This window comes from Anabrus simplex, chromosome 14 (genome assembly GCF_040414725.1).
Source record: "Anabrus simplex isolate iqAnaSimp1 chromosome 14, ASM4041472v1, whole genome shotgun sequence".
NCBI lineage: Eukaryota > Metazoa > Arthropoda > Insecta > Orthoptera > Tettigoniidae > Anabrus > Anabrus simplex.
In genome coordinates, this window is record NC_090278.1 from 91,352,051 (window position 1) to 91,475,911 (window position 123,861).

Here is a 123,861-nt window from a genome sequence, read left to right on the forward strand (position 1 = left end):
CCACTCCATGTATTTCGTCTTTCCTTCACATTTATTTAGAAACTCGGGTTTTCTCCAACTCTTTCCATTACTTCCTCATTAGTAACTCCGTATGTCCAAGGAAGTTTCAAGTATTTAGGATGTGTGCTCACCCAGGATGGTAATATAGTAAGTGAGATTGAATCAAGGTGCAGTAAGCTAATGCAGTGAGCTCGCAGTTGCGATCAACAGTATTCTGCAAGAAGGAAGTCAGCTCCCGAACGAAACTATTTATACACCGGTCTGTTGAAGACCAACTTTGCTTTACAGGAGTGAAATCTGGGTGGGATCAGGATTTCTTATTCATAAGCTAGATGTAAGAGACATGAAAGTAGCGAGAATGATGGGAACAATAATTGCAGGATGGTACTCAAAATAAGGAGATAAAGGTGAAGCGATACTCATAAACCGGCTTCGGTTGTAACGTCAGGTCAGGTGAGGTGAGTGGGGGAAGTTAGGTTACCTAGAAGAATAATTAACTCTGTTATGGAGGATAAGGCAAGTGGAGGGAGACCAAGACGGTGATGGTGAAACTCAGTTTCTAACGATTTAAAGACAAGAGGTGTAGAACTAAATGAGGCCACAGAACTAGTTACAAATAGAGGATTATGGAGGCTTTTTAGTAAATTCACATTGGCTTGCAGACTTAACGCTAAAAGGCATAACAGTCTATAGTGAAGATGTATGTCCTCGACGGTCGAAATTACTACCGTGTGTAAAAATGTAATTAGAAATTTAAAAACGTGTTTATGTTCAGAAGGAGTAAGTCATGCCTTTCATATTACATCCACCTGTGGGTGAGGGCGGTAGAATAGCGCACTTCGATATCGCCTGCCTGTCGTAAGAGGCAACTAAAACCGGCCTAGGGGCTCTTAACTTGGGATAATGGGTTTGCGACCATGGAGCCCTTAGCTGAGTCCTGGAATTACTTCCACTTACTTACGCCAGCTTCTTCACTTTCATCTATCCTATCTGACCTCCCTTGGTCAACTCTTGTTCTTTTACGACCCCGATAGTATTAGGTATCGAGGCCTAGAGAGCCTTTCAGTTTCACACCCTTCGTGGTCCTTATCTTTCTTTGGTCGATGCCTTCATTGTTGGAAGTGTTGGATCCCTTCCATTTTTTCTCTCTGATTAGTGTTATAGTTGCCCAGTTGTACTTCCTCTTAAAACCGTAATCACCACCATATCAGTACAATGGAATCAGAACGGATTATGGCATATGTCTGAAATGGAGTTTCTTACAACGATGCATCCATGATCAAAATTTATTAGATGTCACTAACCAAACCCAGGGGTGAAAATTATATCTCTTGCTTGTGTGTGGAGGTAATGCCGTTGCGTACGCTTGGATGGTGAAGATGATTCGTGCACTTCTTCACTGGTAAGCTGTACTTTTTAACCGAATACTTCAAATGTAATGTTCATCACTGTAATGTTCGTGTAACCTACTGTATATCTAAACTTTATCGTTTTACTAAGATTGCTGTGAAAGATGACAGAACCCAGGAATGAACATAGTTCCACTTTATGGCGAGTTATGGACCTGTGCGTTTCAACAAGGCGATAAAATCGCTTCATTGACGGCAACCAGTTTTTCTTTATGCAGTCTGAGATTCATTGTACGCAAGTGTGAACATTATTAGACTCCAAGGGGAAAAATAATTTGCCTTAGTTTTAGTGTTTCTTTAAACCCCTGTTGGTGGGGGACGCAGGTGAATAATACACCCACCGTACCTGCCAACTCTTCCGATTTACCCGGAAACTTTCCGTTTTTGAACTCGTCTTCCGATTTTCCGATTTATTTTTGATTCTTCCTATTTTTGACCAATATAACCTCCAGTACAATCAATACTCTTCCCCTAGGATAAAGAATAAATTCTTATGTGCTTGTGCAATTTACCCAACTTCATTTTCAAGCTTTTTTATTTGATGCTTTATTTCGCGAGTGTACTGTATCGTCCGTCGCCTTCGTGTATCGTACTCATGCTCGCTACAGCAGCATGTGTGCTTTACTGCTAGGGATTCGGGACGGCAATCGTCCTACAAACAAGAGAGGCTAGAAAAACCTAGCGCGCGCTACCGACTCAATTAATCGAGACGAAAGAATGAATTTCATATTGTGTGGTTCGCGCACTATTAATATTGTGTTTGTGCGTAATTTCGTTGGAATTGTATGCCACCTGTTTTTTTTATAGCCGTTCTGTGCTTTTCCCCGTGTCAAAGTCGTATGTTAATAATGTGTGAGACATGCCGATCTGTTTTGTATGTGGTAGTTTCGCGTATTTCAGCGCATTTTTGTTTATACTTACCTCATAATTTTAATGATTTGAATGTATTTCAGGGAGTTTTTGAATCATATGTATCTACGGGTTTTTTATGTTTAACGGTACTTAAAAATATACTATGATACTCTATTTTACGGCATCACTTTAATTATAACACTTATTATAGTAACTTTTTAGAAGACAGTAATCCGTAAGACCTATCTGTGTCGGTGCGACGTAAAGCCCCTAGCAAAAAAAAAAAGAAGAAGACAGTACATACAATAGTGAAACAAGAAACATAGCTCCGTTAACACGTTTGGAAAAAAAATCCGTTAGTCTCTTCTATTTGTTTTGGTTAACCTTTCCTCCCTTCACGTTGAAACTTCTTGTCAGTACACGCAGCCGAGTTTCGTAAATGTAGCTTGTCATCCGCTACTTCTGGGCTTGCTTTCGTACGTGACCAGTAATTGACACCCGAGAAACGGCGAAGCTTTGCCGATCACTAGAAGTTCGAGTTTTTCGGCTGCCGTCATGCTAGTTTCCAGCTTCACTGGAACTCTTTCTTTACTTGTCAACTGTTCCTCACAAACCGCAAATGACGTATTGAACAGTTATTATTATTCGTATGTGTCATAAATAGAGTCCGGATTATTAGGTGCTGATAGGTTAGAATGCAAGCTTACCCTTCACTGTACAGCGGTTATGCTATGAGATTTGCATAGATATTAGGGGTACAGCCTATAGAACTCCTTTAATTTATGCTACTCTTCCTACATTATGGTACAACAGGTTGCATGACACCTCCTACAAACCAAATTACTTTGCATTCTAACCTATTACCACCTAAAAATCTGAGGTATAGTCATAAATGACAGTGATTAGGTACATTTTCCTGTAACCATTTAAATGTTCTTTTTAGTTTAAGATTTTAAATTTAATGGTCAATTCACATTGTAACTGTAGATATGTATGCTTTTTATCCTGTCCTTTTTTCACTTAGACCGTGGCAAAATATATGTGATGAAATCCAAGAATTAAAAATCTTCCTATTTTTGTTTTTTAAAACTTGGCAGGTATGACCCACGGTATCCCCTGCCTATCGTAATAGGCGACTAAAAGGGTTGACCAAGGGATAATGAAATTAAAACCATGAGGCTACTTGTGATTAGTACCACTATGTGAGGAATAGCATTGATCTACGACGTTAATTAGGAGTAGTATCCTTATGTTAGGAAGACCGCAGGTCTGGACGTTGCCTGTGGTTAGTACCATCGTGTGTCTCGCAGAAGTGGACACTCACTGTGCCGTACGCTGCGCTGGAACCTGTCGGTTCGCCTGTTTTCAGTATGGGTGTGCGTTACCTATGATTAGTACCACCAGGTCAGCGGCACCAAGAGTATATGTGGCCTGTGATTAGTTCCACTATATCAGGAACACCACGGGAATGCCGGCACCCGTAGTTATGTGCATTGCTTGCGATTGCTGACATACCATGGTTCTGCTCTACCAGTGATTAGTAGTATATTAAGATGGGCGGGTGACCTGGATTTTGGACAGCAAGCATCATCACAGAAAACAAGGTATTGTTAATTCGATCCACTGATTGTTTTGGATTCATGGTAATTTCTTCATCATCATTCCTTTTAGATTTTTTCAGTGGATACATTTTTAAGTTTCAGTTATCGTTTCATTTCGTTCCATCTCATAATACAATTAGGGGACGATGACCTAGCTGTTAGGCGCCTTTAAACAACAACAATCATCATCATCATCATCATCATCATCATCATGATCTTTTGCCTAACCGAGTGAGATAGCCATGCCGTTAGAGGCCCACAGCTGTGAGGTTGCATTTGGGACATAGTTGGTTCGAATCCCACCGTCGGCAGGCCTAAAGATGGTTTTCCGTTGTTTCCCATTTTGACACCAGGCAAATGCTGGCGCTGTACCTTCATTAAGAGCACGGCCATTTCCTTCCCACTCCTAGGCCTTTCCTATCCCATCGACCTATCTGTGTCGATGCGACGTAAGGCAAATGTAAAGAAAAACTTTCACCTGCCCTTCTAATTTGTACCATGGAACTCTCTGTCTTTCAGTCAAATACTAGACTAAATCTGAAAGAGTAAACTAGGTGAAATACTTTATTAATAATTCATTCTTTCTTTCTTAATCTGCTTACCCTCCAGGGTTGGCTTTTCCCTCGGACACAGCGAGGGATCCCATCTCTACCGCTTCAAGGGCGGTGTCCTGGAGCGTGAGACATTGGGTCGGGGAATACAACTCACCAGCTATGCTGAACAGGGGCCTTGTGGAGGGATGGGAAGAGTGGAAGGAATAGACAAGGAAGAGTGGAAGGGATAGACAAGGAAGTGCGAAGGTAGCGGCCGTGGCTTTAAGTTAGGTACCATCCCAGCATTTGCCTGGAGGAGAAGTGGGGAAACCACGAAAAACCACTTCGAACCCACCTCTTCTCAGTTGATCTCCCGAGGCTGAGTGGACCCCGTTCCAGCCTTCGTGCCACTTTTCAAATTTCGTGGCAGAGCCGGAAATCGAACCCGGACCTCCGGGGGTGGCAGCTAATCACACTAACCACTACACCACAGAGGCTGACTATATTCATAATAATTATTAAAGTATTACATTGAGATTATACCATTCTCTTTAGTTTGTTGACAGTTGTGCATCGTCAGTTTCTGAGAGTTTGGGTGGAAGATAATACAAACAAAATTAATTATATCAGCGCTTAAGTAAAGCAAAATCTTAGAGAACTAGTTTTGTGATTCCATACCAAACCCCATGTCACTACAGCCCCGAAGGAGCTTGGCCTACCAAGCGAGCACTGCTCAGCCCGAAGACCTGCAGATTATGAGGTGTCGTGTGCTCAGCACGACGAATCCTTTCGGTCGTTATTCTTAGCTTTCTAGACCATGTTCGCTTTCTAGCCGTCAAATAGCTCCTCAATTGTAATCACGTAGGCTGAGTGGACCTCGAACCAGCCGTCAGATCCAGGTTAAAAATCCTGGCCCGGCTGGGGGATCGAACCCGCTGCCTCCACGTAAGTGCCTGACACGCTACTTTTACACCAGGAGGGCGGCTTTGTGACTATATTTTATCTAATTCTACTCAAACAAGGAATTAAGTATCCCAAAAACAGGAATTTATTATTGATGCAGCAGTCTAAATTCGCTATAAAATCATTACTGATGTAATTTAAAGAACATATAACTATATGTTATATAGAAGTTCTATTATGTCTCGAATGCAAACTTACATTTTCTTCTTCTTCTTAATCTGCTTACCCTCCAGGGTTGGCTTTTCCCTCGGACTCAGTGAGGGATCCCACCTCTACTGCCTCAAGGGCAGTGTCCTTGAGCGTGAGACATTTCCTCCGAGATACAACTTGGGAGGAGGGTCAGTACCTCGCCCAGGCAGCCTCACCTGCTATACTTAACAAGGACCTTATGGGGGGATGGGAAGATTTATTATTGTCTTGTTTTGTATGGCGTGGCTCAGGCTGTTGAGCCTGATATTATGCCCTATTATTTGTCACATAGAGTTGGCTTTGTTCATAGGTTAGAGCTTGTATGCCGCATTCACTTCAAACCAATAAGATATCGACTCATCAAGTGTGTTAAAAAATTTATATGGATGAAACTCTATTTGGAATTAAATGCATGGGCAAGATTGCCCGTCACATTGCCCTCATCTACCTGAGATAGCTGCTAACATCGTAACTCTAGTGAATAGCACACTGCCTATCCCACAGGGTTATTTACATAATCTCCTCTTCTCCTCTGTGAACTTCTATGCATTAATAACAAATAATAAATTTTGTTAAGTTCTAAAACATACTAAAATTGTGCAACTAACAGACTAATTGAAAAAGCTAAACGTCTAGTTCCAACGGTTAATATTTACATGAAGAAACTAAATTATCTCAGATATATGCTACAGATTACGTTCTTATATGTCAGTAATGTTTGCAACACCTTCTTTTGATCAGTTGAATACTAGGGTATGTTTCCAATTTCAGTCGGCAGGGAATTGCACAGGCGGATCGTATCGGGTGTAGTAGTGTGATGGGCAGGAAAACTTAGCAGTGAGCTAGTTAATGACCTTGTTTGATGATTATTTCTGGATGATAGGCACTGAAGGTCACCTCTCAAGTAAATCGGTGTTTCGCTCCGTAGAGCGCTATGAAGATTGGAAGGGATAGACAAGGAAGAGGGAAGGAAGCGGCTATGGCTTTAAGTTGGTTACCATCCAGGCATTTTCCTGGAGAAATGGAAAATCACGGAAAATCACTTTGAGGATTGCTAAGGTGGGAATTACCCCCCCCCCCCTTTCTCTACTCAGTTGACCTCCCGAGGCTGAGTGGACCACGTTCCAGACCTCGTAGCACTTTTCAAATTTCGTGGCAGAGCCGGGATTTGAACTGGGGCCTCAGGGAGTAGCAACTAATCACACTAACCACTGCACCACAGAGGCGAACATGTAAACTTACAACGAACAAAATCTTGTGTTTCTGCAACTTACCTTCATGGCTTCCTAGCCCGATCAGAACAACCGTATTTTGTGACCACATTGGCATCAAATTCCTTTCCAGGACGCTATATTCGCCCTCTGCAAGATATTGATGAGCAGAAGGAAATCAAAAACGAAATTTTCACTCTAAATTGATTTCCTCCTTGTATGGCAGTCATCCGAACAATTTAAAGTTCACAAGCACTATACCGAGTGTAGCAATAATGTAGGCGAAACATTCAGAACTATTGCCTTACACGTAGAGGCACATTGCTGTCTCAGAAGGCCATCAGAAGTAGTTAGTGGGACGTAAGAACAACATTATAACAACCACTCGGATTCACTTTCTGTCTACTTCTCCCATTATTATTTGTCACATAGAGTTGGCTTTGTTCATAGGGTAGTGCTTGTATGGCGGATTCACTTCACACCAATAAGATATCGACTCATCAAGTGTGTTTAAAATTTTGTAAGGAGGTTGATGATTGATGTTTGTTGTTTAAAGGGGCCTAACATCGAGGTCATCGGCTCCTAATGGTACGAAATGAGACGAAATGAGATGACAAATTAGAAGTCCAAAATCCTCCACTGACCAGAATTCAAAGCGTGAAGACGAAGAATGAATGGATGGATTGGTATGAAGTTAAAACGATCAGTGGATCCGACCCACAGTGCCTCACATGCACAGAAGCTGGCACAAAACAATAGTAGTACGGACCAAGGGACTGCTTTTATAGTACGATGCTGAATCGATAAGAATATGCTCGTTGTCGAAACGGGTCCAAAATCCAGGTCATCGGACCTCATAATGGTATTTATCGCTAGAAAATTAGAACCATGGTATTTGCCATGTTGCGGTACTAATCAAGAGCAGCGAAGACTCACGACATTCCATACATTACGGTACGAATCACAGTTGATGAAATTCGCACATGTATTACAGACCTAATGGGTTGCGCACATTGCGGCGCCGTTGACAGGCAACGCAAACCTATGGTGTTCATCACTTAAGTGTACTAACCACAGGGACTCGTACTAGTCCGTGGTGTTCCTCATATATTGGGTACTAATCACAGGAAAGCCAGAACCATGGGTTCCTTCATCCCATGGTGTCGCTCATATAGTGCTACTAATGACAGGTACTGTAAAAGCCGTCGTACCCTCGTTTGCTACTAATCAGAAACCTATTTGATATCCAACACAGTGGTACTACGCGCAAGTAAAAGCGACCCATGGTGTTCCCCGCGTGGTGGTACTAATCAGAAGTAGTTTCATGGTTCTAATTTGATCATCCCTTGGTGGTCCCTTTTAGTCGCCTCTTACGACAGGTAGAGCATACCGTGGGTGTATTCTTCGTCTGCGTCCCCCAGCCACTGGGGGTATTTATAAGGAAGAAACTCTATTTGGAATTAGATGCATGGGCAGGATTCCTTGCACCCCACTTTGCACAGAGGATTACAGATCACCTACCTAACTCTAGTGTATAGCGTACTTCCTAACCCACAGGGGTATTTATATATTCTCCTCTGTGAGCTTCTATGCATTAAGGGGATATGGAGCCGCCTATCTTACCAATGTTAAATTGGTTTAATTCATGTACCTTTTCCTCAGGATGTAATAAAGTTATGAAAATGAAATTTATGTCACATTTTATTCAAACCCTATTTAACATACTGACGGAGCATTTTTGTAATTGGACTTAAGGGGACTCAGATACATATTTTTTTAAAGAGTCAATAAATAGAATAATTTATTTCCTAAAAAAACAGCCAAATCTCAAACAGTTTTATATAAATCAAGAAATCCCTCCGTTAAAATGTTAACCAATATGAGACAAATTAATGATGAAAATGACACAACTCTGTGATAAATAGTCACCTAGAAAAAGGAACATATATTTGAAAAATTGTAAACTGGGAAAACTGCAGTTAAAACTTTCCACACATATGATTTTCTCATTGTTAGCGCAAGTTTAAATTAAACTTGTGGCAGCTTTTAAGTGTTAAACTATAATGTATTATACATCATTTTAAAGAACAGACTTCAGAGATTCATAAAATATATACAAATATATTTTTGACCATTTTAACTGTTCCGTATCCCCTTAATAATATCCATTTCCCTTCAAATCTCTGTTAACCTTGAGAGTTTAGTTACGTGATTGTGGAAGGTTACTCACATTTTCAATTGAATTTAGAGTTATTTTTTAATTCAAAGTAATATATGTACAGGTACATTGTATTAATATAAGTTATATATATATAATAAATTAATTGGCTCGAGACAGCTGGTGTCATCTTCCCTTGTAGTCGTCTCCACAGCCGAACCACCAGCTTTTAGTAGGGCGAGGATATGGAGGGTCGCCACGGTCAACCTGAAATATGATAATCAGTATTTGTTACAGTCCAGTGACTGACTGGCAAGCATTTGGCAGTATCGGCGCCTGGACTGAAGCTAATGAAGCACCACCTAACCTTACGTGAAACAAACTGCATCATAAAATTATACTCCTGAAACACTTCACCTTTACAATACAAATTATTATCTTTATTTTAAGACAGCATTATTAAAATCAGAGACATGTTTCGTCCCTTTTTTAAGACATCCTCAGTAGAAAATATGCAAGACACTTTAAAACATAGCACGGACATTGAACTCTTTGAATGATGACTGAAAGTTCAAAATTACATCCCTCCAATTAAAATGTGACGTATTTGACGTGATGTCGTGACAACAAATAAAACTATCAGGATCTTTAAAATAACACAAATTGTGATGTCGGTGTGATGAAAGAGTTACGCACACGTTGTTAACTGCTGTAAAACTATCGGTGGAAAGCACAGCCTGTGATTGTGTAATGAGTGAAGTGACGAGTAGGTGGAATCTGTGTTTCGAACTGCACAAGGTTGTTGAAGGGTTGTGCGTAATGAAAGTAAGGGTGTATTCTGCCCGAAGGCGTGAGCCGGAGTTTACATACGGTAAGGTGCCCAGTTCCTTTCCGCTCCTCCATTTCCTTGCCCCCCACCAACAGCGCGTGGCAACCCATCCAAATCTTGACCACGCCCAATGTTGCTTAACTTCCGAGATCTCACGGGTTCCGGAGTTTCAACACGACTGCGGCAATTATTACTTCAGCTGATTAACATCATGAGTGAACCTCAGTAATTTAGTGTTGTGCAACCCGTTCCTCCATAATGTAGCAAGAGTAACATAAATTCTAGGAGTTGTGATAGGTCATACCCCTGATGTTTATGCAAACCTCATAACATAACCGTTGGAAAGGGTTAGAGAGCATAGTTGTTACTCACTTCAGCAAGTTTGTATTCTAATCCATCAGAACACAAAAATTCGGACTCTACTCAGAAATACATACGAATACGTACGAACAACGGTTACTTTTGCTAGTAATTAATTAGTAGGAGAGGGTGTGGAAAGATATAATTTGTCAAACAGTTTTTAGCATGTAAATTCTATTATAACCTTTTTATTGCAGACGAAATTCTTTGTCCTTTGGCAATCTACAGTGACGGAAAGAAATTTAAGTAATAAACAAATGAAATTTTTACCTAACCTTCCCCTTCTATTTGATAGTTCGTAGTCGAAAGCATTTTCCAATAATCTGGAACGACAATAAGAAAAACCGCATCCATCCAGCTTCATTTTTGTGCAGGTGTTACTGCGTTAAGAATCAAAATCTCGGTTTTCCCACAACAATGACCACTCTGAGCAAGTGTCACAGTCTGCTGTATACTTACCGCAAAACTTGCGTCGTCAAACCGGAAGTACTTGTTGCCCTTTACGAAGTAGGTCTTTCTCTCATAGACGAAGGCGGCGTTCAGGTAGTTGGGAATTCCAGCCCAGTTGGCGATGAGTCGCGGGTACGGAGCCGAGTCTTGCTCCCACTTCCAGAACCATTTGCCTGGAACACAGAGTCGTCACCTTCTGAGTCCTTTCCCCTACGTCATAGGTCTTATGATGACGACGGGATAGGGCAGGGGAAGAACTTGGAAGAAAGCGACCGCAGCTTTAATGAAGGTACAACGCAACATTTGCCTGGTACGAAAATGAAAAACCACATAAACCCACTGGACAAAAGAGTGGTTGATTGAGTGGCTAACTTTCTAGAAATTAGAACTCGGAGAGTAGGTGAGGTGTTATCTGACGCTGCAATAATTAAGAGGGGAATCCCGCAGGGCCGTATATTACGACCTTAATTATTTCATATATATAAATGATAGGACTAAAGGCCTGGAACCACAGATGAGGCTATTTGCGGGTGATGTTGTAGTGTGTAGAGTAGTAAATAAGTTGCAAGGCTGTGAGCGACTGCAGCTGGACCCAGATAATGTTGTGAGAGTGAAAAACCAGGTTGTAAGTTTCACCAAGAGGAAAAGTTCTTTCAGTTTTAATTACTATGGTGATTGGGTGCTGACACCTCATGGGGAACACTATATGTACCTGGGTGTTAATATAAGGTTACAGAACTCGTCCCATGGTTATGAAGGTATTTAGGGGTTGTAGTAAGGATGTAAAGGTGAGGGCGTATGAGTCTCTGGTAAGACCGAAGTTAGAGTATGGCTCCAGTATATGTGACCCTCACCAGGACTACTTGATACGAGAGCTTGAAAAGATCCTAAGAAAAGGAGCACGATTTGTTCTGGGTGATTTCCGACAAAGGAGTAGTGTTATGAAAATGTTGCAACCAATGGGCTGCGAAAACTTGGGAATAAAGAGACGAGCTGCTCGACTAAGCGGTATGTTCGGGGCTGTCAGTGGAATGACATTAGTAGAAGAACAAGCATTATTGGAGCTTTTAATAGCAGGATTGATCATAATATGGAGACGAAGTTTTGAATTCAAGAGGAGAAATTGGGAGAAATATTCTTTTACAGGAATGAGAATTATTTATTGGAATAATTTAGCTATTAGATGTTTGAGATATTTCCAAATTCTTTGTAATCATTTACGAAAATGTTAGGTAAACAGCTCATAGGGAATGTGCTAGCTGGTTTACAGGAAAAGAAAGCAGATCAATGCTGAATAATAATTGATTTGAATGATTAACTGATTGATTGATTTTGACCTAACCTCACCTAAGAATAAGAGTTACCTTTGAAGAAGTAGATCTTGTTGTTGCCTTCCCACAGCAAGGCGGTGTCGATGTTATCCGGAACTCCAGGGAACTCGTCCCTGATCAGTCTGGGGTAGCCCCGTTCCTTCCGTCTTCCGTAGTACCTCCAGCACTTGGTCCCCTTGAGGAAGTAGGTCCTCCCGCGCTGGTCCGTGAAGGCTGCATCGATGTTTCCTGGGAGGTCTGACCACGTGGCTGAGATAGCCCGGGGAAACTCCCGCTCTACGCCACTGGCGCCCAAGCGGAAATATTTCTCACCTGCAGAGAAGAATAAAAACAGCAGGTCACTTACAGCACTACTCGTTATTTTCCCTACTGACGGTACTTTAAAGTACCTAGTTATAATATAAGAGTAGGAATGTAACTCAAGCTTTGAAGTCTGACGGCAGTTGTCAATACCACTTCCGTGAAGTTTTCACAGTAGCTAGAAAACAGCGGGTGCGATATTGAAAGCCTAGGTTGTCATTCCATGGAGGTTTGGACACAGCTGCATGCCTTGATTACAGCGCCATGTGATCGTTAGATGACAGTCACATTTAGGGCGCAAATTAATGTCCATATTGCCTGGTAGAGCCTCCGTGGCTCAGGCGGCAGCGCGTCGGCTTCTCACCGCTGGTTACTGTGGTTCAAATCCCAGTCACTTCATGTGAGGTTTATGCTGGATTAAGTTTTTCTCCGAGTACTCCTGTTTTCCTTGTCATCTTTCATTCCAGCAACACTCGCCATTATCATTTCATAGCATTTATCAGTCATTAATAAATCACCTTGGGAGTGGCGACCGCATTGTAATAATAGCCTATGTATATGGTTCATTCATTACATCCCTCACCTGGCCACAGACTGGAAAACAGGTTGTAGGTTTCCATTTTCATTGCTTGGTAAGAGTCCAGCATATTTTTCTCGGTAGTTTAGAGTCCAGAGATTAGATCCCTACTGTATTATTGCGTTGAAAATTGCCACCTCAGGATACAAATTGTAGACTGGTACTTGGAAGTACCGATAGGTCGTTAGCGATACATTCTGGAATATTTTAAATTGAAATCCACCTACTCGTCATTTGCAATTATGCATCTAATTAAGGTTTTTAAAACTCTATTTAATATAGGTACTTCAGCATTAGCCTGCTGTGAAAATGGGATATGACAGGAAACCATGTTCAGGACTACGTACCACCTTTCGAAAGCAAACTAACAGTTACTTGACGCGAAATGCTTAGCCAACGTACTCCGTACTATAAAATACAAAGCTAAATAATAATAATTATAATAATTCAGTAAATAAGAAAGGTCTGGCAGAATAACTAGAAGCCAAGGAGAGGAAGATTCTAAGGACGATCTTGGGCCCAGTAAAGTAAAACGGTGAGTATAGGAGATGGCACAATCATGATCTATATCTGTATATGTAGAGAATAACAAGCACTATTAGGTCTGAAGAAGAAAAATGAAGGGATCTGGTTCATCGAAGTGGAAAAGGATATAGTTGAAGTTATGTGTTTGGCAACTTGCAACGCCACCCTTTGAGAAAGGAACTTGAAAGTCTATAGGGGAGTTGTCAAACAAAACGATAAATGAAGACAGGTAAAACATCGACCGAAGAACGGATGGATGCGGGAGTTCTGGACGACTGTTAAAGCTCAAGAGGTCCGAAATGAAAGAAGAAGAAATAATTGAAGGAAATGTTTCAGAAAAATCTGCTGTAGAAGAAGGGTTACACAAGATGAAAACAGCGTATGGCATCACTAAGAACTTTTATACCGAGCTGGATGGCTGCAGTCGCTCCTTAAGTGCGGACAGTATGCAGTATTAGGGAAATAGTGGATTCGAACTCCACTGTTGCCAGCTCTAAAGATGGTTTTCCGTGGTTTCCCATTTTCACACCAGGCAAATGCTGGGGATGTACCTTATTTAAGGCCACGGCCGCTTCCTTCCCATTCCTAGCCCTTTCCTGTCCCATCGTCGCCATAAGACCTATCTGTGTCGGTGCAACGTAAAGCTACTTGCAAAAAGAATTTTTATAGGAAGAAATGCTTAAGTTATCTAAAAATATTTTAATAAGGCACTGCAATACACTGGTGAAACCAGAATGTGTTTACGCAAGTGAATATCTAGTTTTGAACTAGAGTTTAGATACACTGGAAGCCCTAGAAAGGAGAGATATGAGAAAAATCTTAGGAGCAGTGAAAATAACGGGACAATGGAAATCAAGAAGTAATAAATAAATATACCAGAACGCAGAAAATATAACAAACAGTAAAAAATGGGAGATTCCTATTTTTTAGACATATCTACTGAATGAATGACAAAAAAGATATTGAAGTAGTTCGGGAGAAAAAGTCACCAACGAATCGGATAGAAGAGATCAAGAAAGATTGAGAGAGATAAAAAAAGAGAATAGGAAACTACTGAAAGAAAAATAAACAAAATAAAAGTTTAAGAATGGAAGAATTTCAAGAAAGAATAAGAACACCCGGTCCAAAGTTGTCCGAGGAGAGAATAAACCATAGTGCAACGATGAAGGAACGGAAGAGGAAACAAGGAAGGACGAATTGAAATCCCATTTCCAGTTTTTTTGCCCGCTTTTTAATGGCATTCCCTTCGGACTCATAATCGTGTACTGTTATTGTTATGCCGACCTGTGGAGCGCGATATTACTAACATATTTAGCTGATGTTGTTCCCCCCCCCCCCTCGCCCACCAAAATCTCTTCATCTGGGCACTGAACATTTTCCTCTGTTTTCAGAGTCCATGATTTATTGTTCATCGAATTCATTTCCTCAGCGAAATGATGGTTGTTGGCTGTTCTCTTGAAACTGGACTCGATCTTGAATAGTTTCCTGGAGGTCTTTTTTTCTATTTCACTAGGCCAGTTGTTCTTGAATTTCACTGAGAGAGCAAGGTTGAGGGTTCCTTTTGGTGAGCCTGTCATTGTCTATTCCGAGAATGTGGCCATAGAACTTGATCCCCTTTTTCTGATGGTGTCGGTGGTGTTTTCAGAATGCTGAAGAATAGAGCCCGGATTTTTATGCATTAATAGGTTAGAGTTCAAACTTACTGAAGCGAGAAGCCAGTATAGTCTACCTTCACAACGATTATGCTATGAGGTTTGCATAAACATTAGGGGTACGGCCGATCAGAACCCCTATAATTTATGTCACTCTTGCTACATTATGGAAGAGCGGGTGGCCGACACTTCCTACTAACCAAATTAGTTTGCAATCTAACCTGTTACTGCATAAAAATCCAGGCTTTACCGATAAAGCTCCCGAGACTTCCGTTTCACCCAGATTCCCTCTTAGTTGATTGGACCAAAGATTTTCCTCAATATTTTCCTTTCCTCTTTCTTTATGTCTTTAATAAGTGATCTACCTCCATTGATAAAGGTTTCCGCGGCGTAACTTATAGTGCCTCAGGTTTAATAACTGAGTTGTAATGTCTTAATTTTTCAATCGTGGGTATTGATTTTTTTGTTATATCTGCTTTTGACGAGTCCATAATCCTTCTATAATTTTGATATTGTCTCCTTATATTAATATTATTACGAATTATTATTGTGCGGTTGGACCTCTAAGGAGAATGTAAAACCATTGCTAACCACTAATTCAATTTTCTTTCGACACTATGACGATCCTCAGGTACCTTAATACTTTCTCCTGTAGTTCTTACCCTTGAAGACGTAAACGGCGCCGTCTAGTGTGAACATGGTGTCCACCGTGGGGTCTGCACACAGAGAAATTTTCTGTGGCCTGCGTGTTGTTGTTGTGGTGGTGGTAGTCGGTCTCGGAGTTGTCGTAGTGGTTGTAGTGGTGGTCGTTGTAGTAGTGGACGGTGGTTTGGTGATGTTGACAAACGCCACGTACTGGTTCATGATCTGCAGTGGTTTAGCTCCCCCGCCATTCGACTGGTAGTGCTCTGGTGCTGTCGTCTTGTTGGTGGGCCTCACTATTCTTACGGAGGGCTCGATGGGCGGTGGTCTGGCGGTGCCCTCGGGACAGCCGAACCACCACTCTCCGGTACGTCGTGGGTATGGAGGGTAGCCTATGTCAACCTGCAACAAGTTAATATGGCTTCAGAACTTGTGAACTACTGCTTTTTGCAAACAGTATACAGGCTGTTACAATATACTAACTCAAACTTTCAAGGTACATTCCGCACACTTAGAAAAAGAAATCATATTATATAAACATGCGTCCGAAAAATCTTTATTTCCCTGTCAGAACTCATTTTCTAAAACCCTACATAGTACATTAATCATGAGAAACTCCCAGGAACATAACGTACCAGAAAATCGCATGAAATCTTCAAAATACCCTCCAAATTAAAAGTTACGAGCTGAATTCAGTTCCGAAGGCCGCCGAGAACTACTCGCAGTCATTCTCGAAGAGTTTTCTTTTCCTGCCAGGTCCCAAAGGTCTCCAGAGGTGCTGCACCGCATAATTTGGTGTACACTTCCAAAGAAACAATACAAAAATGAAAACAATGATTGGTCGAAGGATAACGAAAGGAATGCACACAAACTAACAGCGAGCGAGCGCGAAGTTACATGGCAACTGAGACCATAGAGCGATAAGGAAAAGGGAGCGTAATTTATACCCACCCTGACCTTGACTGAGTCAGTTGTGGCAAGTGAGAAAAGTGTGATGAAAGACTTAAAGTTTTGTCTTCGATGTCTTACGTAGGTGAAAGATAAATGATGTTCAAGATGATTAAGCGAATCATGAAAAGCTTACATTCCTCTCCCGGAAGGGGACGGGCGGGCCACCTAGAAGATAACGCCTTCTCTCTGGCCAGGACGAGTGAATGTACTATGCGTCGCGCATGCGACGTTTGTCAGTTCTAGGGTTAATCTGTTAAATTATTCAGAAGAATACTTCGCGGAAATGCGCACAAAATGTCGCTCACTCACTCAATGTGCTTGTTCAGTTCTATCTAGTGTGTGTTACTTTGTTACTAAATGACTTTTAGTTGTATAGTCACGCTGTACTAATATTTAATTGTAATACATGTGAAATATTGTTCCTTTGGTGACAGTTTTATTGTAAGTTATAGTACTATTATTAGTCTACCACAGCTAATTTGGTAGACTGTCAACCCTGTATCGAAATTCGCTCAGAGCATAAAAACTTGGGAAAGGTTCTGGGGAAGATAATTAGGATATGGCAGATTAAAACTAAGGCTATATTGGTAGATGTCTACAAAACTTAATTCACCTTAGTTGTCAAAGATTTGCTGATGCCATTGCTATCCCATCCAAGAACAGGCAGGAAACAATCCAGTCTTTAGAAAAACTCCATGATATAGCAGCCAAAACAAGACTCAAAATTTCTAATGAAAAGACAAAATATATGGATGAGTTTCAACAGTCAACCGTTAATCACCAAATATGGAAATATCCCTCAAATAGGGTATTGCAACTAAGGAACGCATTGCAGAAAGAATTATGTAAATAAGTTAATTTGACTAGGATTTGAATCAAAAAGATTACTATTAAAGTAAAAAACTATTTTAGGCTGTTTTTCCGGAAATACATTTAGGGCGGAAGTGATTTTCAAATTTTTTTTGATAGAGCTATCCAAGACTCACAGTTTGAAACCTTTGCGGGCTCTTTATCCCTTCAAATTTTGGCACAATTTAGGAAATTGTTTAATTTTATGTTTTTCGTGATTTGGGAACACCTACTTTCTCTGCTAAGGAATGTTTTCAATATTAGATCTTCCATATCATACAGCATATGTTATCAGCCCTGTCAAGATCGCAACAGAAATGCGAATTGTTATTGGAACCGGAATTTTTAAGCAATAATAGGTCAGAATGAAAACTTACTGAAGCACAACTTGCACAAAGATTATGCTATGGGATTTGCATATACTTTAGGGGTACGGCCTGTCGTAACCCCTAGAATTTATGTTACTCTCTCTACATAACATTGCTTGCATTTTGTTTCTACTTTGAATATCGTTTGTCTGCGCATTCAACCCAGGCTAATGGCTATCGGGGCGGGGAAGTCAGAGCTATATTACTACTGGATTCCTTAGAGGCGTGGAGAGAGGGACAGGCTAGGGTGAATGTTGGCCAGGAGATTGGTGGCTTGTACGAGGGGCTCCGCCCCCGGTTTGCTGGTATCCGTGAAGGGGGGGGGGGTGTTTACCCATGCAGGCACATGTGCAGTGCAGTAGAAGTAAGACTTAGACTCGTTTTCTTTATAGGTTGTGCGATTCTGTGTATTTTTTATATGATTTCTTCAACTGGGAGGATTCTGTATGGATCAGGAGGGTATAAAGTACTACTGCTACTACTACTACTACTGCTACTACTACTACGACAGAAAACGTGGAATGGGCATGTATTTTAACTTAATAAGTAAGGTATATCCGTACTAAATTTCAGCTCAAAAGTCCAGTAGTTTCCGTTTGATTGGGGGAGAAATATTACACAGTTTTTAAAGATGAATTTCGCTAATAATACATTTTACATTCGAAACAAAACATAACGTGAAGGTGTATTTAAATTCTAAATCTCTTATAACTAAATCTTCAAAGATTCTTGTTATGAAAGTAAGATTATACTAACTTCTGTTAGGTACTTAATGAATGTTACAAACTTACAGCGAAGGATTTGTCGTCAAAACGGTAGTACTTCTGTCCCTTGAAGAAATAGGTGTGTCCCTGGATAACGGTAGCAGCATCGACGTAGTTGGGTATCCCGGCCCAGTTGGCGATCAGGCGAGGGTACGGCTCGTTCTCCATGTTTTCGTCCCATTTCCAGAACAACTTGCCTTAAACACCATCAGCAATAATAATAATAATAATAATAATAATAATAATAATAATAATAATAATAATAATAATAATAATAATAATAATAATAATAATAATAATGCCAGAACAGTGATCTTTTACTCCGACCACCACCTACCTCTTATCAGAACGAAGTTTCTACCCTACAGGCTTAAATCCAAAACAAACCCAAAAGAAATACGCGTTCTGCTAAAGAAAATTCCGAATAGAACTCAGGCACTTTACTTACTCCAGGAATCCCCAAACGATCTCCTTTTAACTGGCTATAACTCAAAGGCACACTCTCAACTTCGGCATACAACTTCTCCATTGTCTCGTAAACAGACACAATGGTGGAATGACACCTGCGACAAGGCTATAGTACTTAGAAGTAGAAACTGGAAAATATAAAATTCCGACGTAACTGATTAAAGTCGGCATGAATGATTCTGAAACCAGGAAAGAAACCCCAAGGGAATCATCAGATCCGAAGAACGAAACTACGCCAACAGCATACTGGCTGTAATCGAACAAGATTTTTAAAAAACATTTTGGACAAGAATGATCAAATAACAAGGCACCTACTCCCTGTTTAAAAAGTCTCATCGGGACTCTGGAAACATGTAATGAGGAAAATTGTAAATTCCTGGCGAATTTTCTAAAGAACGTTTCTAAAACTTTCAATCTGCCAAAGAACGACTTACCTTTGAGAAGCGACACCGAATCCAGACTCAGAAACCACACATTAGAAGAAATCAAAGAAATAATCAGAGAACTAAAAGACAACATAACACCAGGAGAAGATCACATAATTGCTGAAATATTGAAAATAGTGTAGGGTGGCAAACTAACGAAAAATATTCAACAAATCTTACAGGACATCTGGCATACGGAGGAAATTCCCGAAGATTCGAATGTTGTATTTTTCAGATGTAAATAACGTCAGAAGAAATTCTCTTCTATAAAGCCGTCTATAAAATATCCCCAAAAGCCCTATTTAATGGATTAGGAAAACAATCTAGGCCTAATTGGAGATAATCAGGCAGGACTCGGAAAACGACGCTCCTGTACAGACCGAATGCTAAGCCTAAAGCCATCCTACAAATCCGCAAAAACAAACAAACAAACAAACAAACAAACAAACAAACAAACAGTAATCACTGATATGAGATGTATAGGCACAAATAAGTTAAGACTGCAAACATATTGAACCAAGGCGCAAGTGTCATACACCCGCACAATGGTTCTAAAATGAGATTTGCATAAATAAAAGGGGCGATCAAATATACGTATTTTCCGTTCGACGGCCGTACAGTCCTAAATCGGGTTGCCAATCAGGCAAAATCGCCGTTAGCATTGAGGCACTCATCCCTCCGACGCACCAGGTAGATGTTCCCCGTGTGGTAAAACACTGTCTTTGTCCGACAGGAAGCGTCAACCCTTCAAGGCATTTTTGAGTGTACCGAAGGCGTGATAATCACATGGGAAGAGATCCAGGACTATAGGCCTCGTCCACCGCTCGCTTGTTGTCCGTAATGGATGGGGCTGGCCTCCCAGAACGCGACCCGCACGGAACTTGACGCATTATTCCACAGAAGTGGTTTTCGACAGACATGCTGCTCCATACACAGTCTTCATCCTCCAATGGATGTCCGCCGATGTTTGTCCTTCGGCAATCCAGATCAGAATAACAGCCCGTTGGTCCTGTTTGGACGCATTGGAAAATAAGTTCGCCATAGTTCACGTGGCTGCTTGTAACGCACGCACCTCGGCACCACACGACTGCCATACTAATCCAATTGCCTACATGTCCGTGCTTATAAACCCGCATCTGAGTCGCGCTATGTTGCATGTCCGCTGCAGCAACGCCCTCGAACGGAAACTTTCTGATCACGCCTTACATTAGCGATCTGTACTATGACAACCCCTGAAATGTATGCAACTCACCGACATCGGTGTAGAGCGGCTAGATTATACTGGCGCCTTGTTCAAATACGTTTGAATTAGCAGTTTGCACTTTTCTACCACTACCAGCGCTAATGTAACTCAGTGCACTGTTTCATTTAAGCACCACTACGAGCGGTAACGTGAGTCAATGCAGAGTTTCACTTAATCCCTTATAACTACATTTAGTGTGGACATTCTTCAGTAAATCAAAAAGCGCCTGAGGGTACGGAACCAAGGAACACATTACAGGAAGAATTATGTAAATAAGTTAATTTTGCTAGGATTTGAATAAAAAAGAAATCGAATAAAGAAACAAGCGAGTTTAGGCTGTTTTTCCGGAAGTGCATTTAGGCTGGACGTTATGTTCCATTTTTTTAAAAGTTTGATAGAGCTATCGAAGACTAGCAACTTGAAACTTTTCGGGCCCTTCAGCCCTTACACTTTCGGCACAATTGAGGAAATTACTTAATTTTACGTTTTTCGTAGTATGGGGATCCCTACTTGCCTGCTAAAAAATGTTCTGAACAGTAAAATCCCTGACCTGGCGCCGGTAATCAAACCCGGGGCCTCCATGTAAGAGGCAAGTGCACACCGCGGGGCCGGTATATGTTTTCACCAGTGTAAATGATACTGTATGGTTTTCTCACCTTTGAAGAAGTACACCTTGCCGTTGACTCCCCACTGCATGGCAGCGTCTATGTTGTTCGGTATCCCGGGGAAGACCTCCTTGATCGGTTTGGGATAACCTTTGTCCAGGTCGGTGCCCCTGTATCGCCACACATGCGAGCCCTTGATGAAGTACATGTAGCCGTCCTTGTAGGAGAAGGCGGCGTCTATCCTAGCGGGCAGGTCTGGCCATACCCTGTGAATGTATCTTGGACCGTGCTGAATGCCGTCATCCTTCAACTTGTAGTACATGTTACCTGCAACACAAACAACACCTTGGATGTGCGGGTTGCCTACACTAAACCGTCACCGGCTGACGCTCTCCTTTACGAAGTGACAGTGTATAACTATATATACAGTACACAGGTATATGATTGTTTGTTTCAGGATATCTGGACATGAAAAATTATGAAAAAAAACGTTTTTGCTTTTCAATTCTTTGAATAGAATAATCTTTCCTGAATCAAAAAATACATGATACGTGCTTGTTACTGAATAGATGGTTTGTTTGAAATGGCTATTAAACTATGATCACGTCATTGCCACTCTCCATTAGCTATCAACCCTTTTTAAAATGCCTAGAGTTTTCTCGGAAAAGGAAATGTTAGAACCAAAAGGCTTCAAGGAAGACTTTGAAAAAGGACATACCGAGCCAATGGCGTTGCAGTTTGAGTTACGTAGCCATCAGCTTGCATTCGGGAGATAGTGGGCTTGAACCCCACTGTCGGCAGCTCTAAAGATGGTCTTCCATTTTCCATTTTCAAAACAAGCTGTACCTTTACAACCATTCTATTGTCATGGTGCCGTGGTAGATCAGTTTAACTTAACCGTTTTCTTTCAAATGTTATTCAATTTTATGCACTGTACTACCCCATTTTTACAAGAGGGATATTAGTTTTAAGAATTTTTCTTTTTATTATATCCACGAAATCTGAAAAATGGTTCGAGGACTGGAACGAGGTCCACTTAGCCTCGGGAGGTCAACTGCGTAGAGGGGGTCGAATCCCATTCAGCAATCCTCGAAGTGGTTTTGCGTGCCTTCCCATTACTTCTCCAGATAAATGCCGGGATGGCCACGACTGCTTGCTTACCTATCCTTTCCAATCTTCCCTTCCACCCACAACGCCCCTGTTCAGCATAGCAGGTGAGGATGCCTGGGGTAGTACTGGTCCTACTCCCCACTTGTATCCCAAACCCAAAGTTTCACGCTCCAGGACACTGCCCTTGAGGCGGTAGAGGTCGGATCCATCTAAGAGTGCGAGGGAAAAAACAAATTTGGGTGGTAAAGGGATTAAGAACGAAAGTAAGAAAGAAAACGTTCTATATGACGTAACAATGTAAAATAGATATATAACAATTATAAAATGTTTTTAAAATTTAAGAGAACCTTTAGGGACATATCAGATGTAAGGCTTTTCAGGCGTTTGCTCTATTAGCACAAAGAAAATCTCCCGGAAAGTTCAATATCTCTACCAAATGTTCGAATTGCGATATCATCAAAAATAATATGTAAATACTATACGGATCCTCTGTTTTTCGTATGTTAGGCCATACCAAATCAGTGTTTGAGCGCTAGGGAACCGTAACTCTGTCCGGTATCGGCGCAATAGTGATTCCTTACCACTGTTTGTCACTGCGGTTGGGTGATGTAAGAACGCATATGCCGGGCTGCAGACATAACAGAACATTTGAGTGATTTCATTGGTTCTTTGAAAGGCAAAAATGTGTCGATCGGTGCCACTTGGGAAAGAATTCGTGCTTTCAAGCCGGTCTTGAGCTACGGACAGGTTTAGCAACACCGTCTCACAAAGCCCATTCGATTTTGCTCGCAAAGCGATCTGATTGGCTAACTTCACCACATGTTAATATGACAAGGACGCGAGATTCCGAATTTAATTTTTTGAAATGATTTGTCATTATGACCTACCGTCTAACGCTCGTTGTTTACGTTGTATCTGAATGCCCCGTAGAGGGCGCTTTTATCAGAGAGGCCTCATCTGATCAAACTCTACAGAACTAATTATTTCATTCATAGTAGGCTCATTGGCTCTGAGTCAGTTTCCCCCTTTAGATGCACTGAAACCTCCGCTTTTCAACTCCCGATTCCAAACAGATGTCTCTCAAAAATGATTCGTTAGATGCAAATAAGTTAATCGTCAACAAATTGAGTTTCCTTTATTGAAAGACACACTCATTTTCATAAAAACCAGAACACCTTAAAAGACTAGAGATAGGAAGTTTATATTCACAGGACATGTCCATTAGTATGTTGTGAAGAAATTGTTAGCATTTGAACCATGTCGCCCACAGGTTGAAGGTCCACATCGATATCTCGGCGCACAACCCGCCGACTGATAAAATGTGCCTGCGGCTCTCATTGTCGCTATATACCGAAGGTTATGGATCAGTGTGACTTGAGCAGACGTGCCGGATTCCTCCCAGACGTATGCGAGAACCGTACCGTCAAATGAATGAGTTTGAAAGAGGGCATATTATGGACATGAGAGAATGTGATGCATCCATCCGGGAAAGTGCTGCTCGTGTGGGGCGAAGTGTGTCGGTAGTGCAATGGGTGTGTGCAGAATGGTTCACAGAGGGCCATAGAACACGACGAGATGGTTCTGGTCGCACCACCCGGGAAGATCGACACCTCACCCGAATGACACTGCAGGACTGATCTGCGTCCTTCTCACCTCTGGCCCAACAGTGGTATAGTGTAACACATCGTTCACTATCAGGAGTGGAAGTTCGTCGCTGTTTACGGCCTGGGCTACCGGCGCGTCGTCCACTAATCCGCCTACCTTTAGCTAACGTGCATAAAGATGCTAGGCTGCAATGGTGCATGGAACGACGTCAGCGGATTGTGTTTTCAGACGAAGCCATGTTCTGTTTGTTTGAAAATGATGGCCGCATTTTGGTTTGCCGCAGACAGGGGAAGAGGCATCAATTTAACTGCATTCGTACAAGACATACAGAGCCAACTCAAGACCTTATGGTGTCGGGTGCTATTGCGTACAAGCACAAATCACAGTTGATGCGTGGCCAGGGCACTGTGACCAGTTTGACCTACTTGAATGACGTCCTGCGACCCGAAGACATACCCTTTCTGCACGACACCTCATGTTTCAGCAGGACAATGCGCGACCACATGTTGCTGGACGAACACGTGCCTTCTTGTTGTCACAGGATGTCAGATTGTTGCCCTGGCCCGCCCTATCACCGGACTTGTCGCCAATAGGAAATGTGTGGGATATGGTGAAACGACGGGTGCGTTGGTGTAACCCAATGCCAACCACCAAAGATGAACTGTGGAACCAGGTGAATGCAGCATGGATGGCTATACCCCAGGACGCCATTCGCAACCTATACACGTCAATGCCATCACAAGTTATCAGTGTCCATGAAAGACCCAATGCCTACTAGGCAACAGCGCACATGCTGAACCTAGGTGACTGAAATGCTAATCGTTTCTGCAGAACATACTATTGAACATGTCGTGTGAATATTAACTTCCTTTCTCTAGTCTTTATGAACATGAATGTATATTTATGATCATTTCATTTTCCCTAAGGGAATTTGACACTATTTATGTTTTTGTTGATACCTCCTGGGGCTACTAGTTACCTTTAAAGACGACTATCTCCCCCTCATGATTGCTGAAGATGGTATCTATGGTGGGATCTCTACACAGCACCAGGTTCTCCTTGGACAGCCTCGCCTTGGCAGGTCGTCTCCTAGGAAACGGCAGCTCTGTTACTGCTTTCTGCTGAGGACTAGGTGGCTCTGTCGTCGTCGTCCTCGTCCTCGTCGTCGTTGTTGTGGGCGTTGGTGTTGTAGTTCTCAGCCGAGGTCGCACAGTGGTGGTAGTCGTGGTGGTTGTGGTGGTGCTGGTGGTGCTAGTGGTTGAGTCCTTCACCAAGGACCTCACGTACGGATGAGGTCTGACTGCAGGTGTTGGCTCTGTTGTTGTTGTTGCTGCCGTGGTGGATGTCCATATTGTGTGAGGTTCAGTCTGACCCTTACAACCGAACCACGAGTCCGCTATGGCTCTCGGGTACGCCGGGACAGCATTCACTACCTGGAACAAGCAAGTGGATATCTGTGGAGTCCAGGGTGAATCAAATCAAAATCCCCAGAAAATAACGTGCAGTTATTATAAACATGGCCGTGTACTTGGCGTGATCAGATTAGTTTTTGTACATAAATATGTTTATCTCAAGAGCGAGAAATTAAGATGGGCATTCTCCCAGGAAGCGCAACATTTCTGTTACTTACGAAGCATTATCACTGAAGACAACACATGCACCAAGGAAATTAAAAGAAGAATGCCTCTTGCTAAACAGGCTTTTAAAAATTAAATACATCTGCAGTATACTTGTTACTCGCTTCAGTAAGTTTGTATTCTATCTTACCTGATAGACCTCACCCCTAATGTTTATGCAAACCTTATAACATAACAGTTGTGCAGGCTGCAGTATATTTGCTACAAAGGAGACGGATAAAGGATATGGAAAGAAGGAGGATAAAGCTTGTGGGTCATATCCTGAGACATAATGACTTTGAAGGAAAAATACTAAGAAAGAAAGGAAGAGGAAGACCAAGGAAGACATACTTCGAGGGTGTGAGAAATATGATGGGGTGTAAAGACTACAAGGAAGTGAAAAAAACGTAGGATTGAAAGGAGAATGGTTGCAGCGACAAGGCATAGCCTTTAGTGTATGATTCTCCCAAGACTGGTATCGTGCCTACGTATTACCCGGAGGCTCAGGTTTCGTTTCCCGGCCAGGTTAGGGATTTTTACATAATTCTGAGGGTTGATTCGAGGTCCACTCAACCTATGTTATTACAATTAAGGAGAGTGAGATGGCAGCCCCGGTCTAGAAAGCTAAGAATAACGGCCGAGGGGATTCGTCGTGCTGACCACACGACACCTCGTAATCTGCAGGCCTTCGGGATGAGCAGCGGTTGCTTCCTAGGCAAAGGACCTTCGGGGCTGTTTGCATTCGTATATAATGATGCTGAATTTAGAATGTTAAACTAGTATTACTTCTTGCAATGCGACACTTCCATGGAATTTCTTGTCGTACTCTTGTTATTGGGTAATTATGTTTTAACTCATTATCACTCTACTGTAGGTGACCGTTACCACCGGGATATTTCCTAATTGCGATGTTTCTCCGGCCTCTGACCGCTGGGTTCCGTGGTTCAAATCCCGGTCACTCCATGCGATATTTGTACTGGACAAAGTGGAGGCAGGACAGGTTTTTCTCCGGGTTCTCCGGTTTTTCCTGTCATATTTCATTTCGGCGATACTTTCAATTATCATTTCATTTCATTAATCATTGCCCCAGAGGAGCGCGACAAGCTTCGGCAGCCGGCACAGTTCCCATCCTCGTCGCTAGAAGGGAGCTTCATTCCATTCCTGACCCGGTCAAATGACTGAAAACAGGCTGTGGAGTTTCATTTTCGTAATAGGACTAAGTAAAATTGAATAGGGGTGGAGAAAACCTAAGGCACTGAGCTACAAGCAGTATTCTGTCGGAGGGAAGCGAATTCCTGGACGGAATTACTCGTACATTGATCTGTTTTTAGACTGATTATACCGCACTGGATATATGATATCTCACGAATAAGTTGAAAATTGGCAGACATGAAGAAGTGAGAGCGATTGCCGATACAATGAGGTGGAAACAAGGTTAGGAACGAACTTGACGGTTGAAGATGTGCCTATTAATCGACTTCTGTGGTACAGTCATGTGAGACCTATAGAGGAGTCTAGGGAATATTGGGTACCTATAACTGTTAAGTACGATGTCCTGCAGGGCAGTACTATTGGGACTTTTCGTTGGAATGACAGATAAGCTGCAGACAATGGTACGATGGAAAGCCACGTGAGTTTCACTAATAGGAAAAGTCCACTTAGTTTTAATTACTGTGTTGATGGGGTCAAAACTCACCGGAATCAATTTATGTACCTAAATGATATAACCAGGAATTATTGAGGCAATCACATTAACAAGGTTGTGAACAAAGTTTACGGATCTCTTCGTATGGTTACGAGGATATTTAGAGATTATAGTAAATATAAAGAAGGAACGGCGTATACGTCTTTGCTGAGACTCCAATTAGAGTATGGTTATAATGTATGGGATCCTCACCAGGATTACTTGATAACAGAACTGGAAAATATATAAGTTAATCAGCACGATTTATTCTGGGTGTCTTCCGATAAAAGAGTAGTATTAGGAAAATGTTGCAAAATTTGTGCTGGGAAGACGAGCAGCTCGACTAACTGGCATGTTCCGATCTGTCAGTGGTGAGATGTATGGAATTATGTTAGTAGACAAATACGTTTGAGTGAAATGTTTAAAGGTAGGATATGAGGATAATGTTGGAATTGAAGTGGATAAATTGGAGCAAATCTTAATTTATGGGAAGTGGAATTAGACATTTGAGTAATTGACCAAGGTGAAATGTTCGATATTTTTGTATGTGTTGTGAAGTCACGTTAAAAAAGCATAAACTTTAGAAAGTGTGGGGATGGAGGGTCACCTGCTATATCACACACACCCCCCACCCGCGTTACATTATTGCTATGTCTATTCTGTATTAAAGTAATACTTTCATGTGTTAAAGGTAGAAGTTGAAATTTTGTGTATAATATATATTGTGTATACGTGTACAGTTCTTGGAAAAATCAGAGCTGTTAATAACTTGGAAATTTCCAACTGACTAAAAGCCTCCATTATACTCAATATATAACAAGCTCAATGGCTTCGTTTAGATTCTTACCTCTTACTATAATCTATCAGCTTCATTGTCCGTATTGATGAATTAAGAATGCAAGTATGAAGAATGAGATTTCCACCTAATCAATACTTTATTACAAAATGTTTGAAGTTATCTACATTGAAACAGTACCGGTTTCGACCTGTAAAAAGGTCATCATCAGCTGTTGGTGAACCTGCTTAATAGCGATAGTACGTAAAACATTACTAAAACTAATTTAACAAGAATGCCTTATTGTAATATGATATTACTTAAGATATATACATATGGTACAATATGGGACTTAGACTCATTGGAGTTCCATTCATAAATCTGTGTTGTTGCCAACATTATGTCCAACAATATACATATATACATATGGTGCAATAAAGGGCTTGGCTTGCTGGAGTCCCTTGAATGCCACACACTCCAAAAATTGTATAACAGAGGTTGAAAATACAGTTCCTATAGAATAGAGGTCACTGAGGTTTCGGTGTTAAGTTGAAACGTCTTTGCAGCATGTCGGCACTGAGACCAACCGTTGTGAATACACAATCAAGGTGCTTTGTTTAGCCGCAATTCTGCGGGGAGCGTAATCGACTGAGGTTCTGTAGGTTGTTCATTCTTATTGTATGATGTTGCTGATAAATACTAATTTCCAGGTTCCTTGTTGAGGCATGTCATGCTATGGATGAAGTTTTGTAATAAAGTATTGATTAGGTGGAAATCTCATTCTTCATACTTGCATTCTTGCCTCTTATCATTAAAACTATCGTCATCTTGGTCTCCGTCTACTTCTCTTACGCTCCATGACCGAGTTCATTATTCTAGTGCACGTCAGAGAGAAATAAATGGCGGATGGAACTACTTACCGAGAAAGTGGTGTCGTTGAAACGATAGAAATGTCTTCCCTTGAAGAAGTAGGTGGTTCCTCTGCAGACGAGTGCGGCGTCCAGCTGGGTTGGTAGCCCCTTCCACAGCGACAGTGGCTTGGGGTGGTCCTTGCTGACCGCCGGGTTCTGGCCGGGGACGAACTCCCAGAAGTGTTCGCCTGGAACACCACAGTGGCGTTGTCATGACAACGAGTAGGCAGTTCTGTCAGTCTGTAGAGCAGGTGTCACTACGTTGTGGGATCGAATCTCCTGACATTTAGGAGTGGTTAAATGCGGGAATCTGGCTTGGAACCACTTTCTGGATTGAAATTGCGGCACAGGGTATACAATTAACGCTTTCATTTATGTTGTGAATAATCATGGCAATCACATTTATCCAACATATTTTGGAAATGAACTGTCGGATTTCTTCAAAAAAAATTGGTATGAAAATTCCTATTTCAGTGATAATAATAATAATAATAATAATAATAATAATAATAATAATAATAATAATAATAATCGTCTGTAGAGCAAATGTTCAACCTTAAAACCGTTCTTCAAATTTACTGACTTCAAAAAGGAATATGACTACGTAGACCGACAGACAGTGTTTAACGTGCTGTAGGAATTCCAAGTTGACAAGAAGACAAGAGAATTGATCAAGCAAACATTGACCGACACAAGATCGAAAGTAACATTTTTATGATACATTTTTGAGCCATTTTAAAACAAAACAGGAATCAGATGAGGGGATGGAGTATCTCCCTTGTTATTTAATTTAGTTCTGGAAAAAAAAGTGATTAAGATATGGCAAAATGAAACTGAAGGTATAAATATTGGTACATGTGTCCAAAACAAAATTCACCTAACTTGCATAACATTTGCTGATGACATTGCTATCCTATCTAACAACAGAACCTCTGCGCGTCGGTTTGCACGCGTGAGATTTTGGGCGTTTGAGAGTCCCTGTTCTATACTAATTATCCTGTATGCCAGTCTCTTTGGATTCGTCCTCTTAACGTGCCCATTTTTTTTGCAATTGGCCTTATGTCCCACCCACACAGATACGTCTTATGACGACGATGGGATTGGGAATGAAGCGGCCGTGGCCTTAATTAAGGTACAGCCCCAGCATTTTCCTGGCGTAAAACTGGGAAACTACGAAAATCCAACTTCAGGACTGCCGCGGGTGGGGTTAGAACCCACTATCTGAGGAATACAAGCTCACAGCTGCGCACCTCTAACCGCACGACGAACTCACGCGGTAATATGCCTATAAAATGATAGTTTTCTTTTCCTCATTGAAGTTGTTTTCTTCTCATATTTTTCATAAAGTTATAGATTCTTTCTCAATGGGAACATGGGTTGTGAATCTAGGCATTTTTGGACAGTGTATTATCACTACCGTATAACAACAACAACAATAATAATAATAATAATAATAATAATAATAATAATAATAATAATAATAATAATATTCATTACGGCCATCTATGTACATTAAAGAAGCCCCGAGATACACAATGACAACAGAGGAAGATAAGATAAGTGAAGTTGTTAAATTCAAGTACGTTGGTGAGGTATTTCAGCCTAATGAGCTCGATAAAGAAGGAAACCGTGAGAGAGCCAGAAAAATGGAGCTTGCATTCCACCTTATGGAAAACATATACAACAATAAAGCAATCTTATTAGAAGGAAACGATGACACTGTGAGACAATAATCCAACCAGAGTGCCTATATGCTTCAAAATGCCTCCGACTGGAAAAGATACTAAAAAAATCGAGGACAGATTTTAAGAAAAAATCCCGGACCAAAATAATCCTGATACATACAGATTTCGCCTGGCTGAGTGGCTTAGACGGTTGAGGCGCTGGCTTTCTGACCCCAACTTGGCAGGTTCGATCTTGGCTCAGTCCGGTGGTATTTGAAGGTGCTCAAATACGTCAGCCTCGTGTCGGTAGATTTACTGGCACGTAGAACAACTCCTGCGGGACGAAATTCCGGCACCTCGGCGTCTCCAAAAACCGTAAAAGTAGTTAGCGGGACGTAAAGCAAATGGCATTATTATTACATACAGATTTCGCACTAACAAAGAAGTATATAAAACATGCAGCAGGATTTCAGCTACAACAAGCGAACGTAAGGTTAAATTCTTTTGACATATTTCAGGAATGCTCGACGACAGAATCACTAAGAATTGTGTAAACCATTTCAAGAAGCCTAATAGGAAAGGTACCTCTTATGACAAATGGTTTGTTAACCTCAACATGAATCTGCAAAAAATTAATATCATGTATCAAAAGAGCCACAACAGAACCACTTTCAGAACAAGATGCACACATTTGTGGGGTTCCCAGAGCCAGAAACACCGGGCAATTTGGCCGTGCAGTTAGGGGCGCAGCCGTGAGCTTGCATCCGGCAGCGCTAAAGATGGTTTTCCCTGTTTTCCCATTTTCACACCAGGCAAATGCTGGGGCTCTACCGTAATGAAAAAATGAAATGGCGTATGGCTTTTAGTGCCGGGAGTGTCCGAGGACATGTTCGGCTCGCCAGGTGCAGGTCTTTTGATTTGACGCCCGTAGGCGACCTACGCGTCATGATGAGGATGAAATGATGATGACGACACATACACCTAGCCCCCGAGCCATCCAAATTAACCAATTATGGCTAAAATTCGCGACCCTGCCGGGAATCGAACTCGGGACCAAAGGCCAGCACGCTAACCATTTAGCCATGGAGCCGGACTGTACCTTAATTAAGGCCACGGACGATTCCTTCTCACTTGTAGGCCTTTCCTGTCCCATCCTCGCCATAAGTCCTATCTGTGTCGGTGCGACGTAAAGCAAGTTGTAATAATAATAATAATAATAATAATAATAATAATATGGCCTCAGCTACCGTGTTTAGCATTTTAATCGGACGCCGTGTGGCTTCCTGCTCGTCCATTTCGATGTTCCGTTTGACTCTAGGCCCACTAGATGGCAAAGTAAAACGAATCTCTCTTGGGCGCCTACGGCTGAGTTTGTATGAATTTTGTCGGGTGAACACCGATTGTTTCACCAGAGATATTTTACATGCCGACATCGTACGGCATAGAGTGTCAAATGGGAAATTTTCCCACCTTTGAAAACCCGCTATCTTGAGATACTGAGGCCGACACTCTAGCTGTGGTTAGTGGACATCAGGTTTCGTACGTTCTGCATTTAAGGAGAATTTAGAGTTGAATAAAATATGAACGTGAAACCAACCTTTAAAAAAGTAGACGCTTCCGGTTGACGCCCATTCCACAGCCGCGTCCAGATCGTCCGGTATCCCGCGGAAGCCCTCGCCAATCATCCTGGGGTAGTCTTCGTCCATGGTGTTGTGCGAGAAGCGCCAGTATTCCTCGCCCTTGAAGAAGAACGTCTTACCGTTGCGGTAGGTGAACGCCGCGTCTATACTGTTGGGCAGACCGGGCCATGCTTCCGAGATGGGCTCCACCTGCCAGCCGACCTCCGTGAGGTGATAGCTTTTGTCTTCTGCAACAGAACCAGGAGAATTCAACAAAACTTTAGTTTATAAGACATGTACAGCTCATTATAGATTTCAGCTGGCAGCTACTGTCGTTAGCTAAAAAAAAAATGACGGGACAATCACATAGCATGTTCAAAGTTGCCTAACTCCCCAACTATCGGAGATGAGTGGCAGTAGAAGAGACAAATCACAGCACATCAAAACGATGGTCGATGTAATGTTATTGTTGATTAGTTGTATGAGCTTTCGATATTGTAGGCAACTACATTCAGGTTTCCTCAAATTCTGTAATATTAGGGCATTTAATGTAAAGGGAGCCATCCTTCATTCACGACTCCCTTTTGTCTTGTTCTTCAAGAGATGGTTACTTTAAGAGTTTTCTCATATTTTATAATCATCTTCACAAATTTCCTTGTCGAAGTGTACGGGGTTTTACACCTTAACAAAATCACACTTGATTAAGAACAGTTTTAAATATTTGAAGTATTTAAATATGTTAGTGCTATCATTATCAAGGTTTCTTCATTAAGAGCATTGGAGGTTTTCCGATGGTGTGTACAGTCCTTTTTTAAGAGTACAATATTTGTTAATTTTCATTTTGGTTTAAATAGGCCTATTTTGGCCACGCTTGTGCAATTGTTGGGCTTTGATCTTTGTGCAGTATTGGCGCCAAGTCTGCCGGTGTAACTCCTTTCTTTCATCTGTCCAGTTGAGTACTTTTCTTCCGGTTTTTCTTCCTGAAATCAATGGACTTCCTTGAGGGCATGCCGTACAGACTGTCTATCTTGAAGATCTGATTTTCCCAGTTTTTCAGTGCCCTTCTCAGTTTCTCTCAGCGAAGTGGTACGAGTCGTCTTCTGCCAGATGATAAACAGGTGATTGGTCGGTCTTTTGGAGGCACTTTTACTATAGATCGATAGAAAGCTAGGCTACTCTTCTCTTCCTAGCACAATCAGAGAGCCTCTCTATATGTTCGTACAGCTCGTAATTGTGCCGTCTACGAAATTCCTCATCTTCCTGAGAATTCTCCTCTCTGACTTCCAGTTTCTCCATCAGACCTCTTCGGCTCAGTGAAGGACACTCAATGGCATACATACCTTCTGTACATTTTTTGAATCCTTCCGCTCTATAGAGGTGTATTTTATGAATAATTTTGTTATTTGCAGTTATTCATCACTTTTCAAGAAATAATAAACTACCGAGCTCGATAGCTGCAGTCGCTTAAATGCGGCCAGAATCCAGTATTCGGGAGATAGTAGGTTCGAACCCCACTGTCGGCAGCCCTGAAAATGGTTTTCCGTGGTTTCCCATTTTCACACCAGGCAAATGCTGGGGCTGTACCTTAATTAAGGCCACGACCGCTTCCTTCCCTTTCCTAGCCCTTTCCCATCCCATCGTCGCCATAAGACCTATCTGTGTCGGTGCGACGTAAAGCAACTAGCAAAAAAAGAAAAAAAAGTTAAGATCAGTAAATGGAACAAAGTTGGCACCAACGTCACAATTCTGTCATTCACGTCGGAAGATAACGCTGCTTCTTCTCCATATTATTTGTTGTCATGAGTTTCTGTAAAGTATTCAGTGTCAAGTTTCGTATGACCACTAATTTCACTATATGGTTCGCCGGTTAGGTTCTATCTTCAAAGGTTCAATATTGTGCACATCTCGCTCATCATAATATATGTGATAAGGGTCGGTATTTCTCCAGCGCATATTATAGAATAGCACGAAACGATGATATTCTAGAACAAAGAACGATGAATGAAACGGAGGTGGCCCCAAAAGTTAAAATTTCGAGGTCTATTCATGACTACAACTTGAAGACGGCATTTGGCGGTGAATACGTAAATTGCACAGGTAGACGTGAAGCTTTTGAATAAAACTTGTGAGGGTCCTCTGTCTTTCGCATACTCCGGGCCACCTTTTGAACAAAAAACTAATTTGGGTAGTAGAAAGTATCGTCCGTCCCGTTCTTCCACAATGCAGCAACAATAACATAAATTCTGGATTCTGATAGAACGCACCCGTAATGTTTATGCAAACCTCATGGCATAATTATTGTGAAGGCTGCAGTATACTTGCTACCCGCTCCAGAAAGTTTATATTCTAACCTATTACTACCTAAAATTCTGGGCTCTAACATTAGATACTATTGTTGGTGATGTGTTGTATGTTAGTTCAAAAAAGAATAAATAACCTTTATTTTGCACTTTCACTTTTGAAGAGCCCTGAGCTATGGCGGCGTTGGATAAGGAAAGAGCTAGGACTGAGAAGGAAGTGAGCCTGGTTTTTTTTTTTGCTAGGGGCTTTACGTCGCACCGACACAGATAGGTCTTATGGCGACGATGGGATGGGAAAGGCCTAGGAGTTGGAAGGAAGCGGCCGTGGCCTTAATTAAGGTAAAGCCCCAGCATTTGCCTGGTGTGAAAATGGGAAACCACGGAGCCTGGTTTTAATTAAGGTACTGCCCCAGCATTTGCGTGGTTTGGTGACTCGTGCAGATCTTTAGTATTGAATCCCACGCGTCAGGATAGGGTCCTGGATGCGTTGAATTCTAATGACGAAGAGGGCACACACACCTCCATCCTCAAGATATCGGAATTAACGGATGAAGGTTAAAATCCCCGACCCGGTCGGGAATTGAACCCGGGATAGGGAGCACCAAGGGTCAGCACGCTAACCATTGAGCCATGGAGACGGACAATTGCCTTGCGTGAAGGTGAAAAACCACTGAAAAACCACCTTCAGATTGCTGTTCGAATCGACCATGTCCCCACGACCCGAACGGATCCTCGAACTGCCTCAGTTTGGTAACTTATAAAATGGTGAACTTCAAGATTTTCAGGCACTAAAAACTTTGAGGAGAATGTTTCTGTCCTAAACTGCTGATGTCCCACCGTAAAATGATATGGTGTCACTGCAGCTTACCTTTGAGCACGTACGTGGTGCCATCACACGTGTTGAACACAGCGTCCACTCGAGGGTCACGGCACAGCTCTTTGGTTGCGCTTCTGCCAACCTTGGCTCCATCTCCCTACAAGAAACATAATATATTTTAATCAGAAAAATGCCATTCAGCTTCCTCCACCCAGGGGGTAAAACATTTACATTCCCAGGCACAGACGTCATAAAAATGTGGCGATAAATTGTTTATTCGTGTCCTATTCATGTATTCTGACGCGATCTTTCATACCTTGTGAGTTTCCCCAGGCAATTTCGGCCACTCTATAGGAAACCATTTATTGTACAATGTGTACCACAAAAAAATTGGACATTTAAAGTTATCTGTATGAAACATATTTTATACTTGCTATTTTGACATAAATATGTCTTGGATGTGGTGCTCATTCAGAAATTTGTGTAATGAAGTAGTGTCACTTGCGCTCACTAGATGACTTAAATGTAGACATTCTTACTAATAATTTCGATGTTATAATGCTCACTGAATCCTGGCTAGATGCTAGTATCTATGACGAAAGTGTATCGTAGCAACTGTGCAGGCTGTGATGTAAAGTGTGGTTACCTAGCAACAGTACCTTGAGAGCTGCACAGGGCGCGGATCTGTATGCCATGGCCATCTATAGATACCTACTTTACATCACAGGCTGCTAAGTAACATCGCATAGATTATGATATTTGATGTTCACAAAGGGAAATTTAACAACTTAACTATATTTGTTTTTTAATGTTTGAAAGCTTGACTATGATGTTAATTTGTAGTTTGAATGTGTAATCATTCCTTTTACATACAAGGATTACTTAGTGACTTTTCGTAACGCCAGTAGTAACGTGGGGTGTCCCAGGACCCCCATGAGTTTCTTGTCTTTTGCGATACTAGAATGAAACAAAACCAAATTTTATTAAATAAATAAACAGCAAGCGAGTTTTTAACAGAAAATGAAACTGCGATATTGTGTAAAGTACGTCACGGTCACGACAAAAACAGAACAACAAAAATACCCAAAAACATTGTTTGCCATCATTGGGGTTTTTATTGCAAATCTGTTTCGGTGTAAGATTGATTCAAATTCACTTGTTATGTGTTCTCCAGCATGAACGGAAGTTTCGAAAACACTCTTCATGTGGTTCGTGCACATATATAGTAATCACTTTCAACAGAATGGCCTAGTCTTCAGTAAATTAAAAGATCTATAAAGTGTGACGTGGGGGTTCACAGGCACCCTAGTCATATTAACTAGCTGTTTTCTTTCTCCAAGGCAAAGAATACTGGAGATGCATGTGGGAAGTTGTTTTTTTAATGCTATTTGTTCGGGGCGTCGACCTATGAAGATTTTTTGCCCCTACTTTCACTATATGCGAGGAAAGAAACGTTAAGGACGGCACAAACACCCAGTTCCCAGGCCAGGGATATTAATCATTTACAATTTAAAATCCCTAACCCGGCCGGGAATCGAACCCGGGGTCGCCGGGTGACAGGCGGACAAGTTGCCTCCTACACGGCGGGGCCGGACTTAGAAACTTGTTAAGAGAACGCCCGAATGAAGGTAGACCAAGTATTAGCAGTGTAGCCAACCAAACACAGACGCAGTAGTTCCAGATATCACCGTGAGGGTCTAGAACCACGGTAGCGGTAGACCAGATCAAGAATATGATGAGCAGATTAGAATAGATGAGGAAGATGCGTGGAAATTAAAATGTTAGAATGGGATAGTTTGGTATGGCGAGCTGCATCGAAGTACTACAAGAGGACACAGAGTTACAGTTTGCTAGGTTTTCAATCGCAGTTTTACGTTGGTATGCCCTTCCTGACGCCAACGCCATGTTGAGGGATATGTCCCTCAATAGCATGCTTCTGTGATGGCTGTGAGTAGGTGAACATGTGTATCAAGACATTCTCAACCATAAAAACCATCGAGCCAGTGTAATTATCCGTAAACAGGATTCGAACTCGGAGATCTATGGTATGCAGACCATTCAGGCACGGAGACGAACTATAGAGCTAACCACTCTATTCCACTAAACACAGAGCTTATGGTTTTGTGGAATTCTTTACCTCACCTTCAACTACTAGTTGGGGATTTTTGATGATTCCACACCAATTACTCATTGATTAGCATTCACAAAGGCAAGCGACAAGTCTTTGAATTAACAGATGAGTAACATCTGCACTGAATTCTCGGGATTCTGGAGCGGTTGAAATTCGGCGTACACTTTACGGTTCGAAGTCTGTGATCACGATACCAGCATTGAAGGAAAACTACTCTGTGTAGAAACGTTCTAGGTGTGTGTGGGATTAAGTATAAGATTTTTTAAGCAGATGGATACGATAGCCGTTCAAACAGGCTTCACTCATCTATACATACATATACAGGTTGTACCATAAATAATTGTTCACACCGAGTGCGGTCTCGTAGCTACCAACTTGCATTCGGGAGATAGTGGGTTTGAACCCCACTACTGGCATCCCTCATGATATTTTCCCATTTGTACACCAGCCAATGTTGGGGCTGTGCCTTACTTAACACCATGACTGCTTCCTTCCAAGTCTTAGCCCTTTCCTATCCCATCTTCTCCGTAAAATTTATCTGTGCCGGTGCGACGTAAAAAAAATTGAAAAGGAATGTAATTATGAATAATTTTGACTCGTAGTGGTGCAAGCCATCCACGTTTGATCCATGCATTGATATTTTCTTGTTTTTTTGTTCGTATCTTGGGAAACCACGGAAAATCATCTTCAGGGATGCAGATAGTTGGGTTAGAACCCACCATCTCCCGAATACATGGTCACAGCTGCACGACCCTCGCTCATTTAATTTAAAGTAAGCAAATACACTATAATATGAAGTGAAATATTGTATGCAACAGCCGCTAAAGTGATATGTTTACATTGCTCCTCTAGAAGGCTGGAACGAGGTCCATTCACCCTCGGGAGGTCACCTGAGTAGAGGGGGTTCGATTCCCACCTCAGCCATCCTCGAAGTGATTTTCCGTGGTTTCCCATTTCTCCTCCAGGAAAATGCTGGGATGGTACCTAACTTAAGGCAACGGCTGCTTTCTCCCCTCTTCCTTATCTATCTCTTCCAATCTTCCCATCCCCTCACAAGGCCCCTGTTCAGCATAGCAGATGAGTCCGTCTGAGCGAGCTACTGGTCCTCCTCTCGAGTAGCATCTCCGACCGAAAGCGACACTGTCTTTGAGGCGGAAGAGGTGGGATCCCTCGCTGAGTCCCAGCGAAAAACAACCCTGGAGGGTAAACGGATTAGGAAAGAAAGAAAGAAAGAAAGAAAGATATAGGCTATGTATAATAAATTCATTAACACTTATTTTGAAACCCAGTTGTGTTATTTTTTGTAGTGGCTTTACGTCGCACCGACACAGGTTATGTCGACGATGGGATAGGAAAGTACTAGGAGTTGGAAGGAACCGGCCGTGGCCTTAATATGGTACAGCCCCAGAATTTGCCCGGTGTGAAAATGGGAAACCATGGAAATCTATCTTCAGGGCCTTCGCCAGTGGGATTAGAACCCACAATCTCCCGGATGCAACCTCACAGCTGCGCGCGCCTAACCGCACGGCCAACTCGCCCTTGCATCGTGTAGTAATCATCAACGGACATAAGTAGATACATGAAACAAACGACAACAAAAAACAACAGGAGTTAATTGGGATTTGAACACGGGGCGCGAAAATGTGAAGCCGTGGTAATAGCTGCTGCGCCCTGAATGCACGCCGCAAACTTCGGCAGACATTTTCTTGGAAGCGGTTGAGTGTCTGCGGATAAGCTGAAACATGTGTTCGCTTATTTCGACCGCTCTTTCACTGGGTGAAGTTTCTGGGAAATTGCGTTGTTACACTTTCCGGATTCCCCTCGTAAGTTATTACTGCCCAAGCATGTGAAGTATAGCCACATAATCCAGAACTTCATTATTTATCCTGTTCGCCATGTTCGGAAGACAGGCTGCTTTAACGTAAGTACTTCTAAGAAATTATTATTATTATGGATTTATAGAGTTACAGGTGAATTTCCCCTGAGTCAGAAATTTTGCCAGCAATAGAACTTGATCTGTTCGTCCTTCCTGATTGGGAGAAAATGTTGTCAAGCGATTGCCTTACGCGCAGACCAGCTGCAGCTGGTGTGAACTATTTTGCGGATTACGTCATGTATCGTGGAAGACAAACATGAGATACGCATGTCAGATCCTTTTCTTTTCTTATTTTTTATTTGTGTGTATCAGCGAGATGCAGTGTGGCAGCTGACCCAAGACAACACTTCTCTGGATAGCGGAGGCTCTGCACGATCAAAACAACACGTTCCATGGCCGCCCCCTCTCCTTCCGCTATGTGATACAGTATCTACTGTACGGTACTCAACATGGCCTCCTGTGGCCAGTGAGACTCGCTGCTCAGGGCGTCTACATGAGGTGTGTACAAAGACGAACTGGAAAATGAAATGCCGGACTGAGTGGCTCAGACGGTTGAGGCGCTGGCCTTCTGAACCCAATTTGGTAGGTACGATCCTGACTCAGTCCGGTGGTATTTGAAGGTACTCAAATATGTTACTCTCGTGTCAGTAGATTTACTGGTACATAAAATAACTCCTGAGGGACTAAATTCCGGCACCTTCGCGACTACCAAAACCGTGTAAGTGTTAGTGGGACGTCAAGGCAGTAAGATTATTACTAGGGAAAACGAAAAACTAGCGGTAGGCTGTCACTATTTTAACGAGCGCAGGATTTTGAGGTTTTCCTAAACTTTCTTATTAGAATTAAAAGGCAAATGTTGTGTGGATAATAAAATGTATTCAATAGAATGTAGTACAGTTGGAAAGTGGGTAATAACTCGGTGTACTATGGTTCTGTGATGAAAATCCACAGCCTGTGTTTCCAGTCATTCGAGCGGTTCAGCAATGGAATGAATGGCGCTCCATCTAGCGTCGAGGATAGGAATTTGAGCCGGATGCCGAAGCCTCTCGCACTCCTCTGGGGCAATGATTAGTGAATGAGATGAAATGAGATGCTATTGTAGAGTATCGCTCGAATGAAAGATGACAGGGAAAACCGGAGTACCCGGAGAAAAACATGACCCTCCTCCGCTTTGTCCAGCACAAATCTCACATGGAGTGACCGGGATTTGAACCACGGAACCCAGCGGTGAGAGGCCGGCGCGCTGCAGCCTGAGCCACGGAGGCTCGTGAGTAATATTGCAAGTAAAAGTAAGATCAATAAATGAACTGACCAATTTGCTGCGAGTGTTGCTCGGCACAACATTCAAATTAAAGCGATGTTTGAGAAAATCAACCTCCAACTGAGCGCCGTCTTATAACAGAATATGCGTGTGACGTCACATATTTAGCACAAATTTTGCCTTATTTGAAGCGCTACTTCATCGAAACTACGCTTTAGATTTTCAATTTCCTTTCTTCAATAGGTAGCATCCTCTTGTATCTGTCAAGTAAATACTGTTGGCGACAAACATGTTGTACCCAAACACTAAAAGCGTCTTAAAATTTTTATTTCCATATAGCCGTTGCCGAGAATGGTAAGTCCACGTTAGGACCTACCTCTCAGCTTGCATTCGGGAGATAGTGGGTTTGAACCCCACTATCGGCAGCCCCGAAGAATGTTTTCCGTGGTTTCCTATTTTCACAGCAGGCAAATTCGGCACCATGATTAAACAGTTAGGATGCTGGACTTTGCTACAGGGCGCTGCCTGTCGTAAAAAGGGGTCGCAGGGAATCTTAACTTGTGCTATTTGAGGATCCAACCAGCCTCTGGGCTAATGACCTAACAGACAGACAGATTCAGACAACACACCACACTTACCAGCACCAGAGAAACACGCAATAGTGTTTACTAGACCTGAGATTTTTAGGCTGTATTAGGTTAGAATATAAACAACTGTAATCTGGTTACTAGGAAGTGTCGTGCAACTCTTTCTGCCGTAATGCAGCAAGAGTAACAGAAATTCTAGGAGTTCTATAGGCTTACCCCTAATGTATATGCAAATCTCATAACATAACCGTTGTACAGGTGGAGCATACTTGTTACTCGCTTAAAGAAGTGTGCAATCTGATCTATCAGCACCTAAAATTCCCGACTCTAGTGGTTACAACCTTCCATACAGGGTTTGCGTCAGGAAGGGCTTTCGGTAGGAAAACAGGGCTAAATCCACATGTGCGACACAGTTCACACCTAAGACATCACCAGAACAAGAAGATATACTCTATTTAAATTATATGAAATAAATTACAATATTGTAATTTGCGTAGACATTTGTGAAATTAAATTTACGTGCCTTCGACTTGAACTCACCCTTCGCCCCTGAATAATAATTTAATTTCTGGAAGAAGCTAGCCAGTCATATTTCGCACTTCTCCGAAAAGATTTCGTGACACTTGTTTACAAGGAAGTTGTCTAAATACTTGTGGTGCCGGTCGCCGGAGCAAGATCTTCTCATTGTGATGCGACCTCAGAATCTTTGCACCCCTGCTCCTCCCCCCACAAAGAGCGCTTCATCTGCCACTTGTACGGCTTCTGCTGTCTGGGAGCGAGTCAACAAAGGAATAATTCCATTAAGAAGGCTGTGAGCAAGCAACATTTCGTCAACTTTGCTTTCTCGTTCGTCACTTAGTTCTGAGAATGTAACTGAGGACACCAACAGTCCCCTTGCACTTTGCAACGAATTATTTGACTCTTCGAATGAATAACATGCGATGGACAGATTTATAGGAAGCTAAACACTGATATGAAGAAAGGGGAATTCCAATGTTGAATGCGTTGCTAAATTTCTAGAAAACAGAATTCATTGAATTAGAGGAGGTGAAGTATTATCTTATCCCATAATGTTTAAGAGAATGCAGCGTCCCACAGGGCACTATCATTGGACCCTTAGATTTTCTTATATATAAAAAATACATATATGAGTAAAGATGTGGAATATTGTGGATGATGTTATACTGTGTAGAGTAGTAAGTTGCAAGGCTGCGAGTGAATACAATAAAAGCCCTAAACAAAGTTGTCAAATGGAAAAGACGCAATAGTATGATGGTAAACGGGATGAAATGTCAGGTTATGAGTTTCACAAAGAGGAAAAGTTCTCTCAGTTTTAACTACTGCGTTGAAGGGGATGATGGTACCTAATGGCGAACACTCTAAGTACCTAGTTGTTAATATAAGGAAAATTCTTCAGAGGGTTATCACATTAACGTGGTGTCCGGCTCGGTGGCTAAATGGTTAGCGTGCTGGCCTTTGGACCAGAGTGTCCCGGGTTCGATTCTCGGTTGGGTCGGGGATTTTAACATTCATTGGGTAATTTCGATGGCTCGGGGTCTGGGTGTGTGTGTCGTCTTCATCATTAGAATTCATCACAGGTAGGCCTCATCCTGATAGACACAGAGGTCGCCTATAGGTGTCAGCTGGACAGACGTGCACCAGGCCTCTTCGGAGGCCACACGTCATTATTATTATTATTATTAATATTATTGACAGATTGACTGCAGGTAAACGGTACGTTATATCGACAAACGGGTTGCACGATCAGACGAGGTTCTAAAGAAAGATTACAGATCTCTTCACATGTGTATGAGGGTATTTATTGGTTGTAGTAAGGATGTAAAGGTGAGGGCGTATAGTCTCTGATAAGACCGCAGTTAGGGTATGGTTCCAGTGTATTTGTCCCACACCAGTAATACTTCATACGAGAACTGGAGTAGTTCAAAAGGAAAGCATCACGAATTGTCTTCGTTATTTCCGGCCTGATTTGCGTAGATCTAACACCCTCTAAAGAAAGTATCGTAAAATCTGCAATACCCCCAGCTACTGGTTCAAGAAGACATCCCTGCGCTCAACCTTCAAAGGTTGAAGTCACGCCATTGGCTTTTGAGTAATGCTGCCAACGTGCCTCGCAATAACTTTAAACGCTCTGGACGTCTGGAAATACGGCTGGGAGTCTTCAAGAGACTTGTCCATTCACAGCGTGTTTTCTGGTGCGCAAATTACTAGTGGATTCATCCACCGCGCAGGCACTGGGTCACTCTTAACAGAGTTCGGACAGGCCATGGAAGATGCAGAGACTCACTCTGCAAGTGGAACTGTAAAACATCACTGAAATGCGACTGTGATGTCCCACGGCAAACCATCACTCATGTCGTCGGCAGCTGCAAATTACGTGCCTATTTAGGTAGCTGCGCTGATTTCTTGATTCCATTAGATGCAGTGTTAGAGTGCATGGAAGGGCTGGACGTTTTGATTTAAAATTGTTTTCTTGTTATTGAATTGTACATTTTATACGATACGTTAAATAGTAATCCGATTAAAGTGTAGTATTACGAAAATGTTGCAAACTTTGGAATGAGGAGACGAGCTATCAGTGGAGAGATGGCATTGGATCTCAAATATTAATTTATAGGACGAGCAGCAAGGGACTGCAATGACTTATGAAGGGAAATGCTTGATACATTTCTAACTTCTTTGAAAGGCTAGGGCAATAATTTATATGGTATCTAGGCAATACCCGCAATGCCTGTCACTGATGACTGATACTATGTGTGCCAGAATTTCCATGCATGATGGTGTAAAAGCTCTAGACTCTCGTCTGTCAGAAAGCTTAACCTTTTTGAAAATGAGTAATTCGAAACTTACAATAATTGATATGGGAGGAAACGCTTAAGAAAAGTTTTCGTGAAGGAATATGGTAGGTTTTCTAGAGTATACTTATTATTTATTGGGTTAGCGCTTGGTGTTGATTTGGCTGTTTTACGGCTGGATGCCCTTCCTTACGTCAATCCAATGTGGGGGATTGCACCAGCGTGGTATGTTGAATGTAAATGAAGAGAACTGTGATAAGAAGTCTTGAGATTTTTAAGCGGAAATATATTAGAATACAAGGTCATTTTGTTAATAGGAAGTGTCGTGCAACCCGTTCTTCCATAATGTAGCAAGGGTAACATAAATTCTAGATCTACAGGCCGTACCCCTAATATCTCTGCAAATCTCATAACATAACCGTTGTACAGGTAGACCATACTTGTTACTTGCTCATGTAAATGTGCATTCTACAAACACCCAGTCCCCGAGCTAGATAAATTAACCGGACCTAGTTACGATCCCCGGCCCGACCGGGAATCAAACTCGTGATCCTCAGAATTGAAGGCCACACCGTTGATCATCAAACCAAGGAGTTGGGCACATTAGAGATTGTAGAATGTGTTTAAATAATTTCGGCTGAATAATGATGTAAATATTCCGTTAACTGTGGTATTTACTACGCAAACCCCTGTTGCTCAGTACATACGGGAAATACGTGAGTATTGTAAATTAACTACGTTCGGTTAATTTATCTAGCTCGGGGACTGGGTGTTTGGCTTATTACCGGAGTCCAGCTTTTTAGGCAGTAATAGGTTAGCAAACTTACCTAAGCGAGTAACAAGTGTACTGCACAACGATTAGGCTATGATATTTGCATAAACATTAGGGGTACGGTTGTAGATCTCCTAGAATTTATGTTACTCTTGCTACATTAGGGAAGAACGGGTTGCACTACACTTCCTAATAACCAAATTATTTGGATTCTAACCTATTACTGCTTACTATGATGGAGTGTCAGTAGGAGGAAGAAGGTTGCTGGCAAGTAGTGAAGATGGACTTGCCGAATTGTTAGCTGGTAGTAAATGAACGTGTCCAACTTGTATAGGAAGTGAATAGCAGCAAGACTAATGAGGTGATGGTGATTCAGTGAACATCTGAGAGAACTAGGTCTTGTTAATGTCTCCTTGTTGATCATAGCAGGCAGATGCGAGAGGTAGATCAGGAAGAAAACTGCTGCTCGACAAGTTGTTATGGACAAGCTCCGAACGATCAAGCTGTCAATAAAAATACGTCTGATTCGGGTTTAGGTTGAGAAACATTAACGGTGATAGCCTGGGCATGCTTCCCTTTAGGTACACTTTTGTCATAAAATCACAAATATGCATGCAGTTAACATTTAGATTGGATATAAGAGATGTGATCTACTAAAGAGACATATTTTTCAAACGACCAATTATCAAAATATGTTTGTATTTACCTAATTTACTTCGAATAACATTTTCTAATATTAAGGAGTGAAGGGTTGGAATAATTTATGACGGGAAACGCTCAATACATTTCGAAGTTCTTTGAAATCGTTTAAGAACAGACCAGGCAAGAAATCATTGCAGATCATTGCTGATTGATGATGTCCGGCGGCTGTATGTGTCAAGAATTGCATGCATGATAGTGTACAAGCTCAAGGCTCCTTTCGGTCGCCAAACTTGATTTACATTAAAAGAAAAATAGTGATTTAAAAATTACAAAAAATGATATGAAATGTAACGGTGATAGCCTGGGCATGTTTCCCTCTAGGTACACTTTTGGCATAAAATTACAAATGTAGATGCAGTAAAGTTTTAGATTGTGTATAGCATAGTTTGTAAAACGACCAATTATTTAGCAAAATAATAATTTATTTCGAATATAATTTTGTTAACATTCATTTAAATAACATAAACTTTTGATCAACACCTTGAGGGCAGTTTCAATATAATAATTATATATCAAATAGTTGCTGTGAATATCTGCAAAAATCAAACTTTATGTAATTCCAAAAGAAATCTACTTCAGGTGAACTAATTGTATAAGGATTTTAAAAATGTATAATAAGAGTTCTACACTTACGTGGTGAAAATCTCATTACTCTCTTCTGAATAGGCGCTATTAGTTTGTATTTAGACCAAAGCAGGCTCCAAAATGATAGGAACTACCCGCTTCCTCTACTTAAAGGTTTTCCTTCTAACTCGACAACGAGTACACGGAAGGAAAAAACTCAAATCGCTTTTAGTGTTTGGGTAGAATGGATATATCACCGAGATTATTTAACTTACGATTATGTTTAATGTCTCAACTGACAAATAAGAGAGGAGGCTACCTGTTGTCAAAAACAAATTGAAAATGTGAAACGTAGTTTTGATGAAATATCGCTTCAAATAAGGCAAAATTTGTGCTAAATATGTGACGTCACACGCATGTTCTGTTATAAGACGGCGTTGTGTTGACTCGCGCGCTTAGTTGGAGGTTAGCTGTCACATCGTGGTTAGTTGTATAGAATAACAAATTTAATAATGGAAAAGAAACATTTGATTAGGATTTCGCGAAAACGTGCGAAAGAAAGATTTGAAACGATAATGATGATGAAATAAATGAAATTAAACGAAAAGAGAGTAATACGCGTTACTGCGAGAAATTGAAACAAGAAAAGGAATTTACAATAACTAATTCTTAAATTATTTCTTATATCACAGGTCCATACTATAACGAGTTATTACTCGCATTCCAAATGTGTTATATTGAATAAAATTTATTATCCACATAATATTATTTTGTCTTTTAATTCTATTCAGTAAGTATACGAAACAAGCCGGCCCCGTGGTGTAGGGGTAGCGTGCCTTCCTCTTACCCCGAGGCCCCGGGTTCGATTCAAGGCCAGTCAGGGATTTTTACCTGGACTTGAGGGCTGGTTCGGGGTCTACTCAGCCTACGTTATTAGAATTGAGGAGCTATCTAACGTTGAGATAGCGGCTTGGGTCTAGAAAGCCATGAATAACGGCCGAGAGGATTCGTCGAGCTGACCACACGACACCTCGTAAACTGCAGGCCCTCGGGCTGAGCAGCGGTCGCTTGGTAGGCCAAGGCCCCTCAAGGGCTGTAGTGCCAAGGAGTTTAAGTACACGAAACTCTCAAAACACTGCGACCATTACAATACTGACAGCCTACCGCGAGGTTTTGTTTTCATTAAATCACGGTTCACGCGGGAACCTTTAGATACAGCGGGATTATACTTATCCTATGTTACACGCAACGATATTATCTTTCAAGTTGTGAACGAAGTTTTAAAATCGCTCCGGTTCTTTCCGAGATTATTCTTTACAAACAAACAAACAAACAAACAAACAAACAAACAAACAACCAAATAAACACACAGGCTCTCTTTATATATTAGTACAATCTGTTAAACCCTAGAATTAGCAACTTTCGAATATTCGACATGTCCGTACTTCATTACGTAATTACCTCAATTCTTCAGTAGATGTCATGACAGCCTACTTCTTTCATTCTCGATGTCCAGAGCAGCCGCGAGTTCAGTAACATTCATATTTACAACCTCTATGAGCGCAATTTCACGGAAATAAGTGCAGTTTTCCGAGCATCCGTTTGACCGCCATTGGCGTAAACACGCGTTCAAGGGCTCTGCTTTGCTATTATACAGGATGTATCCGTGATTATGTTACAGACTTTCAGGGATGGGTCAATTTGAGATAAGGAACCGCAGTTCGAGTCAAAAGTTATTAATAATCAGTCGGGTTTGAACCCGGTAACTTAGGATTAGTAGACCAACGCCGTATCCACTACACCATTGCGGCCGGCAGTCAAAAGTTAAAGCAAAAATCGGTCTGATACCCCAGACTGTACTGTACAATACGTGTGCTAAGAGTACAACAGGGGAGACAATCCCGCCGAGCATAAGAGGCCAGGATAACAACTCGTGGCCGACTCGTTCACCTGATCTCAACCTACTCGATTTCTTGTTGTGGGGCCATGTGAAAAGCCCTTTATTATGAGACACCTAACGAGAGTGAAGAGGATCTCTTGGCAAGAATTCCTGCTGCCTGTGATGCTATTCAAACGTCACCGGGGATATTCGAACGGGTACGCAGGAGGACGCCATTTCGAACATTTGTTGTAAATGGAACAGCTTGTGAAACTTGTGCGGGTCAACGAACTTAAATTTTGTTTAACTCCTGACTTGATCGCTCTTTATGTTTGATTTATCAATTTCCCGTCCTTAATCATCCATGAAAGTTTGTAGCATCAACACGGATACATCCTGTATTTCATTTTATTTTGTACTTTTCCGTTCGGTGAGGGTTATTTACGTCTTATATGATTGATTTCATACTTTTTAGTACAGTGGGTGTCGAAATATGGCATATTCATTACGGAAAAGTACGACATTTGTTGAAAGATGAAACTGACGGATCTGACTTTGAGGAACCAACAGATTTCGCGTCCGATTCGGAATGTGTGTATTACTGTTTCCTCGCATCAGATATCGGGAAGTGAACGTGATAACGAGCCTGTCATATCGAAACCTATCGTAACAACGTTGTCTAAGGTCAAGCATCCTGAGCAATGCATGCCAACACATTTCCCCTAATATTTTCAATAATATACCTCTCATAGTGGCGAAACGTTTGATAGTGCATTACACATACAGTATATTCTTGACAATCTGTATATCTCAGTTTGTTTCTGACATGTTTCAGTTTTGTGTAAATGTTATCAAATTTTTATTATCATTTTGAATTTAGGAATTACAGTTGTTAACAGACTGTACCTTTTCGACTCAAAAGATTTATGCAATTTTGTGTCAACACGATAATCCACAAAGTATTAGCTTTACGTACTGTAGTTATATAAAACTTCGTGTATTTATTTCATACATCGTGGATATTTTGTATTTTATCGAGACAAGTATAAGCTGCCACCACAAGATTTAACATTGCCACTTCTAGGGTTAGATGTTTCTTCAATCATTACTGATGTGCATTTAGGGCAGTCGCCCAGGTAACATATTCCCTATCTGGTTTTTTTTCGTAGCCTTTTCATAAATAATTGCAAAGAAATTGGAAATTTATTGAACATCTCCCTTGGTAAGTTGTTCCAGCCCTTAACTCCTCTTCCTATAAACGAATATTTTCCCCAATTTGTTCTCTTGAGAATTCCGACTTTATCTTAATATTGTGATCTTTCCTACTTTTAAAACACCACTTAAACTTTTTACTAGTCAAGTAATGCCATTCCACACCATCTCTCCACTGACAGCTCGGAACATACCACTTAGAGGAGCAGCTCGTCTCCTTTCGCGCACGTCTTACTAGTCAAAACTTTGCCGTATTTTTGTAACGCTACTCTTTTGTCGGAAATCACCCAGAACAAATCGAGCTGCCTTTCTTTGGATTTTTTCCAGTTCTAGAATCAAGTAATACTGCTGAGGATCCCATACACTGGAACCATACTCTAGTTGTGTTCTTATCAGAGACTTGTATGTCCTCTCCTTTACATCCTTATTACAACCCCTAAACACCCTCATAACCATGTGCAGAGATCTGTACCCTTTATTTACAATCCCATTTATGTGATTACCTCCACTGAATAGCTTTCCTTATATGAACACCTGGGTATTTTTTTTGTGATCCCCCCCCCCCCCAAAAAAAATTCACTCCATCAACGCAGTAATTAAAACTGAGAGGACTTTTCCTCTTTGTGAAACTCCCAATCTGAATTTTAACCCCGTTTATTATCATACCATTGCCTGCTGTCCATCTCACAACATTATCGAGGTCATTTTGCAGTTGGTCGCAATCTTGTAACTTATTTATTACTCTGTACAGCATAACTTCATCTGCAAACAGCCTTATCTTTTATTACACTTCCTTGTTCATGAAGATCCAATAATACTGCCTTGAAGAATTTACCGCTTAATTATTACAGCCTCGCCTACTCTAATTCTCTGAGTTCTGTTTTCTAGAAATATAGCAACCCATTCAGTCACTCTTTTATCTAGTCCAATAGCACTCATTTTTGACAGTAGTCTTCCATGATCTACCCTATCAAATGCTTTAGACAGGTCAATCGCGATACAGTTCATTTGACCTCCTGAATCCAAGATGTCTGCTATATCTTGCTGGAATTCTACAAGTTCAGCTTCAGTGGAATAACCTTTCCTAAACCCGAACTGCCTTCTATCGAACCAGTTATTAATTTCGCAAATATGTCTAATATAATTAGAAAGAATGCTCTCCCAAAACTTACATGCAACGCATGTCACGGTTGTCTTTTTTTAACCTGGTATTTTTTCTGTTATTTAAATTTAATTTGTTTCCATAGACTGGAAAACCTGTCAGTAATAGATTAAGAAAGTGAAAAGTGAAAAGAAATGGCTTGCATGAGAACAAAAAGAAACGTAGCTAATGTTTATAGAGTCTGTACTCACCCGGCTAGAAGCTCCGAGCGCCAGCAGCAGCAACACCAGGCAGCGCATTGCGGACAGTGTTGTGGTAGAGCACGAGGGGCTTCAGGCGGCTTACAGTAATCACGTGGTGCGCGTGACGTCACAGATGTCCCGACCTCGACACAGGGGGCCCTGTCATTGAATTAGGAAGTGGTCCGCGACATCTGCTCATTGAACAGTTCAAATCTGAGGAATGACTTGCTTCGATTTGCCCCTCTCTGACTCACAGTTAACTGCAAAATGCCAGCATTCTTTTCATCTTCAGTGTGAAACCATCTGAACAAATTGTCTGTGCTAAATTTGCAAATGAGAATGGAAGTTCATGCCCTGTGTCTGCTGCACAACGTCTGTACTTAGCATCCAGGTTTACCGACACTAAACACCTTCATTCTGACCATCTCCGCACACACCACCAGACGGTGGACCCTACTCCTTCATGCTAGGTGCTGCGCGGGTATGTATTTGAAGGTTCGTCCTGCGTGTTTATGTTGAGGTCTGTATGTATTAATCTATGTATGATAGGCATCCGAGAATTGCTGACTTTATAACCTTCTTCTAAATTCATGTTGTTCAGGTGTTTATTGATTTCGATAGCCTCACGGATATCCCTTTCCAGATTCCAAGGGATAGTTGCTAGGATCTTGGTCTTGTCAAATGATATTCCGTGTCTTGATTCGTAGGAATGTTTGGCTACAGCTGAAATACCTGTTTTTTGGTTCCTGGTGTGACGGATTTGTGCTTTTAGGCAGGTGGATATCAGACGTTTTGTTTCCCCAGCTACAGGAGCCTCTAGTTCTACTGTGTCTTTTACTGGTGGTTGATGATGGGCTAGCTTCCTGCGTGGTTTGTAGATGGTTTTTATGTCATATTTATCCAGGATCTTCCGATCCTATCTGTAGTGTTTCTAATGTAAGGAAATATCACTGTTTTCGGGCGGGTCAGTTAATATTTCCTGATGTTTTGTTCTACGGCGGCCTTTCCTTTGATTGTTTATGATTTTCTAAAGACTCGTCGGATGTTATTGAGCGAGTAGCCGTTTCTCCTGAAGTGTTCTTTTTCTTCTTCAAGGTGTTCGCGTCCGATATCGCTATGGCCCTGTTAATCAGCCTGCTTTTGTGATGAGAACAGGCGTTCAGGTACCTGTCTGTCTGTGTGTGGGTTTCCTGTATACTGCGTGACTCAGAGTCCCATTGATGTTACGATTTACAAGGACATCCAGGAACGGTTTCGTGATCTGGCCTCACGGGAGCAATAACCTGCAGCTATTTCTCGAACATCTCAACGCTATTCGCGTAAGTATTCAATTAACCATGGAAATCGAGGTAAACGGAAACTACCGATCCTGGATGTCCTAGTAATGGCCTTTCATCAATCTTCATTAACGCTAACGCGCCCTTAGTCTCCATTAATTCAACGTAGCACTCCCGTCCAGTTAAGCTGATTAACTAGGTGTTGAAATAAGAAATTTTGTGTTTCATGCCCAGTTGTTTTAATTATTAGACTATTTTCACAATGCTGAGAGACAGGAAACTTTACACAGTTTTGCGCAGAAGTAATGATATGCGCTACGTCACAGGAAAACAGTATTCGGAGTGATATCCGTGAATGTAATCGAAGTCTGTCGCGAGAAAAGTACTTGAAGAGAAGGAGAGGTTAGAGGTTACAGGAAGAAATTCACCTTTATCTCCAAGTGCCTTGTTCATTGGCGAAGTTAGGGCTCTTATTAACATATAAATTCAAAGGAAGGGACATCATAATCACATGTAGTCGACACCAGGAATAACAAGGTCGGCCTAATTTCTGACATGATTACCTCCTATGGGATGGGGACGGAGACGAATGCACCCACGGTATCCCCTGCCTGTCGTAAAAGGCGACTAAATGGGGCCCCAGGGGCTCTCAAGTTGGGAGAGCGGGGCCCTTAGCTAGTCCTGGCATTGTTTTCACTTAATTGTGCCAGGCTCCTCACTTTTATCTATCCTGTCCACCTCCCTTGGTCAACTTTTGTTCTTTTCCGACCCAGACTTTATTAGAGTTTCCGAGGCTTAGGGGATCTTTCATTTTGACGCCCTTCGTGGCCCTTGTCTTTCTTTGTCGGGTACTTAATTTTTCAAAGTGTCGTGTCCCTTCCTATTATTCTCGCTCTGACCCTCTGTGGGTGGGAGACGCAGATGAAAGATGCACCCACGATTTCCCCTGCCTATCGTAAGAAGAGACTAAAAGGGGCGACCAAGGGATGGTTGAATTATAACTATGAGATTATTTGTGGTCAGTATCATCATGTGAGGTCGCTTCTACTTGCGAGTAGTACCACTATTTTAAGTACACAATATCTTTGTGATTAGCAACAGTGGGTGGATCACTATGGGTTTACCTTACCCGTAATTAGTACCATTATTAGGGACCGGTGGTCTTGATTGTGGACCCCTATAGACAATCACCATCATTCACGATTGTTCTTTGTAAGCAGTCCCTTGGTCAGTAATACTATTGTTTTAAGATAGTTTCTGGGAAGCTGAGGCATTGCGGGTCGGATTCACTGATGGTTTTAAGTTCATTGTCATTGTTCATCACCGTCTTTTTGAATTCTGGTCAGTGGATGAATTTTGGACTTTTAAATTGTCATTGCATTTCGTCTCATTTCTTACCTTAGGGACCGACCTAGATGGTAGGCCGCTTTTAACAATAAGCATCATTATTATCATCATTGATTCCTACCTAAAATAAAGTTCAATGTTATAAATTGTAGAAGAGTGATAGGTACATATGCAGATATTCCATTAACCTATTAGCATGTAAAATAACCTTAAATTTTATACTGAAATATAAATTGAAAGGAAGGGGGATCATAATCACATGCATAACCTGGTAGGCCTACCCTGTAATAATTATAGGAGAGTTCCTCAAGGCTCTATTATTGGACCTTTATTTTCTTATATATATATATATATATATATATATGCTATGAGTAAACAAGTGGAATCAGAGAAAAGACGTTTTGCGGACGATGTTATTCTGTAAAGAGTAATAAATATGTTTCAAAATTGTCAGCAACTGCAAAATGACCTCAGTAATGTTGTAAGATGGTCAGTAGGCAATGGTATGATGATAAACGAGTTGAAAGTCACGTTGTGAATTTCACAAATAGGAAAAGTCTTCTCAGTTTTGATTAAAGCGCAGATGGGGTGAGTTCCTGATGGGGATCACTGTAGTTATTATAAGGAAATATCTTCATCAGGCTAATCACATAAATGGAATTGTAAATAAACGGTACAGATATCTGCACATGTTTATGAGGGTATTTAGCGGTTGTAGTATGGATGTAAAGGGGAGGGTATATAAGACTGGTAAGACCCCAACTAGAGTATGGTTCCAGTGTATGGGACCCTCACCAGGATTACTTGATTCTAGAACTGGAAAAAATCCAAAGAAAACCAGCTCGATTTGTTCTGGATGCTTTCCGACAAAAGAGCAGCGTTGCAAAAATGTTGCAAAGTTTGGGCTGGGAAGACTTGGGAGAAAGGAGACGAGCTTCTGGACTAAGTGGTATGTTCCGAGCTGTCAGTGTAAAAATGGCATGGAATAACATTTTTACACGAATAAGTTTGAGTTTAAAGGTAGGAAAGATCACAATATGAAGATAAAGTTGGATTAAAGAGGACAAATTGGAGAAAATATTCGTATATAGGAAGCGGAGTTAGGGATTGGAATAACTTACCAAGGGAGATGTTCAAGAAATTGCCGAAATGTTCGCAATCATTTAAGAAATGACTAGGGAAACAATAGATATGGATTCTGGCACTTGGGCTATTGTAGTTATTGATAATCTGTCCAGTTAATAACATTCAGCTTATAAACCTCCCAATGGTAACACAAAAGAGAGATCTCGCACAATAAAATATTTTAAAACCAAAGCATCATTTCATATAATGACATTTCTATTGTCTCATGATAAAGAAATACTTGTAGCTTGGCGTGCTCTACGTCATAGTCGACGTCATTACTTCGTCGCCGATTAATGCAGTAACCTTCGAAGCCTATGTAGATGCAGCAATAAATTTACTACCTCCGGTCTTGGACCGCTTCAACTTGACCTTCGGATAGTCTTTCTTTATGCTTCTTCTTAAGATTGTCGTACAGATATTTTATTTGTTTTGATGAGCGCGGAGGTCACTTTCGAGTGACTGCTGCTTTGATTTACTAATTCCAAACTCTAATATTTCCCTTCTAGGAATATACCGTCCGGGATTTTACATTCTATAACTCTCCCACGTATTTTCCAAAGTAAATTGACAATCCTTTTTTTTTTCAGTGAAGTAAAATGACTTTCTTTCTTATTTCTTAATCCGTTTACTCTGCAGGGTTAGTTTTAACCTCGGGCTCAGCGAGGGATTCCACCTCCACCGTTTCAAGAGCAGTGTCCTGGATTGGGGGATACAGCTGGGAAAGAGGACCAGTACCTCGCCCAGCGACCTCGCCTGCTATGCTGAACAGAGGCCTTGTGGGGGAATGGGAAGATTGGGAGGGATAGACAAGGAAGAGGGAAGGAAGCAGCTGTGGCCTTAGGTCAGGTACCATCTCGGCATTTGCCTGGAGGAGAAGTGGAAAACCATCTCGAATATAGCTGGGGTAGGAATCGAACCTCCGCTACTCAGTTGACCTTCCGAGGCTGAGTGGACCCCGTCACAGGCCTCGTACAACTTTTGAAATTTCGTGGCAGAGCTGGGGATCGAACCCGGACCTCATGATGCTGACCACAGAGGCGCACGAAGTAAAATTACTGCCCCGAGGAATTTTTCCCGTCAATTTCCATTATAATTTTCTTCTGTATGTAGTCTAATTTACTATCTCTTCCACCAACCTCGATAGCTGCAGTCGCTTAAGTGCGGTCAGTACACAGTATTCGGGGGATAGTGGGTTAGAAACCCACTGTTCACAGCCGTAAAGGTAGTTTTCCGTGGTTTCCTATTTTCATATTAATTCAGGCTACGACCCGTTTCTTCCCATTCCTAGCACCTTCCTGCCTAATCGTCGCCTTAAGGCATATCTGGCCTATCTGTAATGCAAGTGGTAATAAGCAGAAAATCCCTTCCTATCAGCAAGTAAGTTTAATTTGAAATGGAACCTCTTAATGCGCTCAAAGATCCTCCAGGAGAAAGGTGACAAATGAATAATTGTATGTTGTATGCCCGGCACCGTTCAGAAGGGCAAAATAATGTTAATGCTACACACCGCTGACTTGATCGTTAATGTTAACGCCTCGTTAGAATCACAACGAGGTGTTAACTAACGCTGCGTTATGGTTTTGTTAACAGTGGTTGAGGAGACTGGCCCTTGCTGTATTATACACATTCATTCAAATACACGCGTTCCCTACGATCTTACGGGATAGGGAAGATCATAGTATGACGATAAAGGTGGAACTGATGAGGACAAATTTGGACAAATATTCATTTATATGAAGAGGAGTTACGGATTGGAATAATTTAACAAGGAAGGTGTTCAGTAAATTTCAAAATCTTTGAAGTTAATTAAGAAAAACCTAGTTAAACAACTTAGTTTTGCAATTTGTTTTACGTCACACCGACACCAATAGGTCTTATGGTAACGATGGGATGGGAAGTGCTAGGAGTGGGAAGGCAGCGGCCATGGCCTTAATTAGGGTACAGCCCTTAGCATTTGCCTGGTGTGAATATGGGAAACCATGGAAAACCATCTTTAGGGCTGCCGACAGTGGGGTTCGAACCCACTATCTCCTGGATGCAAGTTCACAGCTGCGCGCCAATAACCGCACGGCCAACTCGCCCTGTAAGTAAACAACTGATAGGGAATCTTCCGTCTGGACGACTGCCCTAAATGGAGATCGTTGATGAGTGGTTGACTGACCAGAAAACTGCTATACATGTTGTGACATCTATAGGTAACATTTGGAACTTCTTCAGCTCTGACCTCGCAGTCTACACGCATGTCAATGAGAACAGCGGGGCAGCCACTTACTGCAGGATTCAAAACACGTCTTCTATGGGTTTCAATGCTCGGATATGTGTCAGTAATACACGGTAAATGTCAGCAAAACTTTCCGCTAGGCGTAAGTTATTTTATGCAATTAGTTCCTACGATAAAATCTTGTTCTCTCTCGATTGTGAGTAGTCACGATATCTGAAGCCTAGAGAGGATATTTTCTTTATTCATTACCATGTTCATTTCTCCTGGCAGGTTGGGGTGTTGATGGCATTTCTCCATGGTTCCCTCTCCTTACACCACTCCTCTTCAGTATTTTTTTTCAGTCAGTCAGTGTCTTTTTTTATATTGTTCTTGACAATCTATCCATCTTGCTCCCCCTTTCACTCCAACACTTGTTTCGCTATCATCCTCTCCTCCATGCTCATAACATGCCCAAAGTATCTCAATTTAATCTTCTCCATGCTATCACTCAGTTTTTTACCCCTATCTCTTTTCTAACTTCAGCATTTCGTACTCTGTTCCTCCTTTTCTTCCCTACCATACTCCTGAGGAATTTCATTTCACTGGCCTAAATTTTACTCTGTCTTGCTGTCAATGTACTAGTCTTTGATACATACGTTAATTTAGGGATATAGTACATTTCGTACACTATCTCTTTACATTTCAAGCGAACTTGACTGTTCCACACCAGGTTCCTTACCTTCTGGTAGAACGTATTTCCCACTTGTACCCTTCTGCTGATCTCCTTATTCAACATTACATCTTGCATTTTTGTTCTTGTCTTTCGTTTTGTCTTTTTTTTTTTCTTTATTATTGCCATAAATTAGTGTAAGAGCTGGAGGTCACCCGATCATTTTTGTAACGAAATAGTATCACGTAACGCGATGTTACCCAGCAACAGTACCTTGAGAGCTGCACAGGCCGTGGATCTGTATGTCATGGCCATCCATCAATACTTCAACAGTCAGGACGGTTGCTAGGAAACATTGTGCCTTACACTTTATTAAGGTAACCCATGAGTGAAATTCAAAAGTCCTAAACTATCAAAGCTATATTTTTCAAATTTATACCAAGGATGTAATATGATATCAGAGGACTGTTTATAAGTTTTCAATTCTGTAGCTTTAATGGTTCAGAAGATATGGTCAAATTACTTCATTTTTATGGGATGCCATAGAAAAAGTTCCTCGTATTGGAAATTTGATTTTTTCAACTCCATATTTTGTCAACATGTTCCTCAAACATGCACTTTTTAAAATTGCTTTTGGTTTTAATGTGCTAATGATAGATAATCCACTAGATTTTTTTTAAATTTAGCATTCATAAATTTTTCCTTAAATATCCGCAAAAAATAGTAATTTGAAAAAGAATAATAGTTTTTTCCCAGAAGAAAACTGTTCGCAGTTTTAATTCATCATACATCTGTGAACTAATGTAGCAAGTTTGAACTGCCTATCCCAAAAACTGTAACGCAAGGGACATTTTATATGCAGGAGAGTACTGAAAATTTGAAGTATGAGAAAACAGCAATTAAAGATCTGCATGCACTACTGACCCTAAAATCCTCCTGGTACATACGTGGGGCCCTCAAATTTCTTTTTCTCCTGCTCTCCTGATGCTTTAGGAATCTTCTTCTTCTTTCTCTGGTCCTTTCCACTGGTAGAACCTCGCTTCTTGCATTCAAACACAATGCAACGAAAATGTAAATGAAAACTAAGTGGTGCATGGACTGAAGAAGTGGGCTCCGCGAGACATTTAAATTAGTTTGTGTACAGTGGTAGAAATCGCAGCCTTATCATCTGTCTAGCACTAATGCCACTTAGCGAAGCGAAGTCCAGCGAAAGAGACGTGAACATGTCAATTAATAATAGTCAGTCAGGGACATTAAAAATGGCGGTTGCGGTTCGGCGATGCAATATTTCGATAGAAGAAGGCCTGGGGGTATCTTATAACGTCAAAATCAAAATTTCAATTTTTTCATCGATTTTTACGAAAATTTCCCACTTGTACTTGATCTCCTTATTCAACATTACATCTTGCATTTTTGTTGTTGTCTTTCGTTTTGTCTTCTTTTCTTTATTATTGCCATAAAAAAGTGTAAGAGCTGCAGGTCACCCGATCATTTTTGTAACGAAATAGTATCACGTAACGCGATGTTACCTAGCAACAGTACCTTGAGAGCTGCACAGGCCGTGGATCTGTATGTCATGGCCATCCATCAATACTTCAACAGTCAGCACGGTTGCTAGGAAACATTGTGCCTTACACTTTATTAAAAGACCTATTTATGATTATTTTATTTTCCGTAAGGGAAATGCAATGTAAGATATTCCCAGCAGTTTTAGTGTCACTCCAACAAAGGTAGTTTTATCCGAGATAGTTCGATAGTAAAAGGGGTCGTGTAAGTTAATGGTATAGGTCCAGAATTTGTGCGGCGTAAACATTGCAAACAATGAAATAACTATCTTCAGCGGTTCCCGCTAGAGTTCGATTTGCCAAAATTGTTTAAGTAAACTCTTTTAATATGTATATATATCTGAGTTGGAGGAGTAAAAATAACAAGTTAAACGTAGAGTGAAATCACGTGATATCACCGAGATTAACGTGATATTTAAAGGAGAGATTGAGATTTGAAATGAGAAACGGGCTTTATTATTTGTGAGTTTTGCTGGTGGAGTATACGGCAGGAGCAGATGTCTCTTCAAGTTAATCGTGGAGCAGTTGGTCATGAGATAACCACGTTATGGATTTCAAGTAAAATTTAAATGTAAAATAATCATTCGCACTCAGTTAGGTGAGTTGGAGTACTTTACCCTGCTACCTGTTGAGATTTCAGTGTACACTCGAATAAAGGCTTAACATACTTTGTGACATAACTTAATGGGATAAAAAGTATTTAGTGAGTCATTTTGATTCAGTTACCATTGCATAACTCGTAGACGCGTACGTGTGACGTTATTGTGTCTGAGTACACAATTGAAACTACAGAACACAAACCGTCGCTCATGTGGTACTTGTATGACTGATTGGAGATGATTTACCCTAAGTACTGGCGTAGCGGTTGCCCACGCTGGTTCCTTAAAACATGGAAAGAGTGTTACGGTTTTATTTAGTTGAAGATTTTTCCAATTCATGGAGTTACAATTTAGGAAATTCATCATCATAATCATTAGCCGTTTTCTTTATTGCTGAATGTCGTGACCTCATAGCTCTGTCATTTCAGCGTTACAGCCTTTACGAGATGCCTCCATTCATCTGAAGAGGTGGGCCAGCGATCTTCTTCGCCTGATATAACCATTTACTTGCTGGTCTTCCTCGTGGTTTACTGCCTCCAATTTTGCCTTGCAAAATGTTCTTTTCCAACTTCTCTTCTGAAAATGTGGCCAAGGAACTGGAGGTAATACTCACTCACACCGGAAGATAGACTTTTCTTGATGCTCAGTCCGTCCATAATGAAAACTTTCATACTTATTTCGGTGCAGGTAGCATTCTTAGCCAACACCACATCTCAAAGGCATCAATTCGACGTTTGTCCCTAGCATTCACGGTCCAGGTGATTCCACCAAGCGCACCTCCGTAGCTTTTGATATTAACCGGTTCTGCCAGATCTTAGAGCAGCACGACCAAGAACAACACGTCTTTTGATCTCTTGTACACAGATTGCCATGTCTCTGACGACTGACTCCAGGTCCTTTAGGCATCATATAAGTTGGAGTGACCTTGCCAATTAACTGCCATTAGTTCGGTCTTTTATCATGTTTATCTGCAGACCATAGTGAAGACTATTATTCTTCACTCTTTTAAACAGGTCACTGCGTTCCTCTTCACTTCCAGCGATAAAGGAAGTGTCATCTGCAAGGCGCAGGTTGTTAATTTTTCTGCCGCCAATCAAGATTCCACCTTTCCAGCCATCGAGAGCATTATTTAAGGCACACTCTGCATAGATGTTGCAGAGTTGAGTTAAAAAATATACAACCTTGCCTTACTCCATTTGTCACATTGAAAATGTCTGAGAGATCACCATCCACATTTGCTGCACGGTTTTTATAGAGACCATTCAATAACGAAATTAAATGCAGTGGAACCCCCATTTTCCCTTAGCACCTGCTGCCACTACACTAGTGTCCAAAAGTTAAGCATATGTTACGAGTAAACAGGGCAACAGGAAATAGACCGCAAATCGCACGACATACGCACCTACGAATCTTACGTGCTCACTGTGTATAGGAAAGGAGTGTTCCCTGTTTTGACTAGCGGCGTAACCGCAAGGTAAACACAGCCAGTGCCTGCACCCCACATTCCCTCAGTCGTGTTTGCCCTGTTATAGTGTGCGGAGTGTAGCCTCGTGGTGAACGTGACAACATAATGGAACATAGACGCCATTTGGACCCCGTCTTGCAGGGTAAAATACTCGGTCGCCTGGAAGCAGGCCAGACACAGACCGAAGTCGCCGTATCCTTGAATGTGCCACTAAGTGTCATTTCCAGGCTTTGGAGACGATTTCGAGACACAGGGGATGTTAGCCGTAGGCTACTACCAAGTTGACCAAGGGTGACCACCCCATAGCAGGACCGATATCTGGCCTTAACCGCCCGACGAAATCGGAGTGCACCTGCAAGACAATTGTCGGCAGAGCTTGCAGCCGTCTCAGGGGTTGCCGTTTCCCGGCAAACTGTGTACCGGAGGCTCAGAACAGCAGGGCTGTTTGCCCGACCTCCAGCGGTGTGCGTGCCGCTCACTTCAGCACAGAGGCGGGCCCGTTTACTGTGGAGCCGTCAACATCGAAACTGGACTATGAATGAATGGAGGCACGTGCTCTTAACAGATGTATCCCGCTTCAGTTTACAGAACGATTCTCGTCGCACATTAACCTGGAGAGAACCGGGTAGCCAATACAACCACAGGAACATCGTGGAACGGGACCAGTATGGTGGTGGTGGAGTCATGGTGTGGTGCGGCATCATGTCGAATGGCCGTACGGACCTGCACATCTTCATGGGTAGTCCGAGGAACAGTGTTAACGCTCGGAGATACCGGGATGAGGTACTGAGATCACTTGTTTGGCTCTTCAGAGGTGCAGTTGGTCCAGCCTTCCTCTTAATGGACAATAATGCCCGACCGCACCGCGCTGCTCTGGTGGATGAATTTCTGGCTGGGGAAGGCATGCATTGCATGGACTGGCCAGCGAGGTCTGCAGATCTTAATCCTATAGAACATGCCTGGGATGCATTGGGGAGGGGAACTGCATCCCGTCAGCCTCCACCAAGGACCCTCAAAGACCTTCGCATTGCCCTTTCGGAGGAATGGGATCGACTACCACAAGACCTCTTGGATCATTTGATAGAGAGCATGCCACATCGCTGCGAAGAATGTGTGGCCGTTAGGAGTAACAATACACCCTATTAATAGCATATTTTGTTGTGGAACACATTGCCAAGTTTTGTTATTTGTTGTCAAAGGTGTACCTTAGCTATCAGAATCTTTCTGACACTGTTGTTTGGACAAGTTTTGTGACATATGGTGTTTGATTCAGCTTCCGTTCGTTCAACAATCCGTCTGACATTCCTATCAGGCGGTATGGCCTCGTTTAGTGATTATGCTTAACTTTTGGACACTATTGTAGTCCCGAATAAGACATCCGAAGCCTTTCTATAGTAACAAGCAGCAGGGAAATAAAACTCGCGACTTTTCTCAATTATCTGCCTCATTTTCAGGAATGACTTCCGTGATCCTTTACCAGCGAAAGACTGGATGTTCCGTGGATATCTAAGGTTGCAGGAATGGTTTTAGGCGTTGATTTATTATGGAGAGCAGTACTTTGCTTGCATGGGATATTATTGAAATTGTACGATAATTGGAACAGTCACTTACGAACCCATTTTAATGAAGAGGGAGTACTACAGATGTTGTCCAGTCTTTCGGCAATTCACCACGTTTGCACACTACTTTACATACTGAATGTAAAAAGCCCAATTAAGCAATCTAATTTGAACAATTAGATCATTAGTTTATCAACAGATTAATAGAAATTTGTAAGCCAAGAGATTAAAAATAACAACTCCGTTACTTATCTAGATTAATGACATTAAGATCTCAAAATGCTAATTTAATGAGAGTCAAGTGAAGTAAACTTGAAGAAAATGTTAATTATCGAATTGTAATATTATTAGTTACTCAAGAGGTGGTAAGAATATAATTAAGTGAGTTGCGATATTGAAGATAATAGAAATATACTGTCAAGCTACCAATAATTCTAAGACTTGTGCCAGTTGAAAGTACATTTTTTGAGTGGAGTTATTATATGATTTATTTTGAGAAGATTCTCATAAGTAAAAGAACCTTACTTCTTTTATTTTATTAAATCGTTTGCGCGAATGTAAAAATGAAGTTCAGATTTAAGAAGTGATATCGCGAATTAAGTTGAGTTCAGTTTAGAGAGATTTTGTCAGTCACAGGCCTGTGAATTTAAGATACGACGGTGAGATTTATACTTGTGGATGTATAAATCCTGTTGAAAATAATTATCCGTAGAGGTGGAGAGGCCTTGTAAGCATTTGATCATTACAAGCTAATGCCATATTACTTCATTTTTGAATTGTCAGCGTGGATTTCAGCTGAAGAATTCCAGGCTCATTTAAAACTAAAGAGAACTCACTAATACGAGAATGATTAATTTATGTAAATTTTATTCTCCATCGAGTTGATTCTTTATATACTAGATGTCAAGCCACTTTATTTGCGAGTGTTACTTAAGCTGTGATCATCCCGTCGCTGTCTTATGTCCATAATATTGGGCTGGCCACACGAACGGTCCTCTTGTTCACCGGCTGAGTTAAACCGACAGAGGTGAGCACTATCGGAGTTTCGTAGATTAGAGAGTTAACAGCAAAAGTATCTTACATTGGTGAATAAGGCACCGAGTCATTAAACGGGAGTTAAATATTGATTTGTCTCTTAAGATAAACAGTTGCGGAATTATACAACGGTTATTTGTTATCTCGTGTTATCTCAAAGTCAAGAACCATGTAGAACACACAGGAACAGGATGTTCTAGATACCGGGAGAGCTGGCCGTGTGGTTAGGGCCGGCCAGCTGTGAGCTTGCATCCGAGAGATAGGGGGTTGGCAGCTCTGAAGAGGGTCTTCCGTGGTTTCCCATTTTCACAGCAGACAAATGATAGGGCTGTAACTTAATTATGGCCATGGCCGCTTCCTTCCCTCTCCTAAACCTTTCCTATCCCATCGTCCTGTGTCGGTACGACGTAAAGCAAGTGTTCTGGATGAGTGAATTCTTGTTTAATATTGCGTAATTTTTACGGGTACGTCATAGTTAGTGTTTTCCCCAGAAGAAAACGCCTTAAAATTTACAATCACTAAGTCCACAGGCCGACGACCTAGCTGTTAATCCACTTTAAACAACAAACAAACAAACAAACAAACAAACAAACAAACAAACAAACAAGGAAACAAACAAATAAGCCCGCATTGGAATATAACGTTCCTTCTTAACAAACAAATCGTACTACTACTATTAACGCCTATTTTTGGCAAGGTATTTCGATATCGTGAGGATGCCCTCCTAACATGATCGGAATATATGCCCCCATAGCCCACATGCTATGAGGTTTGCATGGACTGTGCGGGTATTGCCTGCAGAATCCCTAGGATTTGCTACTCTCGCCACATTACGGAGGAGCAAACTGGACGAGAGTTCCTAATAACCAGACTAGTTTGCATTATAATCTGTTACGACCTAAAAACCGAAGATCTAGTAATAAGGAAGGCGTTCGAGGACAATTTGTAGAAAAAATAAATGTCTGCATCAAATATTTTTATATTCCTCTGTATATAAAGGTACATTTGAGTTAACATATAAACAAAGTTCATTATAATTGGAGATTAGAGTTATAACAGACGTGAATATTTTAAGAAATAAAATTCAATCTCACTCAAATTACAGTATCACATTAGCAAGACCTTCTCTTGTTGACATACTTCCTTGCTCTGAAATTTGTCATCACACTTAAAGGACAAATTAATTCGGCACTTGATGGACCACAGGCGCAGTCAGGTATGATTCCAGGAAGAGAGAATGTTATATGCATAACCGTGCTATTGCCTCATACTTACCAAATTACCATAAACCAAGTGAGATGTGATGGTAACAGTTCAGATCTTGCACAAAGGACTCTGAACCACTGTGCAAACCTATTTGTCTTCTGTCATACTTCATACTAAGTTATTTAATCCCTTAGACAAGGAATAACCAAGGAATCTGGTTACCTTATGACCTCATAGTTCATAATAATATTCTGTGATTCACCTTTATATTTAAGCATTTCTATTCAACGTCATTCACCACGACCACTGATGACTCTGATAAGCCAAACAGGGTGAAGTAAGTAGAGATGGTGTATTGAAATCACCCCCCCAATACAGATGCACTGAATGAAAATTTTTATGGTAACCCGAATTTTCACAATTAACGAGTTTGCTGGATCGAAGCCTCGTGATCAACAGTTTTCTTTTTGGAACTAGAACTGTCTGCTTACGATATTGAATTTTAGAACTTCTTTCTTAACAAAGATCTCTGAGCTGCCAAATTAAGTACTGAGAGATGTTTCTTACAACGTGGGCTAAATTTGATTCAATATCCTTTACAAGACATGAGGCATGTTCCAAAGAAAGTATTTTCGAAATTAAGTTTGGAATATCTTATTCGAAACTATGAAGATCATTACACTTTCTAAAATTAAATTACATATACAGAGCTATGTTATATTTCAGAGAAAGTTAAATTCTCATGAACTGATACGTAAATGAATTCATTGGAATGTTTATAATATCACACAGCTGTACAGTTCTCGAAGGGGACTGTTGCACTCCGGTTGTCATGGTAACGGCACTTGTCATCGGACTGGTCCTGCGACACCGAGAAACAAAGCCTTGTAGTTCCACATGTAGCATCACGTTTTATGTTCTAAGGGGGAAGTTAATAAACACTAATTGTAAGGAAAAAAATCACGTAAATATATAAACAATATATAATTATAATTACAATTAAATGTCCAAATATTGGGGTATTATTTTGATAGACTTACTTCTAGAGAAAATCTGTGTGTTTCTGTCGTTCCATTGGCTTATCCGTCCTCCATTTTAGCCTCTAGGTCTGTAGGGACGTTTCTTTTTACCGTACAATATCTGTAAAACAGGACGAGAGGACAAATATTGTTACAACCAAGACATATTTCATTATCGTTTGTATCACTCAACAGCTGACAGCAGAATACATTATAGGACATTCAAAATTTATAAAAATCCACGTTGTCCAAGGTGAGGAGAAAATATTTTCTGTATTTAGAAACGGGAGTGCCACAAGGGTCAGCTTTAGCACCCATATTATTAGCCATGTATACAGATAATTTATGGAAAGGTATATCTCCTGAGTGATAGCTTTGCAAGTATTTTGTCTCACAGCGTAGAAAATTTCGAGATGAATTTAGTGCGAATTTATCAGAAGTGAAAACTGAATGTATGTAAGAATGCGTAGGATTTCAGTTATTTCGGTGGTGAATTAATAAACCCAGGTGTTGCAGCAATCCAAGAAATCTGTGTGGATTGCTGGGGATCTTCTATGTGAAAGGTCACTGACCTCAAAGGAGGGTGAAGGTCGCTTGTGGGTGACATTAGTGTACTTGTAAATTATGAGAATTTGAAACAAGTATTTCTAAAATTGTACATGTCATATTCTGATAATGTTGTACTCACTCGTATGCCTGCGATGTCATCGGGGTGCAGCCTGAAGTTGGGAATATATCCAAGGTATTTTCCGTACATGACTGCGGATGTGATACCGGAATGGTCCAGACCCAAGGCATGTCCGATCTCGTGAACAGCGACTTGGAGTAAGTCGACTCCTAAAACATTAAATTTATTAGGAATGACGAAACACACACGGAATTTCTTGAGGTGACATTTAATTGCCTCTGTCAATAAGAATCAGAATAACGAATAGGATATCTGTCACGAGGGAAGGATAATAATAGGGGAAGCTCATTGAAGTCATTGCTACTGTTGTTTGAGCAGTGAATGAAACGTAAGTTTCACTGCGGGTGTTATTCGGGTTATTGTGTACTCTGAAGCTGAAGGTTATGCATTGGGGATAGCAACATTAAACGATCATGTTTGTCCTGTTAACTGTTCGCAGATACAGGCTTCTTTGAGGGAGAAATTTTGCAATAGTTACTACTAATTTCAATAAAATACAATGATGGAACATTCCAAGTATTTACGCTGTGTAATCTCCCAGTACAGTAGTAAAGGAGGTAAGACTGAATCATTGTACAGAAAAGCTAATACAGTGAGCTCACAGTTGCGATCAACTGTATTCTGTAAGAAATAATTTGGCTCCGGGACGAAACCAACTTTACATCGGTCTCAATTCAGACCACGTTTGCTGTACGGGAGTGAAATCTGGGCGGACACATGTTGTCTTGTTCGTAAGTAGAAATAAAAGACTTGGAAGGGTATGTATGATTAGTCCTCAGACCGAAGGCTGGTTGGATCCTCAACAGCTCCGCCATCAGCTGTCATAGATGTCCTAGGCATCACTGAAGAGGCGTACTAGGGAAATGGGGAGTGAGGTAGTTTCCCATTCCTTTCCTCACCGAGCCAGAAGTTGCTGTTCCATGTCAATCTGCCAAGTCCAAATGCTTCAACCGACCCTATGAGTAACATTTGCACACCATTCATAGCTGCATAAGGAATGGCATTATTAGCATCACTCATACCTCAGTCAGTTTCATATTGTTAAAGCCAAGGATAAAGTTGAAAGTTTCAAAATTGCTCTAGTCTATGCCAGAAGACATAGTGCACCCGGTCTCGCCAGCAAAGGCGCCGTCTTGGAAATAATGAGAATGATCGCTAGTACGATCAGGTGCACACAATGGCAGGAGGGTACTCGAAATGAGGAGACTATTGAATTGGATGGAGGAAACGATAACCAAGAACCGGCTTTGGTACGAGATGAATTACTTAGGAAAAGTGCCTCCGTGGCTCTGGTGGCAGCGCGCCGACCTCTCATCGCTGGGTTACGCTGTTCAAAACCCGGTCATTCCATGTGAGATTTGTGCTGGGCCGTTTTTTCTCCGGGTACTCCGTTTTTTCCTGTCACATTTATTTCCAGCAAGACTCTCCAATACCATTTCATTCCATCTGTCAGTCATTAATCATTGCCATGTAGGAGTGCTACATCCTTCGGCAGCTGGCACAGTTATTATGCTCGCCGCTAGATGGGGGTTTCATTCATCCCATCCCTGACCCGATCGAATGATTGGAAACCAGCTGTGGATTTTCATGAGAATAACAGACTCTGTCGTGAAGGGTAAGATGAGAATAGGAGAGAGCAGGAAGGATATGGCAGACTAATTTTCTGATTACTTAAAAACAGGAGTTGTGGACCTAAACGAGGATACAGTTAAACAATTAGCATATAAAGAACTAAGTGTTTGGTGCACTATGTGTTACTCCAACTCTGTGCTCTGTGATATAGAAGTGTTCAAAGAGTACTGTGTAGAATCTTAGTTAAATGTATTGCAGCCTAATGTGAACGTTTGTTCGTTAGTGACTAACAAATAAACAAAACGTAAAGTTGGCCCATTCACTTGTTTCTAACACTCCCACGTGCCATATTCTAGCTATTTCCTTGCCTCCAACACAGTACACACCTAGTTCCTTATGTGATCACTAGTACATTCGTTATCCTAGGTCCGCACAGTGAATTCGCTATGGGATCTTATATATATATTACGCTAACGTATAGTATATGTTTCACAAAACTCAATCTCTAAAACCAGAGGGACATAAAAGGTGCGGTTGTGCCAAAATCTTCGAACAGTACACGAAAAACGTTGCATTTCTTGAAAAGTCAACGGAAATATATTTATCATAATAATAATCCATCGTGCAGTCACCAGGATTAAAAGCACACATTCACGGTCACAAGGCAACGTGTATAAAATATGAAATGCAAGTCAAGGAGCCATTTTAAGTCCCCAATACGAGGAGCCATATTCAGTAGGTAATATCCGGACCTGTCTGCCTGTGTGTGCGATGTCCAGCCAAATCTGTGGCAAGGGGTGCTTTGAAATTGTTAACAGAAGTGTATTCTTCGATGAATCTTTGTACAGGTCAAGACATGACTTCATTAATTATTGTACTAATTTTTATCGTTTCAATTATTTATTGGGCCGATGACCTCGATGTTAGGCCCCTTTAAACAACAAGCAAGCAAGCAATTATTTATTTGCTCGATATTTACCGACATTAATTTCAAGCATGGAAATAAGAAAAAGTCACACGGAGCCAGGTCAAGCGACCAAGGTGCGTGGAGCTGCGGAACCATGCCATTTTAGCCATCATCATCATCTCTGGTTGTCTGCCCATCGGCAGGTCTTCGCATGAATTCTCCACGCTGTTCTGTCTTCAGCCATTCTCTTCGCCTTCCAATAGCTTCTATTTACCTTTACGCTGTCTACTAGCTGATACCTCTTCCTTCCTCTCTTCAGTTTTCCTTGTATCTTCCCTTCTAATGCTTCAGTTATTAAACAATTTAGTCGCAAGCAGTGGCCTAACAATTTTTCGTCCGTCTTTGAATGCATTCCAATATCGTCCTTCTTCCTTCACCTACTCTTTTTAATACTTCCTCATTCCTTACTTTTCCTGCCAGCTGATTTTATCCATCTTCCGCCAGATCCACATTTCAAATGCTTCTAGTCTTCTTTCTCTTTTCTCAACGTACAAGTCTCAGCCCCATAAAGCGCCAAACTCCACACAAAGCACTTCACTAACCTCTTCGTAAGGTCCCTATTTAGAGGCCCAATCAACAGTGTCCTTTGTTTCATAAATGTTTCCTTGTCCATTGCAATTCTAGTCTTCACTTCCTCCAAGTAATAAAGATAATTTCTGATTATGCTTCCCAAATATTTGAATTTAGACACTTGTTCGATCTCCTCACCCGAAAGTATTATTTTAGCTGCTGAGTCCTTTGAACCCATGATCATTGCCTTGGTCTTTTTCCTATTAATTTTCATGCCTAACTTCTTACAGGATCTGTTCAACTTTTCCAACATAGCATTCATCATTTTCTCAGTTTCTGCTAGAACCGCCATGTCATCTGCAAATCGAATGCATTCAGTTCTTTTTCCTCCAACTGCCACACCTTGTGCAGGTGCGTTGTTGTGGTGGAAGAACCAGTGTCTTTTTACCGAGTAGAAAACAAAATTTCACAGCTGCACGTTGTTCATTTAAACTTGGCATTATAAAATACCAAACAAGAACATAATAGCGGTGACATAAACAATCACTGCGGATGAACAGAACGAGCCAGGTCGACAACACACGCGGGACTGAACTGGCAGTTAGGTGCGTTATTCACGCCTAGCGGCACAAATGTGTACTACACAAGCTTCGCCCACGGCAATGTTATTCCGCTTTTTTGGGTACCCCTTCGTAATGTAATTCACGCAATTTTTGTAGAAACGATAGGTGTTAGTATATGTAGGCCTAATGTTGTTTTTGCATTAAAAATGGCTTAAAACATGTAGCGATTTAATTAATAAATGCGGGCGAAGCCGCGGGTACATGCTAGTTCTTTATATATTTCTCTTGTGAGATTGCATTACGTAGGGGTATTGCTATAAATGAACGATACTCACCATAGTGCCTACGGTCAGACCACGACTCCTCGATGTCGAAATGCACTATTCCACTCGGAGGGGCATAGGCATGCCCATATGTATATCCAGGTCCGTCAAACAGGAGATCGCAACCATGTTTCCCTGCAACGAACCTGATCTTGATGTCAGCCTTGTAGGGGTCCGATACTCGGGTGAATGTAAGATCCGCTTGGTCCGACCACATCTTGAAGGCTTGTGCTATTATGCGCTTCACTGTAGAGAAAGACAGGCTGGACGGATTGTTAAGGACGATGTAGGTGAGATCATGCCTTTTCCATGGGGGACCTGATGTAAACAAAGAAACACACATTATAGACCTATAGAAAGATATATATAGTGGCCTCCTAAATCGCCTGATATTGCATTTTAATCATTATGCTTACAAGTTTGAACTGAGGCCCGTAGATCTGTCAGTATATTTAATTATCTGGAAGAAGGATGACCCTTAAACAGAGGCGATGAAATCAGCGAACTCAAGAGAATACCTTATTATAGGAACCAGGTCATTACCAAAAGTAATGTTTTCAGAAAAACGATATATCTTTGCATAATTTTAATAATTAAAAGGAAGAAATAATTTTACTTAGTATTAGAAGTCTTCAATTTATGAAATTTTGCAGATTTTCAGACTGATAGCGTATGTAGAAGTATAAAGGAATATTAATAGAAAAAGTTTCTTTTGTCAGTTTCGTATACTCGGGATATTTTTGCAAAAAAATTAAAGTTATTCGATAAAAATAGCTAAAATTTAGTGCAAATTTCTGCCTTACAATAGTACTTACGGAATGTTATGATTAAGATTTGAATGAGAACACAAATCAAATAGAATTTCCCTCCTTTTTCAGTCAACGTATGACAAATCACTCTCTGTTTACTCAGTCTACTGAATGCAAGCTGCATGAAATACTTCATATTCATATGTGGTGCATATTTCTGTGCTTTTTTACTATTAATGATTATATTTTTAGTCCGAAGGATTGCAGGTTGATATAACTTGGGTGCCTCTAACACTAAATATATCCTTGGATTTGAGAAAAAAGACCTTACACAAACTCAGGTTATTCTTTTGAAAACGAACAGTGAGCCTTTGTCCTTCATAAATGAATATTTCATATTGACTAATTCTAAAATATTCAATCGTACATTTTGCGACTGACTGTAATAAATGATAAATTCTTATAGAGATACAATACTCCGTCATACCATTCTTCCGGCTCAAGGATACATATATTCCTTCCTTCGTATAACATTTTAGTCTGAGCAGAGGCTCGATCGCAAGGCATGAACGAAGTAGTGATGAATTTAAATAAACAGCACTACTTCAGTCCTGTTCACGTAATGTTAGTACAATGGGTCACCACCTGCATCGCCAATACCTTCACGGGGTGTACAAGGCTGCCAATCTCTGTATTTAGGAACTATGACGAAGTGCAATGACCTTTTATTTTGCCCGCGTCTGGAAATGAGAGTGTTCTAATAACAGGCTAAAATGACAGAGATTGGCTTGCATCTACTACAAGACATTTTTTGTCTTGATGGAGGACCGCAGCGCACTCTACGTGAGCTAGTGGTGAAAAGATGTATTAATGTGTATTACCACCCATTTATATTTACGCCTGATAGCAGCACATTCTAAGTGACCTAGTGGTGAAATACTTACTTTTCTCACATATCTTTGTCAATACCCTTCATCTCTTAGCCTTTTCTAACCTCTAACAGATGAGGTCTGAAAGAAGAAATACGCCAACTGTAGCGGTTTACTGGGGACCGATGGAGCAAATAACATGTAGATGTGTCTGCAATTCAATTCGGAATAAGAGCTGACGTAAAAGAAATATTGGTCTCTCTCGGGACAGGCCCAGTACGTTGAGTGTTGCTTGGCAGTTACTTCAACATGAATAAAAACATTAAATTACGGTCATGAAGGTATCCGTTCGTAGTAGGATTGGAATATCGGACAAGTTCTTTAACGCTGTTGATAGTATAAGTTGTTTCAAATTCCAAAAGGATATTGCATACTTCCTTAAAGATTATTTTGTCTGCGGCTGTCATCTGGCATTGGGGAGGTGGTAATTTCGAACTCATAATGTAGAGGTTTTCTATTCTGGCGCTCAGGGGCGAAAAACAAGCTATTGCTTTATTCGCTCGAATAACGTGTGGAAAGGTCGTCTTGCTTCAGTGTTCAGTACAAGTATAACGTAGTCTTCTTCGTAGACTCGGACATCTGGCTTTCTAAGGAACCTGGGAAGGATTTTTTTTTTTTTTTTTTTTTTTTTTGCTTGTTGCTTTACGTCGCACCGACACAGATAGGTCTTATGGCGACGATGGGACAGGGAAGGGCTAGGAGTGGGAAGGAAGCGACCGTGGCCTTAATTAAGGTACAGCCCCAGCATTTGCCTGGTGTGAAAATGGGAAACCACGGAAAACCATCTTGAGGACTGCCGACAGTGGAGTTCGAACGTACTATCTCCCGAATACTGGATACTGGCCGCACGTAAGCGACTGCAACTATCGAGCTCGGTGGGACGGATCGAAAATTTTACATTTATAAATTTACATCCTGGTAAATTTTACGAAGTATGTTTTTCAACTGATATTTGATAGAAGAGTAAATGAATTTCACAAAGCACACTGCAACACCGAGATATGATTAATTTTTTTTGGCTTTTCTATTGTTGACCATCGAAATTTTCTAAGTAAGACACATATTAATTATTGCAGTAGGAAGCAATACGAACATTTCCGAACATTTTTAAATAAAATTCTCAGTAAAAATGCGAAAACAACGATTGTATATGTACAGTGGGAAAAAGAAGGGTGAAAGAGGCCATCCTTGCGGAAACACTGTAGTCTATTTTCTTATCCCTTCCTTTCGTTGAAATACTCATTAGTTGATGGCTAATGGTGTAATTCAATGCTTTATATTCGCAATGATTAAAATAATATTGAATATTCCTGTATTTTTCGTTTAGTTTAGAAATTCTATGTTTCACACGTTGTACTTCAATTTACAGTCTCATATACAAATGAGTTAATCAAAATTATTAGCCATGAGTTTCTCTATGTTCTAGTAATTCTGGACGTACTAAAGTAACGTACCTTACAGGAAGAGCAAAGAAAAACGTCCCATGAATGAACGAAGTCCACCACGACGTACAAAATTTTGAATTCAAGACAGAGGATGTGAAAACAGAAAATTGTTGAGAAGGATGGCTATTATTAAAATGAAGGAAGGATTAGAACGATATTCTCAGATCAAGAACGAACTAGAAAATTAAGTGGCGTTTGTTTAAGTGAATGAAGAGGGAAGAGAACTTAACAAAGTAAGAAAGATTGCAGCCCAAACCGTAATCAATGGTATAATAACAATAATAGTAAAAAATAATGATGTTAGTTTCTTTAGGTACCACAATTTGTATACAGGCCAAAGTGGCGGAATTTTTCCGCAGGACTTTATTAATATGTAGAAACATATCACATGTCTATACTTGGCCTATTGTTGTCTTACCTAAGAATTTATAACGCTTAGTCCTGGTAGAGTTTCTATGCGTTATGTCGTCCTCCACTCCACAGTACGGCGTGATCATCTTGTTAACTGTAGCTTCGTCCAGTTCGCCTAAAATAGAACAAGAAATATCATCTGTATCGTACTTCACTGGGGAATTCATCATCTTCTATTCTATATGTAGTTACCCACAAGCTACTAACTATAATCTTACGAATATGTACCATGATTGAAATGTCAAAGTTTAAAACTACTCGTATTTTCACTGGAAATGCATTAGTAGATTTTGGGCAGTAATTGGTTAGAATGCAAAGTAATTTGGTTATTAGTAAGTGTCGCGCAACCCATGCATCCACAATGTAGCAAGAGTAACATAAATTCCAGGACTTCTACAGGCATTACCCCTAATATCTATGCAAATCTCGTAGCAGAACTGTTGTACACTTGTTACATGCTTAAGTAACCTGTCACTGCCTAACTGTATTTATAATCACACACTCTAATTGTCAAGTAAATTCTGTCTAATATTTTGTGAATTATTGAATATTTAATTAAATAAATGCTACGCAAGTCAAATGTTCCTTGTCATGACTTGATACTTTGCCTAAACTAATTTATCATGCCCGCTTGTGACATCCTGTTGGTCTGGATTGTTAGGTTCGCCTTGTTACAAACCTTTTGGGCTCAGATCAAGCAAAAGGGATCGGGGAACGTACCCCCCCCCCCGCCACGGTTTAATGGCACGAAGAGGCTGTTTGCCTCTCTTATTCCGTATGTCGATATGATAACACCGCATTCTGTGTTGGACAGTGGCGAGAAGCTGACACTGACAAAGCCGTTTGCAATGTGCTGCTAATGACGAACGAATAATTTGTTCCGTATTGTACATTATTTCGTTACAGATTGAATTTACTTGTGTTTTATTGTGCGAGGGTTGGTGACTAAATGCGTTTCCTTTGACTGGTGGGATGATGTATTATCCGACCGTATCTCAGCCAATGAAAATGCTACAGCCTGCTTGAGCAACGAATAATTGAATCAGGGGGATGGCGGGTGGGTCCCTGGCTACACATTACTTATCTAAGATTTGTACTATTTCAGAAGCTATGTTACACATACTGTATTACTACTCCAATATTACCACTCTCGGGACTCAAACGGTTTTCAGTGTTGAAGTAAATGTGTCTGGAGTTATCTGCTGATTATTGATGACACTCATGTCAGAGACAGACAACAATTTCTCCAACAAACAGACAAGTGATCATGGATACGGGACATCCAGTTTTGTATAGAATTCGAACCAGAGGGGCATGTATTTAATTTTGAATACCCACCAATACTTCAACTGGAGACAGCTTGAAAAAATTCTCAAGGATATTCAGAAGCAATCATTTGATAAAGCGTGAAAGTTTGGTATTTAAATTATTTTCTTCGCACTGAAGGAGTCTGTTTTATTAAAGTATTTACAGAATGAATTTGCATCAGGATAACATTCAGTGATTTTCTTACGGGACTTACCTGTCGGAGTCAGACCGACAGATTTCTGGAACTCTTTAATGGCTGAGTTGATACCCCCTGTACTGGTAGGTCCTGAGTTTATATCGGTCGTGTTACCCTTAATGTATCCATGTCGAGACAGGTATTCCTGGAAGTAAAGCATGATAATACCCTCATTAGAGACGTTCCACTGCAGGTACATTTCAATCATTCAATCAATCAATCAATCAATCAATCAATTTAGAAAGCTATAATAATCACAGATATATTTCATTAATTGCCAAAAAGCTACAGGAGAGCCTTCCATAAAGTATATTTTCCCTAAAATTTGATATACCCACTGTGGGTGGGGCGGGTTCAGAAGAAAAGTACACCCAAGGTATCCGCAGCGTGTTGTAAAAGGCGACTAAGTGAGGCGACCAACGGAAGATGACATTAGAACCATGAGACTACTTCTGATTAGTGCTGTTACGTGCGGATGGACATAAGTCGACGTTACTTGCAACTAGAACCAGCTAGCGAGGAAAACCATGTGTCTACGTTGGGTAGGAACAGTACCACTATGCGAGGAACACAACGGGTCTGGGCGATGCTTGTCATAAGTGTCATCGTGTGCATTCAACTGGTCGGTTCCAAAGTTTCCAGAATGGTTCTGCGTTACCTATGATTAGTACCACTTTGTGAGAATCACCACGGGTTTGGCTGTCAAACGTATTTAATATCGCTACGCGAGTCTCCTAAGCGGTGAACCGCCGCGGCGGATATAATAATAATAATAATAATAATAATAATAATAATAATAATAATAATAATACACAAAGGAGTGTGTTTTTACTGTCGGTTTTTTGCGGATGCCTTAGTCATACATGTCACCAAAATAAGTTCAGATATCAGGAAGAGAAACCTTCTTAAAGAAACTTCATAGAATGTAGGACTACGAATCTCCTTTCAGAAGACTGAATACACGACGAACATCAGTTGATGGTCCAGAATGGAAGAAGATGCTGAGTTTCGGAGCCTTATTAAGGCATTACAGCACTGTTGATAGAGCAGAAACTGTGCATCAATCGAAACGGAAGAGTCAATCAGGTACTTAAGAGACCTCATGCTACTACAAAAAAGATTTTAGGCAACAGATGGATTAAAGGGCAGGTTTCACTGACGGAACCAACAACAACAACAACAACAACAATTGGAAAGGGGAGATCGCAGTTTTATGGCCCCATCTTCCGTATCAATAATGACGGGCTGACGAGGAAAATCTGGGTTTTTTAAAACCAAATGCATCTAAGTTGATATAGTTCCAAAAGGTGTGAGAAAGATCTGAGGATAAAATCAATGACAGGGTTTGTTTCGGAAGGATGGTGAAAAACAGTTGGTATTTTATGGTGGAGACAGAACTCAGAAGACGGAGAGGCCCTTGACCAGCGGAAGAATGTCACAGATACTGACAATGAGACTGGTTGTTAACACGCAGACCATAGAGGTTAAATTTTAAAATAATAGTATATATTTCTGTCTGTCTGTCTGTCTGTCTGTCTGTCTGTCTGTCTGTCTGTCTGTCTGTCTGTCTGTCTGTTAGGTCATCAGCCCAGAGGCTGGTTGGATCCTCAAATAGCACCACCAAAGGCTATGCAGTTACAAGGAAACTGCAAAACCCATGGCAGAGCCCAAATGAGGCGTACTAGGCAAGATGAGAAGTGAGGTAGTTTGCCATTGCTTTCCTCACTGGACCAGAAGGTGCTACTGCAGCACGACTGATCCTATGAGAACACCCTTCATAACACTCAGACACTAGTTGTGCTCGAAATGTCATTACTCAACACCACTCATACCCCAGCAGTTGCCATATTGTCACATTCATGGGTGAGACTGTGACTTCGGTGGAAGCTACATTTTGCTGTCGCCTGTTAAGGCTTTCCAAATTTATAGCTTGCACTGCGGCTCCTTATCTATAAATCGGTACACAATCTATACTACGTATTATTTCGAAAGGTACTCCTGTATATCTGCTACACTCCATTGCCAGTTCAATACTTCACAAATAAACCCATCAACCTATATCTTCTTCACATTATCCCCTCAATCGATAATTTTAATATGTAACGCTGTGACAACCGCCCTATCCTTGTTCTCACTTGTATATATCATCAGTTGCTCTCACCTAGTTCATTCCATTAACTGAAGCTGTTTAACGAATTCTCTATGTCCACTTTATGACGTGGGCGTTATTTCGTATGACAAGTTGCTTCCTTCTTAAATCAAATGTTCTTGACAGAATCTACGAAATCCCTACATTAGCATTGGAACGTCTTGTTTCATTATCTCACACAACACACATACGATTAAAATAATCTTCTTGTTTCAATTTGCAGTTCCATAGCCGGCATTCTAACTATCTCAGGTCTCTCAATACTTGACATCAGTTTATTGTCGTAATGAATTATTTCCGTATCCAACTTGCTTCATTTCTTTCGAAAATACCAGCAGTCAGATCTCTCATAATTCTATTCCATAAGGAATCCTTCGCTGACATTACATGTCTCAGGATAGATGTAGTTACTAGAATACGAACAATCGGGGTGTACGATAGTATCCTTGTGGAACCCAAGTTACTCCTCTTATTAGGAATTGTTTCTACTGCTAGCTCTGATTACTACTGATCTGCCATTACCATTAGGAAAGAATTATCCAGTACTTTATTCACTTTCGTCTTTAGCTTTTGCTTGCTCTCACCCTTCGCTGCACTCCTCAAGAAAATCTGACCATAAGTTCACCCCTAGACAACGTTCCAAATGCTCAAGCGAAGTACTTACCAAGGCTTCCGTGCGCGAAAGTGCTTTGCTGTTCACTGGGCCCGCGTGTATCGCCGTGCTGCCGGCCACTAGGAACAGCAGAAGGGTTGACGAGCAGCACACTGCGAGCTCAACCATTGTAAGTCACTGTCGCTTCTGCACGTTACTGATAAACGGCAGACGATGAGCGTTCGCTTTATAGCAAGCAGCCGTACTTACATTCCAAGAACTGTGCGAGGCAATTATCCTGTAGCTTTGCGTAATACAGTGCTTTCAAGGTAAAACTACCTGCCAGGACAAGAGTTGGGGATATCAACTGTTCTATTCTATGAATGTAATGAATAAAATTACTGAACTGCTGTCAGTGATGGCCCTATAAGTTTTAAAAATGATGTTCTGATTAATTATCTACTTGAGATATTCATTTTGTGAATGCTACGTGCTATACAATTTTATAATTGCTATTTTTCACATGCCATTCACTTTGTGATTTCTTTACGATTTTTTTTCCAAATCAGCATCAAAACTATTATTGTGATTTTACTAATGACATTTACGATAAATTTAACGTTTCTATCCTGTATTTCCTTTAACAATCTTCTGTCATTCCTTCCTCTCGTAGACTTCTCGATTCGTTTCCCTTCTATACTTGCTAAGTACACATTTATGCTGAATAAAGCCGCTTCTCACGACAAATCATCAAAAAATAAATCGTTACCAACAGAAATTTAGTCGGCGATATTTGCTGTACCACCTCAGAGTAAAAACGTCAGAGAATTAAAAGAGCAGCGGACATTTTTCAACACTTCAAGTTACTCGTTAATAGCCTGTAAATCAGGAAAACAGGATGATTATCTCGTGACAAAACGGTGAATATCCGTCCTTAGATCTGAGAAGGCAAAAGAGTTCGCAAGGAGATCAGGAAGATTTTAATCTTGAAAATCATAAAAACTAACACAGAACGTGTTAAAAATAAGTTTTAAGGGTAACTTCTGTCAGTCTGTTTGTCTGTCATGAAGATAACTTCGTTTATAAACTCATGTGATATATTAAATTTAAGGTAATAATAATAATAATGCTTGTAAACTTCAGAGTGTCTGATATTAAATAACAGGGGAAACTCGAGAAGAAGGAAAGCACGATTCTGAGGAGAATTCTGGTACCACAGAAGACTACTGATGGGACTTCCTGCTCTATAAGTACACTGAAAATATCACAGATACAATGCGGACACGAAGGCTGAAATTCTAAAGAATGGGTGGCAAACAATTAGCCAAATAAATCTTCGGTTATATCTTTGGATAAAAAGCCACCTGCAGGTTTGTAGAGTAGGTGAAGAGGGATGCAGAAGAAGTTGGAATTTCACTGCAGATGATTCACAATAGAAGAGAGTTAGGAAGAAATGCCGAGAGTCTGAAATCAATTGAGGAGAAACCACTAAGTCAGAGCCTCGAACGGATCATTTCGGAAGGGAAGAGAAAGATGAGAGGCGAAAAAGTTCTATGCGGTCAATGTTGGTCAAATACGGAAGAAAATCGGATATTGCATTTGATTGATCTTGATGAGTTGTAGGGTTTTCGAAGCCGACCAGTTGTCGGAAATTATGTCCTCTCCCAGTTTGTTTATTACTAGCTTTTCGTCACCTTCAAAAATCACTGGACATAGCCGGGTTCGATACCGATACGTAAGTTTCAAATTCTGTCCCAGTGTTTTTCGAAGAAATTAATGGAATTATTAGAAGAAGGATAGGAATAATACAAGTGGGCCAGCTTGCCGTGCGCGCAGCTGTGGGTAGGGAATGCTGACGAAGAATTCACCCGCGGCATGCCCTGCCTGTCGTAAGAGGCGAAAAAGGGGCGACGAAGGGATGATTCAATTAGAACAACGAGACTACTTGTTATTAGTACCATCACGCACGGAACACCATGGGTCGCCGTTTCTTGCGCGTAGTAGCACTATGTTAGGTACGCAATAGGTTTGTGATTAGTAGCGACAGTGTGTGAGTCAGGAGGTGGGTCCTACAGTACCTGTGCTCAGTTCCCACTATGAGGAAATCCACGGGATAGTACGAGTCCCTGTGGTTAGTCCACTTATGTGAGGAACGCCATAGGTTTGCGTTGCCTGTAAATAGCGCCGCAATGTGCGAACAACGTAGGTCTGTGTTACATGTGCGCGTTACACTACCTGTGAATAGTACCATAATGTGTGGAATACCGCGAGTCTCCGCTACTTTTGATTAGTACCGCAATATTACACACAGTATGGTTCTACTTCCTAGCGATAAATACTATTATGAGGGGCCGATGACCAGGATTTTGGACCCGTTTCGACCATAAGCATAATCGATTCAGCATCGTGCTATACAAGCAGTCCCCTGGTCAGTAATACTATTGTTTTGGGCCAGCTGCTGTGCGCGTCAGGCACTGCGGGTCGGATCCACTGATCGTTTTAAATTCATATCCATCCATTCATTTATTCTTGGTCCTCACGCTTTGAATTCTGGTCAGTGGAGAGTTTTGGACTTATAAGTTGTCATTCATTTCGTCTCAGTTCGTACCATTAGGGGCCGATGACCTCGATGTTAGACCCCTTTGAACAGCAAACATCATCATCATCATCATCCGAAAATGTATTGTCACGACTTTGATATGGTTCGCAGATTTGGCCTTTGTGTATTCTTATTGACTTTTCTCATAAATACATGTAATATACACTGAGTGGCCAAATGTCGCGGGAAGGGATGTCCACTTAGAAAACGTGCCGTGGATGTCCCCGGAGCGTTGCGGCTAGCTGCAGGGTAGGTGAACACTCTCACACAGACACCAGTGTTGTGAAGATGGCAACACGTCGTGAGTTGACTGACACTGAACGTGGGATGATCATCAGCGGATGGATCATGCCTCAGGAGATTTCTCTCGAATTCACCTTTCCGACGTCAAGAGCGTCGAGGGTGGATCTTCACCACCCGCGTAACCGCCGCACGGACATCATGTCGCCCACGCAGAACCATACTGGGCGCTCCACGCGCTACTTTTAGTCAGAAAGTTGGGAGTCAGGTATCTATTCCTACCAGGACTGTAAGTAGGCAACTGCATTGCATAGGCTTCACCAGCTGACAACCAACCCATGTCCCTTTGCTGACACCTCGACACAGAGCTCAATGACGTGCATGGACAATGGACCATGGAATAGTGGTGGCGTGTGGTATGGTGCGATGAATCCCTGTTCCTCTTGTATCGAGCTGATGGGCGCGTGAGAGTGTGGCGTATGCCCCATGAAGCTATGGATCCTGCGTGTCAACAGGGAGGGAGGTGGCTCAGTTCTGGACTGGGCGGCGTTCTCATGTTCACTATTATGCCGCATTGTGGGCCTGCAGGGTATGCTGACAGGTGTACGTTATGTGGACATTCTGTCAAACCATCTGCATCCCTTTCTTTCCCTAGAGTACCCTGATGGAGATGCCATGTTTCAACAGCACAATGCGACATGTAACCGCTTTGTGGTGGCACGCAGGTGGTTGGAGGAGCACTCCAGTGACGTTAAAAACAGAGTTTGGCCCTCCAGATCCCCGGATTTTAATCCAGTCGAGCAATTATGGGATGTTGTTGATGCTGGAACCCCGCACAAATTACGCAAGACTAATTCTGGGTAAGATTGCAAGGTGCATGGGTCCAGGTCCCTCCAACACCTTGTAGGTTCGTTGCCTCGCCGTATTTCTGACATTCGAAAGGCTCACTGAGGAGCAACTCGTAATTAACTTCACATTCAGGGTCTTCCCATGACGTTTGCCCACTCAGTGTATACTTGCTTGTGTGTACCATTTCAGCGAGGTTTCACGTATGTCTGTCATGTTATAGCAAATTTCAAGAAGGGGGTTTAATTATTTGCACAAGATAAACACCGAAGATTACCGGTATGGTTCTAATAATGCGTATATCAAAATAAAGGCAGAGATATATAACATGAAATTGAGTATTTACTTAATTACTTGCAAACCTCCTTCATAATGAATGTCTTGATTGAACAATGATCATTTAATTGTGTAAGCGAACTTCCATTGTTGATACATCGAGGTTAGTTTGTTCATGGTTATATCTCTAGATATCAGTATGTAACTAGTCAAGTTTTCAGCACTGATGAGGCAGTAAAAGAAAGAGAAAAGTGGGACGATACTTGCTTTTTAGTGCTTAGCCTTACGCGGCGAGTGTGTTTTTAAAAACATGGCCATCAGTGCGTGAAAACTGTTCCGAAATGTGTCTGAATCAAGAAGAATATACATCGGCCCCTGTCCGTTACAGATATTTGGGCAAGGACTGGAATGGAAATGCTGGAAGCAGATGGAATTTTGTCCCGCGATATGAGATGAATACCTTCCAGCAGAGGGAACAAATTACAGTCTGAGTCAGTGCTACAGCGTACGATTAACTTTTCGTGTGTACAGGCACAAAGAGAGAAACTAACTTATGTTGAACCGAGCATTGCGAAATGTGCACTAAGGAAAAATAACTTTGAATCGCTGATCGCAGAAGCTGCATATGTTGATCTTTCTGTGACATTGAATTAAGAAGATGGCGTCATTCTCTGAAGGAAGTTACAAGTTGTCACATTAGTCTCTGTATGTAAGGCTTTCAAGAGGAAACTTTCATAAAAATACCTTCACTCCTCCGACAGTATTTTCACAATCTAACGTTACCGAACTACGGTTCTATTGCCGTGCTCCATTTGTAGCATAATCACGGATATACCCTGTAGAGTAGTACAGAATAGATACAATAAAAACAGGGATTTTACAGTTCAGAATGTCTGATACTGAATAAGGAAGGGAAAATGGATGAGCGAGAGAAGATATTAGAATAATCTTGAAAAAGCTCTTAGAACCCGAATAAAAGAAGCATGGTACTTGGAGCAAGAGGAGAAGTGAAGATCTATGTGCACCTCACAAGAATGAACGAGCGTCGACTAACAAAAATTATCTTTAACTACATCATCAAATTATAAGGAATTACTAAATGGCTACAAGAAACGAGAAAGGGCATGGGGGAAGTTCGCATCAATCTAAAAGAAATGTTTAATAGAGACATGTTTCGAGCTAAAGTTGATACAAAATGAATTAAAATAAAACATATGGGCGTCGGGGATGAAAGGAAACACACCGAAATGATGGAGAAGTTCTGGGAGAAGATAAAAGGACTAACCTGCAAGTCAATTGCATACCGTGGTCCAATGTAGGAGAAGAAAGAGAGGAATAATAATAATAATAATAATAATAATAATAATAATAATAATCATAATCATAATCATAATCATACAAAATTTGTCTGTCTAACATTTGTTCGTTCAAGATTCTTAACTTATTATTATTGCGACAAGGGAAATGACCACCCAGGATCCCACTACCGTTTCATCTGTATGAGTCACCTCTGCGTCCAGTACTGTTTCCTGCTTCCGTTCTTCGTCTGCCCTTTCTCTTGCGGTCTTCTTCGGTCTTCCTTCGGCTTGGATCCCTTCGAATTATTTTTCACCGTGTTCCTAGATTCACTTGCCTTTTAACGTTTGGAGCTGCGAGATGTTCAACCTCTCCATATCTTAACCCATGCTGTAGTAAGTTTCTTTCTCTAGACGTAACTAAATATCTCTGCTTGCGTGACTCAGGAGGCAGTGCGCCAGCCCCTCATCGCTGGGTTCCGTGGTACATATCTCGGTCACTCCCTGTGAGGTTTGTACTGGTGGCCCGGGTTATCCGGTATTTCCTGCCATATTTGATTCCAGCGACATTCGACAATACCATTTCATCTGTCAGTCATTACTCGATGCCTCAGAGGAGTCCGACAGGCCTTGGCGGCCGGGACAGTTCCTATCCTCGCAGCTGGATGTGGGCTTCATTCATTCTATTCCTGCCCTGTCGAATATCTGTAGGCAGGGAGAGGAACTTCATTATCAACCAAAGTCCAGCCTTCTTCTCCTTTTCATGATCTGTGAGATTCTCTCCAGCTTCTGGTAAACTTCTTCGTTGTTCTGAAGTTTCCATCCACCTTCTTTCTGCCTGTACAGCTCTCATACGTCTGAGATTCTTATTTCCAAGACTGCTAGCTTCTCCAACTTGGAGTTCATTGACAGGCATTCACTGGCATACAATCATTGCAGATGTTTTTCTTGTTAAACCATAAGCTCTCTACATTTATAAAGTGCGATACTTCGCTGCATATTTTGCTAGTCTATTCGCCTGTATGATCTCACGAAAAGATATAAACAACTTCTGAACCATTTCAATCCGTCCTGTTTCGAGGAATTTCGTGCCATGTTTCATGAAATTGGTATTTTCTTTCGAGATATCCTGTCCTGTTTGACTGAAAATTCCTTCCACGAGCTTAATACGTATGGGCTTTATAAGAGTATAGCGAAGTCATCCACGAAAGCCCTCAAGTTGAATGTAAGCCCTCCTGATTTTATATTAATATCATCATCGATTTATTTTTATAATGTGCTTTACGTCGCACCGACACACATAGGTCTTATGGCGACGATGGGATAGGCCTAAGAGTTGGAAGGAAGCGGCACTGGCCTTAATTATCGTAAAGCCCCAGCATTTGCCTGGTGTGAAAATGGGAAATCACGGAAAACAATCTCCAGGGATGCCGACAGTGGGGTACGAACCCAATACCTCAAGGTCACAGCTCGAAATCACCCTACGCTTTGGCTGAATTGTCGACGTACAGGACATCGGTTCAGAGCGTCCGGGGTTCGATTCCAGGCCGAAGTGGATTTTAATGACGACCGATTAATTCTTCTTGCCCGTGGACGGTACTCTTCATAGTCATCGAACACACAACCCTACCAACCTCCACAAAATGGTGAATAAATTCCTCCACATACGCTTGGGGTAAGGAAGGGCATCCGGCCGTAAAACAAGACCGAGTGCGCATTTGCGGCTTAATTCGCACCCGTCACCCCACAAGTGCCCCAAAATTGGTAGAAACAAAAATTATTATTATTATTATTATTATTATTATTATTATTATTATTATTATTATTATTATTGAACCTCTCTCTGCACACAGAAAGACAAATCAACATTCTGAAAACATTTCGTGGAACGTTGAGCTTTAGATACATTTTTAGAAGTGCAAATTAATGAAGAAATCAATGTTGCACTTCCAGCACTAGAAATAGGGAAAATAAACAAAACCAAATTATCCTAAATATGTCTCCCAGTCATGGCCTTACATCGCAGCCTGCACGATCGCTAGGTGACTTTGTCTGACCATCTTACTGTACCTTACATCACAGCCTGCACGATCGCTAGGTAACTTTGTCTGACCATCTTACTGTACCTTACATCACAGCCTGCACGATCGCTAGGTAACTTTGTCTGACCATCTTACTGTACCTTACTTCACAGCCTGCACGATCGCTAGGTAACTTTGTCTGACCATCTTACTGTACCTTACATCACAGCCTGCACGATCGCTAGGTAACTTTGTCTGACCATCTTACTGTACCTTACTTCACAGCCTGCACGATCGCTAGGTAACTTTGTCTGACCATCTTACTGTACCTTACATCATAGCCTGCACGATCGCTAGGTAACTTTGTCTGACCATCTTACTGTACCTTACATCACAGCCTGCACGATCGCTAGGTAACTTTGTCTGACCATCTTACTGTACCTTACTTCACAGCCTGCACGATCGCTAGGTAACTTTGTCTGACCATCTTACTGTACCTTACTTCACAGCCTGCACGATCGCTAGGTAACTTTGTCTGACCATCTTACTGTACCTTACATCACAGCCTGCACGATCGCTAGGTAACTTTGTCTGACCATCTTACTGTACCTTACTTCACAGCCTGCACGATCGCTAGGTAACTTTGTCTGACCATCTTACTGTACCTTACATCACAGCCTGCACGATCGCTAGGTAACTTTGTCTGACCATCTTAGTGTACCTTACTTCACAGCCTGCACGATCGCTAGGTAACTTTGTCTGACCATCTTACTGTACCTTACATCACAGCCTGCACGATCGCTAGGTAACTTTGTCTGACCATCCTACTATACCTTACATCACAGCCTGCACGATCGCTAGGTAACTTTGTCTGACCATCTTACTGTACCTTACATCACAGCCTGCACGATCGCTAGGTAACTTTGTCTGACCATCTTACTGTACCTTACATCACAGCCTGCACGATCGCTAGGTAACTTTGTCTGACCATCTTACTGTACCTTACATCACAGCCTGCACGATCGCTAGGTAACTTTGTCTGACCATCTTACTGTACCTTACATCACAGCCTGCACGATCGCTAGGTAACTTTGTCTGACCATCTTACTGTACCTTACATCACATCCTGCACGATCGCTAGGTAACTTTGTCTGACCATCTTACTGTACCTTACATCACAGCCTGCACGATCGCTAGGTAACTTTGTCTGACCATCTTACTGTACCTTACTTCACAGCCTGCACGATCGCTAGGTAACTTTGTCTGACCATCTTACTGTACCTTACATCACAGCCTGCACGACCGCTAGGTAACTTTGTCTGACCATCCTACTGTACCTTACATCACAGCCTGCACGACCGCTAGGTAACTTTGTCTGACCATCCTACTGTACCTTACATCACAGCCTGCACGATCGCTAGGTAACTTTGTCTGACCATCTTACTGTACCTTACATCACAGCCTGCACGATCGCTAGGTAACTTTGTCTGACCATCTTACTGTACCTTACATAACAGCCTGCACGATCGCTAGGTAACTTTGTCTGACCATCTTACTGTACCTTACATAACAGCCTGCACGATCGCTAGGTAACTTTGTCTGACCATCTTACTGTACCTTACATCACAGCCTGCACGATCGCTAGGTAACTTTGTCTGACCATCTTACTGTACCTTACATCACAGCCTGCACGATCGCTAGGTAACTTTGTCTGACCATCTTACTGTACCTTACATCACAGCCTGCACGATCGCTAATTAACTTTGTCTGACCATCTTACTGTACCTTACTTCACAGCCTGCACGATCGCTAGGTAACTTTGTCTGACCATCTTACTGTACCTTACATCACAGCCTGCACGATCGCTAGGTAACTTTGTCTGACCATCTTACTGTACCTTACATCACAGCCTGCACGATCGCTAGGTAACTTTGTCTGACCATCTTACTGTACCTTACATCACAGCCTGCACGATCGCTAGGTAACTTTGTCTGACCATCTTACTGTACCTTACTTCACAGCCTGCACGATCGCTAGGTAACTTTGTCTGACCATCTTACTGTACCTTACATCACAGCCTGCACGATCGCTAGGTAACTTTGTCTGACCATCTTACTGTACCTTACATCACAGCCTGCACGGTTGCTATGGTTACACTTCCGTCACACATTTTGTCGCGGTACGTTACACAAATTTCCATAATACCCCCGCCATAAAGACATACGTATATCAAAAATGAGCAAAGCTACTATTATTGGAAATACTCAGGTAAATTAATTAGATCAATGATCTGTCCAAGAATGAAAACAAATTAAGAGCGAGAAAGCTGGAACTAGAAGAATGACTCAAATACAACTGAAGTCGGACACTACAAACCGTAGAATATAGGTGCTCTCTGAAAACACATGAAATAGAGGTGTTGGAGGGAATGAGGAGGAAAATTCCAGCGACCAATTGATGGAAGGTAGGAGAGTGAGGCACACAAGGAATTAAGTTCGAGGGAATGCAAGACCGCTTTTAAAGAGGAGAATCTGGTTTCTTGTCTTCCTAGAGGCTTGTTACGTCACTGAATCTAGTTAGCAGTAACCTTCCGAGACAAGCTGGCGCCTGAACAAACGGAAGTTGTGGTGAGGAGGTAGGGATTGCTGCTTCTCGCGAGGCACTCATGGAGTGGGTCTCTTTGGGCCAGGGACGAACGACCTCGCAGGGAAAGAAAACAAACTTGTTCAAAGACACACCTCATCTCGGCAAGCTGTGGAACACAGTTCATGTTATAGGGTAGGAAAGAAAGGAAATAAGATCATTGCCGTCTTTTGAGACGAGATATAGTTTAGACTGCAAAAGTACTGGAGCGAGCAACAAGTATTCACTGGCCTGCAGAGCGGTTATATTGTGTGCAGTCTATCAGAACCCCTAGAATGTATATTACTCTCGCTACATTATGGAAGAGCGGGCTGCATCACCAAATTAGTTTGTATTCTAGCCTATTACTGCCTAAAATTCCTCGGTCTAGTTATTATTAGCGGAATTATAGAACGGTGATTTGTTATCTCTTGTTATCGCAAAGTCAAGAGCCATGTGGAACACGGATGAGCTGACCGTGTGATTAGGGGCGCACTTAGGTGTGCACTTGCATCCGGGAGATAGGGGGTTCGAGCGACACTGTCGGCAGCCCTAAAGATGGTCTTCCGTGGTTTCCCATTTTCACACCAGGCAAATCTTGGGGGTGTACTTTAATTAAGGCCACACCGATTCCTTCACACTCCTAGGCCTTTCCTATTCCATCGTCGCCAAAAGACCTATCTGTGTCGGTACGACGTTAAGCAAATGTTGGACGAATGAATTCTTGTTTAATATTGTGTATCTTTTATAGGTACGTCATAGTTAGTGTTTTTACCCAGAATGACGACGATGATGATGATGATGATGATGCATGTTATTTAAAGGGGCCTAACATCTAGGTCATCGGCCCCTAATTGTACGAAATGAAATTAAAATTAAAAGTCCAAATCATTCACTGACAAAAATAACAAAAATGTCATGAAGAATGAATGGATGGAAATGAATTTAAAACAATCTGTGGATCCGACCCAAAAACTAGCATAAAATAGTATTCTTGACCAAGGGACCACCTCCAAAGCACAATCCTGAATCGAGGATGCTTGTTGTCTAAAGGAGTCCAACATCCAGGTCAACGACACCTCATAATGGTGGTACTTGTCGCTAGTAAAATAGAACCATGGTATGTGTCATGTTGTGGTACTAATCAAAAGTAGGGTAGACTCACGGTGTTCCACTCATAATGGTTCTACTCACAAGTATTGGACGTCGTACATGTAACGCAGACCCGCGGTGTTGCTCACATGGGTACGACGCACGGGTAGTGGATACCCACAGGGGAACCACCCTCTGCTGCTACTAATCACAAACCTATTTCGTACCTAATATAGTGGTATTGCTCGCAAGTAAAGGCGAGTCATGGCGTTTCCCAGGTGATGGTACAAATCAAAAGTAGTTTTATTGTTCTAATACAATCATCCATTAGTCGCCTCCTTTTGTCGCCTCTCACGACAGGCAGGGGATACCGTGGGTGCATTTTTCGGCTGCATCCCCCACCCACAGGGCGTAGAGAGAGAGAAAAAGAAGAAAAAGAAGGGATCCGTCACGTCGAGAAATGAAGTAACGGACGAAGAAAGGCAAGGGGACGGAGAGCGAGGAAGTGAAAGACTCCCTAGGCCTCGAATGCTCTAATACCGTCGGGGTCGGAAAAGAACAAGAGTTGACCAAGGGAGGTCGGTCAGGATAGATGAATGTGAGGAGCCTGGCACAAGTAAGTGTAAGCAATGCCAGGAATCAGATAATTGCCCCGTGGTCGTCACCCCACGCTCCCATGTTGAGAGCCCCTTGAACCCCTTTTAGTCGACTCTTACGACAGGCAGGGGATACCGTGGGTGTATTCTTATTCTTCTGCGTCCCCCACCAACAGGGGTTTCTTACTCAAAATAAAAGGGCATTAAAGTTACAATAACTAAGTCCGTAGGCCGATGACCTAGCTCTTACTCTGCTTTAAACTACAAACAAGGAAACGAACAAATAAGTCTGCACTGGAAAATAAATCTTTCTTCTTAACAAACAAATGTTATTACTGCTGATTCCTATTTTCGGCGAGGTATGTCGATATCGAGAGGATGCCGTCCTAACATGATCGGGATATGTGCCCGTATCCAGCTATGCTATGAGATTTGCATAGACAATGGGAGTACTAGAATTAATGTCACTCGTGTTGCATTACGGAAGAACAAGCTGCTCGACTATTTCTAATAACTAGACTAGTTGGCATTCCAACCTGTTACAACCTAAAAACCGAAGAACTAGTAATAAGGAAGGCGTACAGGATATTCTGTAGGAAAAAATGTCGGCATCAAATATTTTTGTATTCCTCTCTTTATATTTTAACTCAAATGTATCTTTGTATACAAAGTTCATTATAATTGCAGTTTACATTTATAACACACCTGAATTATGCACAAAATTCAGTCTCACTCTAAGTACAGTTTCACATTAGCAAGACCTTCTCTTGTTGACATACTTCCTTGCTCTGAAATTTGTCATCGCACTTAAAGGACAAATTAATTGGGCACTTTATGGAACACAGGCGCAGTCAGGTGTGATTCCAGGAAGAGTGGATGTTATATGCATAACCGTGCTTTTGCCTCATACTTACACAAAATTACCATAAACCAAGTGAGATGCGATGGTTACAGTTCTGAACTTACACAAAGGACTTCAAACCACTGTGCAAAATTATTTGTCTTCTGTAATACTAAGTTATTAATCCCTTAGACAAGGAATTACCAAGGAGACTGGTCACTCTATAACCTCATAGTCACAATAATATTCACTTTAATATTTTAGCAGTTCTAATCGACATCATTCAATACGACCACTAATGACTCTGATAAGCCGAATAGAGTGAAGGAAGTAGAGATGTTGTATTGAAATCACGCCCCAATGCATATGCAGTGAATGAACATTTTATATGGGACCCCAAATTGGCAAAATCAGCGAGTTTGCGGGATCGAAGCCTCAAGATCCACAGATTTCTTTTTGGAACTAGAACTGTCTGCTTACGACATTGAGTTTTAGAACTTCTATATTAACAAAGATGTGTAATTCAATCCCTGAGTTTACGAATTAAGTACTGAGATGTGTTTCTTAAAACGTAGGCTGAATTTGATGCAATATCCTCTGCAAGACATGAGGCATGTTCCAAGGGAGATTAATTTTGAAATTATGTTTCGAATATATTATTATAAACTATGAATATCATTACACTTTTTAAAATTAAATTACATCGACAGAGCTATATTATAATTCAGAGAAAAATTAAATGCTCATGAACTAATACGTAAATGAATTAGTTGGAGTGTTTGTAATATCACAGCTGTGCGGTTCTCGATGGGGACTGTTGCACTCTGGTTGTCATGGTAACGGCACTTGTCGTCATCGGACTGGTCCTGCGATAGCGAGAAAGAAAGCCTTGTAGTTTCACACATAGCATAATGTTTTATGTTGTAAGGGGGTAATAATTATTATTACTAATTGTAAGGAACAAAAAATCACGTAAATATATGGAAAATATGTATAGATACTTACATTTGGATTTACTGTTACAGGGGAATTGTTTGGTAGACTTACCACAACCTGTGTGTTCCTGTTCTTCCATTGCCTCATCCGTCCTGGATTTTAGCCTCTGCGTCTGTGTAAAGGAAGACCGTACAGGCTCTGTAAATCAGGACGAGGGGCCCATATTGTTACTGTCAAGAAATGTCACTCTTTAATATCGCTCAGAAATTGAGAGTGGAATACACTAATAGACTTTCAACATTTAGAAAAATACTTGTTGTACAAAGTAAGGAGTAAATATTGATAGACTGAGTACTAAATACTCGTATCATTTAGTAACTGGAGTACCACAAGGGTCAGGATTAGCACCCATATTTTTCGTGATGAATAAAGATAATTTATGGAAATGTACATCTCCTGAGAGTCATTTAAATGAGTGATAACTTTGCAAGTATTTTGTCTCACAGCGTAGAAAATTTCGAGATAAATTTTGTGCAAATTAGTCAGAAGTAATAACTGAATGTACGACTATGTAAGGAAACGTAGGTATTTCAGTTATTTCGGCCATGAATTAATAAACCTGGGTGTTGAAGCAATCCAAGAGGTCTGTGTGGATTGCTGGGCATCTTCTATGCGAAAGGTTACTGACCTCAAGGGATGTTGAAGGTCGCTAGTGGGTGACAGTAGTGTACTTTTAAATGATGAGAATTTGAAACATGAATTTCTGTAACTGTATGTCATATTCTGATAATATTGTACTCACTCGTATGCCTGCGATGTCATCGGGGTGCAGCCTGAAGTTGGGATTATATCGAGGAATTGACTTGTACATGGCCGCGGATCTCACACTGGAATGGTCCAGACCCAGGGCATGTCCGATCTCGTGAACAGCGGTTCGGAATAAGCTAACACCTAAAACATTAAATTTATTAGGAATCAGAAAAAAACACTCGGAGTTTCTTGTGGTGACATTTAATTGCTTCTATCAATAAGAATCAGAATAACGAATAGGATATCTGTAAGGAAGAAAGGATAAAAATAGGGGATGTCAGTGTTACTGATGAATGAACACAAGTTTCACTTGGGGGAGGGGGTGTTAATCGGGTTATTATATCCTTTCAACAAATTGTACTCTGAGGGTGAAAGTTATAAATTGGTGATAGCAGCAATAATGGTCCATGTTTGTCCTGTTAACTGTCTGCAGATGCAGGCTTCTTCGAGGGAGGACTTTTGCAACAGTTACTACTAATTTTAAAAAGTACAATGATGGAACAGTTAGGTCATTCCAAGTATTTAGGCTGTGTAATCTCCCAGCACAGTACTAAAGGAAGTGAAACTGAATCATTTTACAGAAAAGCTAATATGGGTGAGCTTACAGTTGCGATCAACAGTGTTCTGTAAGAAAAAATCAGCTCCCGAACGAAATTAACTTTTTTTTTGCTAAGAGCTTTACGTCGCACCGACATAGATAGGTCTTATGGCGACGATGGGATAGGAAAAGCCTAGGAGTTGGAAGGAAGCGGCCGTGGCTTTAATTAAGGTACAGCCCCAGCATTTGCCTGGTGTGAAAATAGGAAACCACGGAAAACCATCTTCAGGGCTGCCGGTAGTGGGATTCGAACCTACTATCTCCCGGATGCAAGCTCACAGCCGCGCGCCTCAACGCGCACGGCCAACTCGCCCAGTAAATTAACTTTACATCGGTCTCTATTCAGACCACGTTTGCTGTATGGAAGTGAAATTTGCGTGGACTCAGGTTATCTTATTCGTAAGTAGAATACTTAGAAGTATTAAGAATAATCGCTGCTACGATCAGGAGGCAGGAGGATACTGGAAGTGAGGAGATGAAGGATAAAGTACGATTGAATTGGATGGATGAAGAGGTAAACAAAAACTGGATTAGGTGCGAGATGAATTGCGGGGGTGGATAGGTTCGGCGGTTCGATCCCGGTCACTCCATGTGAGATTTGTGATGGACAAAGCAGACAGGGGGAGGGCAGGATTTTCTCCGGGTACTCCGGCTTTCCCTGTCATATTTCTTTCCAGCAACTCTCTCCAATATCATTTCATTTCATCTGTCAGTCATTAATCATTGCCCCAGAGGAGTGCGACAAGCTTCCACAGTCGGCACAATTCCTAACCTCGCCGCTAGATGGGTACAACATTCATTCCATTCCTCACCCGGTCGAATGACTGGAAAGTAGCTGTGAATTTTCCGGATACTTAGTAGAATAACAGAATCTGTCATGGAGGGTAAGAGGAGAATAGGAGAAAGCAGAAAAACTATGGTCAGACTAATTTTCTGATTATTTAAAGACAGGAGTTGTGGAATTAAACGAGGATACAGTTAAACATTTTGACTAGTCTGAAACAATTATCAACTACGTACTTGTGCATTATGTACTACCCCAAGTCTGTCCTCAATATATACTACAACTTCTGTTAAAAGATCACTGTGTCGAATCTTAGTTAAATGTACTGCAGCATAATGTGAATGTTTGTTCGTTAGTGACTAACAAATAAACAAAACGTAATCACGGGCTCACATGTACATTCAATATCCTAGGTCCGCACAGTGAATTCACTATATGCATACAACTCTAATGTGTATGTTTCACAAAACCAGAAGGAGTTAAAAGATTCGAGTTTTACCAAAATCCTCCAAATCGTCTCAATAGTAGAGGAAAAATGTTACATTTCTTGGAAATCCAACGGAAATATATTTATTTTATGTAATACGTCTACCCTAATATAATAAGGAGAGAGTGCGAATTTTGTGAGTTCTTGTATATCTGGAAGGCAATCTCAGAAACTAGTGGACCGATTCTAAAACTTATTTTACTAATGTAAATATACATTATTCCTGAGGGACATGTGTTGTATTTTATTTTCAAAGCATTCCTAGTGGTGGATGGCGCCGGGGGGGGGGGATTAAAAATACTAGGCTAATATAGCCGAAATATCGATTTTGTCGTACAAGGACGAGACAAAGCTCCTTGATGCAAAGAATGAAACTCGGTAACACTGCTGGCTCTAAAACTATGTTTTAAGGTCCGAAAACCAACCGTTATGGAGATACTGGCACCGCACTACCCCTGCTATAGGAATCAGATAAAATAATGTACTTCCGTAACCACGGCAACGTCAGCTCTAAGATTCTACAGCAGAGGGATTATGCATGTAAGTTTTGGAATAGCTGTCAACCAAAACTGTTGTGAAAGACACTCATAGGACTCCTTTGGGCGGGGATGGATATGTGTTGAAGTACAGAAATAATAGAAAACTACCTATATTCATGTACAATCCGTAGTTTTTGGGGTCGCTGAGGTCCAAGATCAGCCCCACGGGCACTGCGGTGAGAAGGGGCGGGAAAGAATACGTCAGAATTGATCGAGATTACCGATGAAAGTTCGTATGTTCCAGCATAGCTCTCAACCAAACTTGCTACACGTACGACTTGCTATCTCAAACAAAAAACGAAATTGGGGTAAGAAACCTCTAACACACAGATATTAATGTCGAATCCATAGTTTTCAAGGTCCCCGAGAGGATCTGGAAGCCGTTTAAGTCCGAGTTCAGCTCCAGTCGGAACGTCCAGCATGACCAAGATTATGGATATATGCGTGTTTGCTCAAGCATACGTTTTTCAAGTCGCACGAGTCGTGCGAGCGAGCTTGGCATGGTCTGTCGTGTAAACAGCTTACGAAAACGTAGTGAGTGCTTCAAAACTTGGCCAGACAGGTTAAGAGAGGAGGAGTTCTGGAGGGAATATCAAAATCCGTGGTTCGACCTGCCATTGAGTGTCCGGGAATATTTGGTCGATGCTTGGTTTGGTGCGGTTTGACATTCTAATGGAAATAATGACTCGTGTTTGCTTTAACTCATGCATAACACACCGGGGTAGTTACCGTTCAATGGTACTCGATACCAATGATACTAAATCAAACACTGTATGCAAAGAAGCTTAGTAAGTCAGAGACAAATTCACCCATCATACGGATGTGGGAGAAAATGAGAGTGGGGAGGCGAACCTTCACATGCGAGAGTTCTCGCACGAGTACGCTAGTATATATATAAAACACTAACGTTTATGTCTCACAAAACTCAAACTCTTAAACCAAATCGTCTCAATAGTACAGGAAAAGTCTTGCATTTGTGGAAAATTAAACGGAAATATATTTATTATATTAATAATCCATCGTGCAGTCACCAGGATAAAAAGCATACATTCACCGTCGCTAGGCAACCTGCAATGCAAGTCAATTAATCATTATAAGTCCATGGCGTAGGAAGCCATTTTAGGTCCCCAATATGAGGAGCCATATTCAGTAGGACTGTCTGTCTGTCTGTCTCTGTCTGTCTGTCTGTCTGTCTGTCTGTCTGTCTGTCTGTCTGTCTGTCTGTCTGTCTGTCTGTCTGTCTGTCTGTCTGTCTGTCTGTCTGTCTGTCTGTCTGTCTGTCTGTCTGTGTGTCTGTCTGTCTGTGTGTATGTGTGCAAGCAGAGCTTTATTGTTAACAGAGGTGTATTCTTAGATGAATCTTCGTACGGGTCAAGACATGACTTCATTAATTATTGTATTCATTTTTATCATTTCAGTTATTTATTTGCTCGACATTTACCCGATATTCATTTCATTCATTAGAAATTGTCACGCATGGCTGTGCCAAACAGCAATTCTTCCTCCGAGAAATGAAGCTGTGAGCGTCAACATTTACAAGAATTAGCCGACATTCTACAAGTGCACAAGTCTAGCGACAGGACACGCGATATAGATGAGGGTGTCAACTACACGGCAGAGCTTTTAAAGAAATAGCAGTCGCCTGGACTACCCACGAATATCTTGGAGCAGACAATTGTGGCATCAATTAACCTTCTCAGGATCAGTGTTGCCAACTTATATTTCCAAGATCCGCTAAATACTACGAGAAATCCGCTAAAATTCCGCCGAGAAATCCGATATCAAATAATGGGCAATAAAAATGAACAATAATAATAGTAATAATAATAATAGTAAATGTCTGTACTCACCTGATCTGTGAGTTTCGCTGGGATTAACCCCCTTCCTGCGAGCGGGCGAGCTAAAATTTGGAGGCGCTTTAGTGCCGGGTGCAAACTAGGTGAATCCCCTACCTCAGGAACCACACACAGAACAGGCCAGTTCATTAAACGGTCTTCCTTCAGAGCATAAATATCAACGCTACTCTCTGACAGTTTCGTTATCTGTCGTCATTCGTCAACTAAGAGATAAGTACCCTTTCCCCACGCATTTCAAATGTATGATACCACGATCTCATAACATAAAATCCAAATAACAGGTTTTCCTCATGTGACTGCTAGCTCCTGACAAGAAATATGGCAAAGCTCGGAGATAGACTGGAGTACAAATTAAAAAAGAACGTAAAATGGATAAAACACTCAATTCCGCTATAATAAATCTAGAATTCCGCTAAAAATTCCGCTGTCCGCTAAATGATATATTTCTTCCCCGACAGTCTTCTAATTCCGCCAAGTTTAGCGGAAAATCCACTAAGTTGGCAACACTGCTCAGGATTATGAATGCCCCTTTCGTCTGCTATGGAACACGACTCTCAGTGAGGAAATTGATGCCTGACTTTCTTTAAGAGTTATGTATTTTCAAATTTTTACAAAATAACCTTATCCCTTTCAAAATACTCTCCATTACAATGAATATATTCGTCCCACTCGTGCAACCACTGCTCGAAACGTTTTCCGCAGACATCTTCAGAAATGGCTGACAGCTTCTCCCTCGTTTTCTTCTTGACCTCTTCTTTATTGTCAAGTCGGGGTCCTTTTATGCCCCTCTTCCTGCGTGAAATAAGTGAAAGTCGCACGGAGCCAAGTCAAGCGAGCAAGGTGCGTGGAGCTGCTGAACCATGCGATTTTTGGCCAAGAACTGTCGAACGAGATGGCTGTGTGCGCAGGTGCGTTGTCGTGGTGGAAGAACCAGTCTCCTGTCTGCTTTAAATCGGTTTTTTTACCGAGTAGAAAACAAAATATCACAGTTGCACGTTATTCACTTAAACATGCTATCATAAAAAACGAATAAGTACTAAATAGCGGTAGCAAAAAAACAGAATGAGCCAGGTCGACAACACAGGCGGGACTGAACTGGCAATGAGCAGCAGAAATGTGTACTACACAAGCTTCGCCACGGCAATGTTATTCCGGTTATTACTGGGTAATTATTCGCAATGTAATTTATGCAATTTTTATATTAACGACGGATTTTAATATATATAGGCATAATGTTCTTTCTGCCTTTAAAAAATGGTTTAGAACATGTAGCGGGCGCAGCCGCGGGTACATGCTAGTTCTTTATATTTACCTCTTGTGAGATTGCAGGTGTATTGCTCTAAATGAATGATACTCACCATCTCTCCTACGGTCAGTCCAGAACTCCTCGATGTCGAAATGCACTATTCCATCTGGAGGGGCAGAGGCATGCCCATAATATCCTCCAGGTCCCTCGAAATCGTTAAAGTCCCCATGACTCCTTGCAACGAACTCCAACTTGATGTCAGCCTTGTAGGGGTCCGATACTCGGGTGAATGTAAGATCCGCTTGGTCCGACCACATCTTGAAGGCTTCTGCTATTATGCGCTTCACTGTAGAGAAAGACAGGGTGGGCGGATTGTTAAGGACGATGTAGGTGAGATCATGCCTTTTCCATGGGGGACCTGATGTAAACAAAGAAACACACATTATAGACTTATAGAAAGTGGCTACCTAAATCGCCTGATATAGCATTTTATTCATTATGCTTATACGTTTGAACGGGAGTCCTGTAGACCTCTCAGTATATTTTAAAAAATCTGGTAGAAAAATGACCCTTAAACAGAGGCTATGAAATCATTGAACTCAACAGAATACCTGATCATGGGAACCAGGTAATGACCAAAAGTAATGTTTTCACGAAAAAAAATTATATTTGCATACTTTTAATAACTAAAACGAAGAAATAGATTTACATAATATGAAAGTAGGCTTTAATTTGTGAAATTTTACAGATTGTCATGCTCATAGCGTAAATCGAAATATCAAGGCGTATTAATAGAAAATGTCTCCTGTCTGTTTCATGTACGCGACATATTTTTGAAAACATTCCGATGAAATAGTTAGAATTTACTGCAAATTTCTGCGTTACAATCATACTTACGGAATGTTATGATTAATATTTGAAAGAGAAACTAAATAAAATAGAATTCCCCTTCTTTTTCAATCAGCGTATGACATATCACTGTGTGTTCACTCAGTCTACTGAATAGTTCATATACAGAGGTGGTTCATATTTCTGCGCTTTATCTAATATTAATTATTATGTTTAAAATCTCAAGGACTGCAGCTTGATATACTTTCGGTACCATTAACTCTAAATTTACACCCTTGGATTTGAGAAAGGAGAACTTACTCAAACGCTGATTATTCTTTTGAAAATGAACAGTGAGCCGTCCATTTTGCGACTTTCAACGTTGTAGCGACTGACTGTAATAAATGATATATTCTTAGGGATGGACAATACGCCGTCATACCATTTTTCCGGCTCAGGGATATGTATATTCCTTCCTTCGTATAACATTTCAGTCTGAGCAGAGGCTCGATCGCAAGGCATGAACGAAGTGGTGATGTATTTAAATAAACAGCACTACTTCAGTCCTGTTCATGCAACATCACCGCAATGGCTCATCACTTGTATCGCCGATACGTTCACGCGGTGCACAAGGCTGCCAACCTCTCTATTTAGGAACTAAGACGAAGTGCAATTACCTTTTCTCTCACCGGCCTCTGGAAAGGAGAATGCTCAATAAGAGGCTGCCAATGACGGAGATTGGCTTGGAGCTACTACAAGACACTTTTCCTCTTGATGTGCGATGGCAGTGCTTCCTACGTGAGCTAGTGGTGAGAAGTTGAACGAATGCGTATTACTACCTTTGCTATTTACGCCTTAAGGCAGCCCATTTTAATTGACCCAGTGGCGAAATATTAATTTAAACTACCACTTTTTTATTTCCGGCTGGTGGACCCTGCTCCAAAATCACCACTTATTTCTCCTTGCGATATCAGCGCATTCTATGTGAGCTAGTGGTAAAAAGCTGAATTAATGTGGCCTATGTTACCACCTTTTTATTTCCGGCTGATAGCAGCACATTCTAAGTGACGTAGTGGTGAAATACTTACTTTTCCCCACATATCTTTCTGCCCTTCATCTCTTGGCCTTTTCTAACCTCTAACAGATGAGGTCTGATAGAAGAAATACGCCAACTGCAGCGGTTTACTGGGGGCCGATGGAGCAACTAACATGTAGATGTGTCTGCAATTCAATTCGGAATAAGAGCTCATGTTAAATAAATATTCGTCTCTCCCGGAACAGACCCAGTACGTTCAGTGTTGCCTAGCAGTTCCTTCTACACGAATAACAACCTAAAATTACGGTCATGAAGGTATCCATTGATGGTAGGATTGGATATCGAACAAGTTCTTTAACGCTGTTGATAGTATAATTTGTTTAAGTTTCCGAGTACATTTTGCACAATTCCTTAACGATTCTTTGGCCTACGGCGGTCATCTGGCATTGGCGAGGTGGTGGGTTCGAACTCATAATCTAGACGTTTTCTATTCTGGCCCTCAGGGGCGAGACAACAAACTTTTTCTTTATTCGCTCGAATAACGCGTGGAAAGGACGTCTTGCTCCAGTGTTCAGAACGAGTATAACGTAGTCTTCTTCGTAGACTCTGACATCTGGCTTTCAAAAGGACCTCGGAAGGATCGGAAATTTTACTTTTATACTTTTACACGCTGGTGAATTGTACGAAGTGTGTTTTGCAACTGGTACGTGATAGAAGAGTAAATGAATTTCACCAAGCACACAGAAACACCGAGAATATAATTAATTAATTGTGGCTTTTCTGTTGTTGATCATCTAAATTTGCTAAGTAAGACACATATTAATGATTGCAATAGGAAGCAAAACGAACATTTCCGGACAATTTGTACAGTATAATTCCTAGTTAAATACGTAAACGACGATTGTATATGCACAGTGGGAAAAAGAAGGGTGAAAGAAGCCATCCTTGCGGAAACACGGTAATCTTTTTTGTTATCCTTTCCTTTCGTTGAAATACTCATTAGTTGATTGGCTAATGAGGTAATTCAATCCTTTACATTCGCAATGTTTAAAATAATATTGAGTATTTCCGTAATCCTTCGTTTAGTTTAAAAGTTATCCATTTAGCACGTTGTACTTCATGTGACAGTCTAATATACAAATAAATTAAAGTCATTAGCCATGAGTTTCTCTATGTGCTAGTAATTATGGACGGACTAAAGTAACGTACCTTACAGGAAGAGCAAAGAAAAACGTCCCATGAAGCAACGAAGTCCACCACGACGTACAAAATTTTGAAGTCAAGGCAGAGGATGTGAAAATAGAAAATTGTTGAGAAGGATGGCTATTAAAATGAAGGAATGATTAGAACGATATTCTCAGATCAAGAACGAGCTAGAAAATGAAGTGGTGATTGAAGGGAGAAGAAAACTTAAAGTAATAATAACTTTAGCCCATACCTTATATTATTATGTTTCTTTAGGTGCCTTAATTGATACACAGGCAAAAGTGGCGGATTTTCCAGCAGGACTATTTTAATATGTAGAAACATATCAAATATCTGTAGTTGGCTTATTGTTATCTTACCTAAGTAGGTGTAACGCTTAGTCCTGGAATAATTTCTATCCTCCACTCCACAGTACGGCGTGATCATCTTCTTAATTGTAGCTTCGTCCAGATCGCCTAAAACAGAACAACTAACTATAATCTTATTAATGTTTACCATGATAGAAATGTCAAAGATTTTAACTAATTGTTTCTCACTAAAATTGTTTTTTAAAACTTCATGGGGAGATTTTCTGCAGTAATATGTTATTAGTATGTGTCGTCAATGCGTTCTTCCACAATGCATCAAGAGTAACATAAATTCCAGGAGTTCTGCCAGCCGTACTCCTAATGTCTATGCAATTCTCATAGCAGAACTATTGTACACTTGTTACTTGGTTAAGCAACCTGTCACTGCCTAGCTGTGTTCATAATCACACACTCAAATTGTCAAGGAAATTCTGTCTTAATATTTTCTGAATTATTGAATATTTTATTAAATAAATACTACGCAAGTCAAATGTTCCTTGTCATGTCTTGATACTTTGCCTAAACTAATTTATCATGCTGGCTTGTGACAATCCCATTGGACTGGATTGGTTAGGTCCGCCTTGTGAAAAACCGTTTGGGCTGAGATCAAGCAAAAGGCATTAGGGAACGTAACACTCCCCCTCCCCCCAGCCGCTGTTAAGGGCACGAAGCGGCTGTTCGGCATCTATTATTCCGTATGTCGACATGATAGCATCGCATTCTATGTTGGACAGTGTGAGAAGCCGTTCGCAATGTGCTTCTAATGACGAACGAATAATTTGTTCCGTATTGTACATTATTTCGTTACAGATTGAATTTACTTGTGTTTTATTGTGCGAGGGTTGGTGACAGAATCAGATTCCTTTGACTGGTTGGATGATGTATTATCCGATCGTATCTCAGCCAATGAAAATGCTACAGCCTGCTTGAGCAGTGAATAATGGTGTGTGTGCTAAATTGAATCAGGGGGATGGCGGGTGGGACCCTGGCTACATATTTCTCATCTAGAAGGCATTCTACTTGTGATTTGTACTATTTCAAATGCTATGTTACACATACTGTATTCCTACTCCAATATGACCGCCCACGGGACTCAAACGGGTTTCAGTGTTGAAGTAAATGTGTCTGGAGTTATCTGCTGATTAGTGATGACACTCATGTCAGAGACAGACAACAATTTCTCCAACGAGCAGGCAAATGTTCATGGATACAGGACGTCTAGTTTTGTGTAGAATTTGAACCAGAGGGGCATGTATTTAATTTTGAATACCCACATACTTTTCCAAAGCTTCAACTGGAGACAGCTTGAAAAAATTCTCACGGATTTTCAGAAGCAATCATTTGATAAAAAGTGAAAGTTTGTTATTTAAATGAATTCCTTCGCACTGAAGAAGTCCGGTTTATTAAAGTATTTACAGAATGCATATGCATCAGGATAACATTTAGTGATTTTCTTACGGGACTTACCTGTCGGAGTCAGACCGACAAATTCCTGGAACTCTTTAATAGCTGAGTTGATAGCGCCTGTACTGGTAGGTCCTGACTTTATATCGGTCGTGTTACCCTTAATGTATCCATGTCGAGACAGGTATTCCTGGAAGTAAAGCATGATAATACGCTCATTAGAGACGTTCCACTGCAGGAACATTTCAATCAATCATTCAATCAATGAATCAATCAATTTAAAAGGTACAATAATGAAAATCCACAGCCTATTTCCAGTCATTCGACCGGGTCAGGAATGGAATGAATGAAGCCACGTTTTAGCGGCGAGGATAGGGAATGTGTCGGCTGCCGAAGCCTGTCGCACTGCTAGGGGGCAATGATTAATGAATAATTAATGAAATGAAATGATATTCGAGAGTGTTGCTGGAATAAATGATGACAGGGAATACCGGAGTACCCGGAGAAATCCTGTCCTGCCTCCGCTTTGTCCAACACAAATCTCACGTGGTGTGACCGGGATTTCAATCACGGTATCCAGTAGTGAGAGGCCGGCGCGCTGCCGCCTGAGCCACGGTGGCTTTTAAAAAGCTACAATAATCACAGATATATTTCATTAATTGCCAAAAAGTACTGGATAGACTTGCATAAAGTATATTTTCCCTAAAATTTGATATACCTACTGTGGACGGGGCGGGGTGCAGACGAAAATTACACCCAAGGTATCCGATGCGTGTCGTAAAAGGCGACTATGTGGGGCGACCAAGGAAAGATAACATTAGAACCATGAGACCACTTCTGATTAGTACTATTACGTGCGGATGGACAATGGTCGAGGTTACTTGCAACTAGAACCACCTTGTGAGAAAAATAATGTGTCTACGTTGCGTAGGAACAGCACCACCATGCGAGGAAAACTAGGGGTCTGGGCGATGCTTGTCATAAGTGTCACTGTGTGCCTTCAACTTGTCGGTACCACAGTTTCCAGAATGGGTCTGCGTTACCTATGATTAGTACCACTTTGTGAGAATCACCACGGGTTTGGCTGTCAAACGTATTTAATATCGCTATGCGAGTCTCCTGATCGCTGAACCGCCACGGCGCATATAATAATAATAATAATAATAATAATAATAATAATAATAATAATAATAATAATACACAAAGGAGTGTATGTTTACTGTCTGTGTTTTGCGGATGCCTTTATCATACTTGTCACCCAAATAAGTTCAGCTATCAGGATGATAAACTTTCTTAAAGAAACTTCATAGAAAGTAGGACAACAAATCTACTTTGAGAAGACTAAATACACGACGAACGTTAGTTGATGGTGCAGAATGGAAGATGATGCTGAGTTTCGGAGTCATATTAAGGCATTACAGCACTGTTGATAGAGCAGAAGCTGTGCATCAATCGAAACAGAAGAGTCAGTCAGCTAATTAAGAGACCTCAGGCTACTACGAAAGATTTTAGGCAACAGATGGGTTAACGGGCAGGTTTCAGAGAAAGATAATGAAGAAGTTTACAGCAAGACGGGACCTACAACAATTGGAAAGGGAAGATCGCTGTTTTATGGCCCCATCTTCCGTATAAATAATGACGGGCTCACAAGAAAAATCTGGGATTTTTTTAAAACCAAAGTCATCTAATTTGATATGGTTCCAAAAGTGTGAGAAATATCTGAGGATAAAATCAATGACAGGGTTCGTTTCACAAGGATGGTAAAAAAAAGTATAAGTGTATTATGGTAGAGAACGAACCCAGAAGACGGAGCGGCCCTTGACCAGTGGAAGAAAGTCACAGATACTGACGATAAGATTGGTTGTTAAACCGCAGACCATAGAGGTTCAATTCTAAGATAATACTATACGTTTTTGTTTAGGCTACCCAAATTTATAGCTTGCACGGCGGCTCCTGTATATCTGCCACCCTCCATAGTCAGTTAAATACTTCGCATATAAACCTACCGCCCTATATCTTCTTCACATTATCCCCTCAGTGTAGAAATTTGATATGTAACGCTGTGACAACCGTCCTGCCATTGTTCTCACTTGTATATATCATCAGTTGCTCTCGCCTAGTTCATTTCCATTAACTGCAGCTGATTAATGTCCACTCTATGTCCACTTTATGATGTGGGCGTTATTTCATATGACAAGTTGCTTCCTTCTTAAATCATATGTTCATGACAGAATCTACGAAATCCCTACGTCAGCATTGATACATATTGTTTCATTATCTCACACAACACACATACGATTAAAATAATCTACCTGTCTCAATTTGCAGTTCCATAGCCGGCATTCTAACTATCTCAGGTCTCTCAATACTTGACATCATTTTACTGTCGTAATGAATTATTTCCGTATCCAACTTACTGCATTTCTTCCGAAAATACAAGCAGTCAGATCGCTCATTATTATATCACTATAAGGAATCCTTCGCTGACATTACATGTCTCAGGATAGATGTACTTCCTAGAATATGAACAATCAGGGTGCAAGGTAGTATCCTTGTGGAAACCTAGTTACTCCTCTTATTAGGAACTGTTCCTACTGCTAACTCTGATTACTACTGATCAGTCAGCACTACTTAATATTAACATTACCATTAGCAAGGAATTGTCCAGTATTTTGTACACGTTCATCTTTAGCTTTTGCTTACTGTCGCTCTTGGCTTCATTCCTCAAGAAAATCTGACCGTAAGTTCATTCCTAGACACTGCTAGACAACCTTCAAAATGTTCAAGTGAAGTACTTACCAAGGCTTCAGTGCGCGAAAGTGCTTTGCTGTTCACTGGGCCCGCGTGTATCGCCGTGCTGCCGGCCACTAGGAACAGCAGAAGGGTTGACAAGGAGCACACTGCGAGCTCAACCATTGTAAGTCACTGTCGCTTCTGCACGTTACTGATAAACGGCAGACGATGAGCGTTCGCTTTATAGCAGGCTGCCGTACTTACATTCCAAGAACTGTGTGGGGCAATTATCCTGTAGCTTTGCGTAATACAGTGCTTTCAAGGTAAAACTACCTGCCAGGACAAAAGCTCAACTGTTCTATTCCATGAATGTAATGAATAAAATTACTGAACTGCTCTCAGTAGTGGCCCTATAAGTTTTAAAAATGATGTTCTGATTAATTATCTACTTAAGATATTCATTTTCTGAAGGCTACGTGCTATATAATTTTATAATTGCTATTTGTCACATGTCATTCACTTCGTGATTTCTTTACGATTTTTTTCAAATCAGCATCAGAACTATTATTGTGATTTCGTCTAATGAAATTTGCGATAAATTTAACGTTTCTACCCTGTACTTCCTTTAACAATCTTCTGTTATTCCTTCCTCTCGTAGACTTCTCGATTCGTTTCTCTTCTCTACTTACTAAGTACACATTTCTGCTGAATAAAGGCGGTTCTCACGACAAATCATCAAAAAGTAAATTGTTACCAACAGAAATTAAGTCGACGATGTAAGCTCTACCACCTCGGACGTCGAAAAATCTTCGGATGAGCGTAAACGTCAGAGCATTTCAGTGCAGCGGACATTTTTCCACACTTCAAGTTACTCGTTAATATTCTGCAAATAGGAAAACAGGATGATTATCTCGTGACAAAACAGTGAATATCCGTCCTTAGAACACAGAAGGCAAAATATTTTAATCTTGAAAATCATAAAAACCAACACAGAACGTGTTAAAAATAAGTTTTAAGGGTAACTTCTGTCAGTCTGTTTGTCTGTCATGAAGATAACTTCGTTTATAAACACATGCGATCTGTTAAATTTAAGGTAATAATAATAATGCTTGTAAACTTCAGAGTGTCTGATATTAAATAAAAGGGGAAACTCGAGAAGAAGTAAAGGACCGCAGAAGAGTACTGACAGGACTTGAAGCTCTACAAGTACACTGAAAATATCACGGATACATTGCCGACACGAAGGCTGAAATTCTAAAGAATGGATGGCAAACAATTAGCAAAATAAATCTTCAGTTATATCTTCGGATTAAAAGCCACCTGCAAGTTTGTAGAGTAGGTGAAGAGCGCTGCAGAAGAAGTTGGAATTTCACTGCAGATGATTCACAATAGAAGAGAGTTAGGAAGAAATGCCGAGAGTCTGAAATCAATTGAGGAGAAACCACTAAGTCCGAGGCTCGAATGGATCATTTCGGAAGGGAAGAGAAGGATGAGAGGCGAAAACGTTCTCTGCGGTCCATGTTGGCCAAATGCGGAACCATTGCATTTAATTGATCTTGATGAGAGGTACGGTTTTCGAAAGCGACCAGTTGTCGGAAGTTATGTCCCGTCCCAGTCAGTTTACGTGTTTCGTGAATTTGTAAGCAGCTTGTCGTGTTTCGTCAGCTCAAAAATAACTGGACATAGCCGGGTTCAATACCGACACTTAAGTTTCAAATTCTGTCCTGCGCATCCCAGCGTTATTCGAAGAAAAAAAGGAATTATTAAATTAATGATTATTAGAAGAAGGATAGGAATAATACAAGCGGGCAAGTTTGCCGTGCGCGCAGCTGTGTGCTTGAGTCCGGGAGATTGTGGGTTCGAGCCCCACTGTCGGCCTGCCTGAAGATAGTTTCCGTGGTCTCTCATTTCTACACTAAGCAAATGCTGGGACTGTACCTTCCAAGTACTATCACTTCCCCTTTCTTGGCTGGGCGAAAACCTCAGGTGCGTTAGTGAGACGTTAAATCACTAGATTGTGCTACCGATGCCGTGGCGCCTTGGCCTACCAAGCGGCCGCTGCCTGCAGATTATGAGGTGACGCACTGTCTGCCGTATTTTTTAGACCGTCAGATAGCTCGTCAGTTGTAATGATGGAGCAGAGCGGAACTCGAAGTATCCCTCACCGGGTCGCGATTTGAACCACTTGTCTCCGGGTTAAGGCTCAGAATATCAATGTCTTAAGTCCAGAATTGGCCCAAAATGTGTTAGGATAATTGCCAAAACTGTTCCTTAAGTATTCCTCCCAGCCCCACGTACAGAGGAGCAGAATATCGTAAGTCGTTCACAGGTTAGAACAATCGCCACGACACCTTTTACTGTTTACAAGTGAGCGATAGTGACGAGTACTGTGTTCCAGGGGCGCCACTCCCTCTCCCCTGTTAATACTGAAGGTAGTGTTTACAGTTCTTTTCTAACAGTGTCGCCAACCATACAGTTTAGGGACCCTACTTGCCGATACGACGGCTTACAGTTACTCTTTAACTTGCACGTTGTCACTATGTAAACATGTTTTTCTCTCCGTTACTTAAGAGATTACGTATTGTCATTGTGAAAATCACTTGTGTTGCATTTGCGGATATAAATAAAGCATACTTTCTTTTTTGTGTAGGATTATAAATCTGTTTGGGTGAAATTGTGGCTTCGTCGAATAATACATTTAATTACGTGACGAATGCAGCATTTTAATAACACGGTCTTATTTTCCCAATTCGTATATATGGAATGAAATTAGGTCACATAAGACGAAAGAAAAATATTCAAGAACTCCTCCATAAAGGAAAGCAACGTTACGTCCTCTATACAGATCAGTTCAGTTGGAATGGAAGGAAATTTCGTTATCAGCTTAACCTAACCTCATCTTGCCCCTACTCTGATACGGTTTGCAGATTTAACCTTCGTGTGTACCGAGATCGATAGCTGCAGTCGCTTAAGTGCGGCCAGTATCCAGTAATCGGGAGATAGTGGGTTCGAGCCCCACTGTCGGCAGCCCTGAAGATGGTTTTCCGTGGTTTCCCATTTTCACACCAGGCAAATGCCGGGGCTGTACCTTAATTAAGGCCACGGACGCTTCCTTCCACTTCCTAGGCCTTTCCTATCCCATCGTCGCCAAAAGACTTACCTATGTCGGTGCGACGTAAAACAAATAGAAAAAAATAACCTTCGTGTATTCTTATTGATTACACTGAGTGGCCAAACATCACGGGAAGGGGTGTCCAATTAGAAAATGTGCCGTGTATGACCCCCGTGCGTACCTGAGCAGTCTGTCACAGACCTCAGTGACGAGTTAACCGATTTTGAACGTGGGATGATCAGCGCACGGTTCATGGCTCATAGCATTGCGGAGGTTACTCTAGAATTCACGTTTCTGACGTCAAGAGCGTCCAGGGTGGATCTTGAATATTGCAGAGACAATGTTACCAACCCCGTAACCGCCGCACGCGAAGACCGAGTTGAATGTTGGGAGTCAGGAATCTATTCCTACCAGGACTGTAAGTAGGCAACTGCATCGCATAGGCTTCACCAGCCGACGACGAACTCGTGACCCTTTGCTGACAGCTCGACACAGAGCTCAATGACGTGCATGGGCAATGGACCATGGAGCAGTAGCGGCGTGTGATATGGTCCGATGAATCCTGTTGTATCGAGCTGATGGGCGCGTGAGAGTGTGGGGTATGACCCATGAAGCTATGATCCTGCGTGTCAACAAGGAGGGAGGTGGCTCAGTTCTGGACAATTAGGCCGCATTGTGCGCCTGCAGGGTATGCTGACAGGTGCACGTTATGTGGACATTCTGTCAAACCATCTGCATCCCTTTCTTTCCCTAGAGTACCCTGATGGAGATGCCATGTTTCAACAGCACAATGCGACATGTAACCGCTTTGTGGTGGCACGCAGGTGGTTGGAGGAGCACTCCAGTGACGTAAAAAACAGAGTTTGGCCCTCCAGATCCCCGGATTTTAATCCAATCGAGCAATTATGGGATGTTGTTGATGCTGGTGTACGTTCCATGAAGACCGCACAAATTACGCAAGACTAATTGTGGGTAACAGTGCAAGGTCCATACATCCAGTTCCCTCCAGAACGATTCCAACACCTTGTGGTGTCGATGCCTCGCTGTATTTCTGACATTCGAAAGGCTCGCCGAGGAGCAACTCGTAATTAACTTCACATTCAGGGTCTTCCCATGACGTTTGCCCACTCAGTGTATACTTGCTTGTGTGTACCATTTCAGCGAGGTTTCGCGTATGTCTGTCATGTTATAGCAAATTTCAAGAAGGGAGTTTAATTATTTGCACAAGATAAACACCGAAGATTACCGGTATGGTTCTAATAATGCGTATATCAAAATAAAGGCAGAAATATATCACATGAAATTGAGTAATTCCTTAATTATTTGCAAGCCTTCTTTATAATGAATGTCTTGATTGAACATTGATCATTTAATTTTGTAAGCGAACTTTCATTGCTGATACATCGAGGTTAGTTTGTTTATGGTTATATCTCTAGATATCAATATGTAACTAGTCAAGTTGGCAGCACTGACGAGGCAGTGGTCATCAGTGCGTGAAAATTGTTTCGAAATGTATCTGAACCAAGAAGAATATATGCAGGCGAAAACAATATCGAAAGACAACTAGGTCATCGGCCCCTGTCCGTTACAGATATGTGGGAAAGGACTGGAATGGAAATGCTGGAAGCGATATGGATAAATACCTTCCAACAGAGGGAACAAATTACAGTCTGAGTCAGTGCTAAAGAGTACCAACAACTTTTCGTGTGTACAGGCACAAGGAAAGAAACTAACTTATGTTGAACTGAGCATTGCGATATGTGGACTAAGGAAAAATAACTTTGAATCGATAATTGCAGAAGCTGCATGTGTTGATCTTTCTGTGACATTGAATTAAGAAGATGACGCCATTCTCTGAAGGAAGTTACTAGTTGTCACATTAGTCTCTGTACGTAAGGCTTTCAAGAGGAAACTTTCATAAAAATACCTTAACTCGTCTGACAGTATTTTCACGGTTCGTTATCTCAAAGTGATCCATTTGTAGCATAATCAGGGACATACCCTGTAGATTGGTACAGAATGGACACAACAAAAACAAGGACTTCACATTTCAGAATGTCTGATACTGAATAAGGAAGGGAAAACCGATGAGCGAGAGAAGGTAGTAAGAATAATATTGAGAAAGCTCTTAGGACCGGAATAAAAGAACCATGGTACTTGGAGGAAGAGGTAATGGAAGATCCACACAGACAGATAGAGAAGACAAGTTCTATCGTACGTTCGCAACCTTGGTGGAGTGCAGTCGCTTTCGAGCTCGCTACGTGTGACTCATCCATAGCCTGGTATTCCCGTCGTACAGCTTTCAGTGTTCGTGTAGGATATTTATCGCTCTTGAACTGCAGCTAATATTATCAACTGGACTATGAATGATCCGCCCGATACGGGGCAGATCATTAATTCTGCCCTACAGACTTGTTATGCAGATCCAGCTACAACACCTTTACGAATAAATCCTCTTGATTTCCAATCAAGTCTTCAAGATCAACAGCAACCAGCCCTCCCAGTGGAGCAACATCACACTTTACGTACTCGACATCATGAAGAGAGCAACGTCAGCACGGGCACCTTATCAACAGAACGAGGATCAAGTACAGGTACACATAGTCATAATAGTTCTAATATAAAGTGCAATTTAGACCCTAAAACTAAGCGTTTTCGTGCCGATCCCAACTTACATACGGAACAGTTAATAGACATGGATACTGAGAATGAAAATGCCTCTTCCGACACAACTAATGACACAAATGCATCAAACCACCTTTCTGTTAATACCCCATTAGTTGCCCCATCATCTTCTACTAGGGGTACACCGTCGTCATCCCGTCTCAGTCAAAATAATAGGTACAATAATACTGATAACGGACCGTTCCTTGTTGTTGTTGAAGGGACTAAGGATAATATAGGGAACTTACATCCGATGTCAATAGGACGATTAATCTTTAGTGAAAATATAATTCCCCGTCAACAAGTTCTGGACATTAAACCTTCTGGTAAGAATAGACTTCGTATCGAGACCTTATCCGGAATAGCAGCAAACAAGCTAGTTGAATCAAACTTTTTGAAGGAAAAACACCTTGATGTCTATATTCCCAGCAGTGTTGTGCACAGGCTCGGGATTATCAGAAATGTAGACACGACATTTAGTGAAGATGAAATTCTAAAGGAAATTCAGAGTGCTATTCCCATTTCCCAAGTGAAACGATTTACAAAGAAGCTTCCCAATGGAGACACGCGACCTATTCCAGTCTGCCTCATAACATTTCGTGCCCAACACCTACCTCAACATATTTATATCCTAGGAACACGGTGCGAAGTTCAACCTTACATCTTTCCAGTGATGCAATGTCACCGATGTTTAAGATATAACCATTCATTATCTCAATGCAGAGGACAGCAACGCTGCAGTAGGTGTGCGGGACCCCATGACGTAAGAACTTGTACTGACACTGCACCACCAACATGCATGTATTGCCACGGTCCACACTTAGCCACGGATAGGGAGTGTCCCGAGTACAAGAAATGGTCCGAAATTAAATACCTTATGGCTCAGAATAATGTATCTCAAGAAGTAGCAATCAAAATGTACCATAACAGAAATTATTCTACTGCTGTACTGGCCCCGTCTTTCAATTGGCAAAGCAGGGAAGAATTCCCTCCTCTCTCACAATCAGCGGTCCCGTCTCCAGCGGACTTTCAGCCACATCTACCACGCACGGATATCCCGCCGGCTAACATGCAGCCTCTGTATCCAGAACAGGTTTCTCAGCAAGTAAACAACTCGACCAACACGTCGTTAACCTCACAGCACCATCAACAACAAATAATGCCTCCTCAAAGACAACAAACGCCGATGAAAGTGCATCCTCGCATATCACAGCAATTGCAACGGCCCCAGAGACTTCCTCCCCCATCTACACCGCAACCAAATTATCCATCGATACAACAACGTCAGTATATTCCCCCACATTTGCCTGTAACACCAATTTCCCACAACCCCTATCCCCCCCAACCACATAACATCATGACAACCACCTCCAAAAATTATGAGCATTTGATCGGAAAGATATTTAACCTTATCATGCTCCTCCTTACTCAAGCTCAATCTACAACGCCCGATGCCTTTAACCCGGCTATAATACATAACATGATCGCAAGTATATTTACTTCAGGTAATGAATAAAATACTCCAGTGGAACGCACGTTCCGTACTTGCGAATAAAGAGACCTTACGAAGAGTTTTATACACTGAAGATATTGATTTCGCCACCTTGAGTGAAACCTGGCTTAAGAACGATTCTAATCTAACCATTCCTGGCTATCATGTCATCCGACAGGACCGAGAAGACGGATATGGAGGGGTAGCAATATTAATAAAGAATACAATTCCATACGTAGAAGCAGTTATTGATCACTCGCAGATTGCAAGTTTTCAGGCCGTTGCCGCAAGAGTTCACATTAACAACCAAGATATTTCATTGGTCTCATTATATAGCCCACCACGAACAAAAATTCAACTTCAAGAATGGTATCGGCTTACGCAACAGATAGAGCCACCTTTTCTCTTTTGTGGTGATTATAACGCACATAGCACAACATGGGGTTGCGAGATAAATGACACATATGGTGATGCTGTCTTACAAATAGTGGATGAGTTCAATTTATTTGTGTTAAACGATGGATCGGCTACCCTGTTACCAGTACCGGGACAACGTCTCTCCGCTGTCGACCTAACCATTTGTTCTTCTAATATCTCATCTGATTTTCATTGGAAAATCTTGCCGTATCCAATGGGTTCTAATCATTATGCTATCATCATTTCGCCTGTTTTACCATTTCGTCCTTCACCGATCAAACCCACTATTAAATGGAATGTTCAAAACGCTGACTGGGTCAAATACAGAAGGGTGATAGACGCAAATATACACTCTGTGTTACATCAAAAAACCACGCTTGATAAGTACAACGCCTTCGTACACACCATTAATTTCGCTGCCGCCATATCCATTCCTGAACGAAAACAAACCAACATCTGCAAAAGATTCCCTGCTACATGGTGGAATTCCGAATGCAGTCGACAGATAGCTAAGAGAAATCAGGCCCTCAGCAAGTTAAAGCGAGCAACTACAATGGAAAATTTCCTCAATTACAAGAATATAGATGCAGCAGTCAAACGCTTTCTGAAAAGGGTAAAGAAGAATAGCTGGCGATCTTATTGTGAAAAACTGACCAAGGATACACCCCTATCGCAAATATGGTCGATGGTTAACAAAATGAACAAAACGCCAACCCCTAAAGCACTTAAATGTTGGGCAGAAGAGTTTTCAGATATTATTGCTCCACCTACGACCTCATTTCCTCCAAAACAACGTCCACCGTTCGAACTTTTCCGTCCTACGCAAGATATTCTAACATCGCCTTTCACGCTACATGAATTAGAACAAGTTTTAAAAACTACTGCTAACTCTGCGCCTGGATATGACCATATACATTACTGCATGCTTTCTAACTTATCTCGCAATGCCAAGGAAATATTGCTCTTACTTTTCACATATATTTGGAATGAAACCAATTTTCCCGACGACTGGACGACGCAGATTATTGTCCCAATTTTAAAACAAGGTAAAGATCCTAACGAAGCTGCTTCTTACAGACCCATCGCTCTATCTTCATGCATAGCTAAAACTTTTGAACGGCTGTTGAAACTAAGACTGGAGTGGTGGTTAGAGTTTCATAATTTATTGCCTCGATCTCAATATGGGTTCCGGAAAAGTCGTTCTACTTACGACCATCTTAGCATTCTGACTACGGACATTGAACATACATTTCTAAACCATGGTTACCTTACCGCCATATTTCTCGATATATCTGGGGCATATGACAGCGTTAGTATACAAGTACTTTCTGAAAAGCTACATGACCTTGGTCTTCCCGAAATATACGTGCGAGGTATATATAACTTATTTTTTCGGCGGACAATCTATATTCGAACCCAAGAGAACACCTTGTATGGGCCCAGACTAGTAACAAAAGGACTCCCTCAGGGTGCTATACTGAGTCCTTTACTGTATGCCATCTACACTGCAGATCTCGATCACATGTTTAAACAAACAGTCAAAGTTCTTCAGTATGCAGACGACGTATGTATCTACGCATCATCGCAGTCTCTTTGGTTAACATGCTTATGGCTAGACGACGCTGCAAGGAAACTCCACGCCTGGACATTTCAAACAGGTCTTAATTTATCCCCAACAAAATCCTCTATTATTGTCTTCACTCGAAAGCAGTTCCACTCAATATCACCATCTGTACATCTTGGGCCATACTCCTTCCCTTTACGAACTTCAGCCAAGCTACTAGGCTTATACCTCGATAGTAAACTTACATGGAGAACCCACGTTGAGTACCTGGCAACTAAAGTGGGCCGAACGTTAAACATAATCAGAGCATTATGTCGAGTATGGTGGGGAGCTGACCCATCTGTCCTATTACTATTATATAGATCGTTAATCCGATCTGTACTAGATTATGGCTGCATCTTTTTCGGCAACGCACCGCAGTATGTCCTACGAAAACTAGATGTCCTGCAGTTCCGCGCACTCAGAATATGTCTCGGAGCCATGAACTCAAGTCCTACTAACGCACTACTGGTAGAGGCTAAAGAAATGCCCCTTCAGATAAGACGAGATCTGCTTGCCAACAACTTTCTTCTGCAACGCTCGTCCATAACTAGCCACCCTATAACATCTAAACTGCGCCGCCTCCTTCCACTGTGTGACAGAAGAACAAACAGAAGACTACGGATACCTCTATTGGTCAAAAGTATCAAGAAATTGCAGCACATCATACCCCTTACTCTTCAAGATACAGCGCTTCCAGTATTTCGGCAGAGGTATGAACTTTCAGTATTTCAACCATCCACATTTCATCTTCCAGATTTTATAATCTGCAATACCAATATCAACGAAAAAGTAACAAATTTTATCAATGCATATTGGGGCAGTTATACTCAAATATACACAGATGGGTCTAAGACCAATGAAGGAGTCGGATATGCGTACTACTGCCCTGCACTCAACACTAGCAAAATGTTCTCCCTTCCCCACGAAGCTTCAATATTCACAGCTGAAATACTTGCCATTAAATCAGCCATCACGTACGGCGTCCAGCACTTCAGCAGTATATTAATTCTCACGGACTCCAAGAGTGCACTTCAAAAACTAGAACACCCATGCAGGAACACGCGTTCGAATAAATACATCATGGACATCCTAAGTTGCATATACCAAGCTAAGGAAAACGGAAAAGAAGTTCATCTTATGTGGATCAAAGGTCACACTGGAATTATACACAATGAAACCGTAGACCAACTGGCAAAGCAGAGCATTACAGAAGGCCAGTTCCAAGCACTACGCCTACCATACACGGACTTCCAAAGCCACATCAAGGAACAGGCTTACAAAGAATGGTCAAATTACTGGGCAACAACTCAACGCATCAAAGGCAAGCATTACGCCGCTATCCAGAGACACATCCCACAGAGACCATGGTTCAGTCTACTATCTCTAACTCGCCGCCATATGACATCAATTATCAGAATGCGACTTGGACATGCATCTTACCCCAGTCATCTGTTCAGACTCAAAGTCATAGACTCCCCAAATTGTCCCTCTGACCCCAATCAAGAAGCAGACCTCAACCATACAATTTTAGGATGCACTAGATACAAACCACAAGTGACCAATTTATATCAAACGCTTATACAACTGAAAGTTCCACTTCCCACTTCCGTTTCGTCGTTGTTCAGCAGCTATGACATCCGTATATATCAAGCAATAGCCAAATTTTTAAGTGAATCCAATTTAACATTGTGATACGTTTGTTCTGTAGTCTGTAGTTAAACTGTTATCATCCAACCAAAGTTCCTGTACCGTGGCTTTCCATCACCAATTAGTCACAATGCCATTAACGGTCCCATGTTGTAAAGATGTTGCTCTTTGACTTTCCTGTTTTCTAAATGTACAGAGCTGGCAGCATGGTCTTACGGACCAAATGCCAAAATGCTAAATTAAAAAAAAATTTAAAAAAAAAAAGACAAGTTCTATACGCACCTCACAAGAATGAAAGATTACATTTAATTACTGTACATCATCAAATTAAAAGCAACTACTGAATGGGTAGAAGAAACAAGAAATGATATGGGGGAAGTTGGCATCAATCTAAAAGAAATGTTTAATAGAGACATGTTTCAACGTAAAATTGATAAATATGAGGGCTTCCAGGAAAAACAAAATGTAATGTGCTAAATCGTACGGTGAGTGGAAGAGGAAGAGGAACCACAGCGAAATGATGGAGAAGTCCTGGGAGAAGATCAAAGGACTAACCTGCAAGTCAATTGCATACCGTAGTCCAATGTAGGCGAAGAAAGAAAGGAATCATAACAATCATTCAAAATTTGCCTGTCTAACATTTGTTTGCTCGAGATTCTTAACTTCTTATTATTGCGACAAGGGAATTGACCACCTACGATCCCACTACAGATTGATTTATGTGGAGTCTCCTATGCGTCCAGTACTACTTCCTGCTTCCGTTCTTCGTCTGTCCATTCTCTTGCGGTCTTCTTCGGTCTTCCTTTGGCTTCGATCCCTTCCAATAATTTTTCAACCTGTTCCTAGATTCATTTGCCTTTTAATGTTTGGAGCTGCGAGATGTTCAACCTCTCCATATCTTAATCCATGCTCTAGACGTAATAAAATATCTCCGCCTGCGTGGCTCAGGAGGCAGTGCGCCGGCCCCTCATCGCTGGGTTCCGTGGTTCATATCTCGGTCACTCCCTGTGAGGTTTGTGCTGGTGTCCCGGGATATGCGGTATTCCCTGTCATCTTTGATTCCAGCGACTCTCTACAATACCGTTTCATCTGTCAGTCATTAATCATTGCCTCAGAGGAGTGCGACAGGCCTTGGCAGCCGGTACAGTTCCTATCCTCGCAGCTGGATTGGGGTTCCATTCATTCCATTCCTGCCCTGTCGAATGTCTGTAAGCAGACTGAGGAACTTCATTATCAATCAAAGTCCAGCCTCCTTCTCCTCTTGATGATCTGTGAGATTCTCTCCTGCTTCTGGTAAACTTCTACGTTGTTCTAAATTTTCCATCCACCGTCTGCCTGTAGAGCAGCCATACTTCTGAGATTCTTATTTTCTAAGACCGCTTGCTTCTCCAACTTGGAGTTCATTGACAGGCGTTCAATGACATACTGCCAATATGTTTTTTTGTTGTTGTTTTTTTTTTGCTAGGAGCTTTACGTCGCACCGGCACAGATAGGTCTTATGGCGACGATGGGACAGGGAAGGGTTAGGAGTGGGAAGGAAGCGCCCGTGGCCTTAATTAAGGTACAGCCATAGAATTTGCCTGGTATGAAAATTGGAAACTACGGAGAACCATCTTTCGGGCTGCGAACAGTAGGATTCGAACCCACTATCTCCGCGATGCAGGCTCACAGCCGCGAGTCTCTACCCGCACGCCAACTCGCCCGGTCAACCACTATGTCTTATTCTGGCATTCCAGGATACACATTTCTCATTGTAGATGTTTCTTGTTAAACCATATGCTCTCTACATTTGCGATAATACGCTGCACATTTTGCTAGTCCATTCGCCTGTATGGTATCACCCATCTGTATGAACGTCTTTAGCATTTCGATCCGTCCTGCTTCGAGTATTTTCCTTCGAGATATCCTGTCCTGTTTGACTGAAAGTTCCTTCCACGAGTTTAATATGGATGGTCTTTAAAATAGTATAGCGAAGTCATCCACAAAAGCCCGCCAGTTGAATGTAATCCCTCCTTACTAATATCATCATCGATTTATTTTTTAATAATGTGCTTTAAGTCGCACCGACATACATAGGCCTTATGGCGACGATGGGATAGGAAAGGCCTAGGAGTGGGAATGAAGCGGTCGTGGCCTTAATTAAGGCACAGCCAGGTGTGAAAATGGGAAACCACGAGAAACAATCTCCAGGGATGCCGACAGTGGGGTTCAAACCCACAATCTCAAGCTTACAGCTAGAAATCACCCTACGCTTTAACTGAATTGTCGACGTACAGGGCATCGGCTCAGAGAGTCCGGGATTCGATTGGCCGAGGGGGATTTTAATGACGACTGATAAATTCCTCTCTCTCTCTCCAAAGCCCAAGTCTTAGCTATGCCAGATTTCTCTAAGAAGTTGATCGTTCAGACAGACGCCTCATCGTCTGCTGTTCTTCTCCAAGAATCTGAAGTCGAAAAGTTGCCAATTGCCCATGCGGCCACGACCTTATCGGATCAAGAAGCCAAGTACTCCACTTATGAGTCAGAAGGACTGGGTGTTCTGTTCGCCTTGAAAAAATTCCGCCTGTATCTTGAACATTGAAACCGACAATCAGGCTTTGAGCTGGGTTTTGGCTAAGCCCCGTTGTACAGGACGTATCGCCCGCATTTCGGCCTTTGAATTTGAAATGCGACTTATTCGGCGATCAGAGAATGTGGTCGCAGTTCGGTTAAGCCACATGTTTTCTGGTGAGATTGATTCCATTGAGTCGGAAGAAAGCTCTTCTTCTTCTGCTTCCATACCTCCTTGTCTTAGTGCCATTTTGACTGATAATAATAATAATAATAATAATAATAATAATAATAATAATAATAATAATAATAATCGTATGGCCTCAGCTACCGTGTGCAGACATTTCAATTTGACGCCATCTGGCTGTCTGCTCGTCAATTTAGACGTTCCGTTTTACTCTAGGCCCCCACTAGATGGCAGACCGAGTAAACCGAAACTCTCTTGGGCGTCTATGGCTGAGATTTAATGAATTTTGTCGGGTAAACACCAAATGTGTCACCAGAGATCTTTCACATGCCGACATCGTACGACATGGAGTGTCGAATGGACTTTTTTCCGCCCTTCAAAAATCCGACTACCTCTGCCGGGTTTGAACCCGCTATCTTGGGATCCGGAGGCCGACACTCTACCGCTGATCCATAGAGGCAGCTATTGACTGATGTTATTCCGTGACACTGAAAAATATCAACGAGAAGATCCAGTGCTGGCTCCTATTACGGAAACCCTTTCTTCTGTGGAACATATTGTCCCTTATGTTCTGATGAATGGGGTTCTGTGTTGCCCTTCGAGGTATAATTAAAAGATAAAAGTTGTAGTCCCATCTGTTCTTATGTCCATTATTATTATTATTATTATTATTATTATTATTATTATTATTATTATTATTATCATGAGACCACATTAGAGGGACATTGAGGCATCTTAAAAATAGAGAAAAATTAGAGGAATATTCATCTGGAAGAATATGGACAGTGAAATTAGAGAAATGGTCAAAGCTGTGAGGGCTTGTCCGATGTCCACTCAGCCTACGTGATTACAATTGAGGAGCTATCTGACGGTGAGATAGCGGCCACGGTCTAGAAAGCTAAGAATAACGGCCGTGAAGATGCGTCTTGCTGACCACAGGACACCCCGTAATCTGCCGGCCTTTGGAATGAGCAACGGTAGCTTGGTAGGCCATCGTCCTTCAGGGCTCTAGTGTCATGGGGTTAAGATGTTTTTAGGTGATTTGCAGCCTAATTTCGAGTAACTTCAATGTGTGGTAACAGTCCGCTGCACTGCTACTGGTCGCTAAATTCTCTGAAGTTTAAACTCATTGGAAGGTTTTTAGCTGCTGGCGGTGGTAGTGTTCCTATCGCCGGTTTATAATCGGTTGAAGAGCTGTGTTGCAACAGAAATTTAAATTTGACAAGAGTGCAAGAATAACGAACTGAGATATCTTAAGAAAGGAAAGAAACTCAGGAGGTTATTGAAAGAAATGGAAAGTAGAAACATTAAATGTATCGCACATGTCATTATTAGAACTAGAAATTTTACGTGCTTTAATTTAGTCGAAAAAAGTGCACACAAGCTGCGAATGTTAAATATAAATATTCATACAAACATCACCAAAACCAACTTTACATCATATAAATAGACACAATATTCACTCGTGTTTACCCCTGTGGGTGGGGGACTCAAATGAAAAATAAACCCACGGCATCCCTTGCCTGTCGTAAGAGGCTACTAGATGGGCCCGAGGGGCTCTCAACTTGCGAGCGTGGGTTGGCGACCACCACGGGCCCTTAGCTGAGTCCTAACATTGCTTCCACTTGTGCGAGGTTCCTCACCTTCATCCATCCTGTCTGGCCTTTCTTTGTGAACTCTTTTTATTTTCCGACCCCGATGGTATTAGAGCATTCGGGGTCTAGGTAATCTCTCATTTTCACGCCCTTCGTGGTCCTTGTCTTTACTTGCCTGTTACTTCATTTTTCGAAGTGACGGATCCCTTCTTTTTTCTTCCTTTTTCTCTCTGTCTACCCCCTGAGGGGACGCAAACGAAGAATACACCCACGGTATCCCCTGCCTGTCGTAAGAGGCGAGTAAAATGGACGACCAAGTACGACTACAGTGTTCGTTCTGTTTTCTTTGCTAGACAAGGTAATTAGTGCAATTAAATAACGATGAACAAATAAGGAGCACGTCTAAAATTCCTAGCTCTGGTCTTAAGGCATATAGTAATCACAATACTTATGTTGATGCTGGCGAAAAGAAAAAAAAGGAATATTCAAAAATCACAAAGAGAATTTGGCGTGAAATTCACACAGAGGTGAAAGGAATTGATGAAATCACAACAAAGTGTTTGCTTCCACAAAATGTTTGCCGTAGATTGACTTCAATTAGGTACTGACAGGAACTTCATTTTTAAAGAATTCAAGGCCCAGGACAAACAGCAATTGAGAGTCCTTTAATCATTACACTGGGTCTCGTTAGTTAATGTACAGAGCTGTTCTTTTGGAAGCTAGTTTTATCCTTGAACGTACTGTATTACTCAAAGCTAAAGATGAAATGCGTCTCCGTCTACGTTATGATCCAGGATAAGAACAAGTTCCCGTTCATGTTTCTCAACCTATTATGTCATCTCACGTGTTTCTTCTTCAAGGAAACATTTTTTTTTTCCTTATCACGGGTCAGATTTCCTTGCGAGGAGTATGATACCAGGCTTCATGAGTGCGTAAATGCACCCTATTTGCAAATTGGGGAACTGATGTTTGGAATGTATTACCTGCACCTGTCTTAGAGATGTATGATGCTTCATGTATAGACTCCAGCATTGTGTAAATTATGTGATTTTGTCATTTTTGTTTGTTTGTTGCTTTACATCGCAACCAACACAGATAGGTCTTATGCCGACGATGGGACTGGAAAGGGCTATCGGTGGGAAGGAAGCGGCAGTGGCCTTAATTAAGGCACAGCCCCAGCATTTGCCTGGTGTGAAAATGGGAAACCACGGAAAACCTTTTTCAGGGCTGCCGACAGTGGGGTTCGAACCTACTATTTTGGGGAAATCCTTTGTGATGACCTTTGAGGTTGAATTCTTTCCTAGGGTGAAGCGGGCTATGCGATCTTGTAAGAAGTTCTTAATAATGTTAAAAATGTTTGAAGGGCAGTTTTGTTGCCGTAAGCGAGCTAGAATAGTATGGTGCCATGGATTGTCGAAAGCACCTACAAAATCTAGAGCAAGAAGACAGTTTTTCAGTTCAAGTCTTTTACACTGGTAAACAAAATCTGACACTGCTTTTACTGCATCTGTAGTGGATCTTCCTGCTGTGAATCCATCTTGTTGTGATGGTACCTGCCCGTGGGCTTGAAGAAAGTAGTTTAACCTCACCACAGGTAGTTTTTACAGACATTTACCAGGGATTGATGGTAAGCTGATCCCTCGTTATTCTGCTACTGACTGCAGTGTTCTTCTGTCTGCTTTAGGGATTGCTATTACGTTCTATATTTTAGGGAAGCATCCCAAATGCAAGCAATCATTTAAAATAGTTTTCCAAAAATTTGGTAGGGTATTGTGTATACTTGTTGCTCCATCAATTCCAATGGGTCCTGGGCACTTTATATAGTTAATTTTTGTTATAATATCCTGTACTTGATGGACTGCAAGTTTGAGTTTCAGTTGTGTGTTAGGAGCCCTAAAGTTCGAGTTTATCAATCTGATGTTGTGTTGTTCATCATTATCAAAATCCGAGACATCATCCGGAAAGAATTTTTCCAGCAGTGCCTTTGCTGTGTGTATCTCTGACGAGGTTGAAGATCCATCTGTTAGGGTTAAAGTAATTGAAGGCATACGTTTAGTAAAACTTGTTTTACTACCCTTGTAAATTTTCCAAGGATATTCTTTTAATTAACTCCGACTTTTATTGCGTTCTGAAGGTTTAAAGTCTGTGCGGTTTCTACTTTTGTTCAATCTTCTTGTTGTCGCGTTGACTTGTTTCCTGAGGGCATTTAACTGAGGAGACCTCAATGTCGTAATTACTGGGATGTTCCGTATTATCCAGAGGGGTCCAAAACACGGTCACCGACCCCTCATAATGGTATTAATCACAGGCAAACAGAATTATAGCATTCCTCCTATAGTGCCACTAGGTAAGGGTTCTTCTGCCCGAAGGCAGGTCCGAACCTCCGCAGAAGTGTTCCTGAGCCGGAATTTACGTGCGGTAGGGTGGCCAGTTCCTTTCCGCTCCTCCATTCCCTTACCCCCCCACGAACAGCGCGTGGCAACCCATCCAACTCCTGACCACGCCCAATGTTGCTTAACTTCGGAGATCTCACGGGATCCGGTGTTTCAACACGGCTAGGGCCGTTGGCCCTATAGTGCCACTAATCACAGGTAATGTATATTAGACACACTGGCACCACTTCCAGGTAACAAAACCCACTATGTTTCGCACATACGGGTACTACACACACGCAGCGTAAACCCATGGTGTTTCTTACACAGTGGGAGTTATCACGCGCTCCGGTTTTCCCGTGGTGTTTCTCACATAGTGGTACTAATCATAGGCAATCTAGACCCACGGTCTGATTAGTATCCATCGTAGATGGGTCACCATAGGTTTATAATGCCCGTGATTAGTACCACAATGTGAAGAACACTATCGGCCTGCGTTACCTATGAGTGGTTCCATTCTTTACGGAATACCGTGAGTGTACGTTACTTTTAATTAGTACCGCTACAAGAGGAACACCATGAGTCTGTGTTGCCCGTGATTGGTACTACTATAGGAGGAACACCATCGTTTTACTTTACCAATGATTGGTACAATTATGAGGAACCGGTGACCTGGACTTTGGATCACTTTGGACAACACGCATCATCTTCGTAAATACGGCATTGTGAATTGGATCCACTGTTTGTTCTGGATTCATGGTCAGTTTCAGATTCTAATCAGTGGACACATTTTAAAATTTTAGTTGTCGGTGCATCTGGTGTCATTAGGCCCCATTAAATAAAAAAATCACCATGATCATTATAAAATCCTTATTGTCTACTGTTTATCAACCTCTCTGACTGCCACTGATTATAAATACAAATCACATCTGGAATAACCGAAACTAAAGCTCATAATACTGCAGAGTGATTTTAGCTCGGCAATCTGTCAGAGACCTTGAGCTAAACTCTA

At 41.4% G+C, this 123,861-nt stretch overlaps 2 protein-coding genes across 2 annotated transcripts; both read right to left on the minus strand.

The window, feature by feature from the left end:
* Positions 1-8,996: 8,996 nt before the first annotated feature.
* On the minus strand, positions 8,997-78,177 carry LOC136885656 (uncharacterized). The gene is made up of 16 exons (XM_068230305.1): positions 78,042-78,177; positions 75,247-75,373; positions 73,732-73,839; positions 70,203-70,508; positions 66,227-66,404; positions 50,507-50,585; positions 35,408-35,513; positions 32,218-32,487; positions 28,966-29,144; positions 24,950-25,403; positions 21,307-21,582; positions 18,542-18,711; positions 15,603-15,984; positions 11,920-12,198; positions 10,565-10,728; positions 8,997-9,183 (listed from the first exon to the last, which is right to left on the minus strand). The coding sequence occupies exons 1-16, from the start codon at positions 78,156-78,158 to the stop codon at positions 9,103-9,105; spliced, it is 3,276 nt and encodes a 1,091-aa protein (XP_068086406.1). The 5' UTR covers positions 78,159-78,177; the 3' UTR covers positions 8,997-9,102.
* An 11,995-nt stretch (positions 78,178-90,172) lies between these two features.
* On the minus strand, positions 90,173-105,390 carry LOC137502993 (matrilysin-like). Its single transcript, XM_068230306.1, has 6 exons — positions 105,274-105,390; positions 102,538-102,706; positions 101,083-101,178; positions 97,766-98,071; positions 92,136-92,284; positions 90,173-91,263 (listed from the first exon to the last, which is right to left on the minus strand). Exons 1-6 carry the CDS (start codon positions 105,388-105,390, stop codon positions 91,141-91,143), a joined length of 960 nt encoding a protein of 319 aa, XP_068086407.1. The 3' UTR covers positions 90,173-91,140.
* Between the last annotated feature and the right edge of the window lie 18,471 nt (positions 105,391-123,861).

Excerpts from the sequence above, each read along its gene's own strand:
- LOC136885656 (XM_068230305.1), bottom strand. The coding sequence starts at position 78,158 with ATGGTTGAGCTCGCAGTGTGCTGCTCGTCAACCCTTCTGCTGTTCCTA. Across the intron at positions 32,488-35,407 it reads CACCACGTACGTGCTCAAAG|AAGACAAAAGCTATCACCTC; the intron begins GTAAGCTGCAGT and ends GTTCTGTTGCAG. Across the intron at positions 21,583-24,949 it reads GGAGATAGTCGTCTTTAAAG|GTAACATGTACTACAAGTTG; the intron begins GTAACTAGTAGC and ends TTTGTGTTGCAG.
- LOC137502993 (XM_068230306.1), bottom strand. The coding sequence starts at position 105,390 with ATGGTTGAGCTCGCAGTGTGCTCCTTGTCAACCCTTCTGCTGTTCCTA. Across the intron at positions 98,072-101,082 it reads TAAGCGTTACACCTACTTAG|GTCCCCCATGGAAAAGGCAT; the intron begins GTAAGATAACAA and ends TGTTTACATCAG. Across the intron at positions 91,264-92,135 it reads ATGACATCGCAGGCATACGA|GACCAGTCCGATGACGACAA; the intron begins GTGAGTACAATA and ends TCGCTATCGCAG.